Source organism: Nuphar pumila, chromosome 5 (genome assembly GCF_984573655.1).
Source record: "Nuphar pumila chromosome 5, dmNupPumi1.hap1.1, whole genome shotgun sequence".
NCBI classification, from domain to species: Eukaryota; Viridiplantae; Streptophyta; class Magnoliopsida; order Nymphaeales; family Nymphaeaceae; genus Nuphar; species Nuphar pumila.
In genome coordinates, this window is record NC_143253.1 from 22755458 (window position 1) to 22899636 (window position 144179).

General features: G+C 37.5%; 4 protein-coding genes across 4 annotated transcripts; 2 read left to right on the forward strand and 2 right to left on the reverse strand.

Moving 5' to 3' along the window:
• Positions 1-61455: 61455 nt before the first annotated feature.
• LOC149837100 (protein SHOU4-like) lies at positions 61456-67869 on the forward strand. Its single transcript, XM_090007245.1, has 4 exons — positions 61456-62590; positions 62941-63096; positions 64038-64249; positions 67479-67869. The coding sequence occupies exons 1-4, from the start codon at positions 61685-61687 to the stop codon at positions 67669-67671; spliced, it is 1467 nt and encodes a 488-aa protein (XP_089863371.1). The 5' UTR covers positions 61456-61684; the 3' UTR covers positions 67672-67869.
• A 3663-nt stretch (positions 67870-71532) lies between these two features.
• On the forward strand, positions 71533-77223 carry LOC149837101 (uncharacterized). The gene is made up of 3 exons (XM_090007246.1): positions 71533-71689; positions 73943-74143; positions 77045-77223. Exons 1-3 carry the CDS (start codon positions 71579-71581, stop codon positions 77078-77080), a joined length of 348 nt encoding a protein of 115 aa, XP_089863372.1. The 5' UTR covers positions 71533-71578; the 3' UTR covers positions 77081-77223.
• A 2944-nt stretch (positions 77224-80167) lies between these two features.
• Positions 80168-89874, reverse strand: LOC149837102 (non-canonical heme oxygenase HOZ, chloroplastic-like). The gene is made up of 9 exons (XM_090007247.1): positions 89537-89874; positions 87045-87233; positions 86789-86891; positions 86603-86682; positions 86431-86493; positions 84436-84527; positions 83190-83301; positions 82986-83111; positions 80168-80543 (listed from the first exon to the last, which is right to left on the reverse strand). The coding sequence occupies exons 1-9, from the start codon at positions 89834-89836 to the stop codon at positions 80424-80426; spliced, it is 1185 nt and encodes a 394-aa protein (XP_089863373.1). The 5' UTR covers positions 89837-89874; the 3' UTR covers positions 80168-80423.
• A 34146-nt stretch (positions 89875-124020) lies between these two features.
• LOC149837103 (putative E3 ubiquitin-protein ligase RF298) lies at positions 124021-127942 on the reverse strand. The gene is made up of 3 exons (XM_090007248.1): positions 127870-127942; positions 125048-127398; positions 124021-124805 (listed from the first exon to the last, which is right to left on the reverse strand). The coding sequence occupies exons 2-3, from the start codon at positions 127277-127279 to the stop codon at positions 124272-124274; spliced, it is 2766 nt and encodes a 921-aa protein (XP_089863374.1). The 5' UTR covers positions 127280-127398; positions 127870-127942; the 3' UTR covers positions 124021-124271.
• Between the last annotated feature and the right edge of the window lie 16237 nt (positions 127943-144179).

Sequence of the window (144179 nt, forward strand, 5' to 3'; positions counted from 1 at the left end):
ATAATAAATTTTTAATGGTTTAAATGCTACTTTTAATAATAAAGTACATTTTTCATATATTAAAATACCAAAAAATATTTGTTTAGTCCAATCAAATAATAAAAATCTGTGCTCGTGTCCTATTTTCACTAAATATGCAAACTTTGCATCACCAACTTGCGTCGAGTCCCGGATGAAATGTCCGAGTCCTTATGAGTTATGACATAGGATTATGGTAATCACTTATGAATTAAGCCTAATTAAAACTGGCTGCCACCTGTGAATTAGAAAGTTCTGTCTCCACACTCAACATTAAGCTGCGGAACTTGATCTTTGAGTTTTCGAGGATGTCACAGAGCCACTAGTTAACAAGAAGGTAATAGAGGTGTAGAGAGAGAATGAGCCGAAACTGGAGAGAATTTAACAAAAGAAAGAAACGTTGTTATGCCATAGCCCAAAAATTCAAAAAAAAAAGAAAAAGAAAAAGAAAGAAAAGCTCAGGGAGAGAAAATAGACTCAAATAGGCTGCTTTGCAAATAGACTCAGAAAAAGAAAGTGTTATTTCAAGGTGACACGGTTCGTTTCAATCGTTACTGTAATTCATTCATTTGGTGAGCTATCCAATCTTCACAATTATAGTTATTTCTATAGCATTGTCATTAAAACCGATAATTTCAGCTAGTTGGTCCCCATTATTTTTATCTCGACATTCGTTCACCTTGTTATGATTCTAAATTTTCCTTGTTTTCCACTTTGAACAATTTGGTTTTGATCTGGACGGCGACAAAATAACTTATTTTGAAGCAAAAAAACTGATTTTGAGATGTTTATGGATTGCCATTCATGATTCAGATAGAAATCTGCCGTTCTTTCTCTTTGGCGTATTGTTGGTATTTGATCTTTGAAGACTGAGGTGTTGTTTTGTCTATGAGGTACTTGATATTTCTGTTTCTTGAGCGGTTGGTTTCATCTTAGGCAAAAGAATTAGTTGTTTTTCTCTGTTGGGTATTCGGGAATCGTCTTCCTGTTTTACATTTAGGCTTGTTTGTGTAAGATGGTTGTGTGATTATGATCAAGGTTAGCCGTTCCCATTGTTGAATTTTGAGTCTGTTGAAGCTAAATGAATTTAGGCAACAATGGGCGGCTGTGATTCTGATATTGATCCAATGCTGGATGCGGGCTTTCCTTTATTGTACTTTTTTGTCATCTTGTAAGTCACGTAGGTTATGAATTTGATCCAACATGGTGAGCTTGTCTTCATCAATGAAGGACGATTGATGTATTTCTTGATTCCCACTTTACAGATTTCATCTTTGTGTTCATTTAGCTTTCTCTATTTTCCCTGAAAATGTGAAGTGGAAACCTTGTTCTATGAGTGGTGCATTTCATATGGCGCCCTTATCGATTTTAGCATCTTTTGGGGTCGATTTGGGAGCAAGTTGAACCGCTGATCAATTCGGTAATATCATTTTCTTCTTTCACAAGCCCTTGTATGGATTACAGTACCCATCTGTTCTCAATGATTTTTCGTGTTCTAATATCATATGTCAAAGAAGTTTTTGTTTAGGGTGACAATGTAATGTAGGTTATTTTAAAAATGTTGTATTGATCGGATCACTAAAGGTGCTTGTGAATGACGCTCAGATGGATAATTGGCGATTTTCTTCCTGAGTTGAATATTCTTGTTGAATGGGTGCTATCTTCCCTTTTTCCATCATCTATTATGTGTAAAGCACAGTTTCATCTCTTTTCATGCTTCAACCTCTTTTTTTTTCTTATTTTCCTCTTCTGGTGTGGATATATGAAGAAAGACTTGAAATGTTTTTATGGCACTAATAGAATTGAGTGTTCTAAGTTTGCGTAGGATCTTAATCAAACATTTTCTGGTCAGTGATGCACTTTTTTGGGTTTATTGCGACAAAGTTTGAAAGTAGAACTACTAGATAGCTGTTGGTGGTACACATTTTGCTCTCTAAATTGTTGTTTTTTGGTTGTTTTCTTTGAAAAGATGAAAATGCGGGATGCTGGAAAAAAAGTGAAGCAGCCAGTGTCAAGGAAGTCCTCCGTTACAAAGAGATTGATGGGGTTCAAAATGAACTCTGTGCCACAGAACAAGATAACGAGGAGATATATACGGAAACCAAAGTCGTTTATAAAGGCAATTCATTCAGCTCGAGTTAAGAATAGAGTATCTGAGGCTTCTAAAAAGCTATCTGGAGATACTATGGAGAGGATTCCTGGTCAGCATGGTGATATTAATAGGAGTCATATCCGAAAGCGAAAATCTGTTACAGGAGACCTGCAGAAAGCTTCCTATAAGTGCTATTCAAGAAGACACCCTCTGATGAAGAACAGTGATGAGAAATTGCCACAGTCTGGCTGTAAAGAAAAGAGAAAAGATGCCAATGCATATGATGGGATTCAAAACAATAAGAGAAGGAGGAGGAAAGGTAGGAAACAAACTATCCATAGAGATGAAGCATCACAACTGCAGAGAAGAACAAAGTACCTCCTTATCAAGATGAGGCTGGAGCAGAACCTTATTGATGCATACTCTGGAGAAGGTTGGAAGGGACAGAGGTATCTAAAATGACATCTACCATCTCTTTAATGCTAGACTTCAATGTTCTGTTTGTCCTTCGCCTTCTGATTGTAAGAAAATACGAAAAGAACAATAGAATGCCTCTTATAGGCCTTACAAACACACAAAAGGTGTGAATAAACAAGAACCACTTATGGGTCAAATACAAGCATACAAGCACAAAGCCACAACAAATGGGCAAGACAAAGAGCATAAAAAATATAGGATTGTATTCCAATGAGTGCTTGAAACAAGCATAACTATACAAAGGGGACTAACACCTTATATACACATAGGCAAGGCTTAGAGCCATTGGGACCCTTCCCAAAGGCTAGAAATAGAGCCATTGGGGAGGTCCCAATGGCTATTGACAAAAACCCATAATGCAGTTAGCTTTTGGTAAAGGGCATTATGTTAAATAAAAATAAAAATAAGAAGATAAAAGATTGATATGCCCTTAATGGGAACAACCTATTACAATAAATAAAATGACACAAATACCCCTAATGGGTATTACCTATTTGTTTAGGAACTCCATAATAGTCATAGTCCCCTTTTTGAGTAATTGGAATTCACGCTTAAGGTACATGATTCTAGCTTCTGAAATCTGTGAGTATGTATGAACCAATCTTTCCCACAGCTCCTTGGCAGAGCAATCATCAGAAATGGCAATAAGAACTTCCTGGGATAAGGTGGAGGTAATATATGCAACTAGAGCTTGGTCACGTTTCATCCAGGAAATAAAATCAGGGTTTTGAGTGAGTTTAGTCGAGATAGCTTCACCTGCATCTTTAATTTTCTGCACAACAAATTCTGACGGGGCTTGGACAGATCCATCCAAGTGTCCAAAGAGGCCCTGACTTTTGATAAAAGGAATAATCTGTCTTTTCCAGGTCAAGAAGTTATTGTTATTGAGTTTTTCTGAAACGAGTTGACCCAAAAAACTAGAAGAAAGAGCAGATTGGGGAAAAAAAGAATCCATGATCGGATTGAGACAAAAAAGTTCTATGAGAAGTTAAGATACAACACACAGAGACAACACTTAAAGATTTGAGAAAGTTGCAGGATGAAGTAAATATGAGTACTACCAAAAGAAGTACATTATTTAAGCTTCAACAATCTCGACTTGCTGCTCTAGCTGAGGAGAATGAAGACACTGATGAAGAGCTGGTGGAATGGCAAGCTAAGTTTGAAGAAAGAATTGCATAGCTGCAAACTAAAATGAATAAGCTGGAAAGGGATCTGGGGGGACACAACGATAACAAGTGTTTTTTTTTTCAGGCAAACTGCAGGCTAACGACGTTGTTAGCAGAATCCAAATCACTCAAATAATATGTTGATGGGATTCAAACCAAGAAGCATACGCTGAAACTAATGAAACTAATGTGTAACGTGATATAGGAAAGATACCCTCAATGAAATTCGCAGATCAAAGTCCAAGGAGTCAGCCAAAAGTATTGATTTTCTGATGTTAAAGACAACAGCCCAGGAAAATGATAAGTTAACAGCAACCCAGAAAAATAATATGAATGAAATAAAGTTAAACAAGGTCGTATCACGTTTTAATAGCAGCAATGAAATAAAGCTAAACAGGATCGTATCACGTTTTAACAGCAACCCAAAAATATAAAGAATATCAGAGATGTTAAGAGAAAAGAATGAGACATTAAGAGAGAGGAAGAAAGGAAACAGACAAGGGGTTTGAGGGAAAATAATATCAGAGGACAAAAAGGTAAGAGGACGGTGGAAGAAGGGTTTTGATTTTTTTTTTTGAAACAAACCTCTTTGACGCACTTTTTTGGAAGATTCCGATGACGCCTTTAGGCTCGTGGCTCTGATACCATCATAGAATTGCCCTTCCACTGACAGATCTTGTTGTTGAGGAAATCTAGAAGAGTATAGGGAGGAAGAAGAGAACTCGTGCTTTCTGGGAATCAGCAGCCTCTCTTTCATTCAATGGGCTGCGGTAAACTTTAATGATATTAAATAGGGTTACAACCTTTTTACAAGGACATAAATGCCCTGTATAAGAAAAGTAAAATACAATATTATAAAACACGATATGGATATGGATCCAATAAGGGATCCAGATCCAATTCATATTCTAATAGGACCTCCCAACGTCTCTCTTGTTAACTCAGTCAACAGATGTTGACTAGTCTAAATAAGACAAAAAGATAAAAAAAAAAGTTAAAAATGAGTAATGTGTTCCTTAGGCCCCCTTTTTCATTAGGTCTCATTAGGCCCCTTAAAAAAATCATAGTTTTAAGTATTTTTTCTCAAGTCTAACATTGTAGATGTGATCTATAGGTTTTGTTTAGTGGGGACCGACTTTTGGATCGCTGGAATTTGACCTGTATACAAGTTTTTTCGGTGATCCAAAATCAATGGCTATGAAGGTACCAATTTTTCCCGACTCATAAAAACATATTTTTTTTTATCAAAAAACATGATTCAAGAGTTGATTCCCACTAAATCGAGCATGCTAAACACATCTAACGGTTTAGATCTATCATAAGACACTTAAAACCTATGGGACAGAATGAGAAATAAGGTCTAATATGTTTCTCATATAAATATATATGTGTGTGTGTGTGTGTGCATGTGTGTTTATACTATATATATTTATATTTTTAACACCCCCTCAAACTTATGGTTGGATAACCAAAAGTTTGCATAAGACAAAGTGAAATTTAGGAGCAACGAGAGGCTTGGTGAAGAAATCCACCAACTGGTATTCTAAAGTAACATAGGGAAGATCAATAGTGTCATGTAGCTACTCCTCTTGTACATAGTGACAGTCCATCTCAATATGTTTGGTTTGTTCATGGAATGTCCGATTGTTGGCAATGTAGATGGAACTTTTTTTGTCACAACACATTTGTGATGCTCCTTTAGTTTGAACTCCTATATCTGTTAGCAGTCTTCTTAGCCAGACCACCTCCATAGTAGCAGTAGCCATGACTCAGTATTCTGCTTCAGTCGAGCAGAGGGAGACCTGTTGCTTCTTACATCGTCATGAGATCAACGAGTCACCTAAGAAAACACAAAAACTCATGGTTGAGTGTCGGTTATTGGGATCACCCCCCCAATCAGCATCAATATAAGTAGTCAAATCTAAAGATAAAAGTTGTATGAACTGCATGCACAATGTCAGGTCTTGTAATTGAGAGATACGATAGTGCCCCAATAAGTTGTCTATACAATGTTAGATTTTCAAGTGGTTCCCATTATTAATCTTCATTTTGACATTGACAACTTCAAGAGTGTCAACCTTATCATCTGAGATATCAAACCTGACGACAATAATTGAAAAAAATTTAGATTGTGTCAACAAATAACCTCTAGAAGAATAAACAACTTCTATACCAAGAAAGTATTTTAAAAAACCCAAATCAGTCATTTCAAAATATGTTTTGAGAAACCTTTTAATGTATTTAACTTCCTGTTTATCACTTTCTGTGATGATTATGTCATCCACGTAGAGACAAAGAATAATAATACATGCATAAAAAATCTTAAAAAACAAAGTTGTGTCAATCAAAGAAGATTGAAATCCAACATCAAGCATAAATTGACTATACCTGTCATACCAAGCCTTTGGTGCTTGTTTAAGGACTTACATGACCTTATCTAAACGAACAGTCTTTCCTTTAGGAATAATTATACAAGGTGGTGCTTTCATGTAGACTTCAACCAATTTTTTATTTAGAAAAACATTCTTAACATCTATTTGATATATAGGTCATTTCTTCATAGAGGCAAGGGTTACTAAGGTTCTAACTATGGTCATCCTAGCAACTGGGACAAAGATTTCCTCATAATTTATTCCATACTCTTAGAAATATCCCTTGACAACCAACCTAGCTTTGTACCTTTCAAGAGTTTCACCTATGTGTTTCTTTCCTAAGAGAATATCTTAGACAGTCTAAAGCATCTAATTTCACCCTCGTGGCTTCTACTCATTTAGGATGTTCCTTTGCTTCAACATAGTTTGAGGGTTCTATATAAGAATGTATCAACACAATATAAGTTTGATACTTAGGTGAAAAGTGTAATGAAGTGCCAAATGAGAAGGGCAAAGTCTTCAAGCGAAAGCACGGAAGCACGCACATACACAAGAGGCCACAAAGGGGCAAAATAAACCACAAAAGTGGTCAAGCACAAAAAAGAGATAAAAAATATTCTTCACTTCATAGAATGCTTCACAAGAAGCTTAGAAAATACATGGGGCTGTGCCCCTTATTTATACACAGCAAGGGACCCAAGGAGGGGCTCCCATAGAGTCGTTGGAGCCCCTCCAACGGTCATATTTATGACCGTTGGAGGGGTCCAACGACTCTATGTGGACCCCTCTCAAATGATAAAAAAAGAAAAACTAAAAAGAATAAAAAAAAAAGAATAAAGGAAAAAGAAAGAAAAGAAAAAGCATATCAATGATATGCATGTACAAGTGAAATGACAGAAATACCCCTGTCGGGTTTTACAAAATAAATATATATATATATATATATATATATTTATATATATATAGATAGACACGTAGTCATATATATATTATATATATGAATATGTGTCGTAATCTATATATATATATATAAATATACATCATATTTTAACAAAAAGGACTCATAAGATACAAATTTCTCAAGGGGTTTTGATACTCTAGATAACCTTCTAGTTTGTATTACTACATGTTCTTCTGTTAAAAAATATATATATATATATACTTATATATATATACATCCGTATATATATAAGTATATGTATATACATATATGTATATATATATATTATTTCTCATTTAGATAAATACCCGATAGGGGTATTCTTGTAAAACCACTTATGTATTTTTCTCTTTTTTATTTTTTCTCTTTTTCCCTTTTTCCTTTTCTTTTTTCCTTTATTTTTCCTTTTTTGAAATGACCACAAGGGGGCCCCACACTTGTAGTCGTTGGGGCTCCCAACGACTACAAGGGAGCCCCCCCCTTGTGGTTCCTTTAGTGCTTCCCTCCTCTATAAATAGAGGAGGTCTTCCCCTCTTAAATGTATGGGTTTATACCCCTCTCTCTTCTCTTCTTCAATAATATCCAACTTATGACTTTAAGTCATTTCCATATTTGAGAGTTTTTGTGTGTGCACATTTGGTGTTTGTGTTCTTGGCTTTAGTGGTCACTCTTTAAGAGTGACATTTGCTCTATTGGTGCTTCCGCCTCTTTTCATTACATGGTATCAGAGCTCGGTTGGTGATTGGGCTTCTCTTTTATCATCTTGGAACGCGTGCCTCTCAAAGTTTTTTGAAGAAGAGAAGAATAGTTGGTGCCGATGGAACGTGACTCTAAAGTGGAGCTTTCTTTTAAGCTAAATGGGTCCAACTACCTCATGTGGGCCTCCGCGATGGAAAATCACCTAAGAGGTAAGAAACTTTGGGGTTTTGTTATGGGAACTACTCCCGAACCCTCTCTTGTTCTCACCAAAATGGAAAACGAGATTGAGAAGGCTTTAGATGGCGATGAGCACATCAAAGCCATTAATGAACATCAATCCAAAATTGAGGATTTGGAAAGTAACCATGCCAAAATTTTGGCATGGTTTATGAACAATGTAGATCTTAAAAATTGTGCTAATATTGCCAAATTTAGAAGGGCCAATGAGGCTTGGTTTTTCCTTAAGGGTATGTATACCCAAAAGGATCTTGCTCGGCAATTTTTTTGTCAAGAGAAAATCCGTTCTACCAAACAAATGGACATGAGTGTCCGGGACTATTTTAGCTCTCTAACCCCCCTTTGGGATGAGCTTGCTCTTCTTGAGCCTAAGTGGGTTGCTCCTCAAGATATTGAGCTAAGAAGGGAACAAATTGAAAAGGAGCACTTTTTTCAATTCCTTCATGGTCTTCGCCCGGAATTTGAACAAGTAAGGGCATCTCTTCTCTATAGAAGCAAAGCCCTACCTATTGAAGACGCCCTTGCCGAGATATGTCAAGAAGAAACTCGGCTTGGTTTGAGCATTAAGAGTGATGATGTTTTGGCCGTTACTAGGCCCGGATCTAATGTTAAAGCATATAGACCTCCCCACTTTAACAAAAATAACTATGGACCTAGAAAGGGGATTATATGCCATTATTGTAATGAACCGGGGCACATAAGACCGGTTTGCCCAAAGCTTAAAAGAAAAGTTGCCGCCGTTGGAGAAGATTCTCCAAAGAAGGAAGATTGCACAAAAGAAGGAGATATCAAAGAAACTCTAAATCACATCTCCGAAGCTCTCCAACATCTACTCAAGGCTTCTCCTTCAACATCCGGGGCCGCCATTGCTTACTCTTCATCTCCTCCAGGTATGTGGATTCTAGATTCCGGTGCTTCTTTTCATATGACATCTCATAAAAATTCTCTTTCAAACGTTTTTTTCGAACCTATATCTTCTTGTGTTTCAACCGCCGATGGTACATCATTAAAAATTGAAAGTATTGGATCTCTTAATTTTAAAAACTTTTTTGTTCCTAAAGTAAGAATCGTTCCTAAAATAAATTTAAACCTTTTTTCCGTATCTCAAATTACCGATCATGGATGCCAAGTCTCTTTCTCACCCAAGGATTGCACCGTGCAGGATCTCCAGTCAGGGAAGCTGATTGGGCAAGGCCATAGAAGGGGTGACCTCTATTTTATGGATTTTTTGACTCTTCCATCTAAGCCATCATGTAATCTTGTAAAGGACAAAAGTATTGGAATATGGCATGAGAGACTTGGCCATCCAAATTTTGTAAAAATGTCTCTTTTTCCGTTTTTGAACAATACTTGTAAAGGCAATCACATGACTTGTAAAGATTGCATTTTTGGGAAATCTAAAGCTATTCAATTTCCTCAAAGAAGTTATTTTACCACTCGGCCATTTGAACTTATTCATTCCGATGTGTGGGGACCTTCCCCTATTTTGTCTAAAGGTGGTTTTTCGTATTACGTGATATTTATTGATGATTTTACTCGATTCACATGGATTTACTTCCTAAGTCGTAAATCCGAAGTTTTTTCCTTCTTTAAAGAATTTCATGCAATGGTCAAAAACCAATTTTTGGGAAATCTATCTATTCTTAGATCCGATTCGGGAGACGAATATATGTCCAATGATTTTCAAACCTATTTGAAAGAAAATGAAATTCTTCACCAACGTTCTTGCCCCAACACTCCACAACAAAATGGCCTTGCGGAAAGAAAGCATAGGCACATAATAGAGACTACAAGAACGTTATTGATCTCAAGAAACATTCCAAAATCTTTCTGGGCCGAGGCGGTTCTAACCTCTGCGTATCTTATCAATAGAACTCCTTCGTCCTCCTTGAAAAATCTTTCTCCTTTTGAAAAACTTTACAACATGTCTCCCGATTATAAAAGACTAAGAATTTTTGGATGCAAATGCTTTGTTTTAACCCACAAGAATGATAAACTCTCCCCTAGGGCTATTGAATGCATTTTTTTGGGATATGGCGAAAAACAAAAAGGATATCGATGTTTTGACATACTTAAAAACAAGCTTTATATTTCTAAAGATGTCACATTCCTTGAAGAGGAAAGTGGTTTTTCGCCCCAACCAAATGAAAATATCGATTATTCATTCTTATTTGACTTATTGCCTAAAGATGATCATATTGATCCTAATGAATTCCTTGGTGAAGATCTTGTTGAACATCCAAGCGATGATCAAAACTTAGAAGAAAATGGTTCAAGACAAATACAAGTCTACTCTAGAAGGAATGAAAGGAATCCTCCTTGTGCCCTTGAAAGATTTTCCCAAAATGAGTCCATCGAAGAGACTTCTCAAAGAAGGTCAAATCGAATTTCTAAAATACCAAATAGGTTTGTTTCTTATGATTCTTTTTCGCCTAATTTTCGAGCATGTCTTCTTGCTCTTCACTCTTTTCATGAACCATCTCATTACAATGATGCTAAGCAATATGCTCATTGGAATGATGCTATGCAACTTGAACTTAATGCCCTCAAAAAGGCACAAACTTGGGAAATCATTGATCCTCCCAATGGCAAGAAACCCATTGGATGTAGATGGGTTTTTAAAGTGAAAACTAAGAGTGATGGTTCATTGGAAAGATATAAGGCTAGGTTGGTAGCCAAAGGATATGCCCAAGAGTATGGGGTAGATTATGATGAAACCTTTGCCCCCGTTGCTCGAATGACTAGTGTTCGAGCTCTTATTGCTATAGCCGCAGTTAAAAAATGGCCAATTTTTCAACTTGATGTTAAAAATGCCTTTTTGAATAGTAATTTAAATGAAGAAGTGTATATGGAACCACCTCCAGGTATGAATTTAAATGGAAAAATTTTGAAATTAAAAAAGGCTTTATATGGTCTTAAGCAAGCACCTAAAGCTTGATATGATAGGTTTAGTAACGTATTAATAAATTTAGGCTTTTCTTCTTGTTATACTGACACTGCTCTTTTTGTGAAGAGAACAGGTGACTCCATTATTATGCTTCTGTTGTATGTTGATGATATGATCATCACTGGGAATGACAAAAAGGGAGTAAATGATGTTAAGTCTATGCTAAAAGATACCTTTGATATGTCTGACCTTGGTTATTTACGATATTTCTTAGGTATTGAAGTGGCTTATTCCGAACGTGGATACATCTTATCTCAGATGAAGTTAGCTGCTGAAATTTGTACCAAATCAGGAATATCTGACGAAAAGAAAGTTGAGACTCCAGAAGTTATCAATGCAAAACTTAGACTTGAAGATGGTGTTCTTCTTGAAGATCCAACTCCCTACCGTCAATTAATTGGATCCCTCACTTATCTATCCATCACCCGTCCTGACATAGCTCATGCGGTTCATGCAGCAAGCCAGTTTCAGCACGCACCTACCACAGTTCATATGGCGGCCGTAATGAGAATTGTGCGATATATAAAAAATACCATCTCAAAGGGACTCTTCTTATCCTCTTCCTCATCTCTTGAATTGACTGCTTTTACTGATGCTAACTGGGGAGGCAATCCCAATGATCGTATCTCAATTACGGGTCTTTGTATTTTTTTAGGAGAATCTCTCATCTCGTGGAGATGTAAGAAGCAGCAGAAAGTCTCCTTATCATCTACTGAAGCTGAGTATCGGGCTATGGCGATGACAACTATGGAAATCGTATGGCTCAGAAGTCTCCTTGCCGACATGGGCGTTCTCATTTCCACTCCTACCAAGCTCTGCTGTGACAACAAAAGTGCGATATACATTGCCAGCAATCACACCTTTCATGAACGGACAAAGCATATCGAGATGGATTGCCATTATGTTCGAGACGAATATCTCAGAGGGACTATTTCGTTACCATATGTTACTTCAGAATATCAGCTGGCTGACTTCTTCACCAAAGCGCTTCCAACTCCACGATTTATGTTCCTCCTTAGCAAACTTTCGGTCTTCTCCCCGTAAAGTTTGAGGGGGCGTGTTAAAATATATATATATACTTATATATATATACATCCGTATATATATAAGTATATGTATATACATATATGTATATATATATTATTTCTCATTTAGATAAATACCCGATAGGGGTATTCTTGTAAAACCACTTATGTATTTTTCTCTTTTTTATTTTTTCTCTTTTTCCCTTTTTCCTTTTCTTTTTTCCTTTATTTTTCCTTTTTTGAAATGACCACAAGGGGGCCCCACACTTGTAGTCGTTGGGGCCCCAACGGTCAGATTTCTGACCGTTGGGGCTCCCAACGACTACAAGGGAGCCCCCCCCTTGTGGTTCCTTTAGTGCTTCCCTCCTCTATAAATAGAGGAGGTCTTCCCCTCTTAAATGTATGGGTTTATACCCCTCTCTCTTCTCTTCTTCAATAATATCCAACTTATGACTTTAAGTCATTTCCATATTTGAGAGTTTTTGTGTGTGCACATTTGGTGTTTGTGTTCTTGGCTTTAGTGGTCACTCTTTAAGAGTGACATTTGCTCTATTGGTGCTTCCGCCTCTTTTCATTACATCTTCATCATTAGTATATTTTTCAAGGGTACATGAATGTTCAAAATTGCTATGCCTGAAATATTGAATACAATGTTCTTTACTTATCTCATTATCATGAGATTCTTCACTTACTATATCATTTTTTGCTGTCCCGATCTTCATCAAGATCAACATCACAATCATCAAACTTTGAAATTAGATCTTACAGAAAAAAATGCTCAATTATTTTCTTAGGAGTTTCAAATTAAAAAAAAAAACATTTTCTAAGAAAGATACATTTCTTGAAACATACAATTTTTTGTTTTTAAAGTCAAAGCATGTATAGCCTTTTTGGTTATTTGCATATCCCAAAAAAACACAAGGGATAGCACCGGGAGAAAGTTTATCATTTTTATCAATAAACGCAAAACATTTGCATCAAAAACTTCTTAATCTAGAATAATCAGGAGTAAGTTTAAAAAGTCTTTCAACTAGTGAAATATTTTTCAAGAAGATAGATGACATTCTGTTAATAAGATAAACTACAGTTAATGTGGCTTCGGCTAAAAAATCTTTAGGTACTTGGTTTTTATGATATGCCTATGTTTTCTTTCGGCCAAACCATTTTGTTGTAGAGTGTAGGGGCAAGATTTTTTATATGTAATACCATTTGATTCTACATAATCTTTAAATTCTTTTGATAAAAATTATCCCCCTGATTCAGTACAAAAGATAGAGATATCCTTTTGAAATTTATTTTTAACCAAATTGTGAAATATTTGAAAGTATGAAAAAACTTCAGATTTGCGTTTAAGGAAATATATCCATGTGTATCTAGTAAAATCATCAACAAAGATTATATAATATGCAAACCCACTCTTAGATATAATAAGTGTTGGGCCCTATACATCCGAATGGTCGTATAGAGAAAAAAGTTCTTTCTTGGAATGACAATCTCTTTATTTTGCCAAGAATACAATCTTTACATATAAAATTTTCAAGATTATAATTTTTTTTCATATTTGGAAAGTGTTGTATTTTTTATACATTAGGATGGCCAAGTCTTTTATGCCATAAATCCAAATCCAGTTTCCGGACATTATAACAAAAAGTATTCTTGGGTATCTCTAAAAAATCCATGTAGTATAAACCTCCTTCTCTATGGCCTTCTCCAATCAGCCTCTCTGACTAGCGATCCTGCACTCGATAGCCAATAGAAGAAAAAAAACATTATATTCATGGTCAGATAATTGAGAGACGGATAAAAGATTTAGGTTTAACTTGAGAATATATTTAATTTTTGAAATAAAAAACCTTTTTAAAATATTTTTGAAATTTCTTGTTCCCTTTATCTCAAGAGATGTCCCATTGGCAGTAAATATATTTGAATCGCTTGAGTTATGACATTCAGATAAAATATCACCATTTGGCCTCATATGAAATGAGGCACCTGAGTCAAAAAGTCAAAGAGATTTACCGAGGTCAGAGATGCCAACAAAAGAGACCACGACTCCAGTTGATGAAGTTCTTTTGAGTAGAAGTTGAAGAGCTTCTACAAGTTGAGTCAAGGACATGCTCCCAATAGTTGATTCTTGTGTAGTTTTGAGCTCACTTGACTCTTGTATAACCGAGACAACCTTCTTCACATATGGTCTCTTTAATTTAGGACAATATGTCTTGACGTATCCCAGTTTGTAGCAATAATAACCAGTGGCGGAGCAAGAAGTTTTTCGTTGGGTGGGCAGACTTCGGGTCTTAGGGACAATGCCAGAAGTTCCCGGTGATGACTCCATCGTAGGTGGGCTTGCCGAAGGTGGGTCTGTCCGGGTCCTCGGCGGAAGGGAGGGCCGCCCTCTTCGAAGATGGGTGGTCGTCGATCTCCATGGCGAGGGGCTGACCACCGTCGTCGGCAGCCGATCTCTTCCGCTTGTTGTTCTGGTCTCCTAGCCCTTCATCTAGACCCCAAAAATTGATGGTGCAGGCCATTGGTTTCAGAGAGAGAGATGGTCGTCTTCGCCTGTTCTATTTCGGCCTTGGCGGCAGAGGGAGAGAGACATATAGAGAGGGCGAAAGAGAGAGTCTAAGGCTGCATACAGGTCGGACTACAGTTCAGACCCGCATGAATTTAGGTCCAAATCAATTCATTTATGGGCTAATCAAAGACTCTTTTAAGCTAATGTATGTAAAAACATAAGGTAAAGTAACATAATTATTGGATAATGTGCAAAAAACTATTATTGATATTATACCTGACACTTGTTGGAAAAAAAAATCGGTTTCTAATTTTGGGGTGGGCGACCGCCCACCCATGCCCACCTCTGGCTCCGCCACTGATAATAACTAATAATTTATTTCTTCTTAAACTCGTTGCCTTATTTTTCATAGTGGTCATTATTTGGTCGCCTATAATGTGGTGGTTTGTAAACATGGACATGGATTTCTGGCTTTTAGGATTGAGTTATCATCATCTTTATATGTCTTCTTTTTTAGTCTATTTTCCTTCATACTTAGCTTTTCAATGGTATCCTCAATATATGAGTTTTTTTTCTACAAAGAAGAGCCGATTTAGTAGACTCAAACTCTGGTCTTAGGCCATTGATGAATTGATAAAAATGTTCTGCATCAATTTGTCTTTGGCGGAGTTTATGTCTTCGGGACAATCCCATCTAGGCTTAATAAGAGCCAACTCATTCCAAAGGTCGGACAACTCACTAAAGTATTCTCTAATGCTATTTTCTCCTTGAGTCATAGTACATACTTTGTCTTGCAAATTGCATATGCATGTAATATCTTTTAGAGAATACATTCTCTTAAGATAGTCTCATGCTTTATTTTCATGTTCAAATTTAGCTAGACTTGAGCACTTCTTGATATCAACACTACTAATGAGTCAAAACATAATCTTGGTGTGCCTCATTCTCCATTCTTTTCATTTTTTCTCATAAGTGACCATAGCATTGGTCTTTTCAACCTCTGTAAGAGGTATTTTTTCTTGTTCCATCTTAGTAAGAATTAGCTTGGGTTTCGAATCGGATCCATCTACTAATCCCCACAACCCTTCCCCCCATATGAGGTGTTTCATGATTGAAGCCCATGTTACATAGTTTGTATCATTGAGCTTAATGGGTTTTATAGTGATATTATCATTGTCATCCATGTTTACAAAGGCTAAAGAGAATAGAATGAAGATAGAGAGAAGGGAGAAAAAGAGGAGAGAGAAAAACAAATATCACAAGCACTCTACCACCAAGAGAGCACCTTCAATAAAGAGAACAAACACTCTACAAAGTGAGCACCACAAACTTTTTTCTTAAAGCACAATCATGATCTCACAAGCACTTAAATGGATTTTGCAAAAGGAGCTTTAACTCTTTCAAATCTTGAGTAGCATGCTTCTTAATGCACCGAAAAATCAGTTTGATCTCTAAGCTCGGATACCATGTAAGGAAATGAGTTCCTCCAAAGGTGTTTACTAAATCACCAAAAGTGGACACTCAAAAGAGTTTCACACACAAAAACCACAAATGGGCTCACACACAAAACCCACCAAAGGTGGCCAACACAAGGCATAAAAAATAATATTTTATTGAAGTGAACTCATGAAAGAAGCATTGACTTTGAGAGGGGTTTCAACCCCTATATGTACACAACATGAGAGACTACAAGAGAGTCGTTGGGAGTGTCCAATGGCTCTAAATAGAGTCGTTGAACCTCCCAACGTCTCTTTTGTTGACTTAGTCAACATATGACTAGTTCAGATAAGACAAAAAATAAAAAAAATTAAAAAGAACTAACTATTCTAACCTAGTTATACACACACACACACACACATATATATATATTTACATTTTTAACACTTCTTCCATATTGGATAACTAGAGGTCCACAATGGATATTGTATTGAGTTTCATCATTAACAACATCATTGTTGTTTAACACTTCATCATTACATTTAGAAAATAATTCTAAAAAAGTGTAATCATTCTACATCCTTTTTAACTTTTCCCATAACCAAGAAAAACACAAGGAATGACTCTTGGTAAAAGTTTGTCATTTTTATTTGTAAGAACAAAACATTTACATCCAAAGGTCCTTAGTCTAAAATAGTCATGAGTAGTTTTATAAAGTTTCTCATAGGGAGAAATATTTTGAAGTTTGGTTGAAGGAAGTCTGTTTATAAGGTATACTAAATTAAGCACAATTTCAGCCTAAAAATGTTTTGGAACATGTTTAGAAATATTCAAGGTTCTATTGGTTTCTAGTTTCTACTATATGCCTATATTTCCTTTCGGCCAAACCATTTTGTTGAGGCATGTTTGTACAAGATCTTTGATGCAAAATATTGTGATTTTCCAAATAATTTTTGAAGTCATTTGACATATAGTCTCCCCATGAATCAAAACAAAATATAGAAATATTTGTTTTAAAGACATTTCTAACAAGGTTATGAAAGATTTTGAAAGTTTCAAAAACTTTATATTTGTGCCTAAGAAAGTAAATCCAAGTAAAACGAGAATATAATCATCCACAAAGTTAACATAATAAGTAAATCCTCCTTTAGAGGCAACAAGAGCAGGACCTCAAACATCGAGTGTATTAGTTTAAGTCATTTGGAAGCAAAATAGGTCCTCTCGATAAGGGATGACTTTTATTTTCCCAAGAATACAATCAGTATATTGAAAATTTTCATTAAAAATTTTTCTCAAATGAGATACATTGGATAACTTAGAAATGCTAGGATGTCCTAGTCTTTGATGCCATAAAACAATATCCAATTTTTGTACATTGATACAAAATATCTTTGAAAATAATCAATCGATCCATGTAGTAGAGATATACTTCCCTATGTCCTTTCCTAATCTGCTTCACAGACTGAAGATCTTGTATTAAACAATGGTTAGGTGTGAAAGAGATACTACAACCATGATCTGTTATTTGGAACAATTCTGACTTTTTGAATGAAAAAATTCGAAGAATTTTTAAAATCCCTAATTTCTTTAATATCGAGAGAGGAATCGTCCACGGTAAAAACTTAGATCTATTTGAATTGATACTACCATTGGATAGCATAGAGCTATTAGGGGACATATGAAAGGAAGCATCAAAATCTAGGAGCCAAAAAATCTTATCGGGAGGTGAGGAAGAAGAGATCGTGACACCGGTTAAAGAGGATGAGTTTTTGAAGTGCGGTTATAGAGCTTATGCAAGTTGGGACAATAACATCCCTCTAAAAGATTTTGGATCTATATTAGTTGCATTTTTGTCTTCTTGAGAAGCCTCTAGAGTCACCACTCTTTTCTCGCCCTTTCCTTTGAATTTTGAGCAATATGGCTTGATGTGCCCCAGTTTTCCATAGTTATGACAAATAATTTTTTCTTTTTTCCCATCATTTTTTCCATCATTGTTGCATTGCTTTCGAGAGTTATTTCTAGAAAAGTGAGGAGGCTTGTAGGAATAAGTGTTGGCACCGGGTCTATAAACCACCAACACATTGTCTTTAGGCTCCTTAGATTCGGTCATTGATTTTAGCCTAGTTTCTTCCATGTAAACTTGGGCCAAAATCTCATGTAAAGGTGGAAGCTCCTCTTTCTTGCAGTAGATAATAGAACCCCGGACATGTTCAAACTTGGGTCTAACCCCTCTCATGAATTGGAAAAATTGCTCCCTAAGTATTTGTTTTTTCCTTTGATGAGCATCATTAGGAGTATCCCAAATAGGCTTCATTTTAGCCATTTGGTTCCATAGTCTCTTAGAGAGTACCAAAATACTCTTACACTTTTTTCTCTTTGTTTATAATTGTGTATCTTATCTTGCAACTCCCATTTATAGGTGACATCATTTTAAGTGTAGGTTTGTTTAATAAACACCCATGCTTCATCGACCCTTTTAAACTCTAAAATATTCTCACAAGGTTCTTCACACATACTTCCCATAAATAGAGATAAAACGTTGGCATGTCCAACTTCTCATGCTTTAAAGGTTTTTTTTTATTCTAAAAGTGTTTTTTCTCTCTCGTTTCCCTTGAGAGTTTCTTTTTTAGTTACTCCATCTTCCCCACAAATATATTTGGTGAGAATAGGTTGAGGTTCCGATAAAGTACCATCAATATATTCTCACAAATCCTTGTCAATCAAAATCCTTTTAATGATGGTAGCCCATATATTGTAGTTTTTTTCCATCAAATTTGATGGGAATAACTGTAACTACTTTTTCGACCATCGCACCAAGAGAAGAGGTAGAGAGAAGAGATAGATAGAAAAGGTAGAAGAGAGTGTTGATGACGAGCTTTCTGAGGCAATGAAGTTCACGATCACTCGTTCCTCCTTCGCATACTCTTGAATGAATGCTCCTTCACTTCACGCTTTGATACCGTGTAAGGAAATACAAAAAAAGAATAGAATGCTTCTTATGGGCCTTACAAACACACAAAAGGTGCGAATAAACAAGGACCACTTATGGGTCAAATACAAGCATACAAGCACAAAGCCACAAATGAGCAAGACAAAGAGCATAAAAATATAGGATTGTGTTACAATGAGTGCTTGAAACAAGCATAACAATACAAAGGGGAATAACCCCCTATATATACACATAGCCAAGGCTTAGAGCCATTGGAACCCTCCCCAACGGCTAGAAATAGAGCCGTTGGGGAGGTCCCAACATCTCTATTGACAAAAACCCATAATGCCCTTAGCTTTTGGCTAAAGGGCATTATGTTAAATAAAAATAAAAATAAGAAGATAAAAGACTGATGTGCCCCTAGTGGGTATTGCCTATTATATATATATATATATATATATATATATATATATAATGTGTGTGTGTATACACAATAAGTATATATATAGGCATATATATATATACATACAACTTAACACTAATAACCAAGGTTAAATTTGAAAATAAAGTGATTACTATTCTGGAGAATTATTGGATTTTTTTTGGATTTTCTTTCTTGTCTATGTGGAGTTGCTTGCCTTTGTGCTGAGTTTTGGTTGAATACTATGTTTGTCTGTGTTTCTTACGTTCTGTTTCGCATCAACCTAATTTCCTTTTTCCTGACTCTTGTGCAATTCAAATCATTCAAGCATCAGGCACTGAAGATAGAATTATGACATTTATATCTTCTAAGATTTATCCTTCAAAAGACTGTTGTGGTTTAAGAGTGCAGAAATTGATTTACTAAGAAGAAATTTGGATAATACGATTTGGGACCTCTTTTGGTTGATGTTACAAAACTTGAGAAGGTCCTAGAGTGTTCTTAAAGAAAATCAGAAGTACTCACTGCTCTCCTATATTTCCCACGTTTTAAAATGGCTAATGCATCCCATTTTTGGATTGTGGTACTGTTATTTGGTTTATATTTCATAGTGTTGTCCATTATGTTGTAAGTTCTCGTACCATTTTCAACTGGATGTGTGTTAAAATCATAAAAGTAAATGCAGTATAATATCCTAAAAGATGTGGTCTGCTTAAGCTACTCTTCATCCCCTTTCGTACTATTCATCATGCATTTTATCAGATGATATGGTTCTGTAATTGTGGCTGCAGTGTTAGTACTTCAGAATATCTGAGTGAATAATGCAACTTTTGTTTATTAAAACTGTCATCACATTGTCCATTTCTTTTATGCTGGGTTGCATTTTCTCTCAAGTTGGCATAGGTACTAACTAGCAATAGTATATGCTTGTCTTCAATATCATCTATTTTCTACCCTTGCTTCTAAGATGTAGGTTGTGTTATTTATGCTTCTTAGAGTCAGTTTTAAGAATGCAGAGAGAGAGAGAGAGTAACTCAAAAAGTAAGGATAATAAACTTGAATTCGGAGAAGCAATCTGTGCTAAAGCATCTTCTATGTGTTTGTTGCAGTCGGGAAAAAATCAAGCCAGAAAAAGAATTGAAAAGAGCCGAGGAGCAGATACTGAAATGCAAGCTGGGCATTCGTGATGCAATGCGTCAGCTGGATTTACTAAGTTCTGAAGGACGCATTGAAGATTCTGTCGTGGGTCAGGATGGATCTGTCTTCCATGAATATGTATGGATAAATGCCTGCTTCTTTGAGTTCCATCTATAGAATAAATTGTTTCTGACAAACAAATTTTCACACTCCATGCTTCCAGTCACCCCACTATCAACAATTTCTTGGCTTTATGTTGTAATTGTTGTTTTTCTCAAAAACTTGAAGAGATATCAGGAAAACTAAGAAAAAGAAAATTACAAATATAGGTAGATACTTTTGTAAGATTATATGCATTATAAAAGCCATCAAAGGCTTGGAAAAATAAATATTTAACAAAAAGGTTTCTTTAGTTGGCATAGTTGTAAAGTACTATATCAACATATTGAAAATTACTGCTATTCTTAAAATCTTTGTGAAAACTCCTAATGATATTGTAAAAGTTTTTCAATATCTGAGATATTTGTGGCTATTGTGCATGACATCAATGGTTTCTGTCTACAGTCTTGCACATTTCACTTTTGTTGATTGGAAATTTTAACATCTACTTTGACTGCCAGATTTTCTGTGCAAAATGCAAACTGCAAGATGCTTTTCCAGATAATGACATTATTCTTTGTGATGGGACCTGCAATTGTGCCTTCCACCAGAAATGCCTGGATCCTCCACTAGCCACTGAAAATAGTAAGCTCATCCAGTACGTGCAATTTTATTAGAATAAAGAGCACACTTTCACAGTGTTGCAAAGTTTATTAATATGCTTGCAAAATGCTTGGTTGTCTGCACTTTAATTTCAGAAACTGGCAGGAGATTCTTTCAAGTATGCAAATACATGTATCTTTAAAGTAATGCTTCATGACTTCAGATTGGTATTTTCTTGAAAAATGTTTGCAGCAAAAATTGAACTCAAAGGCATCCATAGGATTAGAGATCATATACAAGAATGTTTCATTCATTAATGTAATGTCTTTATCCGATAAAAATTGCATGGTCGTCAATTTTTTGTTTTTTTATAATGTGATTCATATATAATAAGAGCAAGCATAAGAACCATATCAAGAACAAGCCTACATAAATTTAAATAAACGATTCTGTAAGTGCTGTTAAGATATATACATATTCATATATGTATATATAGTGTTTTGTCTATGTATATATATATATATATATTATATTTTTTTGTACAGTATTGTAATAGGTTATACCCGCCAGGGGTATTTTGTTCATTTCAGCCCATGTAATAGGATGTACCCATTAGGGTACATTTGACTTTTATTTAATTTTTAGTTTTATTTATTTTTCATTTTTGTGAAGGACTATTTGGTCTTTTGACCAAATAGAGCTGTTGGGTGCTTCCAACGGCTCTATTTCTAGCCGTTTCCCAATGGTTCTATTTCTAGCCATTTCCCAACGGCTCTTTTGGAGTCTTCTCTTGTATATAAAGGGGATCTCCCCCTTCTCTCATTCATGCTTGTCTCAAGCATTTTCTATATACATTATTTTTTATATTTTGTGTTCTCTCTCTCTCTCTCTCTCTTTATACTCTTTGTGAGTTGGTTGTGCTAGCCCTTGTGGCTTATTGTATTTTTCCCATTAGAGGCTTTTGTGTTTGTGCATTCTTTGTATCCCTTAGTGGCATTTTATTAGTGCACATTTGGTTTCATTACAAGTGCTTCATTTCATTTCAGTTGACCCTATCCTTAGCCAGTATGCAATGAAACTGCTGTTTCATCCTTCCAATATCATTTGTGTTCACTCATGGTATTTCTAAGTTGTTGGCCTGTCATGTAACCAATGCAAAATACTGACTATCTTTAACATTCCAGTTCCTCCTGGAGATGAAGGATGGCTTTGCAAGTTTTGTGAATGTAAGATGGAAATCCTAGATACTCTTAATGCATATCTTGGTACCAAATTCTCCATGGATAATAGTTGGGAGGTTGGTCTTTATTACCTTATTGAAAGTTAGTGTTAATCGTCTTTTAAGTTTTTTGTTTTGTTATTCATGGTTTACACTGGTTAACTTGCTTTGCCAAAATATATTAGGATGTCTTTAAGGAAGCAGCCGTTGGTACTGATGGTGGCAATGTGTCTAGAAATCATGGGGAAGAGTGGCCATCTGATGATTCTGAAGATGAAGACTATGATCCTGACAGAAATGAGGAGCCCACCAAGGAACCAGGGTGTGAAGACGATATGCACGAGGACGATGCTAGTACTTCAAGTGGATCATCTTGGTTATCTGATGAGGACTGCTTTGAAAATGGTGTGTCTTTTCATTATGAAGATCTAAATGGAGACACAAATAAACCAAGTGAGGATGCCGACGGACCTATTTGTCCTGTTATCAACATAAATTCTGATAATGATGGTGATCTTCATTCTAAAAATAGTGGAAGAAGGAAAAGGAGAGATGTTGATTACAAAAAGCTATATGATGTAAGCGCATCCAAACTTGTTATTTATTACAAAATATCTATTATTTTTGAATAATCAAATCAATTGCATCATTTTACTTGTAACTGGAATGTGCATTTAATTTTGAATATTGATTGACATGCATATATTGGGCAATGACACACCATCAAGTTGCTTTCTTTCCCCGTTCCCTTCTAATCCTGACAAAAATGGTGATAACAATGAGGAGCACAAAAATGTTACTTTGAAGTATATCCAGAGATACCAATTTGTTATAAAGCAGATTCCAATGACAAGAAAGCTACGTTTTACTATATTTAGGACTTACGTCAAATGGATATGGCTGTAGATACAAGAATATGGCCATATTTATGAAGTTTTCCAATATGACTAGTACATAAGTGGATACAGTATAGGAACAAAAAATGAAGTATTCGTGTGGCATAGTTTGGGACTAATACTGGTACTGTAACAACCCCAATCCATACCCTTTGAAAATGCGGATTTTTTTTTTCAATGTGGAAACCTTCCCAGAGATCTGGGGTCCTCACAGTTCCAATTTCTATTGAATAGCCCAACCACCATAAACGAAGTTGCAATCATCATCCATAAGAACCAACTAAAACTCTTTTATGAACTAATAAGAGTCTCATACACAACTCAAAAGTGAAGTAACAATTGCAAAAAGTAAAAAGAACTAAAAGAAGCAAAAATAAAGACACTCTGTCCCCAGCTGAAACTGACAAGCGCAAGTATGACTCTCATCCATCCCCAGTAGCCAGTCCAGCCTCACTGTTCACCATGTTCTGTGAAAAACCAACAAAGTAGGGTGTCAGAACCGAAATTCTGAGCACAGCTACTTTTAAAGAAACCAGGTGAGACAAAGAACATGGATAAGATTTCATGCAATGATTTGAGTGAGTACAAATATAAAATTTGCGGCATTCAAATATCCATACCTACCAACAATTACATATGCTCACCAGTCAAGAACAGTAAAGCAGTACCATATATCAAGAACTAAATAACCAAACCTTGCAGCATGATTTCAAGAAGTAAATCATATGCTACCACCAAATCATGTCATGATATAAAGAATGATTCAAACATGCATGATCTAATGCATAACAGGAAAATGCATAATTATGTGCAATGCATGATTCCTTTTTATTATCTTTCATTTAAGTTTCATCTTTCCATATGCATGCCCTATTAAATGCATGCAGCTTTAAGTTCTTTTTAATTACCGTTGCCCGCAGATACACCAAACGGGTACAATCCCCGAGGTCAAGTAGGTTCACAGGGTAGCTTAACACACAATTTGTATTTTATTACTGGGTTCCAACTTAGCCATCGACCGAATCACCTTCGGAACATTAGACTTCCACATCTAATGTCGGGGACACAAGGGACACCTTACGCCCACATGTGCCACTTTCTTGGTACCATAACAACAGTTGTGTCAAACACACCACTTTTGGGTAAAGTGACAGACTCTCCCTAAAACCGTGGCTAGGAGAAAGAACCTCAATATCGGGTTCAGGGGACAAATTTTCAGCACACGGAGTTTTTGTATCCTCACAGTCTCCCCAAGATCGGATATCTAAGATTCTCATACTCCAGATGAGATATCCCAGAATGTATATTACACTGTTCTTATTCATTATATTTTTATTAAAGTTAATTTCTTTAAGTTTGCAACACCATATGCAAAAGTAAAGTAAAAACCCGCATCCTCCCTTGCGGGGACCCTTACGGAACTCCAGCCCGTATAATCAACTAGAACAGTGTAGTAATGTGCCAAACCATTTTATGTGGTTCAAGTGATGCAATAAAAAAAAACATAAGTGAAAGGAAACAAAACCCACGACTCTCCAGGCCGATGATGGTCCATTTAGGCCATCGATGCATCCCATAAAAAAACCAAAAATAATGATTTATTCCTAACACTGGGCCCAATTGCCAAATACATGTGTTCAACATTAATGTGCAAGTGCTTTCAGGTATTCACTTAACGCACTCGCATTCATCCAAAATTTCATACGTATATAAGAATAATTATGCATGATTCTACATGCCAATACACCTCGATCCCATATATACACAGGCACTTGAAACCAAATCATACATGCACGATAATTCAACATGTCCCATAAATGTAGCTACATGAAACCTTCCATAACATGTGTTATCATCCACACACATGAACATAACCCAAATCTAGAAATTTAAATTTTAGGGTTGCACACATTCATATCATGTATGCACCTGTACCAACCAAACTTTGTAATAACATATTACCAGAAATCAAATATCTCACAGGTTACAAACTATATAAATCATGCTAACACGTGCCATTAAATATTCAAACTCAACTTTAAGTATATAATAACGGATAGAGCTATCAACGTAATTTTGTTAACTTTGAATTAACTTATGTATGTAACATGTGCCAAAAACCTAGAGTTAACCATCCAAGTACTCGCATCGGGTATTCAATCAATATTGCCCACCAGGCAAGATTTCCCAAGTGACTGCCTCACAGAAAGGCATATATCTATGTCACTAAGTGCAATATCATTCATTTGAACTCAATGTGACAATCTTAAGCATATACAGGCTTCTGTACACATTCCTCAACGGCGGATTCCATATGAAGTAAAGTGTTCTCAAAACAGGCACCATTTTGCTAACATAGTTTACATTATGTATGCCATATTTCCCCGACTTTACTAAAATGCACAGACCGTCAAAATAACATGGCTAGGTACCCTATGCCGAAAAGAACTACATGAATCTTCAATGCAGCTCGGATATCACATAGCACGCTCTGTTTCACAGAAAATAACATGCATTCAAACATTTTAAGAAATATGCATTCTAATAGACATTTGACTATCCGGAAATATGTAGTTTAATATGTCTTTAAACTTTAGAAAAAATGCAGCTTAATATACATTTGAACGTTAGCCCAATATGTATTTAGCATTAGAATTATGCAGCTAGAATGCATTCTCATTCAAGAAATCTTCGTGTACAGAGGTGCGCTAATCCACAGTATTCATCATGCTATAATCTGGAAATAAAATTTCAGGAAAATATACAATACATAGTTCTGATATGCAATTTCATTTACACTTACTGGAAAATTTTCTGTTTTCCATGTACAAGTTCCATACCGAGCCACAATTTTGTGTTATTAAACCAAATTTGGTTGTCTTATACTTACAGAAAAGTCTCCATATCCGTGAGTATATAGCAACAATTGATTTTATTTAATACCCCAAAAATTCAAACATTATCAATGGACTTAAAACTATAAACATAAGTTAATGTACAATATGTAATTACTTTGAACATCTTTATGCTTAACACTGAAAATCAATGTATTCTGAAACATAGAGCAGAATTCCATTAACTTTCATTGAACTCGTTCTTCATTAGGTTGTGTACAACCCATACATCTGACAGTCGATGTTGTGATGCAAGAATGAAAAAAAATCCAAAATGGGTACTAATGCCATTTCCTCAGAACAAGAGAATGTAAGTATTACATGTTATCGACATAAACAAGTATATCTGGATGTGCTAATATACTGAAATTTACACTCATTACACGGTGTATTCTTATAACAAGCAGGACTTAAAACATTCAGACATTACAAGAATCTACACTTGTAACTATACATTACAGATTTCTTACTTATTTTTAATTTTCTAAAAACCAAAAACGATTTTACTCGATAACCCAACAAGAGGCCATATGTATATATATGCATCTATCATTAGCTGCACTGTTTCACATTAGCTTCATGGATTTTTAGGAAAAATATAAAATCAGGAATGGACTAACAATTAATATTTGCACCCAAGTTACGATACATAAAAAAAATCAGCTCTAGGAGCCGAGTAGCATGGTGACAAATTTGCAGTAATGACTTACCTGATTCTAGGTTTGGGATTTTACCCCAACCGAGATCCCCAAACAGGGATCAACAAACATCGTACCTCCCTTTCTATCAGGAACACTGAGAATCCCCAAATCTAAAACCCTTAATCGACAAAAATTTAGACCCCCAACTAAAAACAAAGGAAAACACCCCTCATCTGGAAAGACCCGAAACCAAGGTTTTAAAACTCGCTGAGTCAACTCGGTGACTCGGCTCGGCCCTCCAGCGAGTCAACCCAGCAAGCTAAACTCGGTCTGCGAAGACTCGGCTGTGACTCGGCCTGACTCGGCTTGACTCGGGCGAGTTCTGGAATGTTTAAAATTTGATTTTTTGAGTATTTCAGAATAAAAAAAAATGTAATATTATTGAGAATATTGTTGTTACTTTCTTAATGTCTTCAATATGTAAAGAAGACAATATGTGACTATGATCTAAGGTAAATGTTATTGGATATGAATCTATTTCTAGAAGCATCATGCAGGACAATCTTCAGATTCAACAACAGCTAATTAATATTTTATGATCAAGTAGATTGCTGCTTTTATTATGTTCTACACAATTATATTTTTTCCAGTTTCTTTGCATAAATGCATTTAATATTTTGCTTTAAACTTTACTAACATGACTATATAACAAGGAAGAATTTGGTTTTCTCCTCACACCTTTCCTCTTTGCCCCATCTTTATGAAGGCATAATAGACAAGAAACTGGAACAAAGTCATACATAACTTTGGCCTTAACATCCATAGAGTTCCAACATCTACTTGGTGCTTCTTTCTTGTCCTTTCAGACTTCATATTTTCTTTGTATCTCATATAGGCTATACCCCTTTAATCAGAACCAATTGTCCTCACCTTGCCTTATCACATCCAACAAAAATTTCTCTTTTCTTTATAGGCATGTGCATTTTTAATGCATAAAGGCATCTATGTAACTGGAATAAATTGTGCTCTTTCATTCCACATTTCCAACTTATTGCTCATTAATGAACAATTTATCCACATGCTACGATCTCCTTATTTCAGTTCAACCCAAGATTTTGCATGGAGCCAGAAAACATCTCTTGTTTACTGAAAAACATGGTTTGAGACCAATTAAATATTGTTTTTCTTTTAAAATCAAAAGTTAACAAAACCCGGTCCGAGTCACCGAGTTGACCCGTCGAGTCACGAGTCAATAAAGAACGAGTCGAGTCCCGAGTCACTGGGTTTTAAAACCTTGCCCGAAACCCCCAAATCATAGATTTGGGGTTTTAGGTTTAGGGTTGACATAAACCCCAAATCCTACCCTCAAACCCCCACATGGAATCGAACCCATGTTCGATCCCTCACCTCGTTTCCAAGAAGACCCGTACCTATTTTCGCTGGTTTTCCGGCGATCGAAGGCTGCCGTGGCGGAAGTATCGAGCTGGCTGGAGTGGCCCTTCCCTGCTGTCGTGACAGGGAGTGTGGCTGCTGTTTGCCGCGGCCCTCGGTGGTTGTTGGTGGCCAAAGCTCGCCGGCGACAAGACCCTCCTTCCGGCGTGCGCACACTGACAGGGAGAGAGAGAGAGACCGAGTGAAGAGGGCAAGAACCCCCTCTCCACTCTCCCTTTATCGGCCCCAAGCCCCCCCCCCTTTCTTGCCGAGGGGCGCGGGGTCGGTTACACTCTGCGTAACCCCTCCCTCGCCCCCCCTTCTGTTTTCGGCTCCAGAAATATCGGGCAACCCTTATCGGGTTGCCCCTTTCTTTTAAAAGGGTTGCTACAGGGCGCGGCTCGGCTATAATTAAAATTTTATCTATTTATTATTATTAATGTTATTAAATCATGTTTGATATTATGTATTCCTATTTACCCCTTTATGGGTCCTAGATCCGAAATGTGGATCTAGGCCCAATCTGCATATTTTAAAATATTTTGTAACAAAATTTTTTGGGTTTTACAGGTACAAATGTAATCACATAAAACCATTTGAACTTGCATATATGCCCTTCAACTTGTGTAGACATTAAAGTCTATTAAAAGGATAAAAAGAAGTCATGGATAATTGGGAGATAGACATGCTATAACAAGCTAAATATGTTAATTTGAAGTTCATACAACTGAATTAGAACAATATAAGTTTTTGCAATTCTAATCCATATTCTGCGAGTAATGATTTTGTCATTCGAAAAGTTACGTAAGAACATGTAGTATACAGGATTTATTTAGTGTGATAGATCGATATTCTGCGAACAGACATGCGCTTGCATATACACACCCACACACGTGCTTATTTTCAGACACATATTATTGTTTGGTCATATTTATTTCCTATAAATATTGCTTATTATATTTTGGTTTTTCAATTCATTGAAGATGATGCATGCAAAACATTGTTTTCCTTTCATTTTTATTCATCATAGTTTCTATATAATATTGTTCTTATTCTTTATGACCTCTTCTTGTAATTGAATGCTACTGCAGCTAATACGAATTCATGATACTATATCTTTTTTTCATTTATGGATGTCCATATATCCAACATGACCCTATCAAAAGGATTCTGACAACCTGAAACATGAGAAAAAGAAAGGCAGCCATCAATAGGGAATTTGGAAAGTGGACATTTTAATTCCATAGTTAGTGCACAATGCTTAATACAGATAATTATATTTTATCACTATTATTTCTGGAAAACAATAATCTCTTTTTAACCTATATAGGTCTCAGTAATTTTTCGTGTTCAGGAAGTCACATAATAGGCAGTCGCAGTTTTTAAAACAATCAGTTGGATATGATGCCCAATTACCCTGCATGAAATTTCATTCCTTAAATGTGGATGTTTATTCTTATGCTCTTTATAAAACATCAGCATGCTTTACATAAAAGGCATCCTAGGCTACATTGGCATGGATGATATGTGGATGAGCAATGTCATGATTTGTTGTTCCCTTTTTGGTTATTTTGTTTCTAGGAGATGTTTGGAAAGGAACCTTGTGAAAGTGAGCATCTTAGCGAAGATGAAGACTGGGGACCTCATAGAAGAAAAAGAAAAGACAAAGGCCCTGAAATGGGAATTCCTGCAGCTCCACTAACTGCTGTTGATAAGAATTCATGCATGGATTTAACAAGAGATGGAGAAAATAAGACACCAAGTGTAAAAGATAAAAAGCCAGTATTCAGGATTCCTTCCAATGCACTTGAGGTAAATGTTGATTGTGTTATGTATAATTTGCTGTGAATATTTGTACTTTATGGTCAATTGATCACATTCCTTCTGATCAGAGAGATTTCAATTTGTCAAATTGGAGAAACCTACTGCCTTTATAGTTCATGGAATATTCATTGTTAGAAAGATTTGGTATTTGCTTTTACATCTATGAAGTTTCTTTAGGAATATAGGATTGATTTATCTTTACGTTGCATCATAACAGAAGCTTCGTGTGGCATTCATTGAAAATGAGCTTCCCTCAAGAGAGTTTAAAGAGAACTTGTCAAAGCAGTTGGGTCTGGCATATGAAAAGGTAAACAAGAAACTCTAGATGATGGAGTACGCAACATTTTCTAAATAATCTTGATGGAACACATTACAATGGTCGAGATTTTTATTTTCTTGCATATTGAAGAAGTTTGAAATGATTTGATGCTGTTTTACTTCATTCAAGTAATCATATCGAATCTATGTGCCACATGCTATGCAATATCAAATGTGAATTAGTTGGAAGCGCCTTAACAAATATTTTTCTCATTTGGGGTGTCCCACTAGCATGTCCAGGTGGTCCTTTTGGACTATGTAAAAGCAATGTATTTCTTTTTTCAGTTATGGAGTTCTTAATATAGTCATATTTTTCATGATATACTTTTAACATCTTATAATTCTTTGGCAGGTCAACAAGTGGTTTAAAAATGCTAGATATGCAGCTCTTAAAATGAGAAAGGTGATATTTTTTATTCCTCAACAACCTTGATAGATGATAACTACGCTTACATTTTGGAATTCAATGTTTGTCTTTATTTAAATTTGTCATGCCTCATCTTCTAACTTTTACACATTAATTCATTTATTCATCTCTTTCTCTGAAAACAGGTATATCAATTTCACTTCATTTTGCTTTAAATATTTACACATGCTCAAACACAGAAATGAAATGAAAGACAGGTTCTTTTCTATTTAATATTTGCATATTTGACCTTCAGAGATTAGTATTATTCATCTAACACAACATTTTGGTAGACTTGAATAAATATAAAGTATTTCTTCCCTTTCTTTTACCATGAATTTTTTCCCACTGGAATAAACAACACAATGGGGGCCTTAATATCTCCTGTTATATTCCATGATAAAACAGAAACAGTTAAGTGGTGTTGCTTAAAAATTATTTTCTATTCTTTCCTAATGCATAACCTCCTATATCAGCCTCACCTACATGTAGAACTCCCTGTTATGTTCAAAAAGTTGGAAAGCTTGGGAATAAACAACCAGGATCACCAAAGTAGTGTTCTCTGTGTTTATCGCATCAACTTTAGGGTTGTATGTGCTATCCACCCTATCCATACTAGCTGAAAAAACAAAGGATATCCGTTAGCAAGACATTTGCCATCTTCCCTAGATGTTTCATAATTTGGTGGATGCTTGTTATATTGATTGCAGACACATTTTGTGATCTTTATACAATTTAAAATTGTTGGAACCATTGGTTACCCCTACCAGGGTTCAAAGTCTAGTTGACTAGGTTTAAACCATTGAAACCTACTGGATGAAGTGCAGTCAACATGAAGCACATGCACTATGTATCAGATTTTCTTTATTTTGTCTCACATCCCTATCATATTGGTGTTTGACCTGGAGAAATTTCTATTCTACTTAGTTGTTTTGGATCTTTCCCTGTTAAAAAATCTAGGTATAACCTCACAGTTACCTGTAGAGAAATTTATTTTAGTAAATATCATATTGAAATTATATACAGCCCCATCTAGCCTCACATAAAAGTCAAAGACCTATTCTATTAAGACATACGATACTTGATAAAAGAAAATGAAAGGTACAAGTTCAGTTTGTTGGGTTAGTAGTCGAATATCAAATTGAATTCATCTGGGAAAGATAATGCTAACTGTTTTGCTACAAGTGAAGGTCTTGTACAACAATCTCTTTCTCAATTTGTTTTATGAAACAATTGTTCAGCCCATTATATATGCATGTGCAAGCTGCTTGCGCATGCATGTGTATGTGCAGGTATTGTTTATCTTTCAAATTTTGCAAAATATTTCCATATTTTCAGAGATAAAAATTTTTGTGAGTCTCACGTTGGAGCCCAATATTTTGTCCTTAGTTCTGATTATTATGTTGAGATCATTTTCTTCATTCAATACAGGAAGAAACTACAAAAGAACGTCAGAGTTCTATACAACCAAATATGGAACATAAAAAGCGACAAAATGCTGATCAAGCAGTTTCACTGGCTGTCTCAAGTTGCATGCCTTCTATATCTGGAGCTCAAACTCTTGAATGCTCAGCGAAAGTTTATAGGAGAATGAGGTCAAAGTCATTATCTGTTTCCTTGGAAAAAGAACGAAAACAGGCACCTGATTTGCTGCCACCTGATATAATTGAGGTAGTTGGTAGTGCCTAAAGAATTTTCTCTTATTTAATTTCTCTTCTCAATTGCATGCCTCTAGTTGGAAGAACTGATCTTCTCCTCCTAGAATGGTAGAATGGTTGATGGTGGAAGTCACGTTGCTCAGTCTTTGATCTTTTCTATGATATCATGAATTATGGTCTTACCAAGTTCTCTTTAAATGTTATGTTGCAGAGACTGCAAGCTGCATTTCTTGAGAATCAGTTCCCTTCAGTGTCTCTCAAGCGTAGGTTATCAAGGCGGTTAAGCATACCATATTATCAGGTGAATTTATAATCCATTCTCTTATGTTAAATTGTCATGAATCAATCACTACTTGGATTGCTTTGATGAATATTCATCCAAAAAAAAAATCATTAGTTGGATTGCTTTGAGACTGCACTCTAAATCACTTGAATGAGTTGGATGAAGTCAATTACTATGGGCTTGAGCCTGGGTTGACTCCCCAAGCCATTGGGAGTTTCGTTTGTTCTTACTCTTTAATTATGGTTCTTGGTTTTGTTGTAAAACCATTTCTGTATAGATATTGGCAGTGATTCGTGAATGATCATCTCAGAGATTCTATCAGTTTAAATGGATGGCACCGACCAAGGTTGCCGGACTAGGAAGCGGAAACGGGAAACGATACGGGAAGTGGAAGCTTGAAGCGATGCATTTTAAAATATGTAGGAAGCGGGAAGCGAGGAATAAAAAAGAAATATAAAAATTGAATGAGAATAAAAATGAAACACAAATAAAAACTAAAGTAAAAGTGACTAATATTAAATTTCATGACTTTTTTAGTGTAAGAATTAAATTTTTAACAAAATCTAAAAATGATGACTACCAATTTAGTGAAAGCACATGAAAGTGAGTGAGAAGAGTCAGAGAAAATACATAAAAAGCATGAAAAGTTGAGTAAGAGAACATATAATAAGAATAAATGAAGCGTGTGGAAAGCATAGAAGCGTGAGGGAATTGAGGTTCTCATCAAGTTTTGGAAGGGAGGAGTATCGCGCTTCTGAAGCGAGCTTCCCACCTCTCTAAGAAACTTTCGGTAGCTCTGGGCACGACCATCAAGTTGTGACAAGCAACTTAAAACATAGATGTAATGATGATTTGGATCTATTTGAGACCCAAATGGATCTCAAAAAAAATTAAATAGGGATTTGGATCCACTTAAAACCCAAATGGATCTCAATAAGGTAAAAATGATTTGGGTTCATTTAGGACCCCCCAAAAATATATTAAATATAATATATATTATTATATATATAAGTATATATATAATGGATTGGATTTGATAAGACCCAAATGTGTCTCACCAAATTTTAAGTCAAAGCCCAAACCCCCCATGACTTTCACCCCTTGTTTTACAACCCATGATTTTCACCCCTTGTTTTACAACCCATGGGTTTCCTCCTATGATTTTTCACCCTTGTTTTCTCCAGAGTTATCAGTCGAGGAAGTGGGAGCGGGAAGCGAGGCACTTTCAAAATTTTAGGAAGCAGGAAGCGTGGGATGGCTTAGAAGAAAATCACGAACGGGGAAGCGAGGCTTAAGTTAAGGGTAAGCGAAAAAAAATATGTGGATGAATGGGCCCATATATTTGTTCCCCAAGTTGAAAACTTTGTAAGCCAGTACTCAAATTCAAGAGTTCAATAAGTAAATGAATCATGGTTTTTTCCCCCACTGACGCATCTGGCTGAACAAGTTTATAGCTCTGTGCAGATATCCATGTCTGGCATGGACCCAAATAATAGAATTCCAACAGATCACATCTTGAAACTGCATTAGCTCAAATGATTTGATGGATTCGCTTAAGCAATCGCAAGAAGAATACATGTCAACTATTGCATTAGCGATGAAAAAAATGAGATTCAACCAATCCAATTTTAATCATGCGACAATGAACTTTCTTTCCCTGGCTCAAAACACCTTCATGATCACACCCATGAATGACATAACAATAACTAACTCCATTTGGTTTCATGCCTGCTGCCTGCATCTTTCCAAACATGTCAAGCAATTCGTCTGATCGACCATATTTGCTATATCCACAAAGTATCGAGTTCCAAGTAGCCAAAGTTTACTCCGGCGTTAAACCAAACACTTTGATCGCATCATCTATGTTCCAACATTGCATATAAAAACCAACAAGAGCAGACTCAACATACAAATTCAACTCAAACCCAAGAACTATACTCAAATTATGAATCTGAAGTCCCCATTCTACAACTCCAGCGTCAGTACAGACACCAAGAATTCTACTAAATGTCGATGTGTTACCCTTAAGTCCCCCTTGATTCATCTATATATACAATTTAAGAAGCCCGGAAGCGAGGGGGAAGCGAAAAAAATAAAAAGTAAAAAAAAATACAAAAAAATGAAAAAAATGGGGAAGAGCTCTTCCCAAAAAAAGACGCACTTCCCTACGCGTTTCGAAAGCACGACGTTTCGTGCTTCCGAAACGCACTTCGGGGAAGCACGCTTCCCCATGCGCCTAGGCGCTTCCGGTAACTCTGGTTTTCTCCCCATCTCTTGCCTATAAAATATCTCTCACCATCTCTCTTTTTCATCTCTCTCTGCCTCAAGTATTCTCTTAAGGAACACATCCACAAAGGGAACCACAAAGTGTTCTAAAAGAACACACTCACAAACGTCACAAAGGGGATACAGAATAAGCCAATATAAAATATATATTTTATTCAATGGAGAGAGTGTGCCAAAAAGTATACTTTACAAAGGGGAGAACAACCCTATTTATACACAAAAGGAGAGGAGGGAAAGATTGAAAAGAAAGGGAGAAGAGTGGGAGAAGTCAAATCAGTTTGACTATCCCACAATTATATATATATATATATATGTACAATTTAACACCTACAATAGGGTTGGATGAACTCAGAGAGACCATACATGAATATCCATTTTTTGTTCCCGACTTTTTTTTAACATCACCTGAGCCTAGAAAATTTCTATGAAATGATGTTGGACAGTTTAGTCAATTTATTTTTCATAAGAAGATTCATGTCAAACTTTAAGAAAATGGATTTGAGCTTTTGGGATAAAATGTTGATAATTTTGTCAGTGTCACGCTAAGATGATTTTAAGTTCTCTGTCAACTATATTTTGAAGTTGTGAGGATGCCTTGAGGATTTTCTTCTTCATTAATTAAAAAAAGTTAGATAATAGTATTTTTTATTTTGGAACACGTTTATGTAAAGTTCATAATGCAGCAGTGGATAACTTTAAATCTCTGATAAAAATTTCCTCTTATCATGTTATTTCTTGACCAGTTTTTTTGCCGTCTCTACTAATAAATCAATTTTTTATATATTTTTAGGAGTTTGTATTTAATGTGTTCTTCCTATTAGATTTGTCTTTGTACTTTTCATTCTGTAATACTAAAGTTGCATAATTTATTATCCATTATTTTTGTTGTTAATGAAAAACAAACCTTCATCCAAGGCACCAATACCATTCAACTGTTGAGTTGGTCACTGAGATCCTTAGCTTAGATGTGAACAGACTCGACTTGAGCCTCCAATCCCAAAGTCAAGCATCTCATTTCAAACTTTGGAATTCAGTGTATAATTCTGTGAGGTGATCGATTCATTATTTTGGTGTTATCCCCTGAATCATATTAGTTTGCTGACTTTTTTCCAGGTAAGTTTCTGGTTTAGGAACATGGTTCATGGCCCTTCAAGCAAGAAAAAAACAAGGGCTACAAGAAGAGAAACCATTGAGGAGGCTACTTCTGCATCAGAAATCGCTTCCAAGGTGTGTGAGAAGGATGATGAAAAGCAACCACTCTTTGTTTTGATGGAGAGACTGTTCCAGTTAGAGGACAAGATCAACAAACTGAAGAGTGTGCTAAGAGAAGCTGCCCACAATGAGGTTGATGCAAGGGAAGTTAGTACAAGTAATTCAAATAAACAGATTGTGATGTATGTTCCAGTAGTAGAGGTAAGGGAGAAACCTGCATAATTTGTAAAACATGTTCATGAAAGTCGGGACTCTTGTATACCATTTTTACAAAAGAATAATAAGAGAAAATCAATTTTAATCATGATTACCCGAAAACCTCTACCTATCTTGGAAAGCCGGTTTAGAGGCTGGAAGCTAAGTGCTTTCAAAAACTCGGTTGTCTTCTCATAGGAAGCTCACTTCCAAGGATATCAGCTTTGCTTAAAAAACAACACATTTACGTAATCAATGTATTATAATTCCTATACTAATATCATTATAGTTGACCTATTTTAATTAGACTGAAGAAAAAATCTTAAATGATAATATATTTTCTATAATTTCTTGAAATGTTGTGCAATTCTAATATAACATTAATTCATTTCTTAAATGCTTCCTATTAATTTCTTGATTCTCATTTCTCACGTACATATAAATTCCTTATTTCTCACTTTTGCTTCCCACATTTCTCGATTCCGCTTTCCTCCTTGCTAACATTGGTACTAATAGTCTTAGAGATTTTCACATACTGTGGTTTTCTATTAAGTATCCAGCTTTGTCAATCATAGACTGTGTTCAGTCCGTTTCTATTTGATTTGGCCTATGTGCATGCTGAATCTATCTATAATTAAAGCAACTTAAGGACTCCAAAGAATTGATGCAACTCAGAAAATTGAATAATAATTTCTCTCGTGGGTTCTTCTCAAGGTTGCCAGAAAGGAGAACAGAAACAAGAAACAATCTTGGGAAATGGAAATGGGAAACAAGGTTTTTCAGACACGTGAAACTGGAAATGGAAAACGATCAGAAAACAAATCAGGATTAGGGATGGCAGTGGACCGGGGGAAAACAGGGCCCCACCCCGCCTCACCCCGTTTGGACCGGGGATGGAAGACATGAAACAGGGATGAAGGTTAAAATCAAAACCCGTGCGGGGATGGAGGTGGGGATGGACTTAAGCATTCCTCCGCCCGCCCCGTCCACAATCCCCATTAGTAAAATAATTAAAATACCCTTCTACGGTTCAACCTCCTTCTTTAGGGATGGCAGTGGACTGGAAGAAAACGGGGGCTCACCCCGTTTGGACCGGGGATGGAGGACATAAGGCGGGGATGGAGGTTAAAATCAAAACCCGTGCAGGGACGAAGGCCAGGATGGAGGGCAGAATTTTAAGACGGGGTTGGTGTGGAGACCTTGTTCCCCGCATCCGCCCCGGTCCACTGCCATCCCTAATCAGAAAACATATCAGGAAACGACTGGAAAGAAACATTCAAGAAAAAGAAAAGCCTTAATAACATAATAAATTACTGAAACCAAACATAAGAAACATGTATCCCGCGTAAGGAAAACACTTGGGAAACACATGGGAAACGCATTTCCTACAATTTTTTTGGTGCTTCTCAAACGTTTTGGAAATGTAGTGTTTCCCATTTCGGAACCGTTACCCGGAAAACATGTTTCCCATCATCTTAAAGCATTTGCGGTTACCCTGGTTCTTAGACTGGGTTGTCAGTGGCGATCTACATTCGGGTCTATCTGGTCATGGTTTAGGCAGGACTGATTCTGGGTCAGGATATGACCGGTTAAAAACTGGACTACGTTAATCAGATAAAACAACTCTATATAAAGGAATTATATGCAAATTTTCCAGATCTTGTTTGGACCTTGTGCGAGGCTTGAATCTGGTTTGATGGGTCATAATGTGACTATTTTGGATCCATATCAAGTCTGGTCAAGTAAGACGTACAGTCATCAGAAGCTTCTGAAAACCTGGGAAGCTATCTCACTTCCTAGTCCAGACCCGACACCCAACCTGATACTGATATCCATGGCTCTAAGAGTGAAGCAGGCTGGCCCTTGGGGTCAGAATATTGGACCAGGAAGGATAAGAAACTAGTTTGATGCTTACAAACCATAATATGATCATATCTTAGATTGGTAATGCAAAAGGATTGGGAATGATCATGACCAACTAGGGGTGGCAATCGGGTCGGGTTGGCCGGTCAGCATACCTCAACCCGAATCCGACCCATTTATTAAACGGGTCGGCTGTGGCAAACACAAACCCGACACGACCCGCCAACCCGCTTAATAAACTGGTTGGGTTGGGTAAACGGGTTGGCGGGTTAGCGGGTCAGGTTGGCAGGTTGACCCACCCGCCTAACCTGTTTATTAAACGGGTCAGCCGGGTTGGCAGGTTGGCATACCCCTAACACGAACCCGACCCGTTTAATATACGGGTTAGGCGGGTCGACCCGTTTATTAAATGGGTTTGTGTTTGCCCAACCCGAACCCGCCTAAGAGGCTGGTTGGCTGGTCGTGTCAGGTTTTGCCACCCCTATGACCAACCCAAATGCATATCAAAATGTAAAGCAATATGTCTGAATCTGAATCTAAACTCAAGTGAGATCCCATGAAATAAAGAGTTGATGTGCTACTCGGATGACGCCACAAAAGAACCAACTGTAAGATTCCGGACTATCCATCTTGAGAGAGAGAGAGAGAGAGAGATGGGCATAAAAAGCAGGGAAAGAAAACGAGGCAAAAAAACTGTCCCCCGTCCAGCTTTTGCGAGTACGTAAATCTCATCCAGGGTCAGAAATTAAAAATAAAATAACATAAGCTCAAAAACCCCATTTAGCATTTTTGCATCACTATATATATATATATATATATATATATATATATATATATATATTAGAGAGAGAGAGAGAGAGTAATGCTATGATGACTCCTACGTACTAGAAATTATAGTTGTAGGTTGCATCTACTCAATCAGACCTTATGATCATGGTATTTTGGATATAAAAATAAGAATTTTTTAAGTTATAAAATTTTGATGCATTGTAAGCCTTTGATTTTAAATGTCTTAAAAAAACTACATGATATAATCACATGATCCAAAACTTGTTTTCTACTAAATAATGCTTGTAAGTCATATATATAAGGTTTGATAAAAAAAGTTTAAAAAATATTGAAAATCTAAATCTTTTATTAGGTTGGAGTAACTGCACCGGGAGCACCCTATCAATACTAATATATACTTTGTGTGTGAAAAATATTTGTTACTAATGAAGGTAAGGAACTATTGAGCTAGAAATCACAGGTTCAAAGTTGTATCAACTCAATCTAACCATATGTGTTTAGCAACAGGAACAAGCATTGGATCATGCTTTTCGATGTAAAAATATGACTTTTTGAGTTATGAAATTTTGGAACATTGTGAGCCGTTGATTTTTCAACCGCTTTAAAAAACTAATTAGTTGTCATAATCACATGATTCAAAACAAGTTTCCTACTAAACAAACCATGTAGATGATATGTAATATTTGATCTACAAAAAAATGGAATTTTTTGAAAAGTGATTTCTACTCAATAATTTTGTACTGGTGTCTTCGAAGGCATCAAATTATATGAAACTATTGAGCTGAAATTATATGTTTTAGATTTTTTTTGTAAATTAAATCTTTTTGTTTAGTAGAAAATAAGTTTTGAACTATACGATTGTGACACACAAGCAAGTTTTTTAAGGATCTAAAAAATGAAGTGCACTGCACTAAAAATTTCATGTCTAAAAAATTATATTTTTAAATCAAAATAAAACAATCCAAGGTTTGATCCTTAGCAAAGAAACCTTCCTTAAGACATCTACTTGGTCAGGTTGAGTTCATAAAGCTTGGACTTATGATTTTCAGCTCAATAGTTTCATATAATTTGGTGCCTTCAAAGACACCATATATATATATATATATATATATATATATATATATATATATATATATATATATATATATATATATATATATATATATATAGAGAGAGAGAGAGAGAGAGAGAGAGAGAGAGAGAGAGAGAGAGAGAGAGAGTAATGAATAGTTTCTAAAATGTTCTAAACAACTTCAAAAAGGACAAAGTTTGGGGTGTTTGCTTAATTTGAACTTATAAATGTATTATATATGGTTTACTTAATAGAAAACATGTATTAGTTAAGCATTTTTTGTGTTTAAATGCATATTTAGTGGGATTGAAGATCGACGGCTTCTATTGCTTGAAAATTTGGTGAAAAAAACATCCAAGTTTCTCATATAATAGATTCAATCCAAAGCATAGTTTTTAGTGAATAGGCAAATGATACGTGATAGGATTAAGCAAAAAATGTGTAACCATGGTTTTAACAAGTGTTTAGAATTGTTTAAGACATAAATTTTTTCAAAAAATGATCATGTTATCCTTGAAATTTGATGTGTTTCCACAAATACCAAGAAATATGTTGAAGATTCTTGCATATCCAAAATCATTGATTTTAGACTTATTTATTACCATTTTATCCATCTTATTTAATTTGTACGGACCTCCTGACCTTCGTATTGATATTTTGTGAATATCCAAAAGATAAATCCAACTAAGAAGATTCACATGGTATTTGTGCAGTCACATCAATATCTTGCAAACCTCTTAACCTTCGCACAAATATCTTGTGAAACTCCTTAAGACCAAAATCTAAGTAAGGAGATTCACACGATACTTGTGTGGACCTCCTCCTGACTTTCACACAAATATTTTGTGAACCTCCTCAAGACTAAAATCCAATTAAGAAGATTCATATGATATTTGTGCAGACCTCTTAACCTTCCCACAAATATCTTGTGAATCTCTGAAAGGATAAAATCCAACTAAGGATTACATGAATTGGATTTTAGTCATTCGATGATTCAAAAGATATTTGTGCGAAAGTCAGGAAGTTTGCATAAATATCATGTGTATCTCTTAGTTGGATTTTAGTCTTTCAAAGGTTCGCAAGATATTTTTGCAAATATCATGTGAATCTCCTTAATTTATAATTTTAATTTTTTAGAGGCTCGCAAAATATTTGTGTGAAGGTTAGGAGATTCGTGTAAACATCATGTGAGTTTTTTTTATTGAATTTTAGTTTTTTTGGAGGTTTGCAAGTTATTTATTTGAAGATCATGAGGTTTGCACAAATACAATGTGAATCTCTTTAGTAAAATTTGTCTTATGGAGATTTACAAGTAAATCCTCTTAATTGGATTTTAGTCTTGAGGTGGTTTACAAGATATTTGTGTGAATGTGAGAAAGTCAGAACAAATATCATGCAAATCTCATTAGTTAGATTTTAGTGTTAAAGAAATTCACACGATATTTATGCAAAAATAAGGAGGTTAGTAAGATATTGATGCAAAAGTTAGGAGGTCCATGCAAATATCATGTGAATCTCCTTAGCAAAATTTATCTTTTAGATATTCCCAAGATTTGATACAAAGGTTAGAAAGTCAACACAAATGACATGCAAAGGGTAAAATGGTTCTAAATAAATATGAAATTTGTATAAAATTTTAACATATTTCTTGATATTTGCAAAAATACACAAAATTTTACTTTTTGTAAACTATTTAAGAGCTACTCACATACACATATATATATATATATATATATATATATATATATATATATATATATAGAGAGAGAGAGAGAGAGAGAGAGAGAGCCATGGCAGCGGCAAATTGCAGCTAGGTTGTACTATGACACTGACAATCAACAACATTTCACCTAACGCTAAATCCCAAAGTAAACCACCATGTGTTTTTTCCATCTGTCCCTTTCCTCAACACATATTTTAAAGCCACTGCCATGTGAAGATTAGGTGCTAACATTACAAAGGACAAAAGAAATCTCAAAACCTCCACAGCCAGTTGATTGTGACTTGGTAGTCAATGATGTCAATTTCATAGGACGACTTCGCAGATTACAACATTTTGTGAAAGGCAACATTTTGTGTCAATAATCATCAACTATACAGTTCTATAAAATACTCAATCTTGGCAGTGAGAGAGTAGAATATTTAAGCAGCCACTTGGTTGGAAAGTAAATTTGTATATTTATGTAAGGTGGATTGACAAAGCAATCATTTGCTGTTTGTCTATGCCCTTAAGTAGATGAGTTATATTTTATGATTGGCTTTACTCATGCTTCAGTTTTGGGAGAGTTTACAGTAAATTGTATATTTAAGTTTCTGCTCTTTTATAAAATACGTATAAGTGACTAAGTTTCATCATTAAGGCATACCAAAATTCAATGACCAAGGTATCTCCCTCTTGCTCTTGCTGTGATAGAAGGCCGGTGTCTCATGTGTTGATGAGATAATAGGTAGTTTAGTTGTCACGACATGAAGCCTAGGTCTTCTCATTAACAAATCAACCGTTAGTCTTCAAGGTCCACTATCAAGTGTTCATCAGTCCCTCCCAACCAGGCACAGTGTGATTGCACACGTTTAGTGTGCTGCTGCACCTAATCACCCACCATTTTCGGGGATACAGCCTGTCTACAATGAGGCCCAATAATAAAAGGTTGACACTTAATTAGTGTGCAATCACATTGCACCTGATCTCTTTTTCTTATATCGTGCGCGTGTGCATATATATATATATATATGTATATATATATATATATAAGAGTGGTAGTTGTCTAACCACATCCGTGCCTGACCAAAATGAACAAGCGTTGAGATTTCATCATGCACGCGTGATGGACACTCGGCACAATGCAGCGTTAAACATACGCTAAAGGTAAATTTTTGCCTAGGTCTTTAGTGGCGCTTCAAAAGCATCGCTGAAGGCCTTTAATACAGCAACGTGCATGCGTAAAAAGCGCAGCTAAAGGTGAAATTTCTGCTCAGGCTTTTAGTAGTGCTTCAAAAGTGTCGCTAAAGGTCTTTTTTAACATGAGTGAGCGCTGATCGCCCAGTAAGCGCACACGATGAATACTCAGTACATGCCCATTTTGGTCAGTCACCAAAGTGGTCAAGCAACTACCACTTTATATATATATATATATATATATATATATATATATATAGAGAGAGAGAGAGAGAGAGAGAGAGAGAGTAATGGGTCGGTGCTAAACCCATTTGGTGTTAAACCGCAATGCTAAATAGGTTTTTTGGGTTTTTTTATTTTATTTTTAAATTCTGACCATATAGATGTGATCTATGTACTTGATTTTATAGGATCAGCTCTTGAAGACACATGGGTGGGTTTTTTATAAAGTTCCAAAAATCAATGGTCCAAAATCTTAGTAAATTTTTGAAGCTCCAAACATCATTTTTTCATTGAAAACACATGATCCAGGTTTGGATTCTTAGTAAACCAACCATACCCAACACATTTATAGGGCCGGAACCGCATAAAAAGAACCAAAGAAACTGAAAAAACCATTTAGCACACGGTGTAGCATCAAATGGGTTTAGCACGAACCCATTACTCTCTCTCTCTCTCTATATATATATATATATGTATAATTTATTTGCTTCTAAAGAGTTGTCTCGTAAATGTCCTTCACACTTGAAAAAATTTATAGTTGTATGCCTTTTTAAATTACTGGAAACTTTTGTAGATGTATTTGTCATTGTTAATATTTACTATAATGCATACTTTGGCTCGTACCAACTTAACAAAAAGTTTTGATTTTTTTCCTCAACATCAAGTTTTAATACAATGTCAGCCAATTTGTAGGCCTTGTTTTTGCGCCTTGCTCATCAAATGTTGATGGTGTTGAAAAATCGCAGGTCTATAAATCTATAACTATTATATATTTAGCAGGACTGTCCTAGCTCCTATTATGCGGATCTGAGCCGTACTTAAAGGCGAGCACATTAATTGGAAATCAATGGCTATTTTGATTGCACTTCTTGTGGTCATGTTCATTTCTCCGTAGCTGCCTACTACAAGTTTACCAAGCTTTTAAAGGGTTTTTTTCATGTTTTTCTCAAATCTAACCACACAGATATCTTCTATATGCTTGATTTTATATGAATGAACTCTTAGATCATCGATTAGACACTTGAGTTTTTATAAGCTTTGCCCACATGGCCAGCAGGGTGGTTGTGAGAGTGTTGAGATGAAGATGCCCAATCAAACCTCGCTGGTGCATGAGTGTGTTTGTAACTTTCAAAGGTGAGTCACATAAGGCTAGGCAGTGGCAGGGCCCCACTCAGGGTTTTCTTTGCTTCAGCAAGGGTTCTTCTTCGTAAAAAAAAGTCGACAGTCTAAATTTTTCATAAACCTTAAAAATTCACATTAATTTTTTCATATATAGAAATACTTTTCTAGAAAACTTTCACAGGTATATTCTATATGCTTGATTTTATATGAATGAACTCTTAGAATATCGATTCAGACACTTAGATTTTTATAAGCTTTGCCCACATGGTCAGCAGGGTGGTTGTAAAGGTGTTGAGATGAAGACGCCAAATCAAACCTCGTAGGTGCACGAGTATGTTTGTAGCTTTCAAAGGCGAGTCACTTAAGGCCAGGCAGTCATAGGGCTCGACTCGGGGTTTTCTTTGCTTTGGCAAGAGTTCCTTGTCATAAAAAAAAAATTGACAGTCTAAAATTTTCATAAACCTTAAAAATTCACAATTTTTCATAAAAAAAAACATTTTTCTAGCAAATTTTCACAGATATAATCTAATCTGTATGCCTGATTTTATATGAATGAACTCTTAGATCATTGATTCAGACACTTCGGTTTTTATAAGCTTTGCTCACATGGCCAGCAGGGTGGTTGTGAGGGTGTTGAGATGAAGATGCCGAATTGAACCTCAGTGGTGCATGAGTGTATTTGTAGCTTTCAAAGGTGAGCCACGTAAGGCCAGGCAGTGGTAGGGCCCCACTCAGGGTTTTCTTCACTTCGTCAAGGGTTCCTCATCATAAAAAAAAAATCTCAAGTCTAGAATTTTCATAAACCTTAAAAATTTACATTTTTCAAAAAAAAAAAAAACAATTTTCTAGCAAATTTTCACAGATATATTCTATATGCTTGATTTTATACGAATGAACTCTTAGATCATCGATTCAACACTTAGGTTTTTATAAGCTTTGCCCACATGGCCAGCAGGGTGGTTGTGAGGGTGTTGAGATGAAGATGCCGAATCAAACCTCGTTGGTGCATGAGTGTGTTTGTAGCTTTCAAAGGTAAGCCACATAAGGCCACGCAGTCGTAGGGCTCCACTCAGGGTTTTCTTCGCTTCGGCAAGGGTTCCTCGTTATAAAAAAAAAAACGACAGTCTAAAATTTTCATAAACCTTAAAATTCACATTTTTTCATTAAAAAAAACATTTTTCTAGCAAATTTTCACAGATATATTTTATATGCTTGATTTTATATGAATGAACTCCTAAATCATGGATTCAGACACTTAGGTTTTTATAAGCTTTGCCCACATGGCCAGCAGGGTGTTGAGATGAAATGCCGAATCAAACCTCGCTGGTGCATGAGTGTGTTTGTAGCTTTTAAAGGTGAGCCACGTAAGGCCAAGTCGTAGGGCTCCACTCGGGGTTCGTCATCATAAAAAAAAATTGACGGTCTAAAATTTTCATAAACCTTAAAAATTCACATTTTTTTTAATGAAAAAACATTAACTAAGTATTGATTTCTAGCAAATTGACCATGCCAAACTCACCTACTTAGGTCAGATTTGCAAAAAACACCACAAAAACCCAAGTTCGCTCACGGTATGCACCTAACTTTGGTAGAGACCTACCCCCCATTCTCCATTCCATTAGATGGATGTGCCTGGGTCCCACGGGTCACATATATTGACCATATGCTTATGTAAGTACTCTATACCACCTCTCTTGGAAAATGCTGCATTTAATTAGGAACGTGATCCTCCTGTTGATGCAAGTTGTACGGTTGCTGGTTACTCTACTATTTTCTAAGCTTTACTGCAGGTGGTGGCTGCCAAAGTTTTGACCATGGAGGAGGTGAACACCTTTTTTTTTTCTTAGAAAATTATCGGGAAAATCTCAGATATTTCTAATCAAATAGGGTTTATTATTTATTCATTGATAAATGTGAATTAATATCCATAAGTGTGAAATACCTAATGTTCTTTAAAGCTTTTATTACGAGAAATCCTTTGAAAACAAAGTGTTCATGTGAAAAAAAGTCTAGTTTAAAACTTCAATATTTTCGTTTTTCAATATATCATGTTTTTTTTTTCTCGCGGCAAGTCCAAAATCTCGCCGAATTTTGCGACTATGCATGTGGGTCCCACACTCAGGTGCTACAGCCTTGATGTGGAGGACAAGGTCAGGGTTGGTTTGTTTTTTTGATGACGAAGGAACCCTCACCAAGAACTGAGTCACTAACTATCCCGCCTCGCTGCAAGGTAAAACTCTAGGTTGAGGATACAACCACCCAGTCTTACATGCTCCCAGCGGGGTTCGATGTGTGACAAGGTCAGGGTTGTTGTTGGCGACTCTTAAGTAATTCCTTATGTGCCCCGAGCAAATCACATGACAGCATTTCATGGGCCAAACATGTGATTGATTGGCTGTGGCATATAAGGAATCTCTTAAGCTATTTGTGGATCCCAAGTTGAGGGTTGTGCACCGTGCAAGAGGACTTTGGATAATTCAAACCCTATACCCGATCCATATTGGGAGCAAGTAGCGACCCGTTCTGCAAGCCAAAATTAACAAAAGCTTGTGTTAATAGATCCAATTATTATTGAACCTTGGAGGTGCTACCAGGCCTATATCCAGTACCAGTTGATCCAAGTATGGGTCCATATTCAGTTGGACCCAGGTCCTACCCTTGCCAAATTTGTTTGCAGCTCTAAACCATTCCCGCTGTTTGGATGTTTTTTTGGCAAGAAAAAATCGTATAATAGATGAGAAAACTTTGCTTTTGATTAAATATCGGAACATACAATCTTTTAAAATACTCATATTCTACAAAAATCTATGGGAAAAATATATCAAATTATGCAAGATGTAAAAAGCTTTGGTGTCATCATAAGATGGTGATATTTTAAATATAAAAAAAATGTTTTTGCAAATATTGTGTTTTTCTAATATTATATCATTTTTCAAAAGTAATCATGATAAAAGCTCAAAATATCTGTCATTTGTGACTATGCTTTAAAATGGTCTTTCACGAAGCTTGCCTCCCCCAAATGATATCCAGTACCAATTTTCAATTCACCGTGTTTGGCAATATACAACGCCATCGAGATCAGTAGGAAAGAAAAGTCCCAGAAAATATCTTCCACCATCTACTTGGAAATTACAAAAAGAAAAAAACAATAATAAAGAAATATTGAGAAGGAGGTAATTATTCCTGAATTTGCGGATCGGCGATTAATTGGCGAGCGCACGCGCGCGTGTTATGCCTTGGGGGATTCGGAACCGTTTCCTGCCCTAAATTCTTTCATGCCGAAAATGCCCCTGCACGTCCCACGAATGCGAGAACAAGGCTTTCTCAAATGACTAAAATACCCTTAACTTGGCCTCCATGGTTATGACGAGAATGCCCTTGGGTTATCAAGTGGGTGGAACGATGAGGATTTCGGGCATGTAGATGGAGGACGCTCCAAGCCGGATCTGGACTCTAGTGGATCTCATATCCACTAGGGATGCAAAACGTGACAAGTTGTTCATCATTCCGCTCCGCTCAGCTTGAAAATTGTGCTCGGCCAGCGAGCCAAGCTATAAGCCTGCTCATTTCGGTGAATGAGTTGAGCATGAACTCAGCAAGCTTGGCTTAGATAGGCTTGTTATTACATGTATGTACATTATATATTTTACACATATATTATATATATATATATAATATTATATGATATATTTTTTATGCTTTAAATGACACTTAAAAAACAAAGTTTTAAGAAAACTAAACAGCTTGTGACAAGCTCATGAGCCGAGCCGAGCCGAGCCGAGCCGAGCCTAAGCCTGAGTGTAACCTTAATGCATCTAGCCCAAACAGCCCAAGCTCTGCTCATTCATCTTGTTTACCACCCTACTTATATCCCTAGGTCTAAGGATTCATCCAGTGCATGTACTTTTCATTCCCATGTAAGGGAAATGCCTTTCATGAAAAGGAGCATGGACTTCTAGAAAAACACTATTAGTTCAACATTTCTATGAGAATGCTTTCATAGGGGGAGGTATGGAAGGATTCGCGCATGGAAAGTGGTAGGTGGAAAAAATGGAACTCACTTATGCCAATATGACACTTTTCCACCCTGATGATTTGATGTTTGTTTCATTCATTGGGAAAGAAAAAGAAAAAATTTGTCGGCTGGGCAGTTTCCTATGAAAATTGCATGAAATAGACAGTCGTAGATGTTGACGGACAAATGGATTTAGGTGGACAAATGTTTACTAGAAGACGAGTTTTAAATCATCTGCTTACAACATTTAAGCAGGCTTTTGAAGGGCTTCAAAAATTCCCAGCTCACAATTTTCATAATTTTAAGACTTAAGGCCACCCTAGCTTTTCTTTCAAACAAAAATCAAATTTTTTTATTGAGAAAACACAAACCAAGACCTTGTTTTTAACAAATGAACCATGTTTAACACATATGATATGGACGTTAGGAGGAACCAAATACTTTATATATATATATATATATATATATATATATATATATATATATATATATATATATATATATATATATATATATATATATATTAACATTAAATGGATTCAACCGTACTAAAATTCTTTACAAAAATGTTTTTTTTGAAATTGCATGGCTACTTTTTGAAGTTAAAAACATAACTTTAATATATTTATAAAGTTACACTTTAGAAAAGGTGTTTGGCTTTTCATTTTTCTTTAGGTTTGAAAACATGTTTAAAAAAGTAACCATGTATTTTAAAAATGTTATTTAAAATTATTTTAGTTATTTTAATATGATTGAGTGTAACTAATGTAAAACACAACCTTTTATATATAAACATAGACTTTTAAATTACAACACTCTATTTGAGGCTTTCATTTAATAGAATCTAAAGGCAACCCAAACTAGGGGTGGCAATCGGGTTGGGTTGGCGGGTTGGCGTGTCAGCATACCTCAACCTGAACCCAACCCGTTTATTAAACGGGTCGGCTGTGGCAAACACGAACTCGACCCGTTTAATAAACGGGTAACCCGACACGACCCGCCAACCCATTTAATAAATGGGTTGGGTCGGGTAAACGGGTTTTCAGGTTGGCGGGTTGACGGATCGGGGTGGCAGGTAGTCAGGTTGGCGGGTTGGCAGACGGGTTGGCGGGTTGACCCACCCGCCTAACCCGTTTATTAAACGGGTCAGCCGGGTTGGCGGGTTGGCATACCCCCAACCCGAACCCGACCTGTTTAATAAACAGGTTACGCGGGTCGACCCGTTTATTAAACGGGTTGGCTTAAGCCCAACCCGAACCCGCCTAAGAGGCGGGTTGGCGGGTCGTGTCAGAAATTGCCACCCCTAACCCAAACAATGAGTACGGCTCCGGTCCTTTTGACATAGGATGGTTTCATCCTACATTCAATCCTTAGCATCTAATCAATGGCTGTGATTGATCAACATTTTCACCTCGATGTAGACTAATCCTAGCCATCCAAATGCTTCAGCCGGATGGCTAGTATCCCACATAAGATGGAACACATCTTATGTCAAAGGACGGGATCCTTTTTGCCCAATGACATTATTTAGGTGGGACTCTTTACAGTTTATACACGTCCTAGGATTAAAGAGAAGCTTGGGGATAGTCACTTTGATGATGCAATTCAAATGTATCTATGTGAAATCCAAGAACATTTTCATTGCTTGAAAAAATGTGAGTAGGTTAGACCCAAGGGGTTTGGCGTAGTGGAAAGGACCTAGGGCCCTTGACAGGCAGTCTAGGTTCAAATCCCATGGGCATCACACCCTGCATAAGCCGAAGCTTGGTGACTCCATGGGGTCGAGGGGGTAGTTTTACGCTGACAGGACAACGATCATAAGTATGACAGGCTTAGCCAGCACCACTAGATCTCTGCAGGAGGGCTGTTTCTTTGAGTAAAATATCAAAAAAAAAAAATGTGAGTAGGTTGTTTATGACCAGCTCCTATGTCCTTTCAAAATAGTCCAATTATTAGCACAACTTTTTTCCATTAGCCAAGGACCAACATGTTACTCTTCCTCATTAGCAGTACTACAACTATAAAAACTACTAAGGCTGGCCTTTATTATATTTATAGTTGCAATATTTGTCATCACCACTATTATTATTATTGTCATGATCTTGAACATCCCTTATTATTTTAAACTTTAGGTTCTATAGTCTATTCTCCTTGCTAAACATGTCCTTGATAAAAACGCTTTAAGTAAAAATAAGATTTGCTTGAGTATGCAACTTAAATTTTACTGAAAAAAAGAGTATGCAACTTAAAATGCAATGGAGAATGACTTCATCAAGCCTGCTATATATGACTCATGATGTATAATAGGGCTAGTAAAATTGCTAAGATGTAATTTGTGCAAATAAGCCTAGGCTAGTTATTCAAAACCTACCTTTATTGATCATTACCATGTTACATACAACGGATATGAGCAAAGGTGCAGCAAAAAAAAAAGTTACAAGGAAATTTAGAAAAAGCATTTACTCTATGTGGTATCCTTTGAAGTATTTGTGCATCCTGACCTTAGCTCACTAAAAATGGTTTTTTATTGAAATACATAAAAAGGCATTATGGGTTCACACATCCTTGACTCCTTTCCAAGATGTACTGCTTAGCTTTGAAGAAAAGGACAAATGATGCTTAAAACCAATCCATCATCAGAAGAACAATTATTAAGCCAAAAATTCAGATACATTATGGGAAAATAAAACTTTCATGGAAGAGAAGCAAAATAAAGATTTTTTTTTTCCAATGGATGCTCCATTGAAGATGGGTGGTGGGGAGTGTAAAAATATTTTTTTTTTTGGTTGGAGGTCTTTCACCCACATGGTGGAATGTTTCCTATCAAAAAGTGTATTTTTTAGAAAAACTCTCTCAGCAAGAAAGTCTCGTTTTGAAGGGTCATAAAATCCGTACTGGTTTTCCATTTTGCGTTACTTTTCCTACATCTTTCTTGCTTTCAAACGTGCCCTAAGTGACATTTGAAGACATGGAAGGAGTTTGATTATAAGTAGGAGCTAGATGGTTTTTTTTCTCTCTGTCACAATGATTCGTGGACTCGAAGGCACAGGATTCGGGTTCAACTCGAAAGATCATTTTTTTTTTTTAAAAATGAGACATGAGGACACGAAATCTGATGCACTATGTTCATGACTGGAAGCCTACCACAAAGTGTTTGAGTTTGACAAAAAAAAATTAGCTTCCAAGATTTTTATGCTGTGACATAATTAGATTTCCAACTACAAAGCTTGTTCTACACTTCTGCATCTATGTTGCAATTGGCTTAGAATTTAGATGTAATTATTTGTTGGTGCATTTGATGGCCAACTTTGTTATTATTAGCACTAGGAATAGCCATTGTATGTAAAGAAAGGGACCTACAAACCAACCAGGCCTACCTAAAAAAAAATGCTACAAATGGAAGGCCGTGAGCCATCACAGTGAAAGTATGAAGTACTTTGGGAGTTGGAGTTCGTGATCTTGGTCATGTTTTACGCGCCCCTTTAGAATGTAGACAAATGAAGTTTGCAAACTTGGTCACGTTTCACCTGATGCCATAAACGTTTTATTGGCATTCACCAAATCTAGAGTCTGAATGCTCTGTTTTTTGTTTTTTTTTTAAAGGCAAGCTGGGGTTAGGCGGACCCTTACCAGTACAACAGCTGCCCCATGTGGCCGAGGGGATTCGATCCTGAGCCTTCAGCTTGACACAGCACCCTGCTTACCACATAGGATACCACCTCGAAATCTTGAGGCTGAATGCTTATCCTCCAAGAAATGGCAATGGGCTTGGAGGTGTTGGCTTATTTTGAATGTGTTATTTGCTATATACTCTGATATGTTTCACTCTGCTCGTGCGGCTTGGCTGACACTGGTTGAGAGCTTCTTTGTTGGGGCCCTTTGCGATGCAAACGGTTCGGATCTGAAACAACTAAATAGTCGGATCCCATCGAATCTGAAACAGATAAAATTTGCAAAACCTCATCCAACCCATTTGCATCCTTACTAATAAGGCATAAAAAAAGATTATCTAAATTGACTGATCTGTCCTTTGGTGTTTTCTATTATATATTTTTTTTCATCCAACTTTTCAATCCAAGTTCAAATCAAACCCCATTAAATTAGATTCAGTAATACCTAAATCCAAACAGAGTCTGACCTGTTTACACATCCCTATCCCTTTAACATGAAAAAAGTGGCAACTGACCCCTATGACCCACTTGAACAAAATGCTGCACCTTGTAGCAAGCCAAGCTTATGTTATCTAAAGAGCCAAGCCTAAGATTATCGGAGGGATGTAGATTAAAGGTGTCAAACCCTATAGGGTCCGGGGATGGTGATAAATAAGACGACCCTATTAAGACCTGGCTCCAGACCCGAAGGGCTGATTAATACATGGATCCAGGTATAGTTTGTGAAATTGTATACCAGACCCGAGCCCTACCTGAGTTCCGATTAAGACCCACAAATTTTCAATGTAAAAATGATAAAAATATATATATATATATATTATTTTACTGGGTATGGTTCAGGTCTGGTTTATGTAGTTCTTATCGGTTCCCGGTATGGTTTCTCATATAGTGGACCTGATTAGACCCAGGTTCAGAACCGATCCCATATCCAAAAATTGGGTTGAAGTCTGGTTTCATCTGTGTTCCCGAACCAAACCCGACCCATTGGCACCCCTAATTAATGTAGATCAAAAGCGGTCCAAATCTGTCCTAGTAGGTGTGAAAAAGGGGAAAAAAAACTGGACTTTAGCTTCAACATGCGCAACTTGGAGAGCGGATAATGTCATATTATATATGATATGCTATATTCAATAACTGCCGCACATCATGCCCCACTCTCACATATATATCCCCTTCTAAGAGAAAAAAAAATACCCAGTTTCAAGTTTTTAGCTTATTATTGGGCATGTTATAAGAGTGTAAAGGATGGGGCTTGGATCCAAATCTGACCTCGAAGGAAAAACACTTGGATCCAGGTAACTGTAGTGGACCTGGGGGGGTGGGGACAAGGTCTCCACTCCTGCCCCATCTCAAAATCCTGTCTCCTCCATCCCCGCACGAGTTTTGATTTTAACCTCTATCCCCATTTTATGTCCTCAATCTCGAGTCCAAATGGGGCAAGGCGGGGCGGGATCCCATTTTCCATCTCTAAAGCAGAATTGTGGACGGGGCAAGGCGGGGATCAAAACGGGATGGGAAGGGGTGGGGTGGGAAAAATGTAAGTTCATCCCCGCCTTCATCCCTGCACGGGTTTTGCTTTTAACCTCCATCCCTGTTTCATGTCCGTCATTCCGGGTCCAAATGGGGCGAGGCAGGGCGGGGCCCATTTTCCCCCCGGTCCACTGCTGTTGCTACTGATGTTGTTGCTAATTTGGTTCAACTTGGGCATATCCCATGTCAGACTAATTAAATCCCTTTAATTTTCAGAGATCTACATCATGGTGCCAGTTATGAAAATCTCAGGTCAAACAGGGAACTATTTTCATTCAGTCCATAAATTTTATTAACAGTAATTGGCAGAAAGTCGCCTAGCTCATTAGCTATCTAAAAAATCCACCAACTTGTTGGTTACTACATTCAGATATCTAATTTTTTCATTTACTTTCCAAAGATAATCTTGGTGTTAAAATCATTCAGTGGGCTCTGATTTGTCACATACATGTAAATTCCTCATTTGTATAGTAGTTGACAAGGTCGTTTTTCTGTAAATTATCCTCTTCTTAATGGTAGCATAATTCGTGTTTTCTTCCATTGTAAATACTAGTTTTCCTCATCTTTTACCATTCGTAGTGTAGGATACCAAGCATACTTCACGTAATCAGTGTGACAAATATCGCGAGATTTATGAAAATCTCGCGATAATATAGCGAGAAATTGCCTGAAAGTTTAAAACGGTAATTTCTTGCGAAATTTTCAAAATATCGTGAGATTTATGAAAAAACATAAATACCGCAAATTAAATGTGATATTTACATTTTAAATGGCTATTTATAGCAAAAAAATCTTATATTTTTATTTTTAAATATTTTTTATTAATATTTTCTTATAAAAAATATTTTTTAATTAACTTTTTATTGCCAAGATTTTGCCAAAAAAATGCGAGATTTATGAAATTTTTTCAATTTCTCACAAATTTTTGAAAAACAAGAAATTGCCGATAAAAAACTTTTGTCACTATGTACTTAATACCATTATGGCTGGTAAATAAACCAAAGTACAAGCCACCTTGACTCAGCCTGCCGTACTTATGGTTAGGGGTGGCAATTTCTGACACGACCCGCCAACCCGCCTCTTAGGCGGGTTCGGGTTGGGCTTAACCCAACCCGTTTAATAAACGGGTCGACCCGCGTAACCCGTTTATTAAACAGGTCGGGTTCAGGTTGGGGGTATGCCAACCCGCCAACCCGTCTGCCCGACCCGTCAACGCGCCAACCCGACCCTCAACCTGCCTACCTGCCAACCCGATCCGTCAACCCGACCCGCCAACCTGACCCGCGAACCTAAAAACCTGTTTACCCGACCGGGTTGGCGGGTCGTGTCGGGTTACCCGTTTATTAAACGGGTCGGGTTCGTGTTTGCCACAGCTGACCCGTTTAATAAACGGGTCGGGTTCGGGTTGAGGTATGCTGACACGCCAACCCGACCCGCCAACCCGACCCGATTGCCACCCCTACTTATGGTCTCTGTCTATGTCAGCATAAAACTATGAGGGCTTATCCCTTGGCGTCAAGGAGTCACCATGCTTCGGCTTACATGGGGGTGGCACCCATGAGATTTGAACCTAAACGACCATCAAACGGTCTAGGCCTCATCCCACTCTACCAAACCCCTTGGGTCTGATAAACCAAAGTATTTGTTTAGGCTCATATCAAGGTTGCTAGGTCTTGCCATCTAAGGAGAGCAGAAGCATTTGGTAACTCATGTAGCATAAACGAGTCAAGCATAAAAAAAAAGGTTGGTGTGGCTCATTTCCATTCACTAAGAAGTAAGAACATCATTCAAGAGTCAGATGCCTATCGAGTCCCATAGGTTTTAAGTGATTTATGATAGATGTGAACTGTTAGATGTGCTTAGCATGCTTCATTTCTTAGGAATCGACTCTTGGATCATGTTTTTTCTATGAAAAAACATATTTTTTTGAACTGAAAAAAACGGGTAGCTTCATGGCTATTGATTTTAGATCACTAGAAAAACCTGTATACAGGTCAGATTCAGGCGATCCAAAAGCAGGTTCTCCTAAACAAAACCTATAGATCACATCTACGGTGTTAGACCTGAGAAAAAAGTATTTAAAACTATGATTTTTAAAGGAGCCTAACAAGACCTAACAAAAAAGGAGGCCTAAGAAATACATCACTCTATATGAGAACTGAACATATTAGGCCTCATTTCTCGCTCTGTTTCATTCTGCCCCATAGGTTTTAAGTGTTTTATGATAGATTTTAACCATTAGATGTGTTTAGCATGCTCAATTTAGTAGGAAAATGAAAAATCATATTTTTTTGAGCCAAGAAAAACTGGTACCTTCATAGCCATTGATTTGGGATCTGTAAAACCTATATACAGGTCAGATTTTGACGATCTAAAAGCTAGTTCCCACTAAACAAAACCTATAGATCACATCTATGATGTTAGATGTGAGAAAAATACTTAAAATTACGATTTTTAAAAGGGCCTAACGAGTCTTAACAAAAAAATGGGCCTAAGGAACATATTACTCTGTATGAGAACCTGCATTTTTAAAGTTGTCGCATTCTTCCCCTTAGGTTTTAAGTGTTTTATGATAGATTTGAATGGTTAGATGTGTTTAGCATGCTCGATTTAGTAGGAATCAACTCTTGGATTATGTTTTTTTGAGCTAGGAAAATTGATACCTTCATAGCCATTGATTCTGAATCACCAAAAAAACCTGTATACAGGTCAGATTTCGATGATCCAAAAGTCAATTTTCACTAAAAAACCTACAAATCACATCTACGGTGTTAGCCGTGAAAAAAAAAACTTAAAACTATGGTTTTTTAAAGAAGACTAATGAGACCTAATGAAAAATGAAGCCTAAGGAACATATCACACACACACACACTCTCTTTATATATATATATAGTTCCTAGAATATGACACTACAAAGATGAGGGTTCGTGACTTTTTTCTAGTAAGAAAAAATCTCATCACTATTGATAAAGCAATAATGATGAGTTTTTTGTAGATGTCATTAGCTTCATCAATAATAGCTAGTCATGAATCTCATTGCTATTACTCTAAGGGTCATGAATCTCACCGTTATTAACTTCATCAATAATGACAAATTGGATATTTCTTAGAATGCCTTACCTTTGCACACATCTCACAGTTATTGATGGAGCTAATAGCATGAACAAAAAGCTTGTTGTTATTGTTTTATCAACAACGATGAGATTTTGACCTTTATCCTTATAGCATTTTAGCGATAAAAAATATCGCTGTTATTGATAAAGCAATAACGGTAAGGTTTTTGTTCCTGCGATTAGCTTTATCAATAATGACAAGTCATGAATCTCGTCGCTATTAGCTTCATCAATGACGATGAGATATTGCTCTCACCATTATAGGGTTTTACTTTATAACGACAACATTTATGTTCAGTTATAGAGTGATGTTTATAAAAATGGCCCAATGGGCTCTTTTTATATTTTGTTCTTTCTCTCTATCTTTGTTGTCTCTTTTCGTTTGATCAGAGGGGGAGGAGACATCTTGTGCTCTCTTTTCCCATTCTGAAACCTTTATATATATATATATATATATATATATATATATATATATATATATATATATATATATATAAAAGGTCTGATTTGGAATCATGTCTCAACATTGAAAATCAGGACCGTTTGAACTCTCCTGTACATGGCTGGCCCTCTTATATAAAATTTCTGTACCTGTGTGTGCCTGGTAAGGGGGACGGATGGAAAGTGGACCTGAAAATGAGAAGGACTATTGGTGGAGGTCTTGAGGCTAATGGACTTGACTTCCTTCGTCCGGATGTGGTTTCCAAGTATGATGTGCTGTGGGGATTGAATATATCACCGTATACAACATGACAATAACAGTTCTCCTCAACTCATGACAAAGTTGGTATCAGAGCAGTTCAGTAATACGTTTTTAGGTTTCAGTTTCTAGGAATGAATCAATTGAGAAAGAAGCTAAATGCAGGATCGCAATATATCACTTGAAACTGGGTTGGAATCTCCAAACACTTGCTTAACGACTCTAACAAAGGTTTTTTTAATCTAGATTAGGGATAAATTTTCAATGAAAAAGTAGATACCAAAAAAAAAATAGCAGACTCTTGTCAACCTTAGATATACCTAACCAGATCTTTTCCATCAGCATTTGGAACAGGGATCCTTACAAGGTCCCAAAGTTAGGACATGATTGAGCCTAGTCAGGTAATTGGATCACTTAAGTAATGTCACTTTTTTTTAACCCTTACCCAAGCGAGGAAAAACCCCAGTTAGGGCCCCGCGATCACCCTGCCTTAAGTGACCCACCTCTGAAAGCTATGGACACACGTACTCAGCAGGGTTTGATCCACGGTTTCAGCTCAACACATTCACAGTAAAAGTAGTAACCCTTTTATTCTAAGCCAAAGAGAAACCACCTCGCTTAATCGCTTTATTGTATTCGAGATCGTTGGTGTAAAACCTAAGGCCCCCCTCACGCACCTGGGATCAAGTACACCATATTATTCTCAAAGTGTGCCATGTGATGGCACCTGATCCTGACTCGTGTGACGTTTTGTTTGATGCCCTTTCCCATGAAAGAGACTCTCTTTCATAGGAAACAGGGCAGTGAAAGCAAACGTGTCCATGAGAAATTTTATGGTGGGACTCACATAATTTCAAAGATTTAGTGTTGGTTGGTTTACCTCCGTTTTTTATGTGAGATCAGACCCAAATTAATAATTGGATCCGAAATCAAAATGCAGACCGATCCCATGAGAACTGTGGGAGGTAAAAAGCAAACAAAAGCTTCAAAGAAGAGATTCAGTGGGTTGGTGTGTGTGTGTCGCTGTGTGGGGATCCTACTACCAGAATGGGAAACCCATTCCCTAAAATCGAGGACTTTTGTTAGCCATTACCCAAGTTGAAACTGTCACAGTCAGGGACATGCCACCCATCTTTTGGCAAGAAAAGAGAGAAAAAAAGTCACCAAATCCACTGCAAGAGGCCATGGGCAATATCGTCATGCAGAAAGAAAGAGAGAGAGAGAGAGAGAGAGAGGGGGGGGGGGGGGGGGTTCAAAAATCAAAATCTTTCAAAATCCAAACAGCAAGCGCTGTTGGTATTACAAAAGCTTGTGGCATTTTTGGAATTTTGCATGAAGAAGAAAGGAGAGCGGTAGAAAAAAGAATTGACAGAGAGAGAGAGAGAGATTAGGGGGAGGTGTACGATGGCCATGGCGATTGCCCTGAGTCCTACGTAAGTCTTCTTCTCCCCCACTACCCCTTTCTCTCTCCTTTTCTTTCTATGTTTCTTCTTCGACCTTCTCTTTCTCTCTCTAGAATGGAAACCTCTCATTCCTATTGCTACATTTTGTGAAATCCCAATGTACGCTTCACCATTGTATTTCTTTTCGGGTATTTTGTAATCACAATGTGGTTGTTCGCCTGCATATTCAAGGCTTTTTTTTCGAGTGCTTGAGATGATGGAATAGTTGTGGTTTTGTTTGGTCGTTTGTTTTATTTGGTGGGGTGGTTTTGAGTGGCACTTTGTCATAGTTGGGATCTCCCCTTCTGGGGGGATGGAGAAGGTGATTTGTTTGTCCAGTCTGTGAATTGTTGTTGGTTATGGTGGGTGAAACTCTTAGTTATCTTTTTTTTTTTATGGGAGGAGAGAGGGTTAGAGTTAATTTGAAAAGGGTTGTCATGGTTGTAGTTTAGGCTTTGCCCTTTTGATTCAAAGTTTCCTTTTGTGCTTGTAATAGAATGAGTTTCGTTATATTGTTTTGATTTGCGATAAGTTGGTTATTTTCGGCTCCCTTTTGTTTGTCTTGGGGAACTCATAGGATCTTTGGTGTTCTTTTTGGTAATTTATTCTGTTATTTTCTCTTTTCCTGTGCGACACTAAAAGGGAATTTGTTTGGTACTGATATTTGATCTATAAAGGTCGAAACTTGTGAGTACTTAATTGTTGGTGTTTCTGATTTATTGCTCTTTTTCTTTATTTTGTTTTTAAATGGTATGTTGTTCTGCTTATGATTTTTGGTTTTGATCTTTGCACCTCCACAGGTTCATTTTATTCTTTTCAGAATTTAGACTAGTACCATGTTTTTAGTTGGAGATTTTGTTTTAGGCGTTCTATTTTAAAATCTATGGTTGCAGCATTTTGATTTAGCATTTTAGTTTGCTTGTAGTATTCACTACTATTTTGATGCTTGAAAGCACCAAGATAACGAGTTAATACTGATGATTGTGATGATGATGCTTTATAAGTGCTACTTTAAAATCTGTGATTTCAGCATTTTAATTGGCATTCTTGTTTGCTTATAGTATACACTATATGTTACCATGATTCCACTAGTTTGATGTTTGAATAACTACTATGCTAGTAAGTTAATAGTGATGATTTTGATGATAATGTTGTTTTCTTGTTATTTTATTTATGTTGTTTGGGTACTCTCAGGTCTTAGTATTTTTAGGTCAGTAATTTTATTGTTGATTTTCTGCTTTTACTACAGAAGAAAAGTCTCTTCCATCTTCCCTTTTTGTTTTTAGAGAAAAGAGTGTATATTTTGTGTGGGTGCTAGGGCTGTTTAACGAGCTGGGCTTAAAGTGTTCAAGCTTGGCTCATTCTTGTCGTGAGCCAAGCTGAGTACGAGCTCATATTGAGCCCAAGTTAAACGAGCAAAGCCGAGTTTGAGCTCATATTGAGCCCAAGTTAAATGAGCCAAGCCGAGTTTGAGCTCATATTGAGCCCAACTTAAATGAGCCAAGCCGAGTCGAGCTCATATTGAGCCCAAGTTAAACAAGCTGAGCTCGAGCTGGCTTGTTTATAGAAAAAAATACATTGGTTTAGAGCTGGAAGAAATAGGATTACAGAAAATACATGTAAAATATATGTAAAATATATTTTTTAATACTTAACGAGCTTATAACAGTTGAGCCGCGCCGACTGCCTATTGTTCATATTCAGCTTGCCGAGTCTATTTTATGAGTTTGAGCAAGCTCTTTACGAGCCGAGCCACAAACAGCTCAGCTTGTTTCCCAGCTCTAGTGGGTGCAAATATATAAGTTGGCTTTGAATGGTACCGCATGCCGTTTTTCTTCTCTGCTTCTCAAATCAATGAGCAACTCGTTGCTTCCTAGTTTGTTATATGTGAAACTGGTCATGCTCTTTATGACATTTGGTTTACAGTTGTTTATCTTTTGTTGGGGATGCTTAGAATTTTCTGTTACATTTTGGTCAAAAGTGTCATTCTGTACGGAAGTTGTTCCTGAGATGTCTTTCTTTTTAATTGTTCAGGCATATGTTGCCTTTTCTCCCAGATATTACTACATGCTGTTTGCCTTCTCTGCTTCTCAAATCAATGAGCAACTCATTGCTTCCTAATTTGTTATATGTGAAACTGGTCATGCTCTTTATGACATTTGGTTTACAGTTTATCTTTTGTTGGGGATGCTTAGGAATTTTCTGTTACATTTTGGTCAAAAGTGGTCATTCTGTACAGAACACTTCAGTTGTTGCTGAGATGTCTTTTTTTCTTTAATTGTTCAGGCATTTGTTGCCTTTTCTCCCAGATATTACTCATGTTTTCAATCTCAGAATGTTTAGGGGCTTGAAGTAAAACTTATGATTGGGACATTGATATGCTCATAAGTGAAGATATTTGGGTTGTCTTGTATTTGTGATCCCATGCAATTTATGTGTTTTTGATGCAGGCCTCTAGAAGGTTTGTCATAAGCAGGTTATGTTTTGTTGCTATTAGTACTTTATTTCTGAGATTACTCGTGGGTTGGGCTTGTTGGATCAGTGATCACTGTCATGTGTATCTACCTTTTCATGTCAAATTGTTTGTCTAATGTTGTTGATTGTGCATTTGCAGCTTTTGTTCAGGATTCTGTAAATTCTCAGCAATGTATTTTTTTCTTTGTTCATCTGCAGCAACATGCTCGAATACCACATATAGTGCAAGGTGCAACTCTCATAGCTGTAAGAAGATGCCAGTAGAAAAGAAATGGGACACCCACCTTTGACCTGTGCTTAACTGTTTGATTGGAGGTGACAGACAACACTTGGGATTGGAACAAGTTGAGCAGCTTTGTTGGCATCTTTGTTTGGTCCAATTCTTTAAACAAGGTTGATGGGTTCAAGATTCCCTTCTCATCAGCTCAGTAATGGGCTTTATGTCTCAGGCCGGCCTGAACAGCCTAAAGAGAGGCCAATTACAATGAGCTCCACAGTCATGCCCTACACAGGCGGGGATATTAAGAAATCTGGGGAGCTTGGGAAAATGTTTGACATTCCTGTAGATGGTTCAAAGTCAAGGAAGTCTGGACCTATGCCTGGTGCACCTTCAAGAACTGGATCATTTGGTGGTGCTGCTTCACATTCAGGGCCAATCACCCACTCTGCAACAAGGGGTAGCTTCTCTACACCAGGTCCTGTTTCATCTGGTTCAGTTCCAGGTTCTGCTCAGGGACCTAATAGACAAAAGTCCAACTCTGGGCCACTAAACAGATATGGAGATCCTGTCAAGAAGTCTTCTGGACCTCAATCTGGAGGAGTTACACAGGTGGTACGCCAGAACTCTGGTCCTCTCCCCCCAGTACTTCCTACAACGGGGCTTATAACTTCAGGCCCCATTTCTTCTGGGCCACTTAATTCATCGGGTGCACCTCGCAAGGTGTCTGGTCCGTTGGACTCTCTTGGATCAATCAAGTTACATAGTGCTTCAAAGATTCACCAACAAGCTGTCACTAATCTCAGTCATGATGATGGACATTCCTTTAGAAGGAGCTTCCCAAAGCCTGTTTTGTGGTTACTGATTCTACTGTTTATAATGGGATTTATAGCTGCTGGATTTATTCTTGGAGCTGTTCACAGTCCCATTCTACTTGTTGTAATTGTGGTCATCTTTGGGCCAGTTGCTGCACTCTTCATTTGGAACACATGTTGTGTGACAAGAGAAATTAAAGGATTCATTGCCCGTTTTCCAGATACGGAGCTCAGGACTGCTAAAAATGGGCAGTACGTCAAGGTCTCTGGGGTATGTAAACTGCCACAATGTGTGTGTGTGTGTGTGTGTGTGTGTGTGTGTGTGTGTGTGTGTGTGTGTGTGTGGAAAAAGAGAGACCATTGGTGATGCTGGAAGTGTTTGGGGTGACAGTCACCAAGGACATTAACCTTGCTGATCTTTGCAATAATTTGAGTCATTTTGATATTTTAGTTAAAAAATTTGACTTGTATTTGCCAAGGGCATGCTGGTCTTCGTCTATGCAATAGCATGGTCATTTGATTGAAAAAATTGGCCAACATTTGCTTCTCAAATATATTGTAAACTATGTTTTTAGGAGCCAAATCATCTTTCTGGTTATGACGACATTTATTTCTTTTCAGGTTGTTACTTGCGGAAATGTCCCCCTGGAGTCATCATTTCAAAAGGTTCCTAGGTGTGTCTATACTTCAACAAGCCTATATGAGTACAGGGAATGGGATTCCAAAGCTGCTAATGCTGAGCATCGTCGCTTTACTTGGGGACTTAGGTCTTTGGAGGTAGGTTTCATGCATGCAACCAATTTAGTGTGATATATCTAGTGTTTGATGACCTTGTTCATGAGCAGTTTTTCAATGTTTTTTTATTACCATTTTTTCACTCTTTGTGAGATAAGTATAAAATCTGTAACATAAAAATTTATTACTACTGGATATCTTGCTTTTTTATCTTTCTGTGCACTGAGAAGTCATAACTTGATCCAGTTCTTAGTGAATGAAAAGTTTGCCTATCATATACTTTGTGATTTGGTGTGGTTTCATAGGCAACCTCAAGGGTTTCAGATATATCTTTTCATTTTTTGGATAAAAACTATAATATTTTGTTTTCAGCGAAATGTACAAGTATATGAGAATTGTGAAGAGAAAAAAGGTTTTATTATCTGAGAACCAAACATTACTTGCCTAACCAAAGATTATTTTCAAGATTGCTGGCATTTATTCCAGCTTAGTGCCATATAGGGTTAGGCTGCCAAGATATCACAAGGACCAAATTGAGCCTAAACCTGAAGCTGTTCTCTCAGCATTCATGATGTTTTTTGTTAGTAACCGAGTCTCAAATTGTATACTCTGTCATTTTTGTGTGTTTTATGGACCTGATAAAATGACAACATTTTACCATTCTATCTTATGTATATTGGTGCTGTCTGTACAACTAATTCAAAATAATGTTTAGCACTCAGGTTATTGGTTTCATCTTGAGAATAATTATGTCTCTTGAACAGCTTGAGCTTCGTATAATTTCTTGCTGTATTGTGTACCAGTGAGCCAATGCTTGCTTTTACATTTTTACTTTTTAGAACTACAAATTAGAATTCCTTAAGATGTCTTTCTGTCACTTGGGTTACCTTATGCTCTTAAACCTTCCATCTGTAATGCATTGTCTTCCATTTCTTCTCTTGATATTCACTTTCTTTTCTTTCTTTTTTTATGAATTATGGCAGAGGCATGTAGTCGACTTTTACATCTCTGATTTTCAGTCTGGATTGAGAGCGCTGGTGAAAACTGGCTATGGTGCTAAAGTAACTGCTTACATAGATGAGTCTATTGTTGTTGACATAAATCAGAAGAATAGAGAATTGTCTCCTGAGTTTATTAGGTGGTTAGGGGATAGAAATCTCTCAAGCGATGATCGTATTATGCGTATGAAAGAAGGGTAAGTTATCTTAAAATCTCTTTTACTTTCTAATCCTTCGCTTTTGATTTGATTGCTTAGATTTATTTTTTATAATTTGACTTTATTTCACCAGTGTTATGTTTCATCATGTACAACTTATGAGTTGGGAAATTGCTGACTTGCGATCTTTTAAAACTATTATGCTCATGATCAGATGATAGTTTGCATAACTTCTACATGAATTAAAAATCTTAGATGTGTTCCCGGTTTCATGTTCATCTTTCAGCCATGTTACACAAGAGCTATTAATTGACAGGCTGTCAACATAATTGTGATCAGGCTGTCAACATAATTGTGATCATTTTGTTTTTGAGCCACAATATTGTGTTTTATGTTGATGCAGGTTTTGTACAACTGATACAAACTTATGGCTGATTCTTCTTCAAATAGTTGGAACATTAGTACCATAATTGCTAGGCATTTGTGCATATACTGATACTAGGTGAAAGTACTGCTATTTGTATGCTTCAGATGAGTCTGACAAGTATGAGTACAAGTTCACCTAAAATGCAAGTTGATATGGTTTAAAAAAATTTGGTGTTAGTTCCTTGTAAGCATTGATGCAAGTTTCTAAAAGAACTGGTATGTATAAGTCGAAGAAATTTTATTACAAATTTACTTGAAAACATACTTATAATTTTCAACAAATTGCTAAAGGTCTCTTATAAGCATTCATACAGTTTCTGAAAAAGTTGGAATGAATTAATAGACAATTGATTATGATTCCTTGGCAGTATTGGAGAGAGGTTTGCATGTATAGAATTAAACAGCAATGCTAGTTTCTAGTTCTTGTTAAATAAATGGCTGTTTGAGTTTGTAGTTGATTTTCAAAATCATAAAGGAAATTCAACCTTTAAATAGTGTCTTATTTTGAGGTCTGGTATGGTTATGTTTGGTTCAAAATAAATTGGCTTCTGAAAAGGTTTAGTCCCATGTCCAACTCAGCCATGTCTGGGTTCAGGTTGGAAATTGGGTATGGTCCGGTCATGTTATTTTACAAATGATAAGGTACTTGTGCATATCTTAACACAGTTATGGATCATTGAGGATCTTAGTATTCATTTTTTATATCATAATAAAACCAAATCTTTTTATGTTGAGCAGCTGGTCAGGTTCCCTGCTTATTTAGTAGTTCTACATTGAAACCCACACCCAACCCTCCTATCAATTCAGATCGAGTTGTAACCTATGTCACATGGGTGCGGGTGCGGGTGTGGGGATGTGGCACTTCCAAAAAACCCTGGTGCGGGGGTGCGGCAAAAAAATAAAATAAAATAAAACAAATATATATATATATATATATATATATATATATATATATATATATATATATATATATATATATAAAGTCCAAAAGTTGGACATAAATGACCTTGGGTGAGATGACTGCACCCAGGGTCAGGTTGACCGCATCGGGTGCGGGTGCGGCACCTAGTTGGAGAATCCCTGTGACATATATTAAAAAAAAATTTCTTGGCGATTTTTTTTTAAAGTCCTAAAAATTGGACCAAAATGACCCTGGGTGCGTTGACCGCACCCAAGGACGGGTTGACCTCACCCGGTGCTGCACCCGTGCCGCGTCGACGCCGGTGCGGCACCTGCGCCGCATCGACGCCAGTGCGGCACCCTGCTAGCTGAATCCCTGTGACAGGTTGTAACCAGGTTGGTTTGGGTCATGGACTCATCAGTCCATGCAAAACTATTTCCAAGAATACTTCACTTTCTGGTCTTATGGTCATTAGCATTTTGAATACTTCACGTTCTAGTGTTCTGGTCATTACTCGTTATGGTAATCAATGAAGATGCATGTCCCTATGGGGGCAACCCATGTGCTGCAGTTCATCATCACCATCGATTCTTATCCCAACTACATGTACGTAGTTTTGATCCACTGAGAAAATAGTTTATGCAAATACACCAACATGGTTTATATGCAAGTCAATTTTGCATATCTTCAGTCAGCTTCTACAACTAAACTGCACCTAGTTTCGAAGGGTTTTTTTTTAAGATGTTCTATGAGAACTAGTTTCAAATTTGTTGTGCAAGAGTTAAGGCAATTTTTAATGGTTTATTGTGCTGTAATTGAGAATTCTTTTACATTAGGATTCAAGATTTATAACTATATTGTTTTCTGTTTGGCTGTGACTTGTTAAACTTTCTCCTATGCTAAGAAAAATTTGACACTCAAAGCAACGGAATAAGTTTGTCATTTTTTTAATTCATATTTGTGGCACTTTTTCAATTAACAATTGAATTTCTTTGCATCTTCAATGCTGTTAGATTCAATTCTTTCTATGAAGCAAAAAACATCTTGTTTTTCTTGTGATTGCTACAGCAGCACCTTCCTTATTTTGATCTGTCCTGTTTACAATATTAGTATTTTTAGTTCAGAGGTGTTGATATCATGCCAAAAGAAAATATGTACTGTTCCACATGGATATGTGGATGGGATCATTTTATGAAGTTTCCAATAAGATTAGTATGTAAAGGATATGGAACTGGAGTCAAAATGAGATGCGGTGTGTATCTTGGTACAATAAAAGGTGGCTAATTGGCATCTAAGTTGTGCATTGTTTCTTATTTTCATTTGTTAGGTGCCTATTGTACAATGTGCTTTTGCCCATTTTGCTGGCGTTTGTATATCTTGCATAATACCAAATTTTCTTCTGCACTTTTTCTTTTCTCACGTTATGGAGATTAGATGGGAAAAAAAGGGCCGATTACTTTATATGCATTCTGTTCAGCTCTTTGGTTATGGTGTAGGGTTTCACTCATCCCCTATGCCATCCCCCATCTTCATACCCCTCTTAAATCTTATGATTCAAGTTGTTTTGATCAAATCTGACCTTATAGATGGATTCAGCATGATTGATTTAACAGGAATCTACCTTTGTGGATCATATTTTTTTGACCAAAAAATATGATTTTTTAAATCACAAAATTTCGTTGTTTTGTCAACCGTTGATTTTTGAATCGCCAAAAAATGCTGCACACAAGTCAGATTTAAGCGATTTAAATGTTGATCTTCTCTAAATGAATGATGTAGATCACATCTATGAAGTCTGATTTCATCAAAACAACTTGCATCAATGAAATCCTAAAGAGGGGTATGAAGATGGGGATGACAGGGGATGGGTGAAACCGACTTCTTAGTTATGTCTGTAAAGCACCTTCTGATCTCTCTCTCTCTCTCTCTCTCTCCATATAGGTATATCAAAGAAGGGAGTACTGTCAGCGTAATGGGTGTGGTCCAAAGGAATGATACCGTGCTTATGATTGTTCCTCCTGATGATTCATTCTCCACGGGATGCCAATGGGCCAAGTGCTTCTTTCCCGCCAACCTAGAAGGGATCGTGCTGAGATGTGAAGACACATCAAACATAGACGTTATAGCCGTCTAGTTGTTTCTTCATGGTGGCCCTCAGACACGCAATATTGGCAGTTTGCTCATGGTCGTTGCTTGTATAGCTTTAATGTGTTTTTTCTTTTCTTTATGCCTTTTCCCCTTTAGTTGTTTAGCTTTTCTTAATTTTGGTCCTTGTAAGCTTGTAAGGAATATGGCTTTTGATGATTGATAGTTGAGGGAGTGGTTTTGTTCTTGCTTGTTCTTGAAGAGTGTGCTGGGTTTGGTTATATTTTGAAGAATTTAGTGAGATCCATTTGGCTTTCAACGGCAGAGAGAGAGAGAGAGAGAGATGGGTTATGATGGTACACATTTGTAGTATAAAAACATTCAATCTGCAAGCCTGCAGGAATCCTATTCCACATATATAATAACACGCGAAAAGCTAAAACAAGGGATATCTACGTGACTAAAGCTGCTGGTTGATATTGCTCCTTTCGCAAGGATTATGTTGTATCTTGAAGTAGCACCAGGACAGGAGCCCGCCAAAGTGTAGACTGTAGACTGATTATGATCTGATGGATGACATTCCTCCCGAACTGGCTATTTGTATCTATGGAATCTTTAACTATGGTTATTGAACTATGGAATCTTTAACCATGGTTATGTTCTTTTGAACTCATGAAGGCTTTCTACAATTATTTTGCAGTTGGTCAATAGGGGAGCAGCTTTTCTGATGCACTCTTTAACTACTGCACACTGCAATTTTCCAACTTATTTTGGTGCATCTTTGCTTTGATCATAGGTGGGGATGAAAAGTCACAGCCAAAAAAGTAGCTTGATCACAAGGTCAATTTTGTGACCAACTTTCTCAAGGCAAAAAATAATAACAGCTGACTATCACAATCACAACTTTTACTTTTCTCATGCTTCACTAACCTTGATAAAGTGTGTGTTATGATTGTAGCCTACAATCACAAGATTTTGAGAAAATGGAAGAATCATAAGTCATTGCAAACATGCCTTCAAAGTCCAAACACCCTCAGCCCCTCTTATCTAGAAAAGTTGGGTAAGTTGGTGACTGCATTCTAGTGCTCAATGCAACCTCATCCTGCTTTTCTGGATGAGCGATTGCATCCTGCCTTGCCCAAACTTTTTGATCCACAAAATAGAAAAAGGTGTGGATCTCATTTTACATGACAATGCTTGAGAATGACATCTACTTGACATTAAAAGAGGAAAAATATAAAGCACCTGGAGTTCTATTATCACTTTTATCTGCCCGCTAATGGATCTTCAACGGGCTCTCAATGGACTATTTTGTCATGAATCAGATCCAAGGATGAGGATCTTTCAAATATAACCCCTTACAAAAGCGGTTGACAGTGGTAATTTGGAACAAAAAGAAAAGAAGCTCTGATGTGCAGAGGACGCAATACTGCCAATGATTGTGCTTTGTTAGGGTTTGGATTAATCCAATTTGCTTTGGATCTGGGTGCATGTTGATCTTGTTGGATCTGGGACAGTTTGAGTCTATTTCAATCAGGATGCTCACTACCCCTTCCAAGTTCCATGTTCCTTTTCTATAAGTTGATTCAGTTTAATGCAGCTTATGGATGATGATAATGTAAAGGTCAATTCCTTTTGAGGCTAAATGAAACACAATAAAATAAAAATTTGAATTAAGAATATCAACCAATGCCCAGTAGTATGTTCTAATCTAATGGTTGCACGGTAAAAAAGGTAACCTTTGTGCTTACACCAAGATAAGTTAGTGTTAAAACATTTTGTTTTGATCTACGTAAAGAAGACGTTTGGTGAGTTTTCCAAAATTTTCAAACCATAGGTGCATTTAAAAAATTTCCTTAAATATTTAGAAAACAGGGCCGGATTTCATGCATCAAAAGATCATTGTTTCTCATCTTCTCTCCATGGAGCCCTGCTTAGAGTTGGTTAATGAGATGAAGGAACCCAATAGAGGGCGTTCAAGCTTGGCTCGTTTCTTGTGTTAAGTCATGGTGAACTTGCACTCATGCAAAGCCCAAGCTAGAAGAGAGAGCACAAGCTAGCTCATATATACATATATATATATATATATATATATATATATATATATATATATATATATATATATATATATATAGGGGTGTAGCAAAAAAAGTTTATTTGTGCAATAGTCGGGGGTTCGGTGGCAGCGCCCCCGAATTTTTTTTTTTGAGATAAAATAAAAAATGGCTACAATTATTAATAAAAATCTATTTCATATGGACAAATCAAACTGTTTACTGCAGTCAGGGCTGGGCTAGGACCGAGCTTTAAAAAAAAAAAAATAACTGTTTCGGGAGGCAGGACTGGGCTTGCCCCCCCCCCTAGCTACGCCTTTGTGTATATATATATATATATAGAGAGAGAGAGAGAGAGAGAGTAATGCTACAGTGTTCTAGGAGCACCTACTCCTACCTACTGAAAATCATAGTTGTAGGTTGCATCTTCTCAATCAGACCTTATAGATGTACTTAACACAGATTATTTGATAGGAAATATTTTTTGGATCATGTTTTTTGAACATCAAAATAGGTTTTTTTAATTCATGAAAATTTGGTACATGTGAGCTGTTGATTTTTGAAGATCGTAAAAACCTACATATATACCATAATCACATGATCCAAAGCATATTTTTCACTAAATAAAATGAAAAAAACACTCAAATTTTGATAATTTTAAGCTTCTATTAGGTGGGAGTAGGTGCTCCCAGAGCACCCTATCATTACTAATATATATACAAGTTGTAAATAATAAAATTTGAACCTTAAACCTATTAAGCCAAGCTCAAATACAGCATAAGTATTTGTTTCAACTTAAGCAATATTATTTGAACTCTAAACTTATTGCTTGCAACCAAAACACCTTGACCATCTTCATTCTATTATAAGATATATGTAAAATATATTTATTATCAATTAACAAGTTCCAGCCAAGTCGAGCTGAATATTGGTCATTCATTCTCGAACTTGTCGAGCCTATTTCACAAGTTCGAACGAGCTTTGTACGAGCCGAGCCATGAGTAGCTCATCTCGTTTACAGCCCTAGTCTAGTCGTGCTTATTAGATGGTTCATTGAGTTTGCTCAGATATCCAATCCATATTCGATACATTATTTGAAAAATGTGGACCTCCAAAATAAGATCCAACTGTTTCTTTGGATCGGTTTCAGATGTATTTAATCGGATCATTTTTTTCAGATGTGGGCAAACATTTTGGGTTGGACTTATGTTCAGATTTTATCAAATCAGATCCATTTGCAATTTTTACATGTAAAAGAATGTCCTTTTTGTTGGATCCTGTACTTACACATACATTTTGGGTCTCCAATCAACGAGTAATGCGCTGGTTTTGTCCACTTGCCCCGTTCTGCTCCTTCAAAATCATATTTTTTTGTTATTTTTTTCTCACATCTAACACCATAGATGTGATCTATAGGTTTTGTTTAATGGGAACATGCTTTTGGATCACCAAAATCTGACCTGGATACAGGTTTTTTGGGTGCTGCAAAATCAATGGTTATAAAGGTTTTACGATTTTTCCCGGCTCATAAAAACATGTTTTTCAGCGAAAAAATATGATCCAAGAGTGTATTTTCACTAAATCAAGCATGCTAAACACATCTAACGGTTCAGATCTATCATAAAACACTCCAAATTATGGGAAAGAAAGAGAACATGAGGCCTAATATGTTCAGTTATCTAAACATTACCTCTTTTTGTATCATGGGATCCAGGTTCGGATCCCGGTCTCTTGCATGCATCTCAGATCCGAATTTGGATCTGACAAGACATGATCCGGCCCCTACCAGTCTGCACCTCACATCCCTTGGGTTTTATTATGATGATGAAGGGTTATATCATCCCTCGCTCGTGGCTCCTGCTTTTCCCATAGTAACTCAAGAGCAGAAGCAAGTGAGGTGGGATGCCGACTCTGAACCTCTTCACCAACCTCCCCGTTGATTCGGTGGTTGCGTCTGACATCCTCAAAGACGCAACCAAAACGGTTGCCAAAATCATTGGCAAGCCTGAATCTGTAAGTATGACACCCCACCATTTCCTCTTCTTCTTCTCCTCCTCTCTCTATTTCAATCATGCACAATTCTGAATGTTTTTGTTTGGTTCTGTTGACATGGGTTTCCTTCATTACTCTGTAAACTTCTTTCTTGGGTGTGAAATGATGCTCTGTAGCCCCAAGAAATTGCAGTTTCCCCTTCCCTGAATATTGAACCAGCTCCCCGCAGAACGTAGGAGAGTGCCAGAAACGGTAGATGCAGCGGGTCTGCAACCAAAGAAGTACTCACAGACGGATGCACACACACTGTTACAGATTAACCCACCGTGACACACACACACACACACAGACACACACACACATGGAATGAGAAGGGAGTGATACATTTCTGCATCACTCCCTCTGAAGGCACTGGTCCAGACAGTTTGCTGCTGCGGATCTGATTAAGACGTTACCCTTCAGAGTTCTCCAAGATCTGTTCCATCAACCTCGCCTTGGCCAACCTCAGAAGCTCCACCCATTACACATTTTCTGAATTCGGACTGTCACCCCTGCTGCAATCCGCTCAGTAAAACATCTATAAGGTCCCTAAAGACGATTTTCTGTGACAGAAAAACCGATCCACTAGGTGATGACGCGTTGTGATGAAAACCTCTATTTTTCAATCTGATTTCGGTATTAACACACCCATGCATGATTTGTCATGCCATGAGTGATCTCCTAAGCGGTAGACCACCCCTCCAGAGTGCCTTTTGGCAGCTATTGCATAGTGGGGGAGGACAACGCCAAGTAAATGTCTTGAAAACGCCATCACAAGAGAACCTCCACTTCACTTCATCCTCTCTTTGAGGCCACAATAGAATCTTAACTTGACTGATGAGAGTAGACCACTGATCAAAGATTAAATCTGAAGGGTTTCTTCTTAGTACCAAGTCCCAAGTTGCTGCGGAAGACTACCATAGTTCAATAACCTGGGCATATCTTCTTCTTGTGGTGTCATATAGGTTAGGGAATACATCCCTAAGCTGCCATCTTCCCACCAATAGTCCTGCCAAAACAGGGTTGTGTTGCCATTCCCCACTTCAACTCGAATGCCATGATCCAACCCTTCCAAACACCCGAAACCCTCTTCCAATTTTGATTTTCTGACCACTAGGAGGGCCACCGCTTTAAGTTATACTTCTCAATGTAAAGGACCTTAATTCTACCTTCTTTATTGCAAATCGACCATAACCATTTTGCCAAAGGTGCCTTGTTAAATTTATGCAAGTTATGTATCCCTAAACTGCCTAGATGGAGGAGTTGAGCAATTACATGCCAACTTACCAATGAAGTATATGAGCCTTCTGATTTGCCCGACCAAATAAATCTCTGAAATAGTCTAATAAATATTTTTTCCACCTTGTTAGGGATTTTAAAAATCTGCATGTAGTTGTGTAGAGCATGTAATGTCGGTTTCCTTCCTATCATCATATTTGTTGGTTGTGCAGTATGTGATAATTTTTGAAGGCTGAGTGGCTATTTGCTTCTTTAATTTGCATTTTGATGATTTTAGTGGCTTCCTGCTTTCTTTTGAGCGTTTTTTTTTTCAATCTTCGTCTATGCCTGATGAATTTTCTGCATGTGATGGTTTTATTTGATGAAATAGTGGCTCTTTTCCATGAACCAAGTCTCGGTAGATAATTTTATTTGTTTGAGTGGTTTTTGTTGACCTTTTGCTTCCTTCTTTGCTGACATGGGTATATCTGTGAAGATTTTGACAATGGCAGTTTCTGCTTTGATCTTCTGCATCTTTTGTGAGTAGGTCTCGTTTTTTCATCTTCTAAGCTTATACTTTCAATGGATAATTTAATGTTTCCTTTTAAGTTCAATTTAGGGGTTTTCTTTGGTTTCTGGGCTTTATGATTTCATGGATAATTTAAACTATGGTGAAATCAGGAAATTTCACCTCCTTTAGTTTAAAATTGTGGTTTTTCCCTTTTGGGAGAAGGTGTTATCTGGGGTGGATGATCACAGATAACCCCTTTATGAAACCAACACTACAGGTCCATCGGTTATTGTATACCCATAATTTTAACAGATGAATCCGTGATTATTCTTATTTTTCTTTTATTGATATTGGCTTCATGTAATGTAGTTGTATGTTTTACTTACCTTTGTTTCTTTTTCTTTTCATGGTATATGTACTATGTAGCATTGGATGATTATGGTGAATGTAAGTGTAGCCATTGTATTTATTTAATTTTCTTTCTTTTGGCTTCATGGATTGTTCAGTATGTTATGATTATACTGAATAGAAGTGTGCCCATCGCGTTTGGTGGAAGTGAAGAACCAGCTGCATATGGGGAATTGATTTCCATTGGGGGCGTTGGTCCAAGCGTTAATGGGAAGCTGAGTTCAGCTATTGCAGAAATTCTTGAAACTAAATTATCTATTGATAGTTCAAGGTTTTATATCAAGTTCTATGATGTAAAGGTAAACATTAGGATGTTAGTTTTGACTTGTTCTTTTGTTCATTGTTTTCTTATGTTGCTTTTTTCCCAGAATCAGAATTATGTTTGCTATTCGTGGTTATTATCAGATTCATTGGCATATAGGCTAAGGATTGAAAATTACATTCGTGCATCTCGTCCTATTTGCTTATTTGCTGATATGTGGTCACTGTTTTGAATGAATAAACACATTCTTCATGTAGATAATCCTGTATGTGAATGAAACTCTACCAATTTCTTATTCTAGTAATGAAATTCCCAGTTCTTAATTTCATTCCCTTTTTTCCTCATTGATGCCGTGTGAAGTTTTTTGTTGACTCTATATGGACTAGAAACCTCATTAACTGAGCATCAGAAATTGTTGCATCTGCCACAAATTTTCTGCAACAGGCCTAGAAGAAATTAGATGTATCTAGAGATATAAGCAAGAGAGTCATCTTCTGCACCATACAAGAAATTGTTGAATTAATTAAATGTGTACGTAAATGAAGACAAACTACCTTAATGAATCCAGCAAGGAAGCATCAGATGTGAGTGCATGTGTCCTCAACCCAGTGTCACCTATATCGGCCATATTTTGAAAATATCGCTTTAGTATCAGTTATTTCAAGGTAGCCGATATCGCTTTATTCAAAATATCGCCAAGAACAAAAATATTGCAATATTTTTGGAAAAAAAAATATTTTATATATTTTAATATTTTTTGGTTTCTTTTTGTATTTTAAAATCTATTCAAAGTTATTTCCTTCTATTTTTCCAAGAATACCTATTATTTTCTTATTATTTTTCATATTTTTTGTATTTTTACTTTTGAAAATCTCTCCGAGATACCCTTGCCGAGAAATATCTTGAACAATACAGGTGACTATGCTCAATCAATGAAGATAAAGCTCTGTTTGGAAGCCGGTGTTGGAGAGGAGATGAGAGGGGTGATGGGTGTGGAGATGAAAATGAGAGATGAGGATGTAGTTGAAAATGGCCCATCTCCACTCCCAACACCATTCTCATCTCCCAAAACGATGTTCCCAAACTGTGAGTGTAGGTGGTATTAATTACACCCTCATTAAATACCATCTCCACTCTCATCTCATCCCATCTCGGGCTCCCAAACAGAGCCTAAAATGTCTTAATGAATCCAACAAGGATGTGGACTCACAGTATCATCATGGTCAAATAATATGAATTTTCTTTGTCACGTTCCACCAAATAGTTTCATGTTAAACTTCAATTCATTTTAGTAGAATACGATTGGTCATAATCCATCCAATACATAGATGGAAATCTTTATGTTGTATTATATACTAAATATATAAGTTTAGATATTCATGTTTGAACAGTTATGTGAGAAAATAATTTCTACAAAAATATTAGGTGCCTTCTTTCAGACAGGAATAGTGCTATACATTGAAGTTAAGGGTACATCCTTCTGCCTTGTAGTAATTGTTTGGACAAACATAATGTGTTATAAACATAAATTTTGTAAAAGAAAATTTGTAACAATAGGATGCACTAACAGTGAATAAACTAACAAGTGTCATGTCCGGCTCTCTAAGAGCATCAATGGTCAATATTTCTCTTATTCTTACTAACAATAGGATGCACTAAAAAAGAATGCCATACATGAAGATAGACACAGTTTGTCACTATGAAAAACTACCATTTGGATATAAAATAGTAGCTGCTCACGGCAAAATTCAAGATTTGCCAGGAGCCTAATGTGGCACCCGTTGCTAATCTTGGAAATTGTTGGTAAAATGATGTGTAAATTTATCAGTGATTGTGCTATCACAGGAGAACCTATTGCTTCCATTGGTATGCCATCATTGATAGAGGAAACTAGCTTCACTATGTAGTAAGCTGATGGGGATCCTCTGCTATGTACACACCCAGTATTGATCCTACTGCTCACTTCCAATTTGCTTACAAATTTATGTGCATATCTTGTGTAGGAAGCTTGTGTTACTAAGTGCGCTATAGGATATACATTAGTAACTTCTGCCTAGTAATGGTGAAAAAGGGGCTTCTTCATTTCGTAGTTTGCCTAAGAGTGAGCCAGGGTATTAGTTCTCAATGTGTCAGTAGCGCTCTAGATAATCCTATGTTGTTTGAGTTCTATAGGCGACTAATTTTCTGCTCAAGGACAACCTACTTTTGTGCCAAACCTTTATGAACTTGCGAGAAGGCTAAATTCGACTCAAGAATTTGCTTCTCTTTTCCTAAAATGTATTCAAGTACTTGGTTTGACTCCATTTACCAAATTTTCCCGTCATGAATAAGATGCAACCGTGGTGGTGTTTTTTCAAAGGACTTTCAAACTCGGACAGTATTTTCAAATGTCTAGATATACCTTATCGTCCAAGCATTTTGTCATTCGACTCTTTTGGAGTTAATCTAGTTATCCAACACATTATGTTGATACAGCAAGGCTATTTATTGCCTTCTAAATCGAGTCTCTTTCAAAGTCAGAAGCTTGAGCAATGGTAGAGTGTTTGGGCATAAACTCGTGATAGCTGAAATCAGTCCTCTTTTTATAGTGGATTAATAGATGACATTGGCCAACTTAGTGTTGAAGTCTTCTGCATTTATCTAAAGCTCAAGATATGTGTAATCTCTAGGTTGACTTCTGAACAGGATGAGATTGTGAGCTGAAGAATGGTTTCAGGTCTTGAATATTGAAAGCATAAGCTTTGATTGTAATAAATTAACTGATGCCCGATGCAGCTTATTCTCTGGAGGCTTTATAATTTTTTTTAATCTTTTTGTAAGCTCATGTGCTGTGTTCTTTTTTACCATTTATTGGAAACAGACTGATTCAATCTATTTTTTCATCATTCTTGATCGTTGATCTTTGCTCTCATGATCGGTTCTTTCCATTCTTGTGAAGGGAAACTTTGTTGGATTTAATGGCTCTACATTTTAAGCATTTTGCTTAGTGTTTACTGCACCACAAATGGAACCATTTTCTGAAGATTCTGGCACTCTTGCGGGATTCTGATTGTAGCTTTGGACCTAGATAAATGAGACTTTGTTAACTCCAGCATGAAGTGACGTAATTGTTCATGTTGTATTCTCTTTTTTCTAATGAAATATATTTCCTTGAGCCATAAAATTTATCCTGCAAATATGAATTCATTCGCTACATCGTATCTAGCTTTTGACTTTCAGATGGCCACAGGCTTCTGAGAAGTTTTTTGAATGTGCTACATTTTACCTAATCCTCAAGCGATGGCAGTGATTAAATTTTCATCATTACAGAAAATTGGCATAGTTTTGCCTGACTCTTGGATGTTCTCAACTGGACCTATAACCAGATTTACACAAAAAAATTACCGATAAATAGTCCCCTTACGTGCATGGCATGCCAACTAAAGCTCTTGAAAGTTGAAACAACCAGCAAGCAAATCATTACATCTAACTCGGCTTCATCTGCCTCTTCTTTCTGAGGATGCATCTTCATCTCCGGCTGCTTACTGATGTTCCTACATATTTAGCTCCATTAGTTGTAAAAGATATAAACATTGCCTAATTTCAGGTTCTCAATCCATTGGTGGTTTCTACCAAAAAACAAAACTTTGGACAGGTCATCCCAGGTCGCGTAGGTCGCACACCAGAGACAAGCTTTAGCTTTGCACCTGGCTGCTGCATGTCTTTCTTCATAGTCTTCTGTCCATGGTGAATATTCTCTGTTTTGTGATCAAGATCGTGGTAAGTGTTTTAGTGATCAACTTAGATGCGAATTAACCAAAGAATCGGGCATTTGTGAGTGAATGCGTGTGTCAAAGTGTTTCTCTACATATGCGAAGTTGCAAAATTCAAAGCACTTCATCGTGGTGGGGGTTGATCTTGGTGAATTCTAAGAAGGTTGATTTGAAGTGTTTCTCCAGCTATGAACACCCACTTTAAGTTCTCTTTTACCGTGGAGAACACATAAGGGTGGTATGCGTGACCATAAATCTTATGCAAATTTTGGTATCCGGGCATGGACCCATCTAAAAGAATGGGTCATCCGTCACCTCAGACCCATTGAAACAGGGATGCTGGCCAAGTTTGGATTACATTGAACCATCCAAATCCTTTTATCTAGGGATGTAAATGCATCGGATTTCGTTATCAATGTAGCATATAGTAGACCTAAGCAATCCGATATTGGTTGATTGGTTCAAATTCAGAAGGAGAAAGGGTAGTACTGAACCTGACTAATTACATATATTCAGATATGAATATCCATTGAATTTGGATGTAAAATCCTAGACTGAATCCAAATCCAATTATTACTTGGATTCAATTTCCTTTAGACATTGGATAATATCCAATCCATTGACATCCCTCCTTTCGTCCCATGCCTCTCCCATGAGGAACTTGAAACCAAGCAAGAGACAGATGACAGGACCTGGACACATCATTGCATAAATGGGAGAATCACTTGCTTTTTGTCTTTCCATTTGAGATGATCTATCAGATGGATTTATCATGTCCAGTGAAAATAAATCCAGGCCTGATTGGGCCAAGGGCATCGCCTCTCCTGGACACAACCTCTCAAAACAGAAGGTAGATCATATGGTACATATGGCCAGTTTGTCCAGGACCAGAACATGCATCTCTTATGATTTTAGCAAAAGGACCAGTTTAAGCCAAGCGTTACCCGGGCTTTTGTGATGCAATAGTTGGTGAGAACGCTGCCTAGGAAGTTTGAGAATCATTCTTCATCCATGTGACTCGGGTTTCAATCAGCACATGAAAACATTAGGGATGTTATCAGCTTCAGTTTTGACATGAACTGCTATCACATGCATTTTTTATTTAAGCATAAAACAAGACTGAAGAGGGTGACTTGTGAACATCACCAAGGCTCTGTTTGGAAGCCGGTGTTGGAGATGAGATGAGAGGGGTGATGGAAGTGGAGAAGAAAATGAGAGATGAGGCTGGAGTTGTCAACTACATACTTATGAGGATACAGTTGAAAATGGCCCATCTACTCCCTCTTCTCCGCTCTGAACACCATTCTCATCTCCCAAAATGAACACCATTCTCATCTCCCAAAACAGGGTTTTCAAGCACCATTGTGGTAGGTGGTATTGATTAAACCCTTATTGAATACTACCCCCCCCCCCCCCCCCCACCCACCCATCTCCAGCTCCCAAAACAGAGCTAAACTCATGGAGGGCATCCCTTGCCACAAGGTAGAATCTGGGTGTACTCCCCTGTGGTCGGGCAAGGGGGTACCTCAAGAGTTACCAACTAGAGGTCTGAAAGCCTAGCCAAAAAATAAACAAAGAAAAGAATGAAAAATAGAGCTGGGCTTTTGTTTTTAGCTAGGGATGCAAATGGGTCGGATCCAGGATGGAGGTTTTTCAAATTTTGGCTGTTCCGGACCTGACCAGACCCGACTCCCCAATGTATTTAGCTGTTCCAGATCCGAACTGTTTGCATCCCTATTTTTAGTCATGGAATCAACCCTGTCAAAATGGTCAGGATCTAATATGCAGCATCTTTAGCATTCTGTCAAAATGGTCAGGATCTAACATCGTGGATCCCTATTTTTAGTTCGGACCTAATATGCAGCATCTTTAGCATTATGCTTCAAGGGACCAACACCTGTCAAAGATCTTTCACCCAATGGGAAAACAAGAGGCACAAACTTTCACTAAACTAGTTCACATGGAACGGTAATCTGATCATTTTGACAGAAGATAACTTGATAATTCTCAAAGTCGAAATAGTAATCTTCAATGAACCCCACATATGATGCCAGATCCACGGAATTTATAGGAACATCACGTCCATGCCAAACTATAAGTTATAGGACAGATAGTATAGAGATTTAAGTAATTCCTTTGTTTTGGAATCAAAATGATGGAGATTGACAAGTGCAGAAGACACCATATGATCAACGGGCAGTATGGGATCCAAAATCATACACCACATACAGCAGTTATTAGCCTATAGCTCTGATAGAAGACAAAGAAAAGTAGCCAGATCAACAGGTTCAAACATCATGTGAAGTATCACCATGCTAACACCATTCTCCAACTTATTTCCGAGGAAATAATAAAAGTTACATCTACTAATAGACAGGATTTTTATATTCTAACAAGCGCCCAATGGTTCTTGTGACATCACAAACTAAGTTTGATGTATAAACATATGTAATCATCTCCATATTCATGGAGAGAGGTGCATTTAGCTTTGACTATAGGAAAAAGAAATGATGGCCAATAATTTTTCCCACAACCAAAAGAGAGGGACAAAAAACAAGGTTGAGGTTAACCTTTATAAAGTAAATTTAATCTAGAACCCTTTACCAATTTTTGGAGAGCAACCTTCGCTTCCTCAAGAGTTTCAACTTCATGGCCAGCTTGAAATGGTATTCTTTGAATGTTGAACTGTGCATAAAATGAGGTCAGACATGGCAGGTAAAACAAGTGACAACATACATATTACAAGGAGTCCAAAAGTGGTGGTATACAAGCATCAGACATCTGTGCATTAAGACCAATCAGCATGCAGATTAAACCCAAAGACCATCATGCATAATCACAACACACCTATTACAACGTTTATTAACTTTTGTTTAGCATAAGGAGATTATTACTTCCTCCTGAAAGTAAGCATGTATGGAAAACTGACATGAGTGCAGACACAACCGTACATAAGTGTGCAACATAACATGAATGCAGCATCCATTAGGAAAGATTTTAACATAGAAATGTTTGCATGTAAATTTGCAAGGCTGACCGACATGCATGCAATCAAGAAACATAAGACCAAATCTACATGCATACATACACAACACGGTTCACACATCGTGACCTTGCAAGATGCAATTCTAATCTGCAACTACAGACAAACAGGTTTTTTTCTCTAGACTTCCTTTGATATATATATATATATATATATATATATATATATATATATAGAGAGAGAGAGAGAGAGAGAGAGAGAGAGAGAGAGAGATCATAATCAGATATTTTGAAAATAAGTGATATTATTGTTTTTCAAGGTCAGCCAATATTTTCCCGAGATTTTCAAAATATCACCAGAACCTAAAATATCATGATATTTTCGCGAGATATTCCCGAGATTTCAAAAAACATCTTTTTTATATAGTTTAAGTATCTTTTTTTTTATTTATTTTTTTATTTTAAAACCTTTTCCAATTATTTCTTTATATTTTTGCAAAAAAATACTATACAACCTATTGTTTTTTATTTTTTTATTATTCATAGCTTTCAAGATTTTCCTGATATTTTCCCCAGAAAAATCACTTTTTGAAAATATCTCCGAGAAAAAGCCTCACCAAGAAATTTTATATATATATTGTTTACATCCATTGAAAGTTATGCAATGAATAGCAGTTTCCACAAACCAGAGAACAAAAACATTAAATACCCCACCAAGTTCACAGAAGGAGGCATACGGGTTTAGGATTTGGCAGCAGTACATGTTGAATATAGGTGTCAAAAACTCTTGAACTTACCACAGACATGGCTTACTCAACTTTGCCTAGGTGCAAAGCTAAAGCCGTCTTGGCCTCAGGCCCAGCTGGAGGAGGCCATTAACAAGTTAGCCACCTCAACTACTCAAGGTTAGGGGTGGGCTACTGGCTGGGCGGCCTGATGGATCAAGCTGACCCAGCCCACCATGGGCCAGGTTCGGGCCAAGGTTTTGTTACGAAAACCGCGAGCAAGAAACAACCGAAGGAAACAATAAACAAGAACGATCAAACCAAACACAGCAAGGACACAGATTTACGTGGAAAAACCTCCCCTCAAATCCGAGAGGGAGTAAAAAACTACGTCCGCCCAGAGAAAAAAACTTTATTTCTCTTTTTCGACAGTTACAAGAGAGAAAGAAAAAAAAGAATTTATACAAGGCAAGGGCGACAACCCTAAACCTAAACAAGTCAAGTCTGATCCATAAGAAACCGGGTCTCAAACATAAGCCCAAGAAAAAATTTCTTCGGGGGGGGGGGGGGCGCTGCCCTCCTAGGACCCACGCCGGGGGGGAGCCCCCAGACACCCCTTTCTGTAAGGGCAAAAACTCTGAATCAGGCTCCACAACTCATCAGGTTTTAGGCCCGAGCCTGTTATATACGTAGGTCAGCCCGATGGGCCTGAGTTATTTATTAATTTTTTAATAATAAAAAAATTAATTATTGCATAGTAACTTCGTAACTATTATTATTTACCTAATTAGTTACATTAATTTTATGAAAACTAGAAAGATAATTAATTGGGTGCATAGGAAGTTGGGAACTTGTTAATTATTACTATTTACAAATAGATTTGGGTCGGTTCGGGTCAGACCTGACCCACTTCACATTGGCCCGTTGGGCCAATAAGCCAGGACATGGGCTGCTCTTCAAATCTGAGCCCGTTAAGAACCGGGCCAAAACCCAACCCCTTAGTATATGGTCCGGGGGCTGGGCCACACTTAAATCCTGGCAAACCGAGCTTTAAACGGGTCGGGGCTGGCCCGATGGCCACACCTACTCAAGGTAGACCAAGAAACTCCTCCTAGATTGAGTAATCTGAGTCTCTTGGTAGCTTGGACCAAGGTAGTTGAGATCTTATCTACGTTAGTTTCCAGTAGCCCATAGAATCACCAGAACTCATACAAGTGGGTCAGTGACAATGTCTGATGGCTTCCCCTGTTAGTTCAGTTTTAGTCATCTTGTGCCAGTTCTTAAATAGCTGATAGAACCCATCCAAACTCTCTGCAGCCAGATTCTCTGAATCCTCGAAGTTCCAAATTAAATCCTAGATTACATAATTAATAAGACTTATGAATCACTATCAAAAGACCAAATGCTAAGTGAACCACACCTGTGTACCCTGTCTAACTCGGATATCAGTGCCTTTGCTGTCTATGGATATGAGAGCTGCATCATCTATCTCTGAATCTACTGATAATAGCTCTTTAAGCGGCTTTGAGAACATCGCATTGAGTTCCTAAGGAAAAGCCAACCAATCTTACATTACCAAGGAAACCCACAAACTATGAGAAGCATTTTATAATTAGAAACCTACCTTCAGATGTTGTTCTCCCCCATTCACAGCAATTTTATCAGGCTGAAGTGTTTCATATTCATTGACATCTACCCAAGCAACAGTGCCGAAACCACCAATAAAGTAGATATCACTGCAGATTATATCACAAATATGAAAATCAAACCCTGAAGAAGAAAATGATCCTTCCTAGCAATAACAGAGTTCGGAAAAAGAAAGAGAAGAGGAGGCACTCGAGAAAATCAAGTATCAATAAGCACTTGGGTCATTATAAAATACGACCTCCTGCTTGAGCTGTTTTGCATGTCTTGACACCAGCTTGGCACAGGCACCGCCTATATCGCACGGGCAGCACTGGGAATGCATGGGGGGTGTCCGTGTGTAGTGCAAATCTCCCATGGGACGTAGGCAAAGGCTTTGGGTGCGCGGGTAGGCGGCCCTTGGTGCGGCAGTGCGGTCCCAACTGTGCATGGTGGCATGGGGTTGTGCAAGTGAGTGCACGGTGCCGGCGAACGGGTTTGGGTGCAAGTGTCAATAAGCACTTGGGTCATTACAAAATACACTATACTTTTTTCCTATCATCCACATGCAAAGGTAAGGGTATAAGTAAGCTCTATTTGATTCAATAGACATTCTTTTTCCATATCTACAGCTTTACAACAAAAAATGAATCAACAACAAGAAAATTTCAACTCTAGGTTAAAGTTTGGTTACATTTATCACTGACAAATGATTTAGATGGACAGGATCATACATTGAATTGGTCTAGTGAAAGTTGTCCTAGTCTAACCAAGTTGTGACTTACATCAACAGTACCCAAGCCACCTGAGTTCAAAGGAGACTTGAACCAAGACATGAGTCACCACATATAATATGCATGTATGCAGATCCGAATTCATTTCCAGCCAACTTATTTTCAAATCAATCAAGTAGGTCCTCCACAAATTGCCCACATCTAATGGCAGTACAAAAATGGGGTTTTGCCACATGCAATTACCTTACCATTCATACACTTATTCCTTTTTTTTTCATTAGTTGTGGTTTTTGGGTCTGGGGGGCAAATATTTTGATCTAAAACAGTTCCATGATGTGGATTGAAGAATTATTTCCTTTTGACTAGAATAATCCTATTGAATAGCCTCTCTCTCACTCTCTCTTATGAAAAAACAACAACAAAATGCAATGTTAAAGGTAGTTCAGAAAACTGAACCCTTTGCAACAGCAGCTTCAAGAATGCAACTTTACACGGTATCATTCAAGGACAAACCTGATACATTCCATTCTGTAATAGTATAAATTTCCCCACTGTTGGGATGCCCCTTGTTGATGTTTTGCAATGTAGTGTTTATGAGCCCATTCCTACAAATATGATCCGTTAAATAAATAAAGTGCAACAACCTTGTAACAAACAACTGCCAAAGTGAGCCACAAGAGAAGTTAAGGTTTACATTTTATCACAATAAACTAAAAAAATACCATTAGTGACAAAAGGACACTGCTATGAGATGAGCTAAGACAGTTCCCTTATGAGGGTCTATGCCTCAAAGATTTCATTGATCAAAAAAGCAATTACATAATGAGTTTACTGTATGTGAGAAGGTTGACACTGACAGTTGGAAAAATTTACTTTGAGAAATTGAGGTTAGCAAAAAAATAATGAAAGAACAGGAGCACAAAAATGATAACAATGAACAAAATAATGATGTAGAAGACAAGCAAATGCATCTCATTTATTCTATTTATGATGCACATTCTAACATGATTCCATATATTTGATGTACTTGGATTACAAATCTTTTTCCTTATTTTTCTTTGCTTCTCTCTTTTAACTTACCTGGAGTGTTAATATTGATCAATATCATCAACCTTTATATTGTAAATTAAGCATTTACCCATTAGTACAGTATTGCTTTTACAAATATAAACATGTATTTTTGTGTGTTACAACTTCCACGGCCATCCGTCATGGCTAACATGTTCACCACAAACTTATACTATTAATAAATCTAAAACACCTTAACGGTTTCATGCATTAAGCATTACCATGATGGCATTTTTGTACTTTCATAAAGAATAATGACACATTTATTAGCAGCACTTTAGATATGCACAATGACTTAAATTTTTTTCTTTTTACATAATTACTAAAATTCCATGATGGTGACACATTTAATTTTTAAATTTGTTAGGGTTTATGTAGTCAAAAACACTAGGAGACACCTATGTGTTGGCTCATCTAGGTGCCTAGGCTTGCCTATGCAATGATTAGGCATCCCCTAGAAATCTACACAAATCCAATAATTTTAAAATATAGTTACAATTTCTTCTAATGTTATGAATAAAAATACATGCATGATTTTACAAGTGTCCTCAACCCAGTTGCCTGCCTTGAACCTAGTTTCTGCTAGGCATTGTGTGACCACCTAGATCGCATAGGTGCCTAGGTGAGCACCTAGGTGTACTTTAGACTACTAAATTTAGGGTTATAAGTTTTTGTAATATATATAGGGTAATGTTTTATTACAAACATTTGTAGCATGTCCAAAATAGTGGGGATTGGCTTTGAATCATGTTTTGTTGACAAAAAAACATGATTTTTATGACTCGGGAAAGTATCACACATTGTAGGCTGTTGATTTTTGAAGCCTTATAAGAATATGGGTAATGTTTTGTTACAAACGTTCATAGCATGTCCAAAATAGTGGGGATTGGCTTTGAATCATGTTTTGTTGACGAAAAAACATGATTTTTATGACCCGGGAAAGTATCACACATTGTAGGCTGTTGATGTTTGAAGCCTTATAACAACCTGCCTATGTATCGCAATTGGATGATCTAAGAACCGATTCCCACTAAAAAAAACATGTAGATCACATCAACAAGGTTAGTTTCATGAAAAACAACAAAAAAGATGAGAAAAAAAAAACATTGGTACCTACAAACGACTGTAGCAAATATGGTCCCACATTATTTATATATATATATATATATATATATTAGTTTCATGAAAAACAACAAAAAAGCTGAGAAAAAAAACATTGGTACCTACAAACGACTGTAGCAAATATGGTCCCACATTATATATATATATATATATATATATATATATATATATATATATATATATATATATAATGCGGGTCTATGCATGCATGCAGGCAGATGTTTTGGTGCATGTATAGCAAACAAGAGATTCTCAACATGATAATTTCATCTCTACAAATGAATACTCTGAACAAAATGCTTTGCACCTCAAAATCACCTGTTTATCAGCAGGAAGTGGGTAAACATCTCCAAAAATTGTTACTCCACTCCATCCAGGTACCTAAATTTGAAATCGGTTGTCGACGATGAAATTAAATCATGAAGAGAAACTATTAACAACCATACGTACAACAAGGATAAACATGCTTCACACCATACAGCCAGATTACCTGAACAACAAGTGTACATCGTGGATCAGCTAGCAAATTTCTCGTGTGGATAGCCAATGGTGAAAATGAAAAGATTGGATCTGTAAACATGATGAGAATTATTATATCTTGCTAAACTGAAAAATTCTATTCACTTCTCTTTCACAACAGTTTATTTACAGCCAAGTTCTCAAATATCAGACTTACGGCCCATTGAATCTGGTGCGAAGTCAACTAGTGAACCAAATGGATACCCCTGCCGTCGATGATGCATACGTGACATCACAGTGCATAGGTGAGCAAATCTGACCTTGAATTGGTAACACATAGGTGGCATGCCAATAGATTCAGTAAAGGACATAATGCCTTCATTTGCAACATCAAGCAAAAATGACTTAAAATATCTGCAAAAAAAGTGAACATCCATTAAAAGACAAGATTCCACAACAGAAAATAGTTACACCTGCTCCATCAGATTGCGAACTGCCAAGGCTGGCCGAGGTAAATCATGAGCAGAAGTAGCACTCTGAACCCCACCAGAAACTGGCGTCCTGAGAAGTCCCCGACTTCCACCACTCATTCCAACCATAACTGGTGTTGCCATCAAATTCTCATCAGAACCTCCACTGCCACATGCTTGACTTGAGCTATCCTACAAGTAGAAAATGAAGCAAACAAAACAAGAAAATCAAAAGTGAAAACATATGAATGCATCCTATGAGACAAATAAACTCCGTTTATCCATTTTTTTTAGTTGTATCCATGTAAGAAATAATGAATTTTGCACTGACAAGAAAATTCCAGTTAAACAGTTGACAACTGACACAAGTTTATTTGTATCTAATGCCACAAGCATGATATAGAAGATATACAACTTTTGAGTAAGCAACTTGAAGAGAATACAATGTACTAGAATGGTTATGCACACAGGTTGATTCATTATTCAAGCTTCAAATAGAGTTAGGCTCAACAGCTGCAAATTAAGTTTGAGGAATGATGACTGTTTGATCTGCACATCGAACAGCTGTTGTATATGCCAAAGCACAATCAATCTGCCTGTTTCATACTCTTGTCTCCAAACTCGTGATGGTACATATTAAACCATCTCAAGTTTGAGGGGGAATGTGAAAATTATACTTTTGACTGTGCTAGGGTCATAGTTATTCATTTTCCTATTTTTTTATATTTCTTTATGTACATTGTTGTAAACACTAGTTAGTTAGGGGCATTTTAGTTATATTCTTTACTATGTGGTGTTTGCCCTAATAAAGAGGCTCGGCCCATGTAGTTTTCTCTTAAGGACAATATTACCAAAAGGTCGTTCTCCATTCTCTATGTAGAAAAGAAATATAAAAGTAAAAGTGACTGAAAATATCACGATATAACCATGATATCGTGATAATACCACAATAAAAATGAATTTGAAAATCTCGTGATATTTTACCTTTAATGTCGTTTACCCATTAAAAAGATAGATATAGGCGATATTTTCAAAATATAGCTGATATCTGTGACTATGCTATTTTTCAACAAATATACGCCCCGTCGCACCCACACCTACATGAGATAGCTTGTGGGTAGTTTGAAGGTAGCTGAAAATCCCTAAAGAAAGGTCTCAACCAAGAAAAGCTTGTATCCTTGCCATTTAGGTGATCATACAACAAATATCCGACCAAAATATTAAATATGTAGAAGGCAAGCGCATGAGGAACATCCATTGAATAGATGATTATTCCTCTCTTCCCATATCACTACCACACAGTAAGGAGACAGCAACATACCGCCATTTCCTGTTATGCAGATTGAGGAGGACCCAACAAAAGCCTCATAAGACATGCGTCCCCAGAGGCTTCAGTAGTCAGAATGGTTCACGACATAGTCAAAATGTCTAAAAAAGGAGGAATTCCAAAAGTGTGCAGTTGATTCCTCATCATAAGCGCAAATTACAGGCATACTGGGTCTGCAGAAACCCCTTCTTTTCATATTTTCATGCATAAATCACTTAGTCCAAAGGCACTAAACATAGAAAAACTCGTGATCTAGGAGATGGGCCTAGTCCCAAAACACAATATCTGGGAAACAGCATCACATGTTGTTTCAGCAGCAAAGTGAAATTTTGCAACTTTCCCCCCAAAAAATCCAGAGTTGCGATGCTAGTAATAGAAAATGACCACAAGTTATCATAAAAAATAAATAAATAAAACACCAGATAGGATTCCCTAGTTGATTATTTGTGCAACTTAAAGATAATCATGAACTCCAAATACCAAAAATGCTGGTCTGCCAAAAAAGCACGTGAAATGCTTCATGTACCAAGAAGAAGGAGAATCCATCTCTCCACCATTTGGAACTAAAAGTCCCAACAGTAAAAGGTGCTGCCAGGCCAGGTGCACATTTCCAGGTGCAGTAAATATTTCGTGTGAAATGAGGTTAACGATTTTGACAGAATAGGTATGGTTTGAAAAGAACATGCCCTTTTTAAAGCACCAAAAAAATACCACTCAGTTCAATTAAGAACACTTGAAGAAACTGTAAAAATTGAACTTGAATAACAGCTTTAGCGGAGTAGAGTTAGATCGTAAAGATCACCTCCTCAGATACCAATTCGATCACTGTTGAGATGAGTGAGTTACTAAAGGTCTCATTAACAAATTTGTTTCTTTGAAGATAAACAAATGAAACGTATTAGAATAAGAAAGCAGAGAAGCTCAAAAACGAAATCCGAAAGCTACTTCTTTTGCAACCCAAAATCCATAAATTCTTCTAAAATTTAAAAATACATAAAAAGGGAAGGAGGAGAAATACAATCAAACCCATCGATCACATATCAAAAGAGATTATTTTCTCCAATAATTAAGAGCCAAGAAATGAAAACCACAATTTGAAGGAAATTACAAACCACCCACTTCGATAACCACCCAAAAAACAAAACAAAAAAGAGTCGGAATACTTCACCTCATTCGAAGAAGCGTCTTCAGAAACCAAATCGAATCGGTTTTCCGTCGTCCCCCAATCGGCACCACGATCATCCTTCTCGTTGGCGACCGCTCGAATCGGGGAAAAAGAAATTCTCAAGCGAAAACCATGATCTAAACAAGCTATGTAACACCCATGATTGCGACGATCGGCGTTTTGCATGATCTTAGAGAACCCAACCAAGGAAGCCGACACTCTGCATGGTGATGGCGATGACTGGAACAATGGAGAAGATTCTAGAAGTCTAGGTCTCGAGATAGAACCACAGATGGCTTCCATAGTAGAGAGCTCGAGCTACAGAGAGAGAGAGAGAGAGAGAGAGAGTCAGAGACGATTCTTTTTTGGTTTTTGTCCAAATTTTGGACCGTTTCATATTAGAGAGAGAGAGAGAGCCGTTTCAGATTAGAGAGAGAGAGTCGATAGTCATTAGTGGTTATCACAGAGAATCCTGTATTATCATATATACTTAGTCCCGAATCTAATACCAATATCCAATCCATCCATTCATCATGATTCAGTAATTTTGTGATGTGACGCATAAACAGACCGGGCCCGGTAAGGGACCATGAGCCGGGCCCAATCATAATCGGGTTTAGGTCATGGTCCAACTGGATTCTTAGGTCTAACTGCCAAACGGGTTGCAGTTTGTCAGGTTCCATACATTTTAATAGAGTACCTGGCTCATTTTAGTTAATCGAATAGAGCTCGATCAGACTTAGCAGCACCAACCTTATTCAACGCGGGTCGGGTACCTGAGACTCGAAGTTGGACAAAAACACACACTTAGAAACCAACCTCAGTAGTGGCTTAAAGTTGGGATACGGCCTGATGGCGGCCGTCATGGGATGAGTTTGGGTCAAGGTTTTAGGTTCGGGCTCCTGGGCTGAAACCCGGCCTCTCATATAATTAGGTCAGATTCGGGTTGGCCTGTTGGCTCGATGAGATTAAGCTATTTATTAATTTTTAATAATATAAAAATTTCAAAATTTAACTAATTGTATAGTAACTTGATAACTATTATTATTTATCTAATTAGTTGCATTAAGTTTATTAAAACTAGAAAGATAATTAGTTGGGTTCATGAGAACTTGTTGATTATTTATTATTTACCTAATTAATTATACTAATTAGTTGAGTTTAGGCTTGGCTAATGAGCCAAAGCCTATTAAGAACCGGGCCAAAGTCCGGCCCATTAGTAAATGGGGTGGGCTATCTTTGGGTCGGGCCGACCCATTGTCCACCCCTAAGTTGGGATCTATGTGACAAATATCGCGAGATTTATAAAAAACTTGCCATAATATTACGAGAAATTGCTTAAAAGTTTAAAATGGCAATTTCTTGTGAGATTTTCAAAGTGTGACAAATATCGAGAGATTTACATTTTTAATATATATTTATCGTGAAAACCCTCAAGATTTTTATTTTAAATGTATTTTATTTATATTTTCTTATAAACATTATTTTTAATATTTTTTAAAATTATTTTTTATTGCCAAACTTTTGCCAAAAAAGTGAGATTTATGAAAATTTTCACAATTTTCAAGTTTTTTTTACTGTCATATTTTGTCAGTTTTTAACTTTTGTGACTATGGTTGGGATAACTAACCGGGGTCCTTATGGTTGGTAGGAGCTGTCACTACACGTATCCCTGTGGTGGGACGTTGCAGGTTCAAAGCCCCAATGGTACTATTGAATAATAACCGGTGTGGAGGGGTCCCCCTAACTCCAGCTTGCCTTTAAAAAACGAAAAAGAAAAAAGAAAAAGTAGAAGTTGGGTTCCAAAATGACACTAGACAGAACTCTATGAATCCTACTGCGGCAGTTTGCCAGCCTCACATAGAATTAGGGGTGTCAATGGGTTGGGTTGGGTTTGGTTCATACCCAAATGGAATCAGACTTGGACCAGATTTTTTAGTATGTTATCGGGTTCAGACCCAAGTCTAATCGGGTCCACTATAAAAAAAAAACCATACCCGGACCCAATAAAAACTACATTAACCAAACCCAGACCATCCCCGATAAAACCATATTTTTTTATCATTTTTACATTGAAAATTTGTGGGTCTTAATCGAAACTCAGGTCAAGTCAGGGTCTGGTATAAAATTTCACAAACTATACTCGGATCTATGTATTAATCGGACCTTCGTGTCCGAACCCAGGTCTTAATCAGGTCTTCTTATTTATCACCATACCCGAACCCTATAGGGTTTGGTTCGGGTGGGGTCTAGGTAAACCAGGCCCGTTGACACCCCCACATCTAATGCCATCGTGTGATTGACCGTGTCACTTAGGCGCCCCCATCCCGGCTCATAAAGTATAGCAATTTTAATAGTGTAATCAACTGGGCTGTGCTTGTCTGGCTGGAGCAGTTCGTGCACGTCACCTTGTGTTGGGTCATTGCAAGTTCGAATCCCAATGGTATATTGTTGTATAACGGGTAGGTGTCTGCCTAACCCGAACTTTCTTTGTCCACAAAAATTTTTTTTTTAATAATGTAACAACCCAAGTGGTTTGATTTTATAATATTTAAATTTAAACCTGGGGCATCTCTCTCATATGAGATTATAAAAAAAAAATTGGATAATTTTCAAGAAAACATTTACACTTGATAGTAACGTTTATGTGACTTTTAAAAAGTTTTTAAAGCAAAACACATTTAAGCACACTAATGACCATCTTTAGGCTTTAAGTAGTACTAATCATCGATATAATGTATAAATCAGGTAGGCTATTATCGATCATTTGATCATTATCAAAAAAAATATTTAAAGTATGAAAAAAGTATTTTACACCACCTAGTTCCAGAAACTTAAAAAAGCATGAACAATTTGGCATGCTCAAGTTTTTTTTTTTTTTCAAATCCACTCCTAACGTTTCAAAAATTACATCCAAATGCTTAATGTTCGATACCATGTATCAAATAGGTGTCTGAGAGGCTGAGAGCTAGGGTTGCAAACGGGTCGGATTCAGCAAGCCAAATTTGCAAAATTTTGCAAATTCCTCTACTAACAATTTGACTATTTCCTCTACTAACATAGACGGGTCTAGTCTGAAATTAGACATAGCGCTAGGTTGACTATACCAATGCAGACCTGGATCCAAGGTCACCTTTGGTCTTGATATGGGTATGGACCTAGACCTGGATATTATCTGCATAGAAATCTTAATACGGGTCCCAATTATGGTAGCGTTAGGAGTTGAGTCCGTTGAGTTTTTCCATGGGGCAGGTGTAGGTCTAAAAACTTACCCAAATCAGATTTTGTCTACGATATCACCTGGATAGAGACAAGGAGCATATCCACTTTCTGAATTTGGACACTGGTGCTCTAACTACAAATTGAAGGGTTGATGTTTGTGAGCCTTGTGGGTAGGGGTAGTGTCTACGGGTTGGGTTTGGTTCGGACTCAGGAAGAACTAGACTTGGACCAAATTTTGGGTATGGTATCGGGTCTGCACCCAGGTCTAATCAGGTCCACTATGAGAAAAACCATACCCGGACACAATAAGAACTACATGAACCAGACCCGGTAAAACCATATTTTTTTTATCATTTTTACATTGAAAAATTGTGGGTTTTAATCAGAACTCGGGTCAGGTATAAAATTTCACTAACTATACCTGGGTCATTGTATTAATCGGACTTTTGGGTCCAGACCCGAGTCTTAATCAAGTCTTCTTATTTATCACCATACCCAAACCCTATAAGGTTTGGTTCGGGTCAGGTCCAGGTAAACCCAATCCGTTGACATCTCTACTCGTGAGTAACGAACCCCCTAATAAAAAAACTGTAACATTTTTAATTTTTAACTTTTAACTTTTTTATGTTTTTTTAGGCATCCAACCCTCGAGTTGTGATCTACAATTTTGGGTTACTAGAAATTGGTGCTCGTATTATGCTATTCCATTGTGTATGTAAGATTTTGAAGAGGTTAAAGAAAGAATGGCTTACAATGTACCAAATTTTCAACCCTCATAAAATCTTATTTTTACATTGAATAAGTAAGATCCAAGAGTCTATTCCTACTATTTTGACCATGTTGAACACATCCATGGGGTTAGATTTTGGTCGAAACCACCTCTCACTTTAATTTTCAACTAAGGGGCTCTATAACCATAAGGATACCAAATACTTTCCCCAATTAAAATTATTCTAAACAAGATAAGTAATTACAAAAATAAGATTCTAAATATGCTGAGGCAATGGTGGTGTCACGGGCTTAGAAGCGAAGGCTCTTGCGACGTAGCTTTGGGTAGTCACAAACGCCAAAAGCAGGCCCTTTAAAGTTTTGGACAAGATCAGGTCGAGTGAGAGTGAGATATTGCCGGGGGGGGGGGGGGGGTCTGAAAACCTAATGATACTTAGTGGGATTGGGCGAGATCCATTTTACAGATTTTCGTAAAAATAGCTAGAGGAGTTAGTTCAAGCATATATTTTTACTGAGAAGGCATAATCTAGGAGTCAATGTGACCCCTATACCGCAAAAATAATGAAAAGGACCTAAGTCTCTGATGAAAAACTTGGTGCAACTGGATGTGGGCAGTGAGCTGGCCAAGTCCAACTAGGCCAAGGACCTAAAAACTAAAGGCTGTCCCACCAATTTGAACAGGTGAGGCAAACAAGCTGGCTGTGTTGTGTTCGAACCCTAATTTTAGCAAACATCCTATTAGTCAGATATGGTATTGTGCACATGATCTGACCCAAATCCAAACCGTTTACATCCCTAGATGTCCCTATCATAAACCAGTCAGAGTTGCTTTATTTGGTTTGGCAATGCCTAGCCCAAACCCAGATCGGTGGAGGGCTGTATATTTTAATGTATCACTGTTCTCCAGCTGAAGCTGAATCCTCTTCTCGAATTCAAGACTAGGGCAGGGCTGTCGACAGGTAGGGTTTGTACCAGGCACCTGACCTGACCCAAACCCGAATTCTCGAGTATGAGCATAAAAATTGCCGACCTAAATAATATCCGAGTCGACCTGAACACGGTCCGAGAAATATACAGGTTGGGTTTAGGTTATGGTTTTTATTGGATACCTGACCCAACCTGATCTGACTGTTTTACATGTAATTTTAGTAATAATAAACTTCTGGAATTATTTGGATCTGAATTTAAGATTTCATTTTTGGAGAGGGTTGTGTATGTTCGCCCCCGATGATTCACTGAATCCCACGTCCGTGTTCGGGGGATCGAATGAGAGCAACGTATTCATGCACATGGGGCTCGTATTCCCGTGTATGTTGACATAACTTTGCATCGGACTCTGGTGCTGTTGCAAAGACTTAATCACCCTTACTTGCTTTTCTTGCCCTGAAATGACGGTTCGAGGAAATGACAAAAATATCCTCCATTCAAAAGTTGTGAAACGACGGGTGGGGAAAAGGACAAAAAAGTCCTCCTTCCAGAAAGTTTGATGTTAACCATTTAAAGTGGAGACGTTCGCCTGCGCCATCTGCTGTAACAGTGCTCCTATTATCAACGTTCCAGTGTTACAAAACATTCCAGTGTCTTCTCTTCATTACTGTTGTCGTTAGGCATCATGAAAGAAAGCAATGATTCACAAACATTCCAACCAGTGCCATCAAGGCACAGTGAGTAGCTTTTCATCTCATCATGCTATCGATGAAGAAGGCATGTCGTCTTGTGTGCCATTAAGGCATTGTTTGGTTATTGCAGGTAGATCTTGTTATTACGAAGGTTGGAAACTTATCGATATTTGTAAGACGCTGGGACCTGTTGACAAGAACGCTTGTTTACAGATGCTAGGAAGGGCCTCTACCCCATCAGGTATCCTACAGTCACTCATCATATGCATTGTATCTCAAACCGCTGTATTAGTAACAGACTCTCGTTTTTGTGAGATACATTTTTGTTAGTTAATATCGATTTGTTTGCTATTATGTTCAAGTTCTTCCTTATCGATTTGTAATTTATTGTGCGATATATTTATCGACCTTTTAGATAGTATGTTTTTGTATCGTCGAGTTATAAGTTATAAAAACTGAACTGCCGTATCGATTTTCAATATCTGACAAATCGCTATACATATCGTTTTGTAAGATATTATATGTTTTGTAATATGTATTTGTAAGATATTTGTACACAGACTTTGAAAATGTTTGGGTGCAGAAACACATCTTGACACGCATGGCGGGGCGATTTTCGCATGCATATCGTTGCTCTCTCAGCGACTTCTATTGAACTCGCTTTAGAGCCTCGTGGATATTATGAGAGCGTTATCGTCAACACACATGTATGACATATTTATTTTATTGGCATGGTAAGCGACACGTCGATGCTCAGCACAAGCAAACATCAAACCGCACTTGCTTTGATACTTTTATTCATTAAATCATTGCTTTGACTTGCGTAACCCTAGTGGTATCCGTTCTTATATGCATCCTGATTAAATCGTAGTAAACCTATGTCGCTTGCTAACGGAAATTGATATATTGCTTACAAAACATTCCACTGTCTTCTTTTATTTGTCGTTGTTGTTAGGCATTAAGGAAGAAAGCAATGATGCACAAACATTTCAACCAGTTCCATCAAGGCAGCGTGAGTAGCTTCCCAGCATCATGCTATCGATGAAGAAGGCATGTCGTCTTGTGTGTCATTAAGGCTTTGTTTGGTTATTGCAGGTAGATCTTGTTCTTACGAAGGTTGGAAACTTATCGATATTTGTAAGACGCTGGGACCTGTTGACAGGAATGCTTGTTTGCAGATGCTAGGAAGGGCCTCTACCCCATCAGGTATCCTACATTCACTCATCATATGCATTGTATCTCAAACCGCTGTATTAGTAACAGACTCTCATTTTTGTGAGATAATATCGACTTGTTTGCCATGTTACTGCAAACACAAATTGATATATTGCTTAAAACATTATTGAGCTTATCATCAGGTTGTAATAAAGATGATGTAGCTCAATCAATAGAAAGATCTGGAGAATTGAATATCTATACTTATGACCCAACTGAAGAATTGAACATCTGCACTAACGATGCACATGAAAAGAAGGGTGCAGGCATTAGACCCACTATTGACTTGAATGTTCCAGTGGAAGAAATGCAATTCAATGATGAGGTAGACTACCATGACAGCGCACATAATAAAAGTGTATGCACCGGGAATGTACACGGAAGTACACCTGACTTCAATGTTCCAGGAGAAGAAATGCAATTCAGTAATGATCCTGATTTTGATGTCAGTACACTTAATAAAACCGTAGGAACTGGGAATGTACATGGAATTGCACTTGACTATGTTCCTGTAGAAGGAATGCATTTTAATAACGAAGAAGATGCCTATAAATTTTACAATGATTATGCCTTAAAAGTTGGCTTCAGTGTGAGAAGGTTTTCTTGGTCAAAAAATGCACAGGGTGTCTTGGTTAGAAAGACATATGTCTGTTCCAAGCAAGGTTGGAAGAAATCAATGGGAAATCCAACTAGGAGCACGCCAGAATCAAGATGTGGATGTCAGGCGAGATTGGTTTTGAGAAGACATCCGAATGGGAAATTTGTCGTGCGTACTTTAATCAGTGATCATAATCATGATTTATCTGCATCATTTATGACTCCTATGCTAAGGTCACATTGTAAAGTAACTGTAGCTCATGCTGCAATGGCTGAAATAGCCGATAGCGCCGGCATTGCACCAAGGAAGACATACAATTTGTTTACCCGCATAGATGGTGGTCGCGAAAATGTGTCATTCACACCTTTGGATCTAAGAAACCACTCGAGCAGGAAGAGGACAGATAACATGAAGAACGAAGAAATATGTTGTTTGGTTCGTTACTTACAGAATAAATCAAGCAATGAACATGGTTTCTTTAGTGCAATGCAAGTGGACGCAGATGGATATGCCGTGAATATGTTTTGGTCAGATTCAAGGTCTAGATTAGATTATGAATGCTTTAATGATGTGCTTGTGTTTGATACTACAGTAAAGATTAACACTGAACAGTGGCCATTTGTGCAGTTTGTGGGAGTGAACCATCACGCACAGAGTTGTATATTAGGCGGTGCTTTTGTGTATGACCAGACCAAGGAAACCTTTGAGTGGTTGTTCAGAGTATTTACACAGGCAATGAACGGGAAGCATCCTGAAACTGTACTCACAGATGGTGATCACGCAATTGCGGCTGCAGTGCTTCATGTGTGGCCAGATGCACATCATCGCCTGTGTTTGTGGCATATCTTTCAAAATGCAGCAAATAACATAGGACACATATTTGATCAGAATACAGGGTTTGACAAACATTTTACAAGGTGTGTACTTCATAGCGTAGACGAGGTCACCTTTAAGTCAGATTGGGACAAAATGATTAAGATATACGACCTTGCTGACTATCTGTGGTTACAAAATTTATATACAGAAAAAGAGAAGTGGGCATTGGCATATGGAAGACAATACTTTTGTGCAGGTATGATAAGCACACAAAGAGCCGAATCTATGCATGCCACGCTGAAGAAAACCCTGTATTCATGTTTAACAATGTTTCGTTTCATGGAACAATATGAATTATTTGTAGACGGTCTAAGACAGAATGAGCTTGAACAAGACGTGAAATGCTTCAATACACGACCTCTAACTTTTGGCATGAAAATATTGATGCGACCTGCAGCTCTGTATACACTAACTGTATTTGAATGGATCAAGAAAGAGGTGTTGCATGTCATGAATTGCAGAATAGAAGAACTGGTGCAAACCGAGAATATGCACAAATACCATATTTTTTGTTAGGGCGAAAAGCATCAGGAAAGGCAAGAAGTGCATGTCACGTACAATGTCGACAACGGAAGGGTAGAATGTTCGTGCAAAAGGTATGAATTCAAAGGTATCCTATGCTGTCATGCATTAAAGGCACTCAATTAAGAGAAGATACAAGAAATACCTGAGTCTTACGTAATGCGAAGATGGACGAGACGCGCGAAGATTGAAATGCTCGTTATGGACAATGCGAGTAAATCTGGTGTTGACGAGAAGTGCCACATAGCCTCCCGTTACCAACAACTGTGTAGGTCATTCATGCATGTTGCTGATTTGGCATCGAGAAGCGAAGAAGGCTATGCATGTGCGAGAAAAGTTGCAACGGAGTTACTTGAAAACGTGGAGTTAATTCACATTAAGTCTTTTGCAGCGAATGAATACCAGCCGAAGATAATGTGATCGAACAACGTAGGTCAAAATCATGTCTCGCTTGACACTCCCGAGAAGTTACGCCGAAGCGTAAACATTATCTTCAACAAGTCAGTAGTGAACGTTGTTGATTATGATGGACATATTCATGAAGCAAAGGGTATCAAAAGAAAACCTGCCTCTGATCGCAGTCGTCGGAGGGCAAAGGGTGCACTAGAATTGGTTGGCAAGAAAAGGACTAAGAAACAACCAACCTGTAATAAAAAACAACAAAGCCCTTCGAATGAACAGGTATGTAAAACATTATATTGCTCCCCATTGCGTGAAGCTTGTCAAATAACTAACTCGTGTAATGTCCATCATGCAGCAATACCCTGCAGAAGTACCGGCAAACGTTCAAACCTACATTCCTCCCGACCAGATTTCCGGCAACGATCGCTACAGTTTTACAAGGCTTTTGGTATGTTATCGATGTTGCGAGGAGGTAGGCATTTCTTGTGAAACTTAATTCAGTGTCTAATATTTTCTCTTTCATGACAGGCTACAATGCAGTCGACAGATAGGTTTGGGACACAGGAATCTCGTGTGGGCTATTAACTTAGTTGGCATGCCTCTTTGCATGACCCGATCTCCACAATGCCAGATTTTTGGAGAGTTTATAGTCGTTTGTCATTGATGACTTGTGGTTCGTGGTTGAATTTGTTCAAATCGATAGATAGCGGGTTTTTGCTTCTAGTTGTTCTAGTTGTTTTAATAATATACCTATGTTTTCTTTCAGCTAGACTGTTTTGTTGTGGTGTTTTTGGACAAGATCTATGATGAACTATTCTATGGTTTTCAAGATAGTTTTTAAAATCATTTGAAAGATACTCTCCTCCGGAATCAACTCTAAAGATTTTTAAATTATCATTAAATTGATTTTTAATCATCATATGATATGTCTTAAACGATGCAAAGACTTCATGCTTATGTTTAAGGTAGTATATCCAACAAAATCTTGAATAATCATAAAAAAAATAACATAGTAAGCAAATCCTCCCTTAGATACTACGGGTGTCTTCGCCTTGAAAGAATAGCGCACAAAGTATTGGCGAAGACAAATACATCGATTGTTTGTCATCGCTGATTACAGCGATGCAAATAATCAATAGATAAGGAAAGGATTTGTTGTCATCGCTGGATACTTCCTGCTTTGAGTCGGAGAGCGATCTGTGGCATCGCAGCATAAATCCGAGTGCACAAGTTCAAAAGATTTGTTTGTAAACGTAGATCTTTGTTCAAAAGTCAAGCTTCTCATTTTTCCAAAAATGCAATGATTACAATTGAAATTACTATTACAGAGATCTTTGTCTTCGCAATCGCTGTATTTGTCTTCGCCTCGAAAGAATAGCGCGCAAAGTATTGGCGAAGACAAATACAACGATTGTTTGCCATCGTTGATTACAGCGATGCAAATTATCAATAGATAAGGAAAGGATTTGTTGCCATCGCTGGATACTTCGTGCTTTGAGTCGGAGAGCGATCTGTGGCATCGCAGCATAGTGATTTGTGGGTATTGTTCGAATGTCAAATCACACGTGGAAAACGTATTTTTGAATATTTAAAACTTAATGAGCGGCATGGAAAGACGTATTTTTGAATGCTTCGAACGCAAGCATTTAATTTGGCGGCGGTTATCAAAAAAAGGCGGCATGCGAAAAACCGTATTTATATTTTTTTTAAACGCAATCAATTAATTAGCTTCGTGCTTTGAGTCGGAGAGCGATCTGTGGCATCGCAGCATGGTGATTTTTGGGTATTGTTCGAATGTCTGATCACACGTGGATAGCGATATGTGGCATCGCAGCGTAGAACGTTGTTGATTATTGTTGGACTGTCAATCTTAGCGTGATGTGAAGGATTGTTCAAGTGTGCTGCAATGTGTGGCATCGCAGCGTAGGACTGTCAATCACTGTGTTGCGATGCCACAGATCGCTATTCAACGATAACCACAAATCGCCATACACCTCCAGTGAACTTCTTCTCCAGCAAATCTTTCGCGTTCCCTACACCTCCACTTGCCTTTTGAAATCATTATTGTCAGTTATCTTGTGAAAAGTTGTATCCATATCTTATAAATAAAAGGCTACTCAATGTGTATTTTCCAACGGATACCCATAAATGTTTGAGTTGTCGTACAGTATTCATTGATCATGTTGGTTGAGCAGTACATCTTTTAGGTCATAAATAGTAGCACAAGCACTGGAAGGTGTGTTTGTCTTCTACTTCGTGAACCAGCAACAACCAAACCGACAGTTCCTTCATAAACCAGAAGATCCGCCCTCGAACATAGAAAATTATAGTCGGTGAGGCAGACGAAGACAGCTACACGACCAACAATGGCGAATCCTGGGTATATTGTCTACACATAGTCTACATGTTCAGCAAAATCCGTCTCTTTCATGCGTTTTTTGCGATTTGTTTTTGTGTACTATATAATGTAATTTAAATATCGGTTGTTGCAATGTCCGCATTCATTTCAGTCGAACATCCACCGACGAAGTTGGGCGAAAACTTAGTCAATCACTCCTGGAGGACATCAACCGAATGCGCAGTGAATTCGCATAATGTAACCTGATCAGTAATTTTGTTAGTATTAAACTAGTAGTAGTTGTCTATAAACGTAAGCCATGTATACGTATGATCAATACAACACCATATTTGCTGCAAACAGACTATATCCGATTTCATAAATTATATTAAAAGCAACGCACCAAGCCAGACTGTGAGCGTCGTCAGCCCATATTTCATGGTATATCGGTTGTATTTTATGTTGCTTTTCATTATTGATTTAGTCCAATTGATTCATATGTTAACGTTGGTGTTAGCAATGTTTCTTTCGGTTTGCAGACTATATTACGCCGTTTGCCATACTCCAGTGGATTTCAAGACGGCAAACCTTATTGGGTTAACGGTAATCACTGCAGAGACCTTATGACAAGTGAAAAGGTAAGTAAACAAACCTGCAGTGCAATATTACAGCTTGACAGTGGTAACAACATTTTTTTGATCTATTTGCAGATACTGATTCCTACACTCTGGCAGTCTGAAAAGCATTGGGTCTTATACGTGATGGATTTACGCGAAAAACAACTATGGTGTTACAATTCGTTGGAAGTTGACAGTGGTTTACGGCTAGACATTTCCCATCTCGTAAGATTCCATCTATATGAGTATCGTGTAGTGTACTGGGGTCATGAATTTACTTTCGGTCGCATTATTCTCAGATCGGTTTCCTCATAGCCATTTTGGGAGTCGATGTCAGCGAGTGGATCTTTCGCATGGCATACCATGCTCCTTTACAAGATAATGGCGTTGATTGCGGCGTATTTGTAATGAAGTACATTGAAGCGATATACAATGGTGCAGAACCCTGTTTCAACGTTGTATGCCATTCCTTGGCCTCTGTTATTGGCAATTAAGGGCATGTCTATTGCTTCTAGTTTACAATCTGTTTTTGCAGGTTGATATACCCGGATTCCGCGAAGAACTCTGCAAAAAGTTGACGTCCTTTCTAATTTCGGAGGAGAAACTTACGGAGACGAGGTCTAAAAGGCTTGTAATTGATAAAAGATGTGCGCTCAACCCGCGTGATTGACAGTCACAGAGTGAGACTGCGATGTGTGCAATGAACAAAGACTTCTAATGTTCGAAATGATAATATTTAACATCACTATAAAATGTTGTATGCTTAAACATCGCTTTAATGTCGCGTTCTTATTTTACGAATAGTACAAAGCGATACGCTTGGTGGTCTAACGTCAAACTACACTGCTACGACCATGAAAACCTGTGCCAGCATTTGAAAATTGCTTGAATTTTAAATGACGGTTTCTTCAATTATGATCTTACAGACCTATGAAAAAGGTATAGACGGATACGACAACTGCGTCGAAGCCGCCTATGCACTCGATTGAAGAATAAGTCATGTATGCAGGAATTGTCGATTATGTCGGTTCCTTATTCGCGAAGCAAAGTGGAACTGTGTGTTGTGTCATTCAAATATTAATGAAACGTCCTATCACCCTCCATTAGTTTTCGAGTATATACGTCAGTTTCATTAAACCAAAAGCAAATCTTAAATAAAAAAGCACTTCGCATTAAAGAAAACAATGTCATGCCAGAGGGCTATTCTAAATGGTAGTCAATGCGATTGGACCGAATCTTTTGGTCTCAAATAAATCCACAAGTACGTCTAAAGAAATCACCTTAGGTGTACATTACCGTCGGTTCATCAATACAGCGATTTCTAAGAACAAACCTTTCTTATTGATAAGTTCACGTAATGCGATATTTAGAAATATCTTTCGCCAGAGAAAAATATGCTGGTCGTACTTGTGCTGGTCGAAAGCACCAGCAACCCAACACAATATGCTGGTTGAAACAGAGAAAAACTACAGAAAATGGGTTACCGCTTGAACTAGGAACCCAAATCTATCATCAAAATTACACTCAAACACCCAAATAGCCCTTCAAATCAGTCCCAATCTATCACACACCAAAAAAATGATCAGATTACAATTGATTTGGGCAAACAAAACCCACCGATAGCATCACAATCATAAACTTTTTGCATTCAGGGTATTGTTCATCAGTTTTTCAGAAAATACAATTAAATCCACTAAAAATTGAGATTTTATCCGACCATTAAAATTCTTGATTCATTCAATCACAAAAATCAAGAGCTAATGGAATCCAACATCAATCGACCAAAAGTTCAAGACTTCAAGGTTGGTACGGACGTCAGCTGTGGAGAACACAAGCTGAGGTGGGTCCCAGCATGACCGATGCAGATGAAGCTTCTTCCTCTCACCGATCTTCAACAAAGTACCCTTTCATTTTCAATAGAGCTCTGATACCATATTGAAATCGGGAAACCAGCAAGAACAAAAGGAGAAGAGAGGAGAATAGAGAGGGAAGACAACTTAAGCTTCATTAGCAAAAAACCCTGAAAAGGTTACAACATATAGGGGTCGACCCTCTTTTACACTACATGACAAAAATTTAGATACCCACTAACACCTTGAAACATTACAGTTATACACTACATGACTTGGCGGAGCTCCTGCTGGCCACCCTCAGCGCGACTGCACCACTGGGTTACTGTCGAGGAGGACGACGAGAACGGTGATGGAGGGCCTCATTAGGTTGTACAGACAGAGCAATCGATAGGTTTCACTTTATACTATTTTGTCTGCCGTTCGTTTTAAACTCAATCAATTTTCCACATATTTTGTCGCGTATTACCGGAATATGTTCCTGCAACAAAACAGGTAATGTGAAATCCAATATATAACAGGAATACCCAATAACATCGGATACGAAGCTCATACAGCGTGGAAACAAGGTTGTTCTCCATTGTATATTGCTTCAATATGCTTCATTACGAATATGCCACAATCGACCCCATTACTTTGTAACGGAGCATCGTCAACACAGAGCAACATCCACTCACCAATATCGACACCCATTTGCTCGTTAAGGAATCCCGCCTGTGAAAAAGGGATAATATATTACAGTCCGATCCACCTCGAATAGCTACTTCACCTTTGGGTACAAGCTTACCAAATGCATAGCATCGCGTTCTACGCCACTGTGGCACTTCAATGAGTTATAGCACCATAGTTGTTTTAGCTGAAAATTCATCTCGTATAGGACCCAATGGTCTGGATGTTGCCAGAGTGTAGGAAGTAAAATCTGCGAATCGATAAAATCATTTTTCGTTCCAGAGACTTATCGTGATGGGGATGTTACGAATAAACCTTGGATAAGAGGTTTGTTCACTTACCTTTCCAAATTTCGAAATGTCTATGCACTCATCATCGTTGTTCCAACAAGGTAGTGCATCGTCGAATCCTATGCCGTATGGCTTTCGCCGGACGTACATCTGTTGCACGAAATAGCAAGGTTTAACCACCAAGAAACGTGAGTACGTCATGAAAGCAAACAGAACAACAGCGGCACAGATATACCATGAAATACGAGCTGATGATGCGTACTGTATTGCTCGTTGGGTTGCTCTGAATGTAATTGACAAAATCATACATTGTCTGGTTGCACAAAGTTACGAACTTCAGAACATGCAAACCGATGACCTAGAAATTGATAGTGGACAAATACTTACAAAATTACTGATAGTGTTCTCATCTGCAAATTCATCTTGCATCTGCTCGATGTCATCTACAAACTCGTCAGGGCGTTGCCGCACACCCGAGACTGTCGATGTTGCACTGAGTGCACCATGAGCGTGATATTCAGGATTGGACATTGAAATTATTGTCTACAGTAAACAACACTAGTCCAAATACGACATGAAAAGCCAAATGTTTACTAAACTGCTCAGGCGTTTCAAAGAATATACCTCTTAAGCGCTAGTCCTGGTACTGTGGATGTGGTTGTCTTCTTGTTCAGAGCCGTGCGTGGCCGTTTTGCTGCCATCGTCCACTCCATTGGCAACGTGCCTGGTCGTTTAGCTCCCATCCTCCTATCTGTTTGCTCCGTGCCTGATCGTTTTTCTCCCCTCGTTCACTCCTCTGGCATCGTGCCTGGTCGTTTTGCTACCATCATCCTCTCCGTTGCCGCCATGCCCGGTCGTAGAGCTCCCATCGTCTTTGGCGTCGTGCCGGGTCGTATTGCTCCACTAGTCCTCTTCTTGTCCGCCATGGCTGGTCGTACTGCTCCGATTGTCCCCTTCTTCGGCGCCATGCCTGGACGGAGATATCGATGGCACCTTTGCAACGGAGATACTGAAACGCCGTCCAAAGGTAAAGTCCTTTAACGTGCAACCATTTTTTGAAAACAGCCCGCTAATTAATTGATTGCGTTTAAAAAAAATATAAATACGACTTTTCGCATGCCGCCTTTTTTTGATAACCGCGCCAAATTAAATGCTTGCGTTCGAAGTATTCAAAAATACGTCTTTCCATGCCGCTCATTAAGTTTTAAATATTCAAGAATACGTTTTTCACGTGTGATTAGACATTCAAACAATACCCACAAATCACTATGCTGCGATGCCACAGATCGCTCTCCGACTCAAAGCACGAAGCTAATTAATTGATTGCGTTTAAAAAAAATATAAATACGGTTTTTTTGTAAAAAAAATGTAGTTATTCAATCATACATATATGTGTTCTAAGGCTGTCAAAAAAAATTTATAGTGACACAATCATGCATATTTGTGTTCTAAGATTGTGATTTTTTTTTATAGTGATTCAATCATGCATATATGTGTTCTAAGGTTGCCAAAAAAAATTATAGTGATTCAATCATGCATATATGTGTTATAATGCTATAAAAAAAATTCATGGTGATTCAATCATGCATATATGTGTTCTAAGGTTGTCAAAAAAAAATCATAGTGATTCAATCATGCATATATGTGTTCTAAGGCTGTCAAAAAAATTTCAATCTGCCATATATATGTTCTAAGGCTGTCAACAAAACTTCATAGTGATTCAATCACTCATATATGTGTTGTAAGGTTGTCCAAAAAATTATAGTGATTCAATCATGCATATATGTTTCCTAAGGTTGTCAAAAAAATTTCATAGTGATCCAATCATGCATATATTTTTTCAAAGGCTATCAAAAAAATTTCAATCATGCATATATATGTTCTAAGGCTGCCAAAAAAAAATCACAGTGATGCAATGAAGCATATATGTGTTATAAGGCTCTCAAAAAAAATTCACTATGATTCAATCATGCATATGCGTTCTGAGGTTATAAAAAAAAGTTCATTAAGAATCAAACATGCATATATGTGTTCTAAGTTTGACAAAAAATTCATAGTGATTCAATCATGCATATGTGTTCTAAGGCTGTAAAAAAAAGTTCATTTAGAATCAATCATGCATATATGTGTTCTAAGTTTGACAAAAAAAATTCATAGTGATTTAATCATGCATATATGTGTTCTAAGGCTGTTAAATTTTTTTTTAGTGATTCGATCATGCATATATGTGTTCCAAGGCTTTCAAAAAAATTTCAAACTTGCACATATGTATTCTAAGGCCCTAAAAAAAATCATAGTGATTCAATCTTGCATATATATGTTCGTAGGTTGTAAAAAAAAACTCATAGTGATTCAATCATGCATATATGTGTTGTAAGTCGGTCAAAAAAAAATTATGTTGATTCAATCATGCATATATGGGTTGTAATGTTGCCAAATAATTTTATAGTGACTCAATCATGCATATATGTGTTCTAACGCTGTCAATATTTTTTTATATTGATTCAATCATGAATATATGTGTTCTAAGCTTGTCAAAAAACATTATAGTGATTCACTCATGCATATATGTGTTCTATTGCTGTAAAAAAAAAATCTTAGACATTGAATCATGCATATATTTGTGATTAAATATATGTGTTCTAAGGTTGTCAAAAAAAATCATAGTGATTCAATCATGCATATATGTGTTCTAAGTTTGACAAAAAAATTTCATAGTGATTTAATCATGCATATATGTGTTCTAAGGCTGTTAAAATTTTTTTTAGTGATTCGATCATGCATATATGTGTTTCAAGGCTTTCAAAAAAATTTCAAACTTGCACATATGTATTCTAAGGCCCTAAAAAAAATCATAGTGATTCAATCTTGCATATATATGTTCGTAGGTTGTAAAAAAAAACTCATAGTGATTCAATCATGCATATATGTGTTGTAAGTCGGTCAAAAAAAATTTATGTTGATTCAATCATGCATATATGGGTTGTAATGTTGCCAAATAATTTTATAGTGACTCAATCATGCATATATGTGTTCTAACGTTGTCAATATTTTTTTATATTGATTCAATCATGAATATATGTGTTCTAAGCTTGTCAAAAAACATTATAGTGATTCACTCATGCATATATGTGTTCTATTGCTGTCAAAAAAAAATCTTAGACATTGAATCATGCATATATTTGTGATTAAATATATGTGTTCTAAGGTTGTCAAAAAAAATCATAGTGATTCAATCATGCATATATGTGTTCTAAGGCTACCAAAAAAATTTCATAGTGACTTAATCTTGCATATATGTATTTCTAAGGCTCTCATAAAAAAAAATAATAGTGATTCAATCATGCAAAAAAGTGTTATAAGGCTGTCAAAAAAATATCATAGTGGTTCAATATTGAATATATGTGTTCTGAGGTTGTAAAAAAAAAATAATAGTGATTCAATCATGCATAAATATGTTCTAAGCTTTTGAAAAAAAAAATTATAGTGATTCAATCATGCATATATGTGTTTTACCGCTGTAGAAAAATTTTATAGTGATTTAATTATGCATATATGTGTTCTAAGTTTGTAAAAAAAAATTATAGTGATTGAATCATGCATATATGTGTTCTACGGTTGTCAAAAAAATTCTAGTGATTCAATCTTGCATATATTTGTTCTAATGTTGTCAAAAAAAAATCATAGTGATTCAATCAAGCATATATGTCTTCTAAGGTTGTCAAAAAAAATTCATAGTGATTTAATCAAGCATATATATGTTCTAAGTTTGTCAAAAAAACTTCATAGTGATTCAATCATGCATATATGTGAGCTAATGCTTTCAAATAGAGAACTGACAATAATGATTTCAAAAGGCAAGTGGAGGTGTCTGGAACGCGAAAGATTTGCTGGAGAAGAAGTTCACTGGAGGTGTATGGCGATTTGTGGTTATCGTTGAATAGCGATCTGTGGCATCGCAGCACAGTGATTGACAGTCCTACGCTGCGATGCCACATATCGCAGCACACTTGAACAATCCTTCGCACCACGCTAAGATTGACAGTCCAACAATAATCAACAACGTTCTACGCTGCGATGCCACGTATCGCTATCCACGTGTGATTAGACATTCGAACAATACCCAAAAATCACCATGCTGCGATGCCACAGATCGCTCTCCGACTTAAAGCACGAAGCTAATTAATTGATTGCGTTTAAAAAAAATATAAATACGACTTTTCGCATGCCGCCTTTTTTTGATAACCGCCGCCAAATTAAATGCTTGCGTTTGAAGCATTCAAAAATACGTCTTTCCATGCCGCTCATTAAGTTTTAAATATTCAAAAATACGTTTTCCACGTGTGATTTGACATTCGAACAATACCCACAAATCACTATGCTGCGATGCCACAGATCGCTCTCCGACTCAAAGCACGAAGTATCCAGCGATGGCAACAAATCCTTTCCTTATCTATTGATAATTTGCATCGCTGTAATCAACGATGGCAAACAATCGTTGTATTTGTCTTCGCCAATACTTTGCGCGCTATTCTTTCGAGGCGAAGACAAATACAGCGATTGCGAAGACAAAGATCTCTGTAATAGTAATTTCAATTGTAATCATTGCATTTTTGGAAAAATGAGAAGCTTGACTTTTGAACAAAGATCTACGTTTACAAACAAATCTTTTGAACTTGTGCACTCGGATTTATGCTGCGATGCCACAGATCGCTCTCCGACTCAAAGCACGAAGTATCCAGCGATGGCAACAAATCCTTTCCTTATCTATTGATTATTTGCATCGCTGTAATCAGCGATGGCAAACAATCGTTGTATTTGTCTTCGCCAATACTTTGTGCGCTATTCTTTCGAGGCGAAGATACCCGTAGTATCTAAGGGAGGATTTGCTTACTATGTTATTTTTTTTATGATTATTCAAGATTTTGTTGGATATACTACCTTAAACATAAGCATGAAGTCTTTGCATCGTTTAAGACATATCATATGATGATTAAAAATCAATTTAATGATAATTTAAAAATCTTTAGAGTTGATTCCGGAGGAGAGTATCTTTCAAATGATTTTAAAAACTATCTTGAAAACCATAGAATAGTTCATCATAGATCTTGTCCAAAAACACCACAACAAAACAGTCTAGCTGAAAGAAAACACAGGTATATTATTGAAACAACTAGAACTTTACTCATTTCTCAAAACATTCCAAAAAGTTTTTGGGCCGAGGCGGCTCTTACATTCGTTTATCTTATAAATCACTTTTCTTCAAAAAATCTAAACAAAACTTCAGCTTTTAAAATTTTATACCAAAAGGAACCCGACTAAAATAGGTTAAGAATCTTTGGATGTAAATGTTTTGTCCTTACCGACAAAAATGACAAACTCTCACCAAAAGTCATTCCTTATGCATTTCTTGGATATTCTGAAACTCAAAAAAGATTTAGATGCTATGATGTTAAGAACGACAAACTATACGTTTCTAGGAATGTGACTTTCTTAGATAACGTTAGTGGTTTTGAGAAGGATGAATCCCATAAAGAGAATATGGATTACTCTTTCTTGTTTAAGTTACTATCTAGAAATGATGATATTTTAGTGATGATGAACTCAATTAGTTTAGTAAAAAAGAAAATATAGATGAAGACAATCATCCTTCTTATCAACCTACTAATCCTCCCATAGAGGAAAGTTTATTTATTACCGAGACCTAAAGTCGGAAAGATGTAATAATAAAGAATTAAAAAGTAAAAGAATTTCACGTTACCGCAACTCATTATACAATTACAACAAATGTATAGCGTGATAAAAAAGAAAATCTAGGATTTATTCCGAGTCACTGGACGAATCTGATGAAATTTCATAGACTTGTCTCTCACTTTTTATTGGTGGACCGTCTATCCTAGGTGGCCTCCATGTTGCGAAACCTTGCCTAAGAAGACTGGTCATCATGTCCACCACTGCATTCAATTGGGTCCTCATAGTGCTTACTTCTGTCCTTAATTTCTTATTCTCCCTCTCAATAAGTTCGAACCTTGCGGCAGAGACAGTCTTCTCTTTTGGAGCAAGAGTTCGGTCTTCCTCGTGATTTATTACTGATGGACTAGTCGTATTAACCTGATCGAGGTGACGTTTTGGTTGTAGAGGCTGGGCTACAACATGAGAAGGGACAGTTGGGAGGCATGGGTTGACAATTTTCTCAATCTTCCGATTTTGCCGCATTGGTTCCCAATAGCTTTCGAAATAGAAGGGATCAAATTGTCGTCCTTCATGATCATACGGTACGGCACGGACACCACCTGAGTTCCAATTAAATAATTCGTCCCTGTACCGATCGCTCCAATTCACGTGCCTGCCCCAACCATTATTCATCTTCCTTCTCACCTCCAAAGGCTTATTTGGGATAGACTGCCCCAAGCCAGATTGTAGGAGAACTCGACTACCTTGCTGCATCTCGGCTTCAAAATTGCAGAATAGCCATAAATCGCGGCCAGACAATCTGGCAGCCTCCGCAACAACGTCTTCATCATCGTCCTCCCCATCTCCATAAGGTCTCCACAAAACCTGTACATTGGTAATTCTTTTTAATAACGAATGACAAATATATTAAAATTTATTTACGCATGATATGGCAACAACGATATGCACTACGGAAGACAATCCTACAGCGATGTATACTTAAGAATGCTGAACATTACAACAACTTATAATACTTAATGGTAAATGCTGACGCGATTGTAAACAATTTTAGAACGTTTACCTCGTTTAATTGCAGCCCATCTAAAATGGACTTAGCATTATAAACTGCGACGTTTATTCTGGCCCAACGACCGATCTTTGGAAAACCACAAATCGGAGGGCCACACCGTGGACGCAATGGAATAATATGTTCCAACGCCCAGGCCTAACAAAAAAAATATTATTAGCAACGCCACAGACTGCAATGAGATTTGTCTACAAATACTAAGTATGTAATCAACAAATACCTGAACAAATGGCCAAAATCCGCCAACTGTTTTCGTATCATTACTCGCACGGTGGAGTTGACTGTACATGTGTGCGAGCATAGCGGCACCCCAGGCATAGTTGTCGACTTCGTCTAAGTCTGCCAGGTACTGCAGCCACATGGAACTTATTCTCGAACCAGAACAATCAGAAAATAATGTAAGAGCAAAAAAATATAGAAGGAAGCCGCGCAACTCTTGGTCAGCTGTTTCAGATGCACAAGTAGCGGAGTGGCCTTCCCATTTATTACAGAAAACTGAGACCTTCATTGATGTGGAATTGCTTCCACCAGAAATACATTGACTTCATTCGTCCATCGACATTCCTAGAAGGGCAGTGCAGTTTTCCCTTGCATTATAGTTTGAATGCCGTAATAGGACAGCACTGTCAGCGCACTTAAGATCAGTGATCCTCGCCACATCTTCTAGAGTCATGGTGATCTCAAAAGAATCAAACTGGAATGTGTTAGTCTTATCATTCCACTTATTTACCAGGTGAGTCATGGTATTCCAGCAAGTTTCAAAATATTGCTGGTCCAAAAGGCCACCGAAGTGCATATTTCGTAGTCGGTCCTTCTGATATGCACTCAGTTGACCATACCAAGATAGAACTACAGGCCATTGACAGCGACCTCCGAGCTTTTCACCTGGTGCTCTACTTCTCCTGTGACCTCCCTGTAACACAAAATAACATATTATTCCTACAAATTATAAATTACTTCCATTTGTACTTATAAATACTATTCTACTAACCGCTATAAATAATATCGGTTGCAGACATACTATCGCAGTAATCGCTATAAATATCAATACCTAACACAGTAATCGCTATACCAAAATCGCTAAACATATTATTAAATCTTCGCAGACAGGACGGATATATTTACCTTGGTCGCTATTTTCTGCTGTTCTCGCTCTAACCTGGGACTTTCTGGTGGGTCCACTGCCTCAAACTGGCTTTCAATCTCCATCTCTACCGGCTCCACCGTCGCCTTCCTTTCTCTCGCCTTCCTTTCTTTCGCCTTCTTTTTCTCATCCTCCTTCTGCTTCCTTTCTCTGTCCCTATTCTCCTCCTCCTCCTTCTGCTTCCTTTCTCTCTCCTTTTTCGCCTGCTCCTTCTAATTCCTTTCTCTCTCGCGTTTCTCCTCCTCCTTCTCCTTCCTTTCTCTCTCCCTTTTGTCCTCCTTTTCCTTCTCCTTCCTTTCTCTCTCCCTTTTGTCCTCCTCCTCCTTCTGCTTCCTTTCTCTCTCCCTTTTCTCCTTCTCCTCCTTCTGCTTCCTTTCTCTCTCCATTTTCTCCTCCTTCTCCTTCTGCTTCCTTTCTCTCTGCCTTTTCTCCTCCTCCTTCTCCTTCCTTTCTCTCTCCCTTTTCTCCTCCTCCTCCTTCTGCTTCCTTTCTCTCTGCCTTTTCTCCTCCTTCTCCTTCCTTTCTCTCTCCCTTTTCTCCTCCTGCATCCTTTCTCTCTCCTTTTTCGCATCCTCCTCCTTCTCCTTCCTTTCTCTCTCCTTTATCTCCTCCTCCTTCTCCTTCCTTTCTCTCTCCTTTATCTCCTCCTCCTTCTGCTTCCTTTGTCTCTCCCTTTTCGCCTCTTCCTCCTGTTTCTTCCTTTCCCTTTCCTTTTCTTCCTCCTCCTTCTCCTTCAGCCGCCTTTCTTTCTCCTCGATTTCTTGTTTCCTTCTTTGCAGCAGTTCTTCCACCTGCTTCTTCCTTTCCCTTTCCTTTTCTTCCTTCTTCTCCTTCCGCCGTCTTTCTTTCTCTTGCAGTTGTTGTTTCCTTCTTTCCTGCAATTCTTTCTCTTGCTTCTTCCTTTCTCTTTCCTTCTCTACCTCCTCTTCCTTCTCCTTCTGTTGCCTTTCCTTCTTTTCCTCATTCTCCTTCTGCTGCCTTTGCATTTCCTTAGCTTCCTCGAACTCCAACTCCCTCCTTCGCCTTTCCTTTTCTTCCTCAAATTGAGGAATATTCTGTTCCTTCTCTTCCTCCTCCTTATTCATTTGCCTTCGCCTCTCCTCTGCATCCTTGTGTCGCATTGCTCTACTCTCCAAGTTTCTCCTACAAGCCTCCGCCATCATATTGCTAAAATCCCTTTCCCACTCATCCGCCTTCTTTTTCCTCTTTTTCATCTGCTGTGCGTTAATCCTCCACCTTCTATTTATATTCTCTTCAATATTTCTGGCCTTTGCCTTCTCTTCGTCATCCTTGTTCTGCATCTTTCGTTCTTCAGAGTTCTTCTTTTGGTCCGCAGCCTCGATATCTGATGGATAATCCTCCGCAAAATACGATTCCAAGGCTTTATCCCTGTCCTCATCGTTCTCAGTCTTAAGTATATTTTGGTATCTTTCAAAAACTTTAGATAGATGGGACTGGCGGTTCACTTCTCTAATAGACAACCCATAGAACGACAGGGTATCTCTAATTTGATGAGGCGCAGACATTGCTAACCTGCACAACACAATACACGATCATCATCATTAGAAATCGTCGGAATATTTGGGTTCATAATACAAATCCTTGTATAAGAACCAATCTTCAGATTGAAGAAAGAAAACTTACACGAAACTCACCGAAACGATGGGAATTTGGATATTCCAACTGTAGAGTAAGCAACAGTAACAACTAATACGCAACAGTAGGTGGCAACGATGTTGCGACTGCGCGTAAGACAGAAACAGATGCTCTGGTAAAAAGGAAAGGATGCTCCGGCAACTCGAGATGAAAGCAAAGAATCTCTGGTAGAGTGCTTAGAGCGAGAAAGGATTTTTTTGAACTATTTGTATCATACAACATAACGCTTGCTACATACGCAAACTCTGCGGAACGTTTTCCCGCGATATCGATGGAGGGCAGTTTTGTTATTTTCACGAACCGACGATTCAGTTTTCTAGAAGGAGGGCATTTATTTCTGTAAATTTTCAGCGATTTCTATTGTCATTTCATTCCCCATTTTAACTTCAACGATACATTACAACCACCTGCGGAACGTTTTCCCGCGATATCGATGGAGGGCAGTTTAGTCATTTTCACGAACCGACGATTCAGTTTTCTAGAAGGAGGGCATTTATGTCTGTCCGAGGAAGAGGAACCGATGATTCAGTTTTCTAGAAGGAGGGCATTTATTTCTGTAAATTTTTAGCGATTTCTATTGTCATTTCATTCCTCATTTTAACTTCAACGATACATTACAACCACCTGCGGAACGTTTTCCCGCAATATCGATGGAGGGCAGTTTTGTCATTTTCACGAACCGACGATTCAGTTTTCTAGGAGGGCATTTATGTCTGTCCGAGGAAGAGGAACCGACGATTCAGTTTTCTAGAAGGAGGGCATTTATTTCTGTAAATTTTCAGCGATTTCTATTGTCATTTCATTCCCCATTTTAACTTCAACGATACATTACAACCACCTGCGGAACGTTTTCCCGCGATATCGATGGAGGGCAGTTTTGTCATTTTCACGAACCGACGATTCAGTTTTCTAGGAGGGCATTTATGTCCGTCCGAGGAAGAGGAACCGACGATTCAGTTTTCTAGAAGGAGGGCATTTATTTCTGTAAATTTTCAGTGATTTCTATTGTCATTTCATTCCCCATTTTAACTTCAACGATACATTACAACCACCTGCGAAACGTTTTCCCGCGATATCGATGGAGGGCAGTTTTGTCATTTTCACGAACGTCGTAAATGAGGCAGAGCACGGCCGGAGCGAGCGCTACGGAGTGGCCTAGAGAGAGGCGCACCGCCATTTCGAAGACTCCCCTCCTCACCCACTGCCCCCTCGAGCAGCAGATCACGCTGCGGCACAGCCACAGCACCAAGAACGCCTGGTTCTCTTGCATGGAAGGCTCCTCCTCTTCTTCTTCTTCCTTGCCTCACGCCCACTCTTCCATCCACATAGCAAACGTCACCCTGCTTGAACCACGCCTAAGAAGCTTCTTGAATCGTTCCTTCAGTTCTTTGCCGGATTCTGCACTGTTGCTTTTGAAATTGTTGGGGTCCTCTCGAGCGAGCTCTCCAAGCAATGGGAGTCCCATCATCGCCAAATCTTCCAAGGTGATCGTCATCTCTCCCCACGGAAACACAAAGGTGTTGGTCTCCCAGCACCATGCTTCAAACAGAGCCCTTATCACGTTGGCCTGGCACTTTATGTTCCCTAAGGATGCCTTCAAAGCCCCGTAGATCCCAACCTTGTTCCAACCTCCTCCGAACTTGGGTTCCAGTCGCCGGAACCAGTCGGACAGCCCGGGCAGCGGCCTCATTGCACCTTCTAACCTGCAATTTCTGGACCAATCTGCCCTGCCAGACTTGATTTCGGCTTCGAGGGGTGGCATTTCCATCGACGTCTCAAACGCCGCAACCTCCTCTTCTTCTTCCACTTCTCCAACGGTTGGCTGCAACAGTTGGGCTTCACCCTTCCAAACCTCACGCAGCTGTCGTAGGCCCACGTCGATGGTAGCCATGGTCGCCTTGGTTTTCCTGACATAAGAGTCTTGAGAGAGTAGAGGAGGGCCTCACCACCCACCGAATAACAAAAAATACAATGACTCAACTTCAAGTGCAGTAAGGACCCAGAGTCGAATAAATTTAGAGGCAGCTCATCAGTAAGGACCCACAACAGTCAATGTGCAGGTCAGTCGGTGCTTGATGGAGCAATATAGGATCTTGTGATGGATGTGCACAGAAGCAGAAATAGAAGGGAGAGAGAGCGAGAGAGGGTTGATGAGCCCTCGGACCCCCCTCCTGTGAGGGCAAAGGGCCATGAACACGCTGGGAGGAGCCCTCAGACCCCCCTTCTGTAAGGGTAAAAGCTCTGAATCAGACTCCATAACTCTTCAAGTTGAATGATGCTACCCACACTGAGAGGAGCCCCCAGACCCTCCTCCTGTAAGGGTAAAAACTCTGAATCAGGCTCCACAACAGTAAATGTGCAGGTCAACCAGTGCTTGATGGAGCAATGTAAGATCTTCTGTTGGATGTGCATAGAAGCAGAAATAGAAGGGAGAGAGAGTGTGAAAGGGTTGATGTCCAGGGGAGATATCTTTCTCGGATAATCCTGTAGTGCAGAGACTGGGTCTTAAATAATCATCTTCGGGGCACTTAAGTCTTTACAACCACTCATTTTCAAGAACCGTCATTTTTTTTGCACCAATGGAGGAGAGGGTACTTAAGTCTTTGCAATCGCATCTAACTTCAACGCTAATTAATGCTGACAAACATGGGGATACGAGACACACATGCTTACATACGTGGTGCTCTTTGGGACCCCCGATCATGAGATGTAGCTAACTGCCCTGTTCGGGGGGGGGAACATATAACCTGCTTTGTCATTTTTGTGATGGGCCGGCAAAAGCTGAATCTGACAAATTGTTATTTGGGCAGGTTCGGGTACACCCTGATGGGTTGGTCACCCAACCCATTGACAACCCTAGTTGAGCCAACCTGAAAGGAATAAGGTCTGGACCTATTAAAGTAAGCCTGATTAGCTGTTCGGGTCATATTTTAAAGATGGGTTCAGGTCTATGTGGAAGTATACAAAACAAAGACGAGTTTTGATAGGGAAATTAACCATTAAGGTCCAGAGATTTTGCATATAAAAAATGAGATGTTTTTACCAAATCTAGTTCTTACTATTTTTATTTATGAGGATACTAAGCTAGGTCCTTTCAGGTCCTGGTTTGGATCTGGTTCTAGAACTTCAAAGTCAGATCACAGTCGGAATATCTCTACATCTTGGCTCAATCTTGGCCCATTGACAGCCCTTATTAGCACGACTCACAATTTTTATGCTTTTTTCATTTAGTGCATGGCTACCAACAGGTTGGGTATCTGACCCATACAAGTACACCTGAGATCCCACCCAACTAGTATGTAGTCAGGTAAGATATTATGACTCCTATTTACGTCTATGGAAAGTAGGGATGCAAATGGTTTGGATGTGGAACAGTTAAATACATGGAAATTTGGATTGAAACTGGATCCGGATCAATCAAAAAATTTCAAAACCTCCATCCTGGTTAGGGTAAGTTGCCTCCCCACCTCTTTTTTCTTAAGCTTTTGTTTGTTGTATTTTACTGGACACTCTGCTTGAATTCGTCTCACTAATTAATGAAAAAAAATTTAATTTCTCGAAGGCCAAAAGAGCAGCAAAATATGCTTTGCATCTAATGGTTTCTCACTAATTAACTAATCTTTGTAGGGATTTCCATTTTCTTTAGTTTGGGTTCTTCTTTTTCAGTTCATTAGGGTTCCTTAGTAAATTATTCGTCTCACTATTTGCCCTACGAATGTTTTCTAGTTAAATTACTAAATCTTATATTTAGCATGCATGTACTCGGATATAGTTTGTGAAATTTTATACCAGACCCAGATCCGACCCGAGTTTCGATTAAGACACTCAAATTTTCAATGTAAAAATGATAAAAAAATATTAGTTTACCAGGTATGGTCCGAGTCTGGTTCATGTAGTTCTTATCAGGTCCGGTATGGTTTCTCTTATAGTAAATCCGATTAGACCCGGGTCTAGACCCCATACCATACCCAAAAATCTGATCCAAGTCTAGTTCCACCTGGGTCTGGACCAAACCTGACCCGTTGACACCCTACTTACACGGGTCTCACCCTTTTAGTAAGTGGCCTCAGATAGTTAGATGTCTATACCAACTTTAGTTCTTACTATTTTTATTCATGAGTATACCTGAGAGAGATCACAGTCTGGATATCTCTACTTCTTGGCTCAAGTTTAACCCATTGACAGTCTTAAACACTACTTTGAGGTATATATTTAGTCAGGTAAGTTGCATCTTCTCCTTCTTCTTCCTTTCTTTTTCTTGTTGGTATAGTCTTGTATTGGACGCTCTGCTTGAATTCGCCACTAATTAATGAGATTTTATTTTTTTATTTCTTGAAGGCCAAAAGAGTAACAAAATATGTTTTCGATCTAATGGTTTATCATTAATTAACTAATCTTTATAAGAATTTCTATTTTTCTTTAGTTTACCTTCTTCTTTTTCAGTTATTTAGGGTTCCTAATTGGTAAATTATTCTTGTTTAAGTTAAACCAATTACGTTTATTGGTTTGCTAGTTTTTGTATTCATATTATAGTCGGTGTTTGGTGTGATTGTTAGCATTAGTTATTATTTGTTTATGCATGTTTTCTGGTTAAATTAGTAAACCTTACATTTAACATGTTTATAAAGTTTACACTTCAAAAGCACATGGAGCCCTGCATTGTTCATAACTGTAAAAAACTTCTCAGACCTTCAGAAACTTTTGATAAGGAAATTTTCAGCAGCAAATATTATTATTTTTGTCTTGACTTTTTATCAACAGTTGTTTCTGTTCTGAACCGCCATGTTTTCACCTTTTTGTTTCTGATGTATATACCTCGCTTCTAAGCTTATGACAGTTTCGACCAGTTGGATTGGAAAGCTTGCATGTTTTTTTTTTTTTTACTGAAAGAAGATCTCAGGTTAAGACTCCTGTTCCCCTAGAAAAACCTACAGATATTAGCAGTAGGTGGGTCACAAGGACACTGCTTAAGGGACAGGATACCTGTCATTTTTTGTTTATTTTTTATTGAGGGTAGAAGACAAGGTGACACGTGACACAAGGGTAAGTTGGACTAATATGATAATCGGAATAAAAATTATCATATTTGAACATTACAAGAGAGCTAGACCTAAAATTATAAATTTGAGAATATATTTTAAACGATAAAATTGATGGCATATTTTCAAACTATTCAGCAAATTGCGATTAATCAAAAAAATACTTTAGGACTAATACTGTTCCAGCCTGCCATGTTTTCACTTTTTTTCTCTTGCTTCCAAATAAGGAACCGGGTATGGTTTGTGAAATTTCATACCAGACTCGGGCCCAACCGAGTTCCTACTAAGATCTGCAATTTTTCTATATAAAAAGATAAAAAATATTATTTTACTGGGTTTGGTTCATGGAATCCTTACAGGATCCGGGTTATGGTTTCTCTTATGGCGAATCTAATTATACCAAGGTCCGGACCCGGTACCATCATCCCAAATCAGGTCTGGTTTTGGTTCTACCTGGGTTCGAAAACACCCCTAATACCAACGTGGACAAGGACCCATATTTACTTGAATTTAGGTCTAATTGGGCGCCAGATATGAATCTCGATGCATTAAGTCTATATTTTTACATGGATTCAAGGTCACCTTTGTTCTTGATTGGGTCTGGACCTAGACCTGGATATTGTCGGTATAAAAATCTTAAATACAGGCCCACCTTATGGCAGTGTCAGGAGTTGGATCCATGGACATTTGATAGCATGGACAGGACTTTATAGAATAGTCGTGTCTGGACACTGCTGGGCCAGTGTAGATGTGTACTCGACAAGTTGAGTTGTCCTTTTTTTATTATTTTATTTTATTTGTCTCTTCAAGTGTTCCGGACACCATTGCTTTGGATGACAAGACCCGGCGACAAGTTAAATTGTGGCCTGACACTTTGAGAGACCTTTTTAAATCAGGGTTTTGTTTGAATTTTCCCACAGCTTCTTTTGTCTTTCCTGAGCCTTTTGCAGTTTGCACTATCCTTTTGAGTTTGCAAACATGGTGAAGATTGTCAAGAACCATGTGTTCCCTACTTTCCAGGATCTGGAGCTCATGCACAAGTATCACTGGATTAGTTGACTCGTCATGGAGTTCCTTGTTTGCACTAGAGGGACCTGTGGACGAAGTTTCATGAGGCTAAGGGAGCTTCTCACTATGCACCATTAGTCTGATCCTGTTCAGAGAGAGGTTCGAGATGGTGGACCTCCAACATGTGAATCTTTTGCAGAGCTCGTCGGAGGTTGATTGGTAATGCACATAATGTAGAAGGCTGGGTTGAGCTGTTGATTTCAGTGATGTAGGGGGTTCTCAGTGGGGCTGAGTATGAAGGTATGAGAGCCGTTAAAGTGGTTCCTATGATTGATGATGCCAACCTATACATGTGTTCTGTTAATGCTAATTCTGTCACTTGCAAATGAAACTACAGGCCAATCATCTTCTCAACAGTGTGCCTAAGAACAGGTTCAATCTAAATGAATTTGAAAGCCAACAATAAAATGAAAAAGAGAGAGAGAGAGAGATGAATAAGCGTGATAATATGTGGTTCGGTGATTGCGCCTGTTTTCACGGGCTGATAATATGAATCTTTCTTACTTTTCCTCAATGTTTCTATGCGTTTTTATATGTATTACATTTTGATCCTTATAAGCCTCTCTATAAGATAAGATATGCTTCTTATCTTTTTTAATCTCTTTATTATCAGGATTTTTAATCTCTCTCTTATCTGGTCTATCTCCTTGGCAAATGTGGTTATTGTGATTATTCATATCATCGAGAGACCGAATGGGCTGTTGCTGTTCATGACAACTGTGGTTTGCATGTCTATATCTATCTTGAATAGATCGACCATGCTGTTGCTGACCAGACTGTTGTTGCACTTGTTGGATAACGGATCTGGATCCACAAATCCGATAATATACAATCAAGACCGTCTCTTATGGAATGCTTCAACAGAGTTCACTAGCATGTTGGCTTGGGAGATGGACCGATCCAAAGGCAGTAGGTTCCAGCAATTGTCAAAAGACATTAATTTGGGCTGGATTGTTATCAAAAGGTCCACGCAATTGTCGTGAATTGGTGGTGTGGAAGGAGATTCTAAATGACATTCCAAAAGAGAGCAATGTGGTTATATAGAATCTTCGCGATGGTGTATTGTTGCTGCTACAAACTGTTTGATTGAAGGAAGATTAAAAACCAATGTTATTGTGAGATAATGGGTATAGCAGGATCAGATTGCGTTCTGATAGATAAACAGAATAATCATGTAGCCAATTGCCTAGCTAAAGCTGGTTCCTTGCATCGTAGTAAAGATAAGCCACCTGATTGGCTTCCTCATCCAGATTGCTTTTAAGTTGTAATGTTGGTCTGATGTAACTGGTCGAGGTGTGCGCAGATTGCCAATAAGGAAAAAAAAAACTTCAAAAATCTAAGAGACCTCTCAGCTGCTTGGATATTCCTACAATATAGAAATTTCTTGGAGCACGTAATTTGTTTAGACACAGACTCCAGCAGAAGTTCAGCTAGCTGCACATGAAACATTCATTAGTGTTCTGGGGGAAGTAGGCAGTAGCTGCTGCATTTTCACCTATAGATGTTCATCTAACTCGATAGTATGAAAGCCAGATAAAAGAATCGCGCAGATAAAAGAGGTAACATTTAAGCCTAACATAAGCAAGGAAAGGCCAGGAACAAGCTAGAATTGCATGCACCAATTTTAGCTACTGATTCCGAAGTTGAAAAGAAGATTGAATAAATGATCCTTGTGATGAAGATTCATAATAGCTAGGATTAGCTTGGCTGGACTTGGAAGGTCTCATTTGGTATAGCTGAGAGCTTTGCTTTAGAAGTTTGAAGAATTAGCAAATTTTCTAGATTGGGACGATTCAAAATTCATCACCAAAAAATGCAATTCAAAATGTGGTGCAGTGGCAGATGAACAAACTTTGCAAGGATAATGGTGTCTACAAAGCCTAAAAAGTGTGGCTTTCAAAAGCTTCCTACAACTAGGGTGGAAAACGGGCTGGCCAAGTCCAACCAGGCCAAGGACTTAAAACCCAGCTCAGATGGGCAGGCCGTCCCACACATTTGAACAGGGGGGGCAAACAGGCTGGCTGTGTTGTGTTTAGGGGGTGGGTCATGACTGACCCATTGACAGGCCACCAGCCAGTGAATCCCAGGCTAGCCATTCAACTGGCTGCATGGGGGCAGGGCTCAAAATGTTGGCCAAAACCCAGGTCAAACGAGTCAGGTCACGGGGAGGCCAGCAAGCTGCCCTGCCTGATGCCCAGCCCTGCCTCCATCATCTCTCAAGCTCAACAGGCACAGTTTGCGGAACCTCAACATCCATAAGCTTGTTAGCTAGATGACAATTAAGGAATAGAATACAGCAGACTTTCATAGCCCTGTTGGGCATAGATACCTGAGCACATATATTTTCATTCATGTGGAAATAAATTGAGTCATATGCTCCTTTACCCAAGAAAATTATATCTAGAAAGACAGCTTCGGCTGTTCACTGGGTTCACAATCAGCAATAAACTTGAGCACTATTGCTGGTCATAAACCCGAAACCTGGGGATGCTTGATCATAATCTGAGAAGTGTAGCTACAAAACAAAGAAAAATGCTGCCAGAGATACACAATGATATCTCTCAGTGACATCAAGAACCAATGCAAAAATTTATACACAGAGATGACAGTAAAACAATCTAGGCAGATGTAGAACCATCAAGGTACGACAACCAGAAGACTTCCATAAAGTAATATAGTATCTGCCTATGGTGTTAGACATTAAGCTGCAATCTTGAATGATAAGATGATGTACTAGCTCAAGTTAACACTAACTAATCCATCAATCTCACATTTCCTTACCCAAAGTTTGGGATCATAATCAGAATTTACCTGCAATATATAAATGATGTCTTCAACAACAACAAAATAGCTGAGTCCTGAAATTAGTTGTATAATGCAAAAGTTGCCAGTCAAGTGAGAAGAGCAGGCTTGTGTACACAGCACCAAGAGTCATGGCTACAATTTTGGTTCACAAGAGCAAAAACATTGCTTGAACATAACTTTAGAGAGTGTGACATGTCTGACTTGGTGTACTATAGCATCATATAGGTTTTCATTTGGATGCTGTTGCAATCTCCTATGACCATCAAATTTTTAACTCATTAGCCAGGTCTCATCTCCCTGCGATAAGTGGAAGGAACATGTTGAAGAAATCAAAATTATTTTCCTCTCAAGATCTCTTTGAAAATTACTTCAAGCCGTCCTACTAACAGTATTAACAGTCTAAGCTCACATTTTTATGTACTCTGAAAAGAAGGAAAAAAAATTCCTAATCTCACAAAAATGAATGAACTCAGTTGTTCAGAAAGAGCAGTAATAAGCTATCACCTTATCCATTAAGCCAACATGTGATTAACTTCACAGAAGATGAAAGGTAGAGTTTTCAAGGAAAGTAGATGGTTTGTAGTTCTTTAGTTCTTGAACTCTTTATGCCTTTTGAAGCTTGTTAGGTAGCGTGAATAAAAAATCCAAGAAACCAGTTGAATTTGCAATGACTTACTCATCTGACGCAAGTCAACGGCAAATATGTGAAAGACTGAAAGTTTACATAAAGTTGGAGTTTCAACTCTTGGCAATCTTCATGTAATATCTAAAGGACGACCACAACCGAGACAAATGAATTTAACAATGCAAATGGAAATAAATATACATGTAACATAAAGGTCTAGGAGAGATGAAAACTGAAGTGGCTTGTGTCAAAATTGGAGACAATCGTGAGGGCCATATTAAAACAAAAACTCCTTCCATTACAAGTTAATTGGATCCTCCCCAAGATTCAAATAGGGCGTGCCTATATTGTACAGTTATAATCTAGAAAGAAAAAACAAGTCACGTCAGATGAAAGGTCATAGAAGCTTTTACGGTAAAGAAGCCAACATAACATGTATCAACTGCTAAGAACCCAAAAACAATTACTCTCAAATAGAAACATCACAGTTAACAACCAAAGCATACCATGAAAATTTATGGTAGACTATATATGGATCACCATACAACTGGAGGCTAAAATATGAAATAGAATGCTTTAATCTCTTTTTTTCTCTTTTTCTAGTAAGGAAATGATTTTGTTTCTTATTTAGTAACAACCCACTATCATTATTAAAATTCTCTTATGCATCTGAGTTCAGACAGCATAGGTAGACTTAAGAGTCTGCAAAACGCACAGAAATCCTTTGCTGGATGGGAGTCCTACAAGAAGGGCAATCCTTCATGCCCTGCTTCTCATGAAGCTCATTGCAATTCGTACACACGACTTGGTGTGCACAAGGAAGAAAAACAACAGACATCTCCTCTGTTAGGCACATGACACATTCTCGCTCACGTTGCACATCTCCAATTTGTGAGTCTTGGAGATCTACAAAATCACAAGCAAGCTGAAGATTGCTATCTTTAAGTTTTTGGGCATTTCTATTGACTGCCAGGCGCGAAGCATAGCCATGGTCACCCCACCTAAGCATGACAATCTTTGATGAATCAGTCTTCAATCTTAATTGTGCAATCTCACCCTCAAGCCTCCGAATGTCATCTTTGTATTGTTGATAATCTGTTTCTGCCTTTATACGTGTTGCATCTTCCTTCGACTTAGATGTGTACTCAAGTTGCCTCCTTTCTTCTTTTTCAGAATTGACCCTTATAAGTGCTTCCTCTTTTGCTTTCTCTTCCTGTCTCCATTTATCCTGTAAGTTCTCAAATAGAACATTTTCATCATATCCGGGTGTGTGGACGTTTTCTAGTAAAACCTACAGACTAGAATGAATACATTGTGTGCAAGGCAAACAAATGATAACTTTTCTAATAAAAACCTATGGACTAGAATTTGAATATATTGAAAGCAAGGCAGACAATAACTTATGATAAAACTAAATCTTAGACCACCTTAATAACAGAAACCTTAGTAACAGAAAGAATCTTAACAAACCTCAAGCTGTGTGAAACACTCCTTAGCCTGCAACAGTCGGTGCTGTAACTGAGAGAATTTATGCCTTTCGGTTGCAAGTTCCTCTTGAAATAATTCTTTCTGCCTCTCCCAAGAATGGATCTTCTTCAGGGTTTTCTTCTCTCTTCTTGAAACTTCTAGGCAATTTGCAGCTGCTTCTTCAGCATGCACTTTGGCAGCCTCCATCTCTTTCCTCAACTCTAGATTCTCCAGCTCGAGCCTATGTGTAGCACCACTAGCATGCACAAGCTGGGAATTAGTCCTAATGATTGCAGTCTCCATTTCTGTAAGCTTCTTCACGGTGCCCTCTTCCAGTGTTTGCCTCTCTTTTATTATTCGAGCTGCTTCTTCCTTTTCTTGCCTCAAGGACTTAAGTTCAGCTTTGTCCTTGCTCAACCTTCGAGCAGCCTGCATAACCTTCTGCTGTGCCCATTCTGTCCATTCTTGGAGCTGAGTTTGTAGATCTCGTGCATGGTGTACCAATCTCAGCAGTTTCTCATCCTTTGCATCAGGTAGAGCGCTGTGGCCAAAGATTTGATATGATGAATGTTGTGTACACCCACCAACTACAGTCTCCTTCTGAGCATCAGGGACCTTCGAATTCAATTCTACAGCCTCACTTCCCTTGGTAGAGAGTGATAAAGAAAGATCAGTATTTGTCAGAGGACAAGCCAATGGACCGTTCAAGTTATTTTGGACCAATCCTCCATTGGCAGACACTCCAGCACTTGCAAAAAAGTTCAGATTTCCTGTGCTAAGGCCTGATTGTGATGTACCAAAACCAACTGAAGTGTATGACTGCGGAGGACCTTTTATAGTTGTGGCACTGGAACTAGATTCAGGATTCCATTTTCTATCCAAGACTGCACAACCAGATTTACTGCTCCTGCCTGCTTTTGAAGAAGCCTTAGCAACATTGCCTCGATGACTATTTTCAGCTTCACCAGACTTCTGTCTAAAATGTACTCTTTTGAAATTATTTAAATGGTGCTTTCTACGGGAATCTGACCTAAATGCTTCTGATGCATATTTTGAATATGACAGAGATGGCGGTGTACTTAAAACCTGTTCCTTGCTAATAGCTGACGACTCCTTTGGAAGACAAAAAGAAGAAATAGGACAGAATGAGGAACTCATTGCCTCATTTGAACTCACTGTCTCATTTGGCAACTGTTCTAAAGAACGCAAAATTTTAGTGTTTTGAATTGTGGAAGATGCATTGCTTGGCAAAGGAAACTTTGCAGGTGGTAAATTGGGGATTCCACCCACAACAGGCATCACAGATGGCCTAGTGCACCCATCATTCAGCAGATTTGATTTTGAACTACTGGTTTCAGGCAGGCTCACAGGAGTAACATATTTTGATGGCGGAATTGCTGAAACAGAAGAGCCCTCTGGATTGTCATTACCACCAAAATTTCCCATAGCATCACCATCCATTGCACATGCATGGGCCACATTCATATCACAAATAAGCAAGCACCACATAGCATCCCCTGTGCTGAAAAATGGCCTCACTTCCCTCAAGACGCAAACCATCTCATCCAAAATGTACTTCTCCAACTGTGGTAAATCCTGAAAGAACTGATCTTTTGAATCCATTTCTTGTCCATCTTTAAGATAAGCAAGTGCATTGTCGACGATATTGGATACCGGATCTTTACAACCATAACAGTGCCAGTATCTCAGCACAGCCTGTTTTGCAACATCCAGACTATACCCACCTGAAGCTATCCTCTTAATTGCACTTTGGTAAATCGTGTCGAGATTACTCAGGACCAGCTCCTCAAGTTGAGCCTCAGTAAGGTCACTCCAATTCGCATCGTGTAACTCGTTTGACTCCAATTCTTCTTGAGACTCCTGTGTATGCAAGAACTCATTGTACGTTAAACCCGGCCTTGCTCGGAATGCTTGTGAAGCAGATTTAACAAGATCGATCGGCTGCTGAACAAAGCTACACAAACTGCAGCAATTGTCCTTAACAAGACACGAGCCATTCATGTTCCTCCTATCAGGAATTTCGTAACTCGAAAACTCAACCATTGGCAGAGGACAGTTCTTCGGATTGCCAATACTGTTATTGGCATTGAGATCACAATCAGAGCAAGAAACAAGAGGGGGATCGGCGCGGAATTTGCGCTTGTTCCTACTTCCTTTTTCTTGGACCGAAACAGTTGGTGATAATTGACTACCTCTAGCGACCATCGCTGTCATTCTTGGTCAAAATCACAAATATTGGATTGGTACCCTGTTCTTAATCTCCCAACAAATCCTCAAATCGATCACCACCCTGTTCTAGTTCTGATGGAAAACACCACTAGTCAATAAAATTCCTAAACAAAACCAAAAACAGAGAAAAGAAAAAAAGATGACTAATCAGATGCCATAATCAATAAGAAACGGCACATCCATGAACAAAATCGAGTGCATATAAAATAGAACTGCGAAAGATTAACAGCGTGATATAATAGATGAATACATGGGCACCATCATTAATCAAACTAAACAAAAAAACATCAATATAAAACAAGAAAAACGAAAACCAATAAACCATCAACGAGATCCAATCACCTAAATCGATGAATGATACAACAATCTAACAATCTACAAGAGGCATGCAGTTTCACAAATTATAGTGGAAATCTGATAAAATCAAGATCGACCCATCAATTATCACCCCATATATCCGACACCCAAATCATCAAAAAAGATACCGATATATAAAACAACAGAAATTTCGACGGATTTCATCGGAACATGTGGGAAATTTAGAGATTCTCCCATCAGATTTTTTTGCCACATACCGGTTTTGAACTTCCTTACGTGATCAGAACGGCATTAGAATGGCTTCAGACAAGACAATGAGAGGCTCTCAATAATATTTATATGGAGAGAGAACTTTACGGTCTTTACCATGAACGTATATGCCCATGCCCTCATGTTTCACCGGTCTACTGCCGCTTGGAGAATCACAATTTTGTTGGTATTTTTATTTTTTCAATAAAACAATTAACCATGGTTAACTAATTATGTTTATATTCTGACAAACATAGTTAAACATGAATTATATTGATATGTATGTTATTATGACTTCATAATCTTGCACAATTGATAGTCAATGGCACACATTGCTTTTTTTTCCACAAATCATGAAGTTTGTTTTATTTATTTTTAATGACTAAAATACCCTTAAAGTTTTCATTTTCAGAAAATTTTAAATTGTTTTCTTATTTATTAATTAAGATATAAAAAGAAGGCAGATTTTTCTTTTCTTTTAATTGGGTATTGCTTTCCTATTACCAAATGTCAATTTGTCATGTACGGTATAAAAAAAAATCTTTTATATATGACAACCGAGGAGGAAGATTGTTTTGCAATAAATAAACAGAGTCACAGATATGAACACATAAATGGACCCCCATTGCGCACATGCACATGTTCAGATTTAAAAAATAAACACAAGAAAAAAAAAAAAAGGAGAAAAAGAAGAACAATAGTCGCCGAAAAAAGAAGTCGTCGGGATGGTCAATCGACGGAAAATATCGCCGAAACAACGTTGATTCGTTCGCCGGTACATGTAAGAAAGAGAGAGAGACATCGGTCGGTTGCTGGAATGGTCAGTCACCAAAAATTTTGCTCGAACAATGTGTATTCGTTCGTCGGAACAACGTGCAAGAGAGAAAGTGAGTACTGTGACTGCCGTCGATCGGTTGCCGGAATGGTCAGTCACTAGAAAATAACGCTGCAACAATGCATTAGTCCATTTGACCACCTTAGCGCCTCATGGGTGAGGCGTGCCTCGAGGGGCATGAGGTGCACGCCTCATGCCACCAACCGCTTTATAGGTGTGCATCGAGGCACAGAATGTTATGCCTTGCTTCCAGGCATCCTTGAAGCGCGCTTTCGACAACACTGGATACAATTAAGGAAGCGACCAGTAGGACAACCATGTTATGATGCCTTAGACCGTGATGTCCCAATTCAACAAACTGTGATTGATATATTTATAATGAAGATGGTCAGAAAGAAAATACTGAAATTGAAGATATGGAATGATTTCTACGAAATAACAGTCAAAGGTGGGTATTTGATAAGATGTAAGCATCGTTCAATTATTTTAAGTTCAGTTATTTTTAAGTTGCACTGCTACAATGATTAGGCATTTGATAAGATATAAAAAAAAAAAATCTACTAAATTCAAACAGTTTTTGAGCTTTAATGGTGCTCAAGGATTTGAAAGTGGGAAGCTTGACATGGAGTTAGTGAGGAAGGTAATGGCAAAAAATGATTGTATCAATTTAGAATAGTATGAGTGGTTCATCATGTTTTGCAAAAACTTTAAATCCAAAATTTCAATCAATATCATATATGACCATCAAGACGGATTGAATGAAGTTGTATGAAAAAAAATGAAAGAATTGTTCAATGATGTTGAAAAAATTGGTTTTTACCACTGATATTTGGACTTCTAATTAGTTTGTTTCTTATTTGTGTTTGACTGCCATTATATTGATAAATAATGGATGCTACAAAAGCATATTATCAATTTTTGTGAGTTAGGGTAGCGTCATATTGAGAAGGCATTGTCCAATACCATTACAAAGTGCCTTACAGACTTGGAGATTAAGAAGAAGGTTTTATCGATTACAGTTGACAATGCTTCTAATAACGATGTTCTAGTTAGGACATAAAAAATTTGCTTGGAGAAAAGTGGTTTACACTTATTATGTGGTGGCAAATTCTTTCATGTGCGATGTTTAATTTAATGGTGCAACATAGGCTTGAGGAGATTAAAAGAGCACTTCACAAGGTTAGAGAAAGCATCAAATATATTAAAGTTTAGCCATCAAGGCTTCATAATTTCATAGCTGCAGCAAAGGAACTAGATGTTCCAACTTGAAGAAAGTTACTTTTGGATGTCCCTACTAGATGGAATTCAACATACTTAATGTTGGAGATTGCTTTGATAAGGATGTCTTAAAGTGATATAAGGTTAATGATACATCAGTTGATTTGGTTGCTTGAAGATAAAGATTGGATAGAATTCAAGATATATGCATTTTTCTCAAAGTATTCTATAATGTTTCCTGACTTTTTTCAGGGACCCAATATCCGACTTTAAACTTTTTTTTTTTAAGGTTTGGAAGGTGAAGGGGGTATTGGATAAAAAGGCGAATGATGGTTTTTTGCTTTACGAGAACAATGGCAAAAAAATGAGGGAAAAGTTTAAGAAATATTGGGGTAGTTGCAATTTGTTAATGGCCATTGCTTCAATATTGAATCCTAGAATAAAAGACAGTTTGGTAAATTTTGTACTTTCTATAATCTATTCTGACAAGGAAGAAGCAAAACATGTTCAGTTAGTGAAAGCTACATTGCAAGAGCTTTATGATGATTGTTTTGCTCGGCATGAGAGTCAATATAGGGCAGCAATCAATTTTAATATTGGTGCTTCAAGCAAACAGGACATCAATAAGATTGACAATAGTGGTGGGGATTCCAAAGCAAGCAGTAATATTAGTAGTGAGAGTGCTAATTTCTTTGTTTTTTTAAGTAAGATAGACAATAAACCTTTCCAATATACAAAATTAAATTTGCCACTTACTTGAAAGATGGATTAGTCAAATACAATATAGATGAACATTTTGACATTTTGGCATGGTGGAGGGATAAAAAAGCAAAATATCACATACTTTCTTAGCTAGCCCGTGACCTATCAACACAATTGCTTCAGAGTAGGCTTTCAGTACAGGAGGTTAAGTGCTTCATGACACTCGTAGTTCATTATTAACAAAGACAGTGGAAGCTTTAATTTGTACTTCAAATTGTATAAAGACACAAAAGTTGCTATAAATGTAAGAATAAATCTATAAATTAAATATCTTCATATTAATTTGTGTAGTTTCATTTTTTATTATGATTAATTCAATAAACTTTTTTGTTTCACAGGTTGGTGATGATGATGAACTAGAACCACATTTCTTTTAGTAGACGCAAATCATCACTTCACATTCATACATGGTATACAATTCATTATGCATTTGCTTTAATTATTTCAAAATTTGTATGCCAGTTTATTCTCATTAAACGTGTTAAATTATTTCTTTCAAAATCTTGCAACACCTAATGATCTTTAAATAAAACTACACAACTGGTTAGGAATGTCGAATTTTCTATATTATGATTATGATGTATGAGCAATGTCCAGGCTTCTGTTTTAGCAAGTTTCTGCTTTACAAATTTTAATGATTTATGGCTTAGACGGTTGGACATGAGAATGATTTCATTGTTTTTTATTTCTTCTAGCAAGTCTGCAATTTTGGTTACTTTGGGAGGAATAGAAGATCAAGGAGGGAATCATGAACGCGCCACATCAATTTTGATAAATATGCAAGAATTATTTTTAGTCAAACTGTACATAATTGATTATTTGATTCATTGTGGACCGTACATAATTGATTTTAGAGTCATTGTGGATGGTACATAATTGATTATTTGATTCATTGTGGATTATGCAATTTTTTTATAAATTGTACATAATTGATTATTTGATTACATTCAATTTTAGTTTTTTTATTTGATGCTCTTAATTATAGAGATTTAAATTGCTGTTTTATACATGTTTAGGATTATTTTCTGATGGTTGTGGAGTTTATCTAACTGGGCTCACCATCTACTGAAATGTGGTAGTTAAATTGATGGCTTTATTATATTGATCAAATAATGACATTTGTTGTAATAATCATTTTCTAATGCATCTCCTGGATTATCTACAATATCATGACCATTTTTTTAAATTGTTAATTTCCCAAGAGGGTTTTACCAATTCTTGTTACTCAATCAGATAAGGTTTCAATGTTGGATGAGGCGATCAAGTATTTGAAATCTTTTCAACTGCAAGTACAGGCATGTGATCATATACAAGTTCTCTTCTCCAGTAATTACTTTTCCGGCAATGGAATTATTCTTTAAACATATTTTTTGATTGTGCAGATCATGTGGATGGGTGGAGGAATGGCGCCATTTATGTTTCTTGGCATCCAACATTGTCTGTCACCATTGGTTATGACTTATGCACCTTTACCACCATTTCATGGTGCCTTTCAATTGCCTGAAGTTCCATCTGCGGACCACTCTAGAACCCAGCTCCCTGATTCAAATCAGTTGCCACAATGTGCCTTATCTTTAAATCCCATGCATGGTCAACTTCATGATATGAATTTCTAGGAATATTATCCCCGCCTGCTTAGCTATCAACAAATGCACTTCGCATCATCACAGGTGTGATGTTACAATTATTTTATTTGACAGTATTGAATGATAACAGAGTTATAACTGTGACTCTTTTCTGTTTTATCTCATTACTACTATTCTTTTTGTATGACTGAAAGATGATGAAGAAGAGTCAGAGACTTCATGAAACTTCTGGTGGTAGCAGTGTCGTTCGTGATGCAGGAGTCCAATCTGAAAATCCTCAAATTTCAGCTACCACCTTGGTTTGAATCCTTCTGCCACATGGGGCTTAAGAGATATCTGGTAGGGATCTGCCTAACCTCAGCTTGCCTTTAAAAAAAAAAGTAAATGCAGCCGAAACTCCATTCACCTTTTATTACTAAAACCATCTTTGCTTGGTAAGTATGAAATGCATGTGATGCACTCTTGCTTTCATGGACTAAAACAATTGTGTTTTGCAACATTTTATGAGTTTCATTAGAAGTGGTTAGATAACCTTTGAAATTTTAATGTGTTAAAGTATAAAAGTTGGGTGTATTGCTTGAGCAATGTTGGCTACCAGCTTGCCCTTGATGCTAAAAAGCTGGATGATTCTTAATAGGATGGAGGTGGTTATGAGACATTGTGTGAATCATTGCATTCAAATCCTCCAATTGTTTACCAGTGTATGGGTTGTACCTATAACTTCAAGGAAATTGTTTTAGTAAGCCCATTACCAATCTCTTGTTTAGAGATTGAAGAATTGTTCCACAAAGCTTAGACAGATTCAATCACATAAATCTGAACTTGAAAAAAAAATGAAAAGAGAAAAGAACAATTCACCTTGTTGCAGTGAGGTATAAGTTGGTGATATCCTAGCTTTTGCCATATTGTAGCTTTTTTAGATAATATTAGAGCAATTTTCTAGATTTTCATGTGCTAATAACAGAGAATGAGACAATAGGTCGAGCCGATTTACTCGATTTTGGATTTGGTTCAGCGATCACGCATTTGAAACTTCAGCCAAGCCATAACGAGCTGACCCGAGTTTGGCTCAAACTCGACTATCATGAGCTGGCTCGGCTCGGCTCAAGATCAATTATTACGAGCTGACTCGATCTTGGCTCGTCTTGGCTATAAGCTGAGTTCGAACAAGACTAGCCAGGCTTGGCTTCGATCTCGAGCTCGAGCTGAGCCTGAACATTTTACTTTTCAGCCGAGCCGAGCTTCTTGAGCCTTATAGGGTCTTCGACCATTGTGCGTGAGTAATGGGCCAGCATGTAGGATCATGGTAGAATGCATATCGATATGTATATCGACCCATCGTCATCGGTCAGATAGATCGCATATCATATGTGATTGAACCACACTCTCATATGCGTGTGATTTGAGTTAAATAAAAGAAAAAAAAAAGGGGTTTATAACTATACATAAGTACGTGTTAACATCACATGCTTTGTAGTGTCTTGATTTAAATGATATAAAAAAAATAAGTTTGCATATTATAAGTTAGATGTTAAAATAAAATCTCATGCATAATTAACATGTTCATGTATTGAATCTTGCACGCTTTAATGTCATTTTTTATGTAGAATCAACAAGATCTAATATGTATTCATGATCTCATATTCATGTAGATCTGTCTCGTTTGCACGATCACTAGAACGCACCTTGCACGAATTACTCTTATATTATTTGTTAAAAAAAAACTAGTAATGCATGGACTATTATTTATTTTCTAGCATGATGAAATAAATGGGCAAGTATATATATATATGGGGTGTTTGGGAATGGGTAGGGGTCTATCTAGCTACAACCCACTATCCCGGTTGTCCTTGGGATACTATCGGTCAGACTAGACTCGTCTGGTCGATCTGACCCATCATGACATAGGTCAGTCGACCCTGATCAAGGCACTGTTGTGGTGCACTGCACCCTGATCAGGGCACGCAGCACCCTGCTGGCACCACTGCTGCTTGCTACCCCCTGATCAGTTACAGTTGGTTGGGGTCTACCGACCCCCAACTTGGTTGTCCTTTCTGGATACACAGTGGGGCGCTACGCCCCACTGATCAATGCAGCAGGCCGGAGTCTGACCAATCCCCCCAGCCTGTTGTGTTTAGCAGTGTGCGCAGTTGCTTCACCCATGTGCGTGCAGCAAGCTGGGATCAGCCTGACCCCAGCTCGCCTTTCAGTTACCAAGACGACCACTAGGGTGAGCCACCCTGCTGGTGCACCACAGCCGTGACAGCAATAGGCTGTAGACCTGCCAAAGATCTTCAACAGCCTGGCTGTAGTTAAAAAAAAATAGAGTAGGAAACAAAAATATATATATGTACAAAAAAATATCGGGTACCGGCAATGTGCATAATATGGTTACAAGATAGAGGGGTGCGCGAACGGACCGGATGTGGTCTGCCATAGCCCAGTCTCTCTCTCTCTCTCTCTCTCTCTCTCTCTCTCTCTCTCTCTCTCTCTCTCTCTCTCTCTCTCTTTCTCTTGTCTTAGGGGGAATCTATCGGATCATCGCCAAGGTATTGGCTACCAGGATGCGATCTGTCGCTAATCAGATCTTTTCAGATGCTCAATTTGCCTTCATTCCCCATAGACGGCTGCAACATTCATTTATTTTGGCCACAGAGGTGGTTCACTCTATGAAGTCCAGTGGGAGGCCGTTCTTTACTCTTAAACTTGACTTCCACAAAGCGTATGACTCGGTGCACTGGCCTTTTCTCTTTCACATGTTGGAGAACTTTGGATTTGGTCGGCGCTTCTCTAGCTGGGTGCGTGAGTTGGTCACTAATGCACAATCCCAAATTCAGATTAATGGGGCCTGTGGTAAGCAGTTCAAGGTTGGGCGTGGTATTCGGCAAGGATGCCCCTTGTCCCCTCTGCTTTTTAACGTCGTTTCTGAAGGTATTGTAGTCTTGCTCAAGAGGGCTGTGGGGTGTGGTTTTATTAAGTCACTAGGAGTTCAGGAGTTTCAGAGCAATATTCTTACTTACGCAGATGATATGATTGTGTTCGGCGTTGGATCCATCGAACAGATGTTAAGAGTCAGGCTCATCATCCTCTTCTTCCTATCGATGTCGGGCCTCTCGCTAAACAATGATAAGTGTTGCATGTCCATGATCAATGTTCCTCCGCATATGCAGGCCATTGGGCAGATCTTTCAGTGTGCCACTTCAGATAATTTCTTCTCCTACCTTGGTCTGCCGCTTCAGCTCTCACGGATTCCATCAGTTGCTTGGAACGCCACTCTCCAAAAGGTTCAGACTAAAATTTTGACTTGGCAAGCCTCCTACCTCTCGATTGCCGGCAGACTTACTCTCATCAAGCATGTTTTAAATGCGATGCCAAAATTTATTATGTCTATGTTCCTTATGCCTGTGGGGATAAATAAGAAGCTCTCTAGAGTATTGACCAGGTTTCTGTGGTCTGGGCAAGGTAACAATAAAAAACGTCACCTTGTGGGTTTGGAAACGATAAGGCTACCGCAGAATAGAGGGGGTTTGGGGATTTCAGACCCTAGGTTAAGAAGTATTGTTCTGGTTGTTAAGCAAAGTTGGCTTGCACATCAATCGGGGTCCCCTTGTGCGAATTTCCTTCAGGCTAAATATGGATCAGTGGAGTCTTTGTTTGGGGGTCAGCACGCAATTAGGTCGCCCATTTCGCATCTGCGGAGATCGTGGATTCAAGCTTGGTCTGCTGTGTGGGGTGGTGAGGGCGATGACGTCGCTCAGAGCCAGTTCCTTTGTAGAGCGATCACCCCGAATGGCTCCGTCCGCACTAAAGATACCTACCTTTCTCTCCTTCCGGCAGGTGTGAATCGGTTTCATATGAGAATTATCTGGGGCAAAGGTCCTCCTCCGAGAACACGCTTCCTTGCTTGGCTTATTTTGCATGATCGGGTGCAGACGGATAGCTTCCTCAAGTCTATAGGTTTCTGTATTGTGAGTAAATGTGTTCTCTGCGAGAGGGCCGAGGAATCTGCGTTGCACCTATTCTGGGAATGTCAGGTCTTTCAAGATATCTTTAAGGTTACCTGGAATAAACCAGTTGTGTCCGTGCGCCAGGAGTCTTTCGCTGTAGACCTCTTGTGGGGACCCCAACCAGTTCGTAGATGTAAAAGTTGGCGGATCATTTGGAGAACTTGGTTGCTCTCTTCCTGGTGGGCCGTTTGGATGTCGCGCAACAATGCTATTTTCAGGCAGACCCCGGTTAATTTCAACAAGTTAGTAAATTATATTTTGGCGGATGTATATGCATCATTACGCATATGCCTTCCGGATCTTCAACGCCACTTGCCGCTAAGGCCTCCCCCGGATCCAGACTGATCGCCTTGGTTTTTATCTGTATTTTATATCTATTTTTGGCTTATGTGTTCTTTGTCTTGTTTGTCAGTTTCAACGGCTGTTGAACCGGTCGTAATGTTGATATCTTTGATTCGGCTCTCTCTCTCTTTCTCTCTCTCTATATATAACTGATTTTAATTGCAAAATTCTTGTAAAAAATAAATCAATATCTTTGAATTGGATTGTTGATTACGAGTATGGTTTGGTAGCATAGTTGGATTCTCAAATATTTTATTGTGCACTCAATCAGGTGATTATTTCATTTAGAAACCTGATAAAATGATTCTCAAATATATATATATATATATATATATATATATATATATATATATATATATATATATATATATATATATAATGATGACAATATGCTCAATAGGTTTTTCAGAATTAAGTGCATAAATTATATCTATATGGTCAAATAAAAAAACATGTTTCATTTATTATATATAAAGAGTGAGTTAGCTTCTAAACAACCTCTTCTCATTAGCCATCCCAAACAGCTTCCAAGGGCAATGTTTTGGGTGTTTGCTTAATTTAAACTCATAGATGTATTTTCTATAGCTTAATAGAAATATATATATTAGAGTAGGCATTTTATGTTTAGAAGCATATTTAGAGCAATAAAAACCAATGGTTAAATTTGTAACAAAACGTGGAAAAATAAAAAATGAAGTTTCTCATTGAATTTATTCAATCCAAAGCTTGATTTTTAGTGAATAAGAAATGATGAATACATGTATAAAGGTTAGGATTCAGCAAAAAATACATGAAACTATATTTTTTAAAAACCTTTAGGATGGTTTAGGACATAAACTATTTAGACGCTACTCATCACTCTATATATAGTAATGACAATATGCTAAATGGGTTTTTTGAGATTTTTTTGCTTTATTTTTAAATTTTGAACATATAAAAATGATTTCTGTGTTAAATTGTATAGGCATCAGATCTTGGAGCATTTGATTCCAATATATGGACACGTTGTTATGAGATTTGAAATATCATGACTCTAAATCATTGTAAATTTTCAAGGTATCCAAATATCAATTATTTTAACAAGAAAACATGATTCAAGTATTGATTTTTAATAAATCAACCATGTTGAACAATCGGTTGTTGAAATTAAAAAAAAAACTCCATATATATAAAGCATGCTAAAAGGGTTTTCCATGTTTTTTTGTTTCATTTTAAATTTTGACCATATAGATTTTTTCTATGCACTTGATTTTATAAGGATGGACTCTTGGAGGTTTTGATTCAAACACATGGTAAGTTTTTATAAGGTTTGAAAAATCAATTGCCCAAAATCTTTGTAAATTTTTTGTTTTAGGCTCCAAATATTATTTTTTAATCAAAAAACAATACGTGGGTGTTGATTCCTAATAAATTGATCATGTTGCACACATCTATGGGTTTAGAATTGCAAAAAAACACCAAAAAAGCACGATCAAAGGTTCAATCCATGTAAACAAACTATGTTGAACAGGTCTCTGTGGTCAGATTGAGTTGATATAGTTTGCATGTATTATTTCTAGTGCATTAGTTTCATACCTTCGTTGGTACCAAATATAAACCATATATATTGTTGGAAAATGACTCTTCAAACTATTGATGGATCAAAGAAACAAATATGAAAAAAGCAAAAAAGATAAAACAATCACACAAAGAACAAAGATTTTACGTAGTTCGTTAAGAATTGCCTATGTTCACGACTGCACTGAGCCTTCTTTATTGATTGAGATGCGATACAAGAGTCAGATTGCCTCCTTTAAATAGAAAGAGTGTACAAGTTTTACAAGTCTACTAATGTTGTTAAATATAACAAGGAGTCTAAGGTAAAATTATAAAACTACCTTAAAGATAGGAGAGTGTGACCTTCGTCCAACCTCCTATCAACTTACCACAAAGTTGGATCCGCAAAAATTAAAAATTTATATCAAACTCCATACTCCTTCAATAATATATATATATACTAGAATATTTGTATTGAAAATATGTGCAATAGATTGTAAATTAAGTATTTTCAACATTTTTTTAGTGGATTTGACTCTGCTAATGTTTTCGACATGGTCCATTTACTAGGAACTGACTGTAAGATCATGTATTTTTTACAAAAAAAATATTATTTTTGCATTCTCAAATAATTGCAAGAATTTTGAGCCACTAATTTTAGAAGGTTGGATACCTATTTGTTTCCTACATTTTTTCATTTAGTGTTTGATAAAAAAAAATTCTAATGAAGCCTACAATTTGGGAATGATGAAATGGCACATGAACGAAAGGACATATGTGTCGATTCCAGTGCTGGGTGGGTGGTGAGATTGAGTCAAAACACACTCATTTTACTTGAAACTTCAGATTTGTCTCACCTTAAAGAAGTTTAAACTTTAAAGTCCCACTCACCATTGACTTCTTTGCCCTAGGATGACACCTACCTCCCTTTTTTTATCTTTTGCTTTTTCTTTAGCCCTTGGATAAACATGATCAAAATGCTGGAAAACTTTTGGACCCATTTCAATGATGTTATTTTATCAGATGCCTTTTTTTTCAGATAGTTCAAAAAAGAAAAAAAATATCACCGACTGCACATTGGCTGCCTTCCAGTTGGTAAAGCCCTTGAGGTCCCCTTGCCCATCAGAGAGTATACCCAGCTTCAACCTTGCTGCAAGAGATGTCACCCGTGGGTTTTGAACTTGTGATGTCCCGTCAGAGTGAAAACCCTTAAAGGGTTTTTTAGTTGAATTTGGTTACCCATTTAAGTATAATTTGTGTAAATGGTTTCTTTGTTACTTGCAAATGAGTGTTACAATCTCATTACAGTTGTTGTCAAAATCACCTACAAGCAAATTTTAAAGTCTCAGTAATAGTGCTAATAATCTGCCCAAAGAAAGTGGTATGGTTGAATTTGTTCTTAGTAATTGCCAACTTGACTAATTGAAAGCTTGTGTCAAATGTGATGGCTAGATGGTTAGGTGGCATTATTATGACTGAGGGGTCTTAGGTTCGAATCCTACAAGGTCTATTCCCTAACTTAGTTATCCCGCCCCAAGGAGGGTTGGCCTAGGATGGAGCGTTGGCTACTAGATGGGTGATCAAAGTTTGATTCCATTAGGTGTCTCCCATCTGCATAAGCTGATGCAGAGCATAGGCTCCCGGCGCAGGGGTCCTAGCCTCGGAATTTTATGCTGCCGGCACGATGACCGTAGGTACGGCAGAATGAGCCAGTGCAACCAGGACTTCGTGCTGGGTACAGTTTAATTAGTCAGGTTATAAATTATAAAAAAAAATAACTGTTCTAATTTTTATAATTTAAAAAAGAGAAAAACCATTATTAGTGGCCTGCCAACCAAACTGGCCAGATATTCTTGAGCTGTGTTGTGGAATCTATTTGTAGTTGGCATTGCAATTCTTCTTCTTCCATGCTTTGAGGCTATACCCAATATTCCTTGCTACCACCTTGTGCCATAATTAGGAGTGTCAAGAGGTCAGACCTGAATGAGTTTGGATCTAGATTCAACTCCAAGGTGTTAGTATTGGGTCCGGACCTGGGTCCAACAAAAACTACAATAAGAAAAATGATACATAGTTCATATAAGGATTACATAAAATAGACTTGTTGGCACTTCTCCAAGTAAATATTTTTTGTTTGTTTTTTTTTCGCATTGAAAACTTGCAGCTCTTAGGGTCTATGCCTCTAGGTGAGTGGTCTAGGTTCAAATCTCATGGGCATCACCTCTTGCGCAAGCTGAAGCTTGAAGACTCCTTGGGGGCAAGTGGTAAGCCTTCAGAGTTTTATGCTGCCAAGACAACAACCGCAAGTAAACTTACGGCAGGTAGAGTTAGTGTGACTAGGTCTATGATCTACGAGTGAAAAATAAACAAAATTGCAGATCTTAATCAGAACTTGGGCTGGACCTGGGCATGTAATGAGATTTCATATACCATAGTCGGCTCCATATATTAATTGGACCTTATTGGTCCTGAATTCTTAATCAGTCCTCCTTTCTTATCAAACCTCTAGATCCCATCGGACCCAGTATGAGATGAGATCAGATCATACGGGATCCATTGGCACTGAAGCCAACAATGTGCGAAAGTAGTTACCAAATTAATTCTTCCTAAAATTTAGAAATTGATTTTATGACTTGTGTTTCAAGCATAGTGACAAATCTCGCAAGATTTATGAAAATATAGCAAAAATATCGTGAGAAATTACCCGAAAGTTAAAAACGGTAATTTCTCATGATATTTTCAATTTCTCACAAGTTTTTTTGTCAAAAACATAAATGTCACGTTTTATGTTTTTATTGACTATTTATTGTGACAATACCGTGTAGTTTTATTTATATTTTCTTAAAAATATTTTTTAATATTTTTAATCGATTTTTTATTGTCAATATTTTGCCAAAAATGTGAGATTTAAAAAAAAAACAAATTCTCACAAATTTTTTTGGACAATATTTTGCGGTTTTTAACTTTTGTCACTATGGTTTCAAGATGTGGGTCGACACCTTGGTGCTGATATGTGTAAAAGCTGTTAATATTTTCTAATTAATCTTATCCAACAATCACTGAAAGCTTCTTAAAACACTGGAAGTTCGGTTTCTAAGAAGCACACTTCATAGTTACACACTTTTGAAACTTTTTGAGAAGCTTTCAAAAAATGAAAAGCACACATCTCCTAATATAATTTTTTTTTTTTTTTGTAAATGTCCTTCTCATGTTAAAAGAAATGCATTTTCTTTTCTAAAATTTTTGTTGTTATCATAAAATCTATGTATATAATAAATCATTTTAATAAAAATATTAATTTTTAAGTAATGAACATAGGTTTTTATGCCATTTTCTACATGACTTTTTTTGTTGTTGTTTTTTTTTACTTTCTTCTCCTTAATCACTTCATGATTTACACATCGAAGCATTTCTTGAACACTCACCTCTCGATTTGCCTTTCACACATCGGGTATGGCACCTGCTTATTGCTCTGGTAACTATGATCCATAATAATAATAATTACTATTAGTAGTAGTAGTTTTAGTATTTTCCAATTCTCCAATACATTTTTTTTTTAATTCCGTCTTACACTGCAAGATTGCTATATCTTTAAAGCCAAATAATTAGGCTTAGAATTTCCAATTTTGGTAGCAAATCACAGACAAGCTGTAAGAGTCAATAAAAGTCTAACATAGAACCTTACCCTCTATATTATCTAAGCAGCTCAAGGTGGTGTTTGGATGCAACCACTTATCCAGAAGGACCTGAGAAGGTGGGATCTTCTATTATATATATAGATAATAATGTGATTTCCCAGTTTATCCCGTTTTATCTGGGTAAGTGGGAGCTCAAGAGAATTTGGAAAGTTGGTACCAAGTTGGAACAAGGAATAGATGAGTGCACGTTACCTTGTCAGACACCAATTGGTTCCCACATGTTGCATCATTAGTGAAGCACAAGGGTAGTGGTTGCAGGTAAGGAGTGTATGATGAGGACCCCTCCTCCCTCCCCCAGGACAATGGGCCAAGGAAACCCCACCCACTATGAAGACAACTAGACTCAAGAGGCAACTTTTCTAACATGTTTTTCAATAGTAAAAGCTTCCGAGTTTTATGCCGACAGGACAGCGACCGTAAGTATGGCAGGCTGAGCCAGCGCAGCTAGGTCGCTGCGCCTGGGATGGTTTCTCTGAGTAAAAAAAAAAAAGCTCAACTTATTCATTCAGCACTCCACTGGGACCAGAAACTTGTTTCTTTTGCTTAGCAGTTTTGAAGATGCTGCATGTGTGATCAGACTATCTGTGTTATAGGTGTTGATGGCAATGTAGATATTGGTTACTGCAGTGATAAACAATGACATTGATAAATCATGGATTTTTGTTCTGAAAAATTTGGAACTTAAGGAATAATAAACCTGTTCTTGAGAGCTTATTATCATATATGATAGAAACACAACTTGGAATTGAAAGAGCTTGTGAAAAGTGTTCCACTTTTGATATGAAAAATAATAAAGGTTGGCAATTTGAATTTTATGGACAAATTGAAGTGAACTTGTGACTTGACAAGCATAGTTTTAAGAGGCTGTACGTAATTGAGGTTTTATTATAGGTTTAAACACTTTTAATGCCTTGTGGATCTGCCTAACTCAGAGGTTTAACCCAGGGACATTTTGGGTATAAAATCTATGTAATGGGTAAGTGGGTATTTGATATCAGGTTCAGATCATATCTAGGATCCAATTATAAAATAAGTTTTGATGACTCATCTTATAGTTAGGTCACAGTCAAATCCATGGTAATGTATCAGATTCATTTGAGATCCAATTTAAATATCCATGGTTAGATCGTGAGCCCTTATCCATCTTCAACCTAATTTAAATTGTGGAAAATGACAGTACTGTTCTTGTAAAATAACACATTCCAGAAAAAAGTCACAGTTTGTTAAAATACACCCTATATCCAAAATTTTGATTCTTAACTTTTTTAAGACGTTCGCAACTCATTGTTTGCGAATGTCCCAAAAATATGTGAACCTCCTTTTACTAATGTAGCACGTGCAAGAAGAAATTCACAAATATTGCGCACATATTTGTGAATGCCCCCAAAATGTATGAACCTTTTTTAAAAAAAAATGCATAACGGGCACAAGCAGGAGGACGGTCCCACCTTCCTTCCGCCTACTACCTTGCCTCAGTCCCATTCCCTTCACCCTTGCTCACTAACCCTCCTACCTCATGCCCACCTACTATAGCTTGCACCCAACTGATAAGCACACACACCTCACACTATCCCCCTCACTCTCACTTAGGGGTGTCAACAGGTTGGGTTTGGTTCGGACTTAGGTGTAACCAGACTCAAAGCATATTTGAGATGATGGTAGTTGATCCGGATCCAGGTCTAATCGGACCCACCATAAGAGAAACCATACCTGAATCGTATAAGGACTACATGAACCAGACCAAGACCATACCCGGTAAAATAATATTTTTGTATCATTTTTACATTAAAATTTGTGGATCTTAATCGGAACTCGGGTCCAGACCGGGTATGGTATAAAATTTTACAATCCATACCCGGCCACATGTATTAATTGAACCCGTCGGGTCCGACCCGGATTCTAATCGGGTCTTCTTATTTATCACCAAACCTTGACCCTATAGAGTTTGGTACGGGTCAGGTCCGGGTCAAACCCGACCCGTTGACACCCCTACTCTCACTCACCACCCCTTAAGCCCCTTGCAACCTCTCACACTCTACCCTCTCTCAAGCACATTTGCATCAAGCTGTAAACTGATAATAATAACCCTAGCCCCTTCTCTCTTAGCTTACATCTTAATTAACCACCACACACTCCCATCTCATTCTCATCTTTGGGCCCGTTCAGACCTATTTTTGACAACATTGCTTCCAACCACCTGTATCTAAATTCATGAAATGGCAATCAGTTCTCTTATGAAATAGACACTTTTACAAGGCAACTCGAGCCAAATGGTCCTTATTCAAGCTCAGCTCATTTAACATAACGAGCTCATATGGGTCTCTTTTCACGGGT

What these genes read in the sequence shown, in the direction of transcription:
- LOC149837101 (XM_090007246.1), top strand. Translation starts at nt 71,579, where the DNA reads ATGCCGACTCTGAACCTCTTCACCAACCTCCCCGTTGATTCGGTGGTT. An exon ending in TCATTGGCAAGCCTGAATCT is followed by an intron (nt 71,690 to 73,942) that starts GTAAGTATGACA and finishes TGGATTGTTCAG; the next exon opens with TATGTTATGATTATACTGAA. An exon ending in TCAAGTTCTATGATGTAAAG is followed by an intron (nt 74,144 to 77,044) that starts GTAAACATTAGG and finishes ATTCTTGTGAAG; the next exon opens with GGAAACTTTGTTGGATTTAA.
- LOC149837100 (XM_090007245.1), top strand. Translation starts at nt 61,685, where the DNA reads ATGGGTTCAAGATTCCCTTCTCATCAGCTCAGTAATGGGCTTTATGTC. An exon ending in GGGGACTTAGGTCTTTGGAG is followed by an intron (nt 63,097 to 64,037) that starts GTAGGTTTCATG and finishes GAATTATGGCAG; the next exon opens with AGGCATGTAGTCGACTTTTA. An exon ending in ATTATGCGTATGAAAGAAGG is followed by an intron (nt 64,250 to 67,478) that starts GTAAGTTATCTT and finishes CTCTCCATATAG; the next exon opens with GTATATCAAAGAAGGGAGTA.
- LOC149837102 (XM_090007247.1), bottom strand. Translation starts at nt 89,836, where the DNA reads ATGGAAGCCATCTGTGGTTCTATCTCGAGACCTAGACTTCTAGAATCT. An exon ending in AAGACGCTTCTTCGAATGAG is followed by an intron (nt 87,234 to 89,536) that starts GTGAAGTATTCC and finishes TTCTACTTGTAG; the next exon opens with GATAGCTCAAGTCAAGCATG. An exon ending in CGCACCAGATTCAATGGGCC is followed by an intron (nt 86,683 to 86,788) that starts GTAAGTCTGATA and finishes TCATGTTTACAG; the next exon opens with ATCCAATCTTTTCATTTTCA.
- LOC149837103 (XM_090007248.1), bottom strand. Translation starts at nt 127,279, where the DNA reads ATGACAGCGATGGTCGCTAGAGGTAGTCAATTATCACCAACTGTTTCG. An exon ending in AGTGTTTCACACAGCTTGAG is followed by an intron (nt 124,806 to 125,047) that starts GTTTGTTAAGAT and finishes GAGAACTTACAG; the next exon opens with GATAAATGGAGACAGGAAGA.